We start from the raw sequence: 135,121 nt of genomic DNA on the forward strand, positions 1-135,121 counted from the left end.
TGATCCATCATAAGGATTCAAAGTCCATCCATTGCATTTAGTTGAAATGTCTTTGTCTCATTAGCCCCTATATGTCATATTGTTTGGGGTTTTTTTCAAGGTTTTATTTATTTTATTTTGAGAGAGAGAGAGAGCACATGAGCAGGGGGAGGAGGCAGAGGGAGAGGGAGAAAGAGAAATCCCAGCTGACTCCTCACTAAGCACAGAGCCTGACGAGGGGCTCGATCTCACCACCAAGAAATCATGACCTGAGCCGAAGCAAGAGTCAGACATTTAATCGACCGACCCTAATGCTGTTTTAATTAATAATGGCTCATAGAGATCATTTCAAAAACCTATTTTTTCTTGCCTGCAGACTTTGTCATTGTACAGGTGTCCCATAACAGATTTTACTCAGTCCCCCGTGATGGATTGTGAGGCTTTTTTTCAGCCGCTTAATATTATAAATCATTCTGCAGTAAATAATCTCAAATATATAGCTTTGTGTGTGTGTATGTATGTGTATATATATATAGATATATAGATAGATATATATATGGAAAACAAATTCCTGTAGAAGGAATTGTTGGTTCACATGTCACGGGACTCTGCACTTTTGACAGAAACTAACAAATTGTCCTCCAAAAAGAATGTCCCAAGGGTATACCTGTTTTCTCATACCCCCCCCCAACATTGGTGTGATCTAAAGTTGTGTGCCAATATGACAGGTGAAAAATGGTAATTCTTGTTTTCTTTTCATTTTCTTAACTAGGAGCAAAACATTATCCTTTTGTTTATTTATAAGACATTTGTTCTAGGCGGGTGATGGGTAGTAAGGAGGGCACGTATTGCATGGTGCACTGGGTGTTACATGCAACTAATGAATCATCGAACTTTACATCAAAAACCAGGGATGTACTGTATGGTGACTAACATAATATAATAAAAAAACATTTAAAAAAAAGACATTTGTTTTTCATTTTCTATGAGCTAACCTTGTGACCTTTGACCACTTTTGTATTGAAGTGTTGGTGCTTCCATATTGATTTACATGACCAATTTATAGAGCAGGGAAATGAGTTCTTCTGATGTGTGTTGCAAATATTTTTTCCTGTTTGCCTTTTATTTGTGGCATTTTTTGATATACAGGATTTTTTCCCAAAAAATCCATGTGCTCTATTTTATCCACTCCATGATAATAAAATTTCTCTTCTGTTTTCTTCATACACAGGGTATTAGAATTTCCAAAGGCTTCTGCATGCGTTATCTCGTTTGTAACAAAAAAGGAGTGGCAAGAGTTGGCTAAGTGACTCGGCTCACATCGTTCGTCTTCATTGTGAGCACTTGACTGGTGAACGTTGATAAATGTGTGTGTGTTTCCTCCCCAAGTTCATCTCAGATGTGCTCTACAAGAAATGAACACTTTGGTCAAATCATTTTTAGAAATACTGGGTAACTTCCCGGATGGCCTCTATTCTCCCTTATTACAGTTAGGGATATCACTGAAAGTAACTGAAGTAATTGGTGAATAGTGGTATTTTTCCTGAATATTAATAGAATTTCCCACAGTGGTTAATTGAGGAAGGCATTCAGTGGAATTGGTTACCTAGAAAGTCCTAAAACAGAAGCACAAACAATTTTTAACGGGAGAAGCTAGAAGTAGGGTTTGTTTGCCCCTTAACGTATGATACTGGGTAATGGACAAGATAATTTAGTCCCTTTCACGGACAAATGGTGCTGAGAAAAAATGAGTAGTCGGAAGTCAAATGAGTCACCCAAGGTCACTCACGGAGTAAGTGGTGTAGCCAGGATTCATATCCAAATTTCTCAGTTTGGACTGCAGCCTGTATTCTGTTTTGCCAAAAGAATAATTCAGAAACCAGAGAGGACATTAATGTGAGGCAAAGCATACATTCAAAGTAAATTTGGGGTGTCACCGATCCTCATTTATCTTGAAAGACAATAGTTTCTGCCTCTAAAACAAACTACTTTGCTTACGAAACATTGATTTGTAAGAACTTGCTGGTTTTCCCATGTACTCTCCTCCTTTCCACAGTTGTCCAGTCATCACACCATGGCCCCTCAGCAACTCTCACTGCTACTCAAAATCTTAAAGAAAATTCAGTGGTTGATTGTCATTTATGAATCTTGATTTTATATGTACACGAACACAGATTTTAAGATGCCCACATCAGTAAGAGCCTCTTTTCTATTGTGAAGATTCCAAATCATTTGATTAAAGAGAAGTTTCCATCATTAAAATGAAACCCAGAGCCTGAGCTGAGCCAAAGAAATAAAACACAGATTTTCCTTTTTAATAAGCAAAATTAGTGTGTATAAATAAAATGTATAAATAAATATGTAAAATGTATAAATAAAATATAGAATCCCACAACCCCAAGAGTATATATATCTCAGCCCACTAAAATGTTATGTGTAAACTAAAATCTTATGTGTAAAATCTTATGTGTGTAATTATAACAACCTTTACCGAACAGTCTCCATATGCTAGGCACTGGATTAAGACCTTATTTGGATTATCTCATTTCATCCTCATAGCAACCTTTCGAGTTAGCTATCAGCGCTAAAAAGAAATGAACTATCAAGCTATGAAAAGACATGGAGGAACCTTCAATGCACATGACTAAGGGAAACAAGCCAATCTGAAAAGGCTGCCTACTGTATGATTCCAACTACCTGACATTCTGGAAAAGGCAAAAAACTACGGAGACCATAAAAAGATCAGCGGTTGCCGGGGGCTAGAAGAGAAAGAGGGATGAATAGGCAGAGCACAGAGGATTTTTACAGCATTGAAAATACTCTGTATGATACTGTAATGATGGACATATTTCATTATGCATTTGTCCAAACCCACAGAATGTACAACAGGAAGGGTGACCCTAATGTAAACGACGGACTCTGGGCAGTAATGATGTGTCAGTGTAGGCTCATCAACCGTAACAAATGTCCCACTCTGGTGGGGGATGTTGCTAATGGGGGAGGCTGTGCACGCGTGGGCCAGGGGTGGGTATGGGAAATCTCTGTACCCACTGCTCAATTTTTCTGTGAACGTAAAATTGCTCTAAAATTAAAGTCTAATAGGTGATGGGGATTAAAGAATACACTTGTCATGATGAGCACTGAGAAACGTATCAGATTGCTGAATCACTGTATTGTACACCTGAAATTATATAAACACTGTATGTTAACAATACTGGAATTAAAATTAAAAATTAAAAAATTTTGCAGCACATACACACACAAAAAATTAAAACCAAAGTCTATTTAAAATTGCGGTATAGGGGTGCCTGTGTGGCTCAGTCAGTTACACGTCCAGCTCTTGATTCTGGCTCAGGTCATGATCTTGGGGTCATGAGATCAAGCCCCACATCAGGCTCTATGCTCAGCACAGAGTCTGTCTGCCTGAGATTCTTTCCCCCCCCCGCCCCTTTCCCAGCTTGTTCTCTCTCTCTCTCTCTCAAATAAATAAAATCTATAAACATGTAATATAAATTATAAGCAAGTTATGTGATCAAATTAAAATAATCCAGAATAAAAATGTATGTATATTTCAATCTTCTCTGATGCTTCATGATCTCTGTTCTTCCTGCCCTCTACGTGTAACCTTCTTGCAGCAGTCAACACACCGTATTTTAATTGTCCCTGTGGACCCTGAAATTAGGTAGTTTCATCAGGCAAGGAAACTGGGGCAGAAGACCTTAGCAAAATAAGACATTACTAATATTTAACATGTATTAAATGAGTAGGCTGCTATAAATTGGCCTTGGAAGACTTATACTTTCTGCCAGTGGCATATGCTTAAATTCTAATATCAGAGCCAACATTTCAGGAAGGCTCCTTCGCCCTCTGTGAATTGGAAAACCAAGAAGCTCTTCCCAGAGATGGCTGCTCTTTCCCAACGTCACCCTCTCCCAACATACGGGCCTCTCTGATTCTCAGAAAAGGTACGTCTGGGTGGGGTGCATTTGCAGTCTGGGCTCCTGTCCTCCTGCAGGTCTGTGCATGCAGCCAAACAGTATGGACTCCATGCTTTTCCATGGTCTTTCTCCCCTCATTTCTCAGGAGTGGAAACCGAGAAGAGCTGGAGCTGATGGAGAGGCCTGTGCCTCCTCCCAGGCCTCTTCCGCCAGTTCTCAGTTCCTTCCAGGCATGCTCAAGCTTGCCCACCATGTCTCCACCTGCCCCTCTAACTGAAGCCCTGCCTCTCCTACCGCTCGGGGTTTCTTGGGACCTTCAGGATCAATAGGAACGGCAAAAGGGTTCGTGAATGATGTGTGTAATGACATGGGCCATGGTTTATCTGGACACATCTTACAATCATAAAATGTTAAATCAGTTGGACCAAGAAAAGAAGGACTTATTTGGGAGACACGATCTAGGTTCTTCAGATGTACTCGAGTGTGGAAGGAAAGAAATGGACAGAAAACTGAGAATTCTAACTGCAAGTGTCTTGGATCTTCAGGGCAATTTAATAATATAAACCCAGTGAGGCCTTGGCCTTTTTAAAAGGAAAAATTGTACAGATTATAGAGGTATCCTATAATTACATGGAAATTGTTCACATAATTATTTTCTCGGTTAATTTCAGGTTCATGGTGAAATTTGAAAGAACCTATTTTCATCCACTATCCATAATAAGTGATTATGGTTTCTTTTTAATATAAAATGAAAGTAGATTAAAATGAAAAAGAGGTCTTCCCTTCATTTGTACATATGACTTGTTGAAACAACAGTCACCTATAAGTAACCTAATATACCTAGACAGAAGTCTTTTCTTTTCTTTCTTTTTTTCATTTTAACAAGTGGGGAGGAGGGTCAGAGAGAAAGGGAGAAGCAGACTCTGTGCTGAGCAGGGAGCCCGATGCGGGGCTCGATCCCAGGACCCTGAGATCACGACCTGAGCCAAAGGCAGGTGCTTAACCAAGTAAGCCACTCAGGTGCCCCCAAAACTCTTATTTCTAAGCATATTATAACTAGAGATATCTCTTCTCATGTTCTCAAATATAAAATGACCTAGAATATAAACATACTTGGTTTCATTTTTGTTCCATCTTCTTGTGGCAGGTTATCTCATTTTGCTAAGATTTAAAGTCTTATGTGTACTTCTCTAATTTATCCATATGACTCTAACTGCCAGATAATAGAGGATCTTTCTTTCCCATCTTTGTACCGGGCTCTCCCTTTGGCAGAACCTTCAGTTAGTATCGTAGGAGGAAAAGGAGATTGATTCATGTATAAAGCTCTAGAAGAGGGCTTCTCAACCAGGGGTGATTTTGTCCCCCAGGAGATATTTGCGATGTCTAAGGGGGGAGGTGCTACCGGCTCTAGCGGACAGAGGTCGGGGGCTGCTAAACATCCTACAGGGACACAGGACAGCAAGGAAAGAATTGGTTTCCAATTCTTCCCCAAAGCTTCTAGAAGCAGTGCAACCCTGCCATCATCATGATTTTAATCCAGTGACACCATTTTAGACTTCTGACGTCCAGCACTAGAAGATAATGAGTTTGTGTTGTTTTAAGCCGCGACCGTTGTAGTGATCTGATACAGCATTTGGGAAAGAATTCCTATAGGAACAGGCAACTTACAGAACGGGAAACATCAATGTCTAATAAATATAATTTAAAAACCCTCAAACTCAGAAATTAAGATGAGATGCCATTTCAAACCCATAAATACAAAATGTTCGAAAAGATGTGGGGTGAAAGTAACTTTCATCACTGCTGGCAAAAGTGGAAATGGACATAACCATTTTGGAGAACAATCTGACAGCATTTATTATCATTAAAAATGTGCATGGCCTGGAACTCTACCGTTCCACTGTGAGGGAGAAACCCCAGAGAAAAGTCTGCCACAGAAACATCAGGAGAGTTCCAGAATAATGTGCATTGTAGCATCATTTTAATTACAAGACAACTGGGAAACACCCTACTTATTGGGCAATAGAGGAATTAATAAATATATTATGCTACGTGCATAGAGTGAATACACGAACTATGTGTTTGAACACAGAAAGCTCTCCCAAACATACCAGTGAGTAAACAGAGCAATCTGCAGTGTGATGCACATAGTACAACAGCCTCCACGTCATTTTAAACACACACAGCACTATTATATGTTGTTCACGGATGTCTGTCTATGTGGTCAAACGTGGAAACATGGACTGGGAGGGTGCATGCCCGTCTGTGCTGGCAGTTGACTCTGGAGAGGGTGGGAGATAGGACCAGAAAGGAGGACAAAGGGGATTTCAACTGCATCTGCAATGTTCTACTTATTAGACATGTAAAAACACAAAAATTAAAGTGGCACACAAAACACCAACTTTTGTTCACAGATCTTTTTCTTACACTTTCTCTTTTTGCCTTAAAATCTTCTCAAAATACAAGCAAAAGAACCAAAACAATGGACGTTAAAAGGAGATCGATCATCTTGAAATTGGTTTAGAATAAACCCTGGGTTAAAACTTACATTAAAACTTACTAACTCGCTTTTCCTGAACTCAGGAAGTATCTTGATGCATTAGTTCAGACTTAGTGACTTCAAGAATTAAATAGGTATTGGATTAATGGGATAACAGAATAGGTGCTGGCTTAATGCATGGAACACAGGTACGGAATAATACCCGAGCGTTACTAAAATTTAGTATCATGTTTTCAATTGAGAAAAGTGTCTGACGTGTATTGCCTGATTTTCCAAAGAACCCCATCAGTTGGGTAAGGCAGATCTTCTGAAGAGTCCTGTTTTCCAGGTGAAAAAACGGAGGCCTAAAGAGGACAGTGACTTGTTCAAGGTTGGTAAGTGGTAAGAGCCAGAACTTGGACACGTCTTCTGATTCTAAGTACCGTGCTTTTTTGTACTATGTCAACTGTCCCTTGGGATGAGAAATGGCTTATTTATTAGCGGTTCCTATTTAAGAAAAAGGAAGAAAGAAATGAAGGAAGGAAGAATGGAGGGAGGAAGGGAAGAAAGAGAAGAGAAGAGAAAAAGAAACAGGATATTTAGACCCTCGAGATGTTCTAGTTGGCCCAGATGCCATAAAAAGTCTGTGCTGTGAATGGGCTGCTTAAACAAGCAAGCAAGCATGCAAATGATTCTTTTTCTGGGTTAATATCTAGTACTCACATCAAAAAACTGGTTCTGATGTTTAAATTTTATTGGGTAAAGTCTAGGCAATATCAAGATGGATAATGGTAAAGGAGACACCAGCAAGAGTCACAAACATGATAAAGTATAGAAATCGTGTTAAATTTGGAATCGTTAAAGGAACCTGTCATGTTTCATAGGTAAAAGAGAAACCTTACGGAAACGGATACCTGCCTTTAAGTTTTTGAAGGATTTCCAAGTGGAAGAGGAATGAAAAAAATTAGTACTAGAGCCAAAGTGAGGAAGTGATACAGTGATGCCAGTTCCCAGCCAAGAAGACAGAACTTCTAAAATATAGAGCTGTCAAAATATTAAAAAAAAAAAAAAAAGGAACGGGTTGCCTCAGAGGAGTTCAAGCAGAGAACTGGATGAATGGTTTCCAGCAATGCTTAAAAGGAAATGCTTAGTTTGGAAGAGGCGCTGAGCTAGATGAGAGAAATAGAATCATTCTCGCCTGTCACTCTTCCTAACGCTGGTCTAATGGGGAAGCAAGAATCCACTGGAATGTTTCTGGAGGACCCTCCAGCCAGGGGCACTGAAGTGACGGAGATTCCCTCTAGATCTCACAAACACCATGCCGGTGTGCATGCGTCTCAAACAGAGAGCGGAAACGACACACTGAAGATCTTGGGGACGGCTGTGCCCTCTGGTTTGGTCATCCAGACCCACTCTTGTGGGGTCTCCAGAGGCTGAGGTCAGGTAGGTGATGAGGAATGTCACACCAGAAAACAGAGGAGCAGATGGGTGTCATCCTTCGTGGGACCACCGTGCTTGGCAGGTACCTACATAAGCAAGTTGACAATTGCCGCGAACTGAGGAAAACTGTGCGGAGGACCTGGCAAGTAGGTTGTCTAGCCGCAGTACCGTGAAGCAGTACTGACTCAGTATGCGATCTAGAACTGGGAAATGCAAGAAAGGAAAAAGTCAAAGCAACTTGGATACCTGAGGCCATCTGCCAGAGCGGATCCAACCCACCTTACCCCCGTTTCAGTCCTCCGCCTTCTCTAGAATAGAATACGCAATTGCAAGGCGACCTCCCTCGAAGCTTATTTTGTTCTTCCCACCCTTGTCCTGGGTGCCATCATCTCACCATGGCCTCCCGGAGTCGCCTCGCTCTTACTGACATTCACGTAAGCCTTTCTGAGGACCCACTGTACCAGAATCCGGGCTCCGACGAGATCCTGGTCACTTGTTCGCACATGAAAGGGGATCCCTCCTACATTGTTGGTGGGAATGCAAGTTGGTACAGCCACTATGGAAAACAGTGTGGAGGTCCCAAAAAGTTAAAAATTGAACTACCCTATGACCCAGCCATTGCACTACTGGGTGTTTACCCCAAAGATACAGACGTAGTAAAGAGAAGGGCCATATGCACCCCAATGTTCATAGCTGCATTGTCCACAATAGCCAAATCATGGAAGGAGCCGAGATGCCCTTCAACAGATGACTGGATTAAGAAGCTGTGGTCCATATATACAATGGAATATTACTCAGCTATCAGAAAGAACGAATTCTCAACATTTGCTGCAACATGGACGGCACTGGAGGAGATAATGCTAAGTGAAATAAGTCAAGCAGAGAAAGACAATTATCATATGATTTCTCTCATCTATGGAACATAAGAACTAGGATGATCGGTAGGGGAAGAAAGGGATAAAGAAAAGGGGGGTAATCAGAAGGGGGAATGAAACATGAGAGACTATGGACTATGAGAAACAAACTGAAGACTTCAGAGGGGAGGGGGTGGGGGAATGGGATAGACTGGTGATGGGTAGTAAGGAGGGCACGTATTGCATGGTGCACTGGGTGTTATACGCAACTAATGAAGCATCAAACTTTACATCGGAATCTGGGGATGTACTGTCTGGTGATTAACATAATATAATAAAATAAAATTTTAAAAAAAAAAGAAAAAAAAAGAAAGGGGGAGCGGCCTTGCCCTAGGGATTTCTAACTGTGGCCCAATCAGGACTACACTCGTGACTTAGCTTCGCTGTACGGCAACCGACCAATAAACAGTTATTATTTTGAAGCTATGCTTTTCCAGAGTTATCCTAAAATCTAGTCGTATACCTGAACAGAGTGAACCACGATGCGGTGTTGCTGGACACTGGAGCAGAGAGAAAGCTCATGAACCGCGGGGCCTAGGTTTAAGAAGAAACTACTCCCTTCTTTTTGCAAATGTCAAACCAAAAGAAAGGGACAATGAGATCAGAGCACAGGCCTCGGTAAGTTTGCTGAAGGGGCTGCCTCTCCGAGCATGGCCTATATTGCCACAAAAATCTTCAGGACTACGGAAGTGATGGCATGGCGGGTACTCCCACTTCTCATGTTGATGGTTCCCAACGTATCCAAGGAGACCGGTTCGTCTGCTAGATTAAATCACACTTCCTGGGATTATGGCCGTTTTCCAGAGAGGGCTTCCTTACTGTCTACGAAGGTTAAACATTGAGCCAAAAAATATTATAGTATGGCGGATATTGTGGGGAATTCTCCAGAACTCATTCCCCCCCCCCACCCAGAGCCAACCATGGAAATTCTATCCCTCTTGCCAGTCATTAGTTCAGGGCTGGGCAGGCCAAGGCCGGTTTGGACCGAACAGAGATGCTAGGAGAGATTTGCCGAGCGTATCTGAGAAAGAAGCTTCCTCAGTCTTAGGAGAGACCCAGGAGGAGCCTCCCCTTACTTGACCGACGCAAACGAGGGCGGATGGGAGGCAGATTTGCCACCCGCAGCCATCCCGCTGCTACGAGAGCATCCAGCAACCACAGGACCAGCCCTTAATGACGAGGCCGGCCCTACAGGCTTAAGAGGAAATTCTCTTTCTCTCACTTTTTTGCAAATTGCAAGGCCTCAGAAGGGAGAAATCGAAAGAACTCCAGTCCCTGATGGCACTATTGAATCTCCGAGGCTCTCCCTACTTCTGGACACCCTGTTGCACGTGCTATTACATTAATTCCCAAAGTCGATTTGCCGTGAGCTTTCTCGCTGCCTGTAGCCAGAACCATCCTTACTGACACAAATCATTGGCGAGGATCCCCCCTCTATGGCAGGCACGACGCAACGGTGTAATTAGCATGGAGCTGCACTCCTCATTTCTGAAGTGAGAGTAATTTTGAAAACAGATGTCATGATACTCCCATCTTGTGCAAAGCTTATTTTAGTATTTTTATTGGCAATTCTTCACAAGGTGCTCAGGGCTGCAGTGGCTGTAATTGATAAGACTGATTGCATCACGGAGGACATTAACAAGCTAATTTCATTTCAACTTTCAGACCATATTTATTGAGTAGATTCTGTGTGAAGGCTTCCATTGCTTTCCCTGGAAAAGTTCAAAACGGGACTCAGTTTTACATGTTATTATCTCTGCCTTTAACCATTGACAGTACCCCATGCCTTAACATGTCTGGAATTTGCATCTCAGGGAAGAATGGGATTTTAGAGGTTTCTTGGCAAGCTGGTAACTGAGCAGATCTGCTAGGGTAGGAAATGCAAATCTGGGGCCATTATTCCTTTAAAACAAAAAGCCAGTGAATCACATTTTTGAAGTTAATACGTAAGCCACTGGTCAAGTATTAATGTTCCTAATTTTCTATATGTTACTTCTCTTTCCTTGCATGGCCTTCCCTTGTTTTCTCTGCTAATTCAAATTTTAGCTAGCCCCTGGTTTTTTTGTTTGTGCTTTTTTTTTTAATTCAGGTTAGTTAACATCTAGTGTAGTATTGTTTTCAGGAGTAGAATTTAGTGATTCATCACTTACATACAACACCTAGTTCTCGTTACATCAAGTGCCCTCCTTAATGCCCATAATCCATCTAGCCCGTCCCTCCACCCACCGCCCCTCCGGCAACCCTCAGTTCGTTCTCTATCATCAAGAGTCTCTTATGGTGGGGTGCTTGGGTGCCTCAGTTGGTTAAGCATCTGCCTTCGGCTCAGGTCATGATTTTGGGGTCCTGGGATCGAGCTCCCTGCTCAGCGAGGAGTCTGCTTCTCCCTCTCCCTCTCCCCCTGTTCATTCTTTCTCTCTCAAATAAATAAAATCTTTTTTTTAAAAAAAAAGAGTCTGTTATGGTTTACCTCTCTCTCTTTTTTTTTTTAAGATTTTATTTATTTGACAGAGAGAGAGAGACAGGAAGAGAGGGAACACCAGCAGGGGGAGTGGGAGATGGAGAAGCAGGCTTTCCACTGAGTAGGGAGCCCGATGCGGGGCTCGATCCCAGGACCCTGCGATCATGACCTGAGCCGAAGGCAGACACTTAACGACTGAGCCACCCAAGCGCCCCTCTCTCTCTGTTTTTATTTTACTTTTCTGTTCATCAGTTTGGTTTTTTAGATTCCACATATGAGTGAAATCATATGATATTTGTCTTTCTCTGACTGATTTTGCTTAGCGTAATATCCCCTGGTTTTTTTTGAGACTTAGTTCAAGTACAATGCCTTCTTTATATCTTTGTAACAGACTCATGCCATCGACTGGAGGATAAGCTGGTGCCATATTGACAAAGCTGAGTACTTAAGTTCAGTAGATCATGTCAGCCCTCAACACCTAAGAGCAATCGGACAATCAATATTGCATAACCCTAATTCTAGTTCTAGACCTAGAACAAGGTCCCCCCTGACTTCTAAGGCTAAGTATTCTCATCTGTAAAATGGGGAAACTGAAAGTTCAGGCATACGCTGTTTGATTGCCCTTCGCTTTATACTGCTTGACAGATACTGCATGTTTTACAAATTGAAGGTTTCTGGCAACCCTGAGTCAAGCCATTTCTCCAACAGCCTTTGCTCACTTCATGTCTCTGTGTCACATTTTGGTAATTCTTGCAATATTTCAAACGTCTTCGTTATCATTCTGCTTGGTCATGGGGATCCGTGAGCAGTGATCTCCGATGTCACTATTGTCATCGCTCCGGGGCACCATGAACCGCACCCACATAAGAGGGCAAACCTAATCGATACATGCTGTGCGTGTTCTGACTGCAGATGCGTGGAGACAGCAAGAGAACAAGAATCAGAAGTGGAGCCCGAAGATGGGACTGAATCACCGCAAGCTCGGGATCAATTTTAACGAATGAGGCGTTGCATCCGATGAAGGAGCAAAGAAACTGGTTTCTTGAGATGAAATCTCTTCCCGGTGAAGATGTGGCAAAGGCCATTGAAATGACAACAGAGGATTTAGAATATGACATAAACTTAGTTGGTAAAGCAGCGGCAGGGCTTGAGAGGATTGACTCCAATTTTGAGAGACGTTCTGCTGTGGGCGAAATACTATCAAACGGCGTCACATACTACAGAGAAATCTTTCATGAAAGAAACTGTCAATCAATGCAGCAAACTTCACTGTCATCTCACTTTAAGAAATTGCCACAGCCACCCCAACCCTCAGCGACCACCACCCTGATCAGTCAGCAGCCCTTAATGCTGGGTAGAGGCAAGACCCTCCACCAGCAAAAAGATTATGACTGGCTGAAAGCTCAGATGATGGTTAGTGGTTTTTAGTAACAAAGCATTTTTTTAAAGATTTTATTTATTTATTTAAGAGAGAGAGAGCACAAGCAGGGGAGAGGGGCAGAGAGAGAGGGAGAAGCAAACTCACCACTGAACAAGGAGCCCAACGTGGGGCTTGCTCCCAGGACCCCGAGATCATGACCTGAGCCAAAGGCAGATGTTTAACCAACTGAGCCACTCAAGCACCCCACAACAAAACATTTTTTAAATTAAGGCATGTACCTTGGTGGGTTTTTTTAGATATAACGCTATTTCACATTTAGTAGACTACAGTATAAACATAACTTTTCTATGCACTGGGAAACCAGAAAAATTCACTTGACTCACTTTATTGTGATAATCCCTTTCTTGCAGTAGTCTGGAACCGAACCTGCAATATCTCCAAGGTGTGCCTGTACTCCGCCGTCCAGATGGACCACAGTTGATCTATCTCTTCACTTACTGGAGGACATCTTTATTGCTTCCGAGTTTTGGCAATTCCAAGGAAAGCTATTATAAATATGTGTGTGCCAGGTTTTGGGGTAGATACGAGTTTTCAACCCTTTGAAGTAAATACCAAGGAGTGCAATTACTCAATCATACGGTAAGAGTATGTTTAGTTTGGTAGAAAACCAAGAAACTGTCTTCCAAAGTGACTATACCATTTTGCATTCCACCCACAATGAACAGGAGCTCCTAACGCCCCCCCCCCCACCAGCAGCTGGTGCTGTCAGCGGTCCAGATTTGGGCCATCCTAACAGGTGTGTGGTGGTATCTCGTTGCTATTGTAATTTGCATTTTCCTTATGACATAGGATGTGGTGCAGGTTTTGGCTGAAATGTACTTCAGCATGGAGGGAGCACAGGGGGAGGGGGGAGAGACAGGTTTTGATAAAGGAACAGAGACCAGAACTGAAGAACCGTGATTGCCCTGGAGGAGGTTGGCTTGCTCTGGAGGGGGTGACAAGTCACTAAAGGGGTGAGGGTGGAGATGGGGATGGGAGCAACGTGATCAGATTCATTTCTCAGAATCATCATTATGGCTGCATGCAGAGCATGGATTGACCCGTCAGAAGATAGAAGTCCAGGTAACAGAGGATAGAAGACATGGAAGAGGGGTTGGAATTAAATGGATGGATTCCAGAGCTCTTTGGGAGAGGAAAGGAAAGGACTTAGATTGATGCCCTCTCTGCCAACAAGACCTCCCTGATAGCCCTTGCCCACAGGACATCAGGCCTCCTTCTGCTATGCTTCCCAGAACTCCATGTATGCTTCTGCTATCCTTCCTCCTGCATCCAGCTTTAGCCACAGGTGGGGAGTCTGGTATAGGAGGATGACTCCATGTTAGTACCTTCCAGAGTTACTGGCACCTGGGTGGTTCACTGTTTTTGAAAGAACTTGTATTCTCCATTTTTGTCTTTAGCTGTTTTTGATAATTTGGTGGCACGTACATTTATCTCATTAATTTCTCTGGGCTAATCTTCCCATCAGTATTTCAGGGCTAGACAAACTCTCCGAAGACAGGCTATGAGTCATCCCTTCCCTATTTCAAATTACTTGATGCTTGGTGACTTCAGCTATTCCTCTAGGGAGCCTCGCTCTACATTTCATATTCCAGTAATTCTTTAAATGAAAGTCATTTCTAAAACCTTCTCCATTTCCTTTATCACTTGCTTGTAGTCACCAGTTGTATTTGGCCCTTCCTACGTGTTCTTAAACACAATCACATGACCTCAGTCAGCAGCCCTTTATCCAGGTAATCCACAGCATTTCTCAATTCCTGTTCTAATATCTAAAGGTAAACAGAAAAAGCAAACTTGACTTTAATGAATATTTCGTTCGATGAATATTTATTTTTCATGCTCTGTCACATGCACAAAATACATTGAATCACGAGACCTTCGTGAACTCTTTAACAAGTAGATCTTGAGGGTCTCTCTGTCTCACACACACACACACATTTTTAAAATTCTTTCTCCCTCATCAGAGGCCAGGGAAATTTTTTCCAAAATTCCAACAAACACCTCTGATGTTTTACCCCTGTGCTCACTCACAACTTCAGCCATGATGGAAACTATCAAGAGGCCCTTTTTCCAAAAACAGTATTTAACCCAGCAGTTTTCCTCCTAGGGTGATTTGGCATCATTTGCAATGCCTGGAGACATTTTTATTTGTCACTACTCGGGGGGGGGGGAGCTACTGACATCTAGTGGGTTTGAGGCCAGGGACGGTGCTGAACATGCAAGGACACACAGAACAAAGAATTATCTAGCCCCAAATGTCAACAGGGTTAAACTTGAGAAACTCTTAAAACCTCTGTCAACATGTAATACAATGTATGTTTGCACAATTCTACTTCTTAAAAATGAGCTTTCCTAACAATTACATAACATTTTATCCTGCAGATGACTTTGGTGCCATTCATTCTGTAAATAAAAATATGGATACATCAGGTTATACAGATAAACCAGGCCCCAAAACTTAAGTAACCAGTAAAATCAGCAATCCACAAGCCCATTTGGGGAATGCTTCGAAAAACTTTTTGTTTTTAAAACAAATGAGCCAACTTCAAAAAGCAAGCCAAATTTCTTCTTGTAATTTTATTTCCTGTTCTCAGAATTTCAGGTTTCTGAGACTTCGCGTCATCTGATCTCACTTTTGTCTTAATTTTGTGTTCCTATGAAAGGCTACGTGATATCAGCCCTCTTGAGTTTCTAAAGGAGAAAATCTAATGTTCTGACATATGACATGGCCTCAAAGTGTACCTCCAGATGAGATCCAAGTCTGAATAATTAGAGAGAGGCTATGCTGGAAAGGATTGTGCTTTTTAGTTCTCATACAGAAAAATTCTATTTATTCTTATCAACTTCATTTCCACAATGAGTCACCACCAGAAGAAAATGGCAGCCCTTCATTACCCACATCCACAGCCTTCTAAGCCCAGCCTAACGGCCCTCCTTTGCTTGGCCCAGTGCCACCAAGGACTGTTGGCTCACCCCAAAATCAATCCTCTTGGCCACTCTCTAATTTTCATTTAGTAAATTTAGAATATTATGGAGAACCCTTCTAACCCCTCTCTGGGATAATGTCCAGAAGCCACTTTGCCTAAACAAAGTCATTGATTTTAATAGAACAAATGAGAGAGCCAATTTGTATTCCATGGCACCCTGACAAAGATGGGAAAATGCTAGGACTCATGTGTCCCAAATTCTGTCTCTAATTATAATACCAACTCTGCAACCAAAGCAATCTTTTAAGAAAGTAAATTAAATCATGTCACTCCCAGGTTAAACCTTTTCCATAGCTTTCCATTACTGTTAGGAGAAATCCCTAAATTTGTCGTGCAGCTTGCAGAAGATGAGTGTTTGCTAGGCCCTGCCTTTCCCGTCAGGCTCAATGCACTCCCTCTCCATCAAATTCTGGGCGCCCTTATTCGGGATCTCTTAAAGTACGCTTCCTTCTTCCTGGAAAGCTCGTGCTTCCCACGCCTGCCCTCTTCCTTTGCCTAGCGGGTCCCTTCTCATTTTTCAGACAATGGCTTTAATTCANCCATAACGCCGGGATCACGCCCTGAGCGGAAGGCAGACGCTTAACCGCTGTGCCACCCAGGCGCCCCAGCAATCTTTTAAGAAAGTAAATTAAATCATGTCACTCCCAGGTTAAACTTTTTCCGTAGCTTTCCATTACTGTTAGGAGAAATCCCTAAATTTGTCATGCAGCTTGCAGAAGATGAGTGTTTGCTAGGCCCTGCCTTTCCCGTCAGGCTCAATGCACTCCCTCTTCATCAAATTCTGGGCTCCCTTATTCGGGATCTCTTAAAGTACGCTTCCTTCTTCCTGGAAAGCTCATGCTTCCCACGCCTGCCCTCTTCCTTTGCCTAGCGGGTCCCTTCTCATTTTTCAGACAATGGCTTTAATTCATTTCCTCAAAGAAGTCTTTTTTGCTTGTGTCACGTCTGCTGAAAATCCCACTGGCCAAAGCAAATCATACGCCAAGTCCAAAGTCAAAAGGGGAGAGTATATACTATGATAAGGACAAGGCAAAGAGTAAGGATGTGGGGAAGAGGAAGGAACTGGGGCCATTTCTACAATCTCCACGTTCCTCTTCCGGGTGCATACAGGTGATGGTTAGGCACCACCTAATGATGATTGGCGCGTCCCAGCGCTCATCCAGAAACAGCCAACCATTTACACAGTTGAGAAGTTGTCTGTTTCAGGTTCCTTGTCTATACTTGTCCTCTACCGGAAGCCCTATTACACCCTACAACACCTTACTGAGATCTGGTAACTTTCCTCTTTTCTCCAAATACCTCAACAATGCGTTCTTTCTTTGAAATTCAATCTACTGAAGTAATTAAATACAGGAAACTAGGGGCAGGTCCTAAACAGGGAGGCAGCTGTGTGCCTGGGAAAAACAACCCTATTGGAGCCAAACCTGATATTCTTAAGATAAGCAAAGCTGACGCCCCCCCCACCCGCCAAATGAACTATGCTCAGACATGGCCAATCCACAACCACAAAAATGATCGAACATTCCTTTCTTACGATTAACATGAGTGACTGCTGCTTCTTTACCAGTGACCCCTCAAGCCTTGCTTTAATCCTCCTATCTCCTAAATAAACATCATTTTAAAATACCCAGTCACCAAATTGTCACGGCTCCTTGGTAACAGGCAAGCTAGAAGAGGCCCTGAGTTCTTAAATCCTCCGTAGAGGATTTAGCACAAGCGTAAGCCCTCTAAGAAGGCCTTTCCCAGATCCCTCTTACTGCGATGTCCACGGACCTTCGAAGGAATGGTACTTCTTGTGGCAACAAGCTCCATACACCTAACAGTGTTTGAGTATAGCTGTGTTCTTAGGCTCAGTGGGTTTCAACACCTTCAGTGAACTTCCTGTTCAAAGGGTTAAGTGCTCTGACATGGGTCTGGTTTGAAACATGCTGAATTTCAAGCACTGCTCAACAGCACAAAGGAGCCTTAAATAATAGCACCAGGTAAATTCAGGACTGACCCAGGCTAGGCAATGGCTGAGACTAGACAGATGCAGGAAGCAGTCACCAATAAGGCACAATGTCCCTTTTCTAGAAGTTCTGAATAGAATAGTCAGGAACGTATTCTCCCATTAGTGCCCAAACTCCAACAAGATAAAGCAGGGTTCCATAGGTAAAATAGGGATTTTTTCCCCCCACATTAGCTTCTGATAAGACTCAAACCTGTGCATAGTAAGCAAAATCAGTTCTCACAGGGACCCAGGGACTCATTCTTTAGCATTAGTGTGGCCTGAATTCCTGGCTCATTTACCTTCACATTTTTTCCAATAAGTATTTTATACTTTCTTATATGAGATTGCTTTCATTTGCAGTCACTGAAGAGTGGAAATGAGCAGTAAATTCTCACTTCTACCAATTTTCCAGATGCCATCAAAATCGTACCCTGTCATATTACTAGAAGACATATGCACATTGTTGCAGAAATATCATTAATCATAGTATTATCAGTAATTGGTATATTTTCTCAAAATAAATTCTTATTTGGGGAAAAAAATGGATGTGTATTCAGTATCAGCCTGCATGCTTTACCAGATAAGAACTGTTAAATCCTATTGAAATATTTCCCCAGGTAGTCAACCAAAATAGCTCGAGAAGCAACAGCCTGTGCTAAGTTCTCCAATTCGACAAATGAAGATGACTGTGGGGTTTGTTTGTTTGTTTTTTGTCTTTTTGGAGAGAGAGAGAGAGAGAGAGATAGGGCAAGTGGGGAGGGGCGGAAGGAGAAGGAGAGAGAGAGAATCTTAAGCTGGCTCCAAGCTCAAAACAGAGCCCCACATGGGGCTCGATCTCACAACGCCATGATCATGACCTGAGCTGAAATCAAGAGTCAGATGCTTAACCCACTGAGCCTCCCAGGCGCTCCAAAGCTGACTGTGTTTTATTTAAATGAGGAATTGGGTGGGTGAGTAACTTTCAAATACTGATTAAGCTTTCATGAATGTTACCGTAGAGGTCTGAGCTCCAGTTTTCTCACTTGGCTTTTCCTTCTTCCTTCATTTAAAAGGAAATTATGCAAATGTGGTAGACCTTAGGGCTGTATGCAAATTCACCTCTCTCTGGGCACAGGGTCTGTTTGCACGCCCCTACCCTCTTGGACTCAGGGTGGCCGTAAGACCCGCTTTGACCAATGAAATTCATAAAGGGATGTGTGTTGATTCCGTCCAGGAGAAAGGCTGTAAATTCTCCCCGTGAGACCGGGTATCATCGCCTTCCTCTTACCATGGTGACCGGTGAGGCTACAGGGGTAGGCTTCGTCAGCCTGGGTCCTAGGATGACGAGGCATGGAGCGGAGCCCACCAGCCAGCTCAGGAGAGACAAGTAAGCATTTGTTAAGTCACAGATATTTTTAGGGCAGTTTGTCATCCCCGCGTAACCTAAACCATAAGAGAGAGAGACATTTTTATTGTTAAAAAATTACGATTTTTTTTCAAACAATGTAAAGGTATATCGAGCTTCACTCTCCAACACATTAGCCACTAGTCATACATGGCTGTTTAAATTTTAAACATTCGTAAAAGGAAAGATTCATTTCCTCAGTCACACTAGCCACATTCCAAGGGCTCAACTGCTACATGTCACTAGGGGCTCCTGAACGGGACAGCGCAGGTGCGGCACGTTTCGCTCATACAGAGGGAAGGGCTGAACAGCAAAGTACCCAAATCACTGCCCATAGCCCTTCAGCAGCCCCTCCCTAAACGCTACCACTCCTTACAAATTATTAAATATCATTCTAGTCCTTCTTCTACCTTATATTACTTCTCCTATGCTTTCACACTATAAACATCAACACATCCACATACACACATACGCATATTACTTGGTGACCTGCCTTTTTAACTCAACTAATAGAATGTCCTGGAGATAATTGTTTTCCTGCTGAACACTTTGGTGGTTTCTAGAAGTAACCACTTCTTAGCCTACTGATAAGGATCCTTCTAGCTCTTTGTCCAGGTATTTTTGTCTGCTTTGATATAATACATAATATGTGTTACATTGTGATTTCTTTTCCCATTTAAATAACAATAAAGTTTATTTTATTTATTATAAATAAATAAAATAAATTTCTTTTCCCATTTAAATAACAATAAAATTATTACTGATAATAAATAAAAATAAATAAACAATAAATAGAGTTTATTTTTTTCATTTTCATTCTCCTAAATCTTTTCTAATAATTTCGTTATTTTGATTTTACATTCAGCTCTTAAATCCAACTGAAGTTTAGTTGTTAGGAAATAAATAATTTAAGTAAAGCTATAAAAACTACAATGCTGTGAATTTGGAATCTAAAATATTGGTTTTCCATATAGATAGCAAATTACATCAGTTTCATTTTCTAACTACTAATACCTACAACTAACAGAAATGGATTAATAGAACAGATGAGAGAGTTCAGAAACTGGCGCATGTGTATTTGAAGTCCTGTGGCTTCATCAGGTACTTAGATTTTATTTCTAATATGGCCAGTGATCCTCAATATATTTTTTAAAAACTCTCTTGGTTCCCTTTATTACATTTTCACTTTTATATGAATTTTAGGGTTGGATTGTCAACTTCCTTTTGCAATTTCTCGTTGGAATTTCAAGTTGGAAAGCACTGACCTTATGCATGAACTTGACAAAAGCTTACGTTTTTACAACATTGAATTTTGTCATTCAGAAACATGACATAACTACATTTTTCAGGTATTATTTAATATCCTTCAGTAAATAGTTCTTTTTTAATTTCCTCAACTAAATCTTACAAATTGTATTAAGCTTAGTCCTGGTTTTATTTTTTTTTAACATACTTGCTATGGTTATTGAATGTACAGTGAATGTAATTTTTTTAGTTCCATTTTCAAATAGGTTATTGCTAGTAGAAGAAGGCTATTAATGTTTATATTTTTATTTTCTATTTCCTTAATGATAGAACATTATTCATAGTTTTAATCATTTTTCAGAGAAATCTTTTAGGTTTTCAAAGCAGATAATCAGTAGTATCTTCAAGCAAAGACACTTTTCTCTCTTCTTTCCAATATTTATGTCTCTTGTATCTTCTCCCTGTCTTCCTGCTTGGGCAGTACAGTGGTGAAAATGGACATTTTTCATTCTTCCTGGATGAAATAAAAATGCATCTTACATTTCTCTATTAAGCGCAGGAGAAATCAGTCTTAAATTTAATTATCAAGTGGTTTTTTTTTTAGCATGTGCGATTACTGAGTTTGACTCCCTTAATCTCTTGCCATCATAAATAACATATAAATGACCAAATTCTAAACCATCCATGCATTCCTTGTGAGGATAAACCCTACTTAATCATTACGTAATACTGGCTTAATACACTGCCAGATTTAAAATGTGAATTTAGGGGCGCCTGGGTGGCTCAGTCGTTAAGCGTCTGCCTTCGGTTCAGGGCGTGATCTCAGAGTCCTGGGATCCAGCCCCGCATCAGGCTCCCTGCAGGAAGCCTGCTTCTTCCTCTCCCACTCCCCCTGCTTGCGTTCCCTCTCTTGCTGGCTGTCTCTCTCTCTGTCAAATAAATAAATAAAATCTTTAAAAAAAAATTAAAATGTTGAATTTACTTAGGATTTTGCATACAAGCTCGAAGGCGAGGTTGGCCAAATGCTGTGTGTATGGGGGGGGGGTAGTTTTCTGATTTTTCTGTCCGTGTGATAGTAGCATCAAAAAGTGAGTTTGGAAGCTTTTCAGATTGTTAATGCTCTGCAGTAGTTTACAAAGCATGAAAGCTACATGAGCTTTTGTGAGGTTTAGGAAAAATTACTCAAAAAAATGGCACAGGAGTATAAAATTTTCTATTTATGTTTTATTTTTCTTGACATCACACTTGTTAAAGGATAGACTATTTGGGAGATCTCTTAAAAGAATCAGGTTGGTGTTATATTGCTTAATTATAATTTTTAGAAAAATACCATTAACATCTGCTTTGCCTTTATATTTATTTCTACTTTTTAAAAGGTTTCTCTGTTGTTCTTTTATTGGGTTTTAGATTTCACTGCTAATTTCATTTTCTCTGCTTCTCTAGGAAATGTATTTATAACTATCTACTTTTCTTTAAGCACTTTTTTGGCTGTATTCCATGTGGTTTTTTCCAATCATTAAATAGATACATTTTATTCAAAAACAGTATATGAAATCTTAATTTCTATGATTTCCAAAATCAAGTTGATTGAAATACAGATTGCTGTGGGCTTTGTCTCCTCCTATTTTCTTCTTTATTTGGGCTCATTATTATATTTTGTACTCACAGTTACATTATCCAGTTAAAAAAGGCTCTGCAGTTTCTCTGTGTCTGACCATCCTACAGCAGTGAAGTGTTGGACTGGTCTAGGCATCCTCTCTATCTTTGATGTCCCCGTGACTCCAGCGTCTCTCACCAATGGCACTTGCCCAAGGCCGTAACCTCGGAGTGAGGGAAGTTGCATCCACAAATTCTCCCCATAGACAAGCTTCTCCACCAATGACGAGGTTTTTCTGTTCTTGAGAACCATCAAAATCAAGAGGGTCCACATTATAGGAATTTCTCCAGTCTTGTCCATAACGAATCAAATCTAAGTACCAAGGAGCAAAAAGGACCACAGGGAAGCCAGCTGTTGTGATTTCGCCCTGTTCCTCACCAGACATTTGATCCTTCCATACCTGAGCTGAAGTGCCTGGCCAAAGCTTCCCACGATCATCGAGAACCTCTTGCCGGACCATGGATCCCTGTTTGTGGTTGAAACAAAACCCAAAAGCTTTTGAATGTAGAAAGATTCTAATCTTCTAAACTCTTCACCAAAGCCTTTCTGCTTCATGAAATAATGGGATTTCTGGATTGGATTCCCCACATTTAAATTCCACTTCATCTCCTCCCAAGTGAATGAAGTGATTTGGAAACACCGTACTAATTTCTTTGAAACATTTAGATAGGAAGCTGTAAGTTGAATTCAGAATAGGGTTTATAGTTCCAAAGGTCCCGGACTGCTTAGGTCCATCGTAACAGGGAGTCACGAAGTTTTTCTGAACTTCTCTTCAAGACTGTGTATGTCTAAGGCTATCAAATTCTGGTATGAATTGAATCCCTTGAAGGGGGCATAGGAGATCACCATACGGACATCATTTGGTGTACAAACATGAGACAAAGAATAGCTTCCTTTGTTGCTTGACTTGGGAAAAGCGATGCTCTGATAAGGGGAAGACTGGTCATCAACCATGTGCCAGGGCAGAACATTAAACTTAGGAAAAGCCATGGCATCCTCGTAATACTCCCCACACTCTGATGGCCTTGAGCAAAGCCACTGGTCCCTTCACAAGTATAGGATCCATCCACAGAGATATTGGGGGAAAACATCACACGCTGAGTCAAGGACAACTGAGACTAGAAGTTGCTGTAACTCAACTGCAGTATTAAGTTAAGCAGGGCCACGGTCCCACTTGCAGAGACCAAAAATATAGTCATGATACTGCTGAAATGCCTCTTTTTGAGTCCAGTTAGTTAACATACAGTGTTGTGTGAGTTTCAGGGGTACAATGTAGTGATTCAGCACTTCCGTGGAAGTTCTGTGGGGAGAGGTGCAGCAGGCTCGGAGACATCTGCACCGGGAGTGGCATAGGCCAGGGAACCTGGCCACACGGTACAGACAGGGGGTCGGGGCCAGCACCGTGGGCAGCGCCAGCAACCTGGGCAGCCCCAGCTTGCAGTGTTTTGTTTTTTGTAAGACTGTCATTGATCTTGATTAACCTTATGATTTACTTTCATTTCCTCTTCACTGAAGAAGTAACTTGGGGTATTTTGGCTTTTATTTTGTCATTAATTTCTAATTTTATTGCACCGTGATCAGAAAACACGGCCTGTGATTTCTGCTCTGGACAACCGGTTGTCATACATGTTTGGAAATAATGTTATCGTCAATCTGTTGCTTATGAAAATATATCAAGTTAAACTTCGTAAATGTGCAATGAAAAGCTCTACATACCAATGCTTTTGAGTTATGGATATTGGTTTCTGGGAAGCTGTATTAAATTCTACCAATATGTTTGGAAAGTTGCCTATTCTGTGTTTTTATCTGTTTTTTCTTTACCTATTTCAAAATTCTGCCCTTGTTTTTTTTTTTCACTTTAGCATTTGATGATGTAACTTTTCTAACCTTTACTTTTTCATTTTTCGATGTTATTTCACCTTAAGGCTATTTCCTGTAAACAGCATATTGCTAGATTTTTTTAATTGTTCAACCAATCCGGTTTTCTTTTTCCTTTTTTTAAAAACGGTGTATTTAACCTATGTACACTTACTGCACCTGTTAATATTCTTGGCTTGATTCCTGCCATCTTATTTCATTTGTTCTCTTTACCATGACTTGCCCTTATTTCTTCTTTTTTACTTGCTTGCCTACTGTTGTGCTGTTACACTGTTTTTTGTTCCACTTAATTTTCTTCTAGCATACTTAAAATTGTACTATTTTAATTGCATGCAAAGGCAATCAGTATCTAAACCCTCTTCCTGAACACAACGGAAATCTCACTTCCTTCTCTCCCTTTCATTTCCCTTCTGACAGCTAGGGCTTCAGATCCTGGGTTGTATCATTAGTGTTATTACTATCATTTGGCTTTTGCCTCCATAATCATGGACAGTGATCAATAGCTTTTTCTGGTACTTTGCTGACCACTGCGATTCCTGTGTCATTTCTCTCTCATGGCTTCCAGTTTCATTCTGGTGGCCCTGTAAGTAACACCTTTTTTTTAAGCTTTATTTATTTATTTGAGAGAGAGAGAGGGAGACAGAGAGAGCAAGGGGGGAGAGCTGTGGAGGGAGAGGGACAGAGGGAGAGGGAGAATCTCAAGCAGACTCCCCGCCGAGCACAGAGCCCAACGCAGGGCTCAATCTCTCCATCCTTAGATCACGACCCTGAGATCACAACCTGAGCCAAAACCAAGAGTCGGATGCTTGACCAACCGCACCACCCGGGCGCCCCTGTAAGTCACATCTTTAAGTAGCACTTTCAAAGGGCCTCCATGAGTCTCTGCGTCTCTAAAAAGTCTTAGTTTTTCTTGACCCTTGAGTGGTAGTTTGCCAGGTTATGGGATTCAAAATCCAAAATCATTTCCCTCCAGGTTTCAAAGTATGTGGCAAGAGGGAAGGGGAGACGAAAACTACTCTGCCCACACTTTCAACACGCTCAGTACTTTGACGTCATAACCACCCGAAAGTAGAGGCAGTCGTTGGCCCAACTCATGTGAGCAGAAACTCAAGCTCAGAAGGGTGTTGTCGTGCCTGAGCTCCACAGCAAGTGAGTGGCAGGGACAATTTCAGTCCAATCTCCTTGGACCACACAGCCCCGCTCGGAGTCTAGACCGCTGCCTTCCCACAGAAATACAATGCGAGCCACATACCTAATTTCACGTTTCCTCACAGTCACATTTAAAAAAAAAAGTAAACAGGTGACATTCATCTTAGCATTTTATTTAGTTCAATTTATCCAAAATGTTATCATTTTGGCATGTGATCCATGTTGAAAAGTGATCGAGGAGCTACTTGGCTTTCTTCCTGCAAAGTCTCTGAAATCTGGTGCGTCTTGAACCCTCATGGCACGGCGCCGTTTGAAATGGCCACTCCTCATGTGCTCCGTGACCACACGGGGCTAAGTAGCCACTTACCGGGCCGCCCAGCTCTATGCCAGGCTGCTTTTGCAAGCAAACCCTTTCCACCTCTGAGAGAAAGCATCCTAGGTGGGTGATTTTTTTCTATCCCAGTTTGACATAAGGAAGTCTGGCTTTTCTTGGAAATAATTTTACGGCTATTTTTTTGCTGATTGCAGACACACAACTAATTCCTCCTCGGCACTCATCCTCGTTATGGAGCAAGGCCTCTCCTCCCTGTCTACACAGCCAAAAGTCAGAGGCACCTTCTTAAAGCCAACCGCTAATCCATTCAAAAGGCAGATTAAGCGCTTCCCCCCATTTGCTGCCCCCTGTGTGTATATTTCTACACACGCCTGACTTCCTTTTTCAGACAAATACCTGGCCCCCGTTCAGACAGGCTTTTTCTCACTCTTGGGACAGCACTGGGGCTGGGGCAAACCACCGATGGCTTTCCTTTCGTCAGCCCCCAAGAGTGGTAGAAGGAAATCACACACAAACACACACACAGCAATTTCTTTTAAATCTCTGAAGCAGACACCATTTCACATTCTCTTCTGCCAGAATTTCCACCAAAATGAATCTCCCGGGCCCCTCACACCATCTCCCCAGAGCCTCTTAACTCCAGCAGCAGCAACAACTTAGAAACTGCAGTGTTAAAGGATACCCTCCCTCGGTGGGGCCTAGAACCGGCTGGCAGGCTGGCACAGTAGACACTGGAAATCAGCATTTGGGGTTCCAAACGGCAGCTTGACTCACGGGACAGTCAGCAGAGAAGAGCTGTCGAAGGCCCAGCCAGAAACCCTTGGGATCAGTAGAGCACAGCTCTGTCTTACTGAAGAGTTGTATGACCTTGGGCAAGTCACGTAATCTGTCTACCCCTTCTTCTGTTCATCTCCATGGGACAAGCATGATGCCTACTCCACTGGGGCTGCTGGTGAGACTGATGGATGTGATGTGTCTAAAGGTTCATTATATCTCCTCCCATAAAAGTTAGCTGAAAGTGGCGCCTGAGTGGCGCAGTCGTTAAGTGTCTGCCTTCGGCTCAGGGCGTGATCCCGGTGTTATGGGATCGAGCCCCACATCAGGCTCCTCTGCCGGGAGCCTGCTTCTTCCTCTCCCACTGCCCCTGCTTGTGTTCCCTCTCTCGCTGGCTGTCTCTCTGTCAAATAAATAAATAAAATCTTAAAAAAAAAGCTGAAAAGTTTTTTTAAGAGTTTACATTTTATTTTTTCAGCCTTACTGAGGTATAACTAACAAAGGAAATCGGATTTGAAATACATATACTTTGTGAAATGATTACCACAATCAAGTTAGTTAATGCATTCATCACCTCACATAGTTACCATTTGTGTGTGCGTGTGTGTGCTGAGAACACCTAAGGTCTACTCTCTTAGCAACTTTCGAATACACAACACGGCATTATTAACCAGAGTTAATACAACTGAAGGCTTACAAGCCTCTGGCCAGCATCTCCCCATCTCCCCCGCCCGCAGGCCCAGGTGGTTACCATACTACCCTCTATTTCTATGAATTTGGGGATTTTTTGTAGATTCCATGTATAAGAGATTACACAGTATTTGTCTTTCTCTGTCTAATTTCACTTAGCGTCATGTAATTTTTCTAATGTGTTGATACTAAAACAATTCCCTTCATGCTTAGGTTCAAATACTGGCTTTGCTGCTTTGGGAGCTTGGACCTGTTTCTTACTTTTCTAAGACTCAGCTTCCTCGACTCTAACCTCACAGAGTCAAGGTCTTGGTCTCGCGAGGTCATTGTTAGAACCGAACGAGGCAACGTATGTAAAGTTCTCTGCACAACACGAGCCACACGTTAAGTGCTTCATAAATGAGAGCTCTTTCTTTAATGGACTGATGTGACATTAGAGTGACAATATTTCTATCCTGAGGCTTTAGGAAGTGAAGATTGTTCTAAATGACATTCCTGGAGGAATGTTCAGCCGGGGCACCAGCTCACCTTGGACTCTTGACGACACAATATGAATAACCAACCGGTGATCTTTGGACATAAGGCATGTCACTTATTTTGAAAGGAGCTGATGAGGACACTGGCAGAGGACACCAGACTTATCAGACAGGCCGATCGGAAAGGTGTGTGTGGTACAACCCCTGCCTGTGGTCAAGCCGCCTGCTAGAGCGCACGCTGCCCCCGGCACGCCCGGCCCGTGTTCTGCAGCCTCGCCGTCTGTGGTTTGTCTCTGCCATCGCCGGTCTCGGGGAGGCATCTGCTCGCACCACTCAAGGTGCATTCCACCCTGACCCCTCTGTCCCGGTGCCAGCTTAACCCCTTTGCTCTCTGCCTGACCCTGCTTGGCTATGAGCACCATATGAGCCCTGGGTGGATTTTCTCCCAGCCCCCTTAGGGACAGAATGGTATTTATTTTAGCAAATCAAATTTATTACCTGGGCATCAGGAAAGCAAGAGGAGAAGGCTGCAGGACCAGAGAGATCTTATCTCTTTGGCTTAAATTAAATTTGTGTCGCAAATGAGCAAACGCTGGCATGTGGGGACTGATTTCAATCTATCCACACGAACGTTCCCCGTGTTCTGTTGCCCCCAGAATCTCCAAAAAAGTCAGTGCCATCAGCCATGAAAATGTGTCTAGCAGAGCAGCAGCTTGTCAGAGGACAGCGACAGCAGGATGTACATAAAACGCCTGATCAAAAGCAGACTCCTCAAGACAGAGGGCTTCCCCTGGGGAAACTAGGGCTGGCAAGCTCAGGAGCACACTCCATACGCCTTGTCTGCCATCCTCAGCCGCAGCCACCTGTGACAAAATGTCCCCACCTTCTCGTGCACCTCAGGGCTAGGTTCTCCCCAGCTGTTTACTTCTTCTTTCGCGTCTCCCCGCTTGCAATCTCATTTTTGCTCTCCCTTCTCCTGTTCCTTGTTCATTTAATTATTCATTTGACAAACATCCCCTTAGCACTGTGAGAGAACGTGTTCTCCCCATTTCTCAAAATAGTCTTCCTGGTCTACCTGCATCCAAATCAGGTAGGCTACCAATTAAAATGTGTATTCCTGGGCCTCTTCCCAGCTCTGCTGAATGAAACCCTCTCATGTGCAAAGCTCAGAGATTTGAATTTGTGACAAGCCCTCCAGGTAGTATTGTGATACATGGGTGAGGGTGTGAACCATTCACATGGAATTCCCTTCTGTTCTTTCTCCCAGAGCAGAATCCCTCCAGCAGCAATCAAGTCTGCATGATGCCCAGTTCCGCATACCGTTGACTAGGTGAGGGAGAGCTGCTAGAACAGATACATTACTCTTCCGCAGCGTAACCAGTCACGCAGCTTTTCTCGAAGTGGGGATTCAAGGCTCAGACTCCTTCCATCTTGTGTCTGCATTATCTTCAAGGTGTAGCTCCCGAAATGTCTTCCACAAGCTGCCCTCCATTCCAACCTACCAGGAGAGGAGTATGGAGGACTGCAATGGAGGTTTTCATGAGCTAGGGCCGGAGGTGGCCTTTTCCACTTCTGTCTACATTCTGCCGGTCACACTCGGTCACATAGCCACAACCAACCTCGAGGAATGTAGACAAGTGGTCTAACCACGTGCACAGAAAGAAGTTGTTGAAGAAAACTTCGTCAGTCTCTACTTTATGCAGCTCATTAAAAAATGTTTTTCAGTACGGAGGTTCCACAAAACATTAAAAATAGAAATACCATATGACCCAATAATTCCACTACTGGGTATCTACCCAAAGAAAACAAAAACGCTAATTCGAAAAGATGTATGCACCCCTATGTTTACTGCAGCATTATTTACGATGGCAAAGATATGGACGCAACCTAGTGTCCATCAATAGCCAAATGGGTAAGGAAGCTATGGTGTGTGTACATATACGGTATGTATATATGATATGATATATATATATATACACATACAAATATATACAATGCAATATTATGTAGCTGCGAAAAAGGATGGAGCTTGCCATTTGCAACAACATGGATGGACCTAGAAGGTATTATGCCAAGTGAAGTAAGTCAGACTGAGGAAGACAAATATCACATAATTTTACTCAAATATGGAATCAAAAAAAACCCCAAATGAATAAACAAACCAAAAGCAGAATGAGTGAAGGGCAGTGACAGGTTTCGAGTTACGGAGTGAATAAGTCTCGGGCATGAAAGGTACAGCGCAGGGAACGTCGTCAATGGTATTGTAATAGCACCCATGGTGACAGATGGTAGCTACACTTGTGGTGAACGCAGCGTAACATATAAAGAAGTCAAATCACTACATTGTACGCCTGAAACTAATGTAATGTTGTGTGTCAGCTACATTCAAAGAGAAGAATTTGTTTAATGTTTTTTCAGCACCAGTTGAGAGCAGCCTTAACCTGCAAACCGGAAGGAGCGATCCAGACATGAGAACTTCATGAAGATGGGCTGCACCTGCTGAGGCTGGCATGATCCTTGCCAGAGAGCAGAAAATGAATCCATCTCGTCCACCCATTCCTGTCCACCCTGGCCCTCTGCAGGCTTCTGGGAGCATGATGGGCCCTAAAGGTGAGCTGCAGCCTTACTGAGAAGCTCAGGACCGGAAATCTCAGGCATCCTCCAGCTGGCTTGAAAATTTTACCAGCAGGAAATCTGACCATAGTTGATCCATACACTAAGAATATTCTTGCCAGACAGGAGCATTCCAGGGAGGCCTGGTCACCAAAAGTACACAATCAAAAGTCTTACACTGATAGGGATCCCGAAGCAAATCCAAAGCCCAGACCCTAGAAAGCAACGATAAAATGAACAGACATAGTAACACAGAAAAGTCAGAACTCATCATATGAGCCCCTTCACTCTGAGGCTGTGAAAGGACCATCAGAGAAGTGAGATCTTGAGACTCAGTGATTTAAAACAAAAGAGAGAGACCAACCCCACGTGACTCTTCATCATGAGATGGGCAGTTGGTAACAGTGAGAAAGGCACCAGGTGCTGCTGTTTGAGGACACTGCAAACTGGAGTGTCCTGGAAGGAATCTGTTGATACTGTCACCCGACTCAAAAAGATGCGACAGCTCCATTTGGGCAGGAAACTGGGGGAAAAGGTCTTTATTTAAACCCCATCAGAGCCAAGAGTTTGCTCGGTGCTGGTGATGACAAGCTCTGAGTGGAAGCATCAGGCTATAGTAATCGGGAATGAATGAGAGGGTGAAAAGAATGGGACGGGGAAGGAGGAAAGGCCAACATCAAGGTGCCTTACTGAAGTCTCCACTGTGTGAAATGGGGGCTTGATTCTGCGAGAGAAGCTGAAAACACTGACCGGCCTAAAGGTGGGACGTTGGAGCATTTATACACTAGGTTCCTTCCGTCGTGGTGAAGGTACTTGCCTCGTATTTCTGGGCTACGCTTGTGCGAGGGCCTATGAGCTCCCAGGGTGTGAGAGGGGCCGTGAGGCGGGATGCAGAAAGGTGCGCGCTTGAGCCGGGGCCTCATACATGCAGGCCGAGTCTAGATTTGCAAGGAACTGTCCATCGCGGCCGCCTCTGAAATCAGACGCATCTTTCTAAAGAGATCAGTCACCACCTTCCCTTCCCCTAAACGTCCTCGCTGGTTTCTTCTTGAAAGAGTGGCCATCTGTATCTACTTCCTTGCCTACCATTCGCTTTCAGCCCACCACGATCAAATTTCAAACTCAGTGAAGCGGAGTTACTGCTTGATTACTGTATTGGTGATGGCCCAATCAGAGAGTCACTTCTTAGTACTTGTTTGGGGGTGTTGGTATAAAGGGGGCACTTACAGCTCTGGGGCTGGATAAGGGCACCAGGGACGTCACACATCAAAGGGACTGTGGGGCAAGAGTAAGCTGTGTTGCTCAAGAGAATAAAGACAGCGGACACCCTACGTGGTGATTGAAGGGATTCTCCGAATGCCTCTCTGAGCTCCAACATCTGTTTTTCTGACCTACAATAGCATGACATTTGAAGCTATTTCTTGGTGCCTCGAGGACTCTTCTATTTCCCAGAATCTCCAAATACATTGCCAGGAAACCTGTTGGGCTTTCATCAGCAAACGTCAGAGCGGGAACAGTGAGCAGCCATCAGACCCCAAGATGGTTGAATACATGGGTCATGGATTCTGTGGCAGGAAAGGGATCACAGGAGGTGCTGAAGGACAGCCACTCGCTACCAGTTTGCCTCACCTCTCAGTCAGCCTGGCCTGAGTCCCACCACCATGTCCCACGGCCAAGGGAAAGCATGCTTCCTTACTTCTCTGCCACCATTTCCAGTGTCCCACCGCGGCCCTTCCTCTCCGTGGGGTTGGTCAGAGCACCTCTGATTCTGACTTTGGGTCAGGGTTGGAACATTATTTGAAAACCCATTTGTCACCCAGCTGCTCCGCCATATTAGTTATTTGGACAGGAGCTAAAAATAATCTCCGTTAGGAGCAGGAGGATGTATCAGTATGCATGATATATTGATTGATTTAGGGAAGACCAATATTCATTGATAATGTATCGATATTTTAGTATAAGAGTCACTGAACAAGGGGCGCCTGGGTGGCTCAGCCAGTTAAGCAGCTGCCTTCAGCCCAGGTCGTGATCCTAGGGTTCTGGGATCAAGTCCTGCAACGGGCTCCCTGCTCAGCGGGGAGTCTGCTTCTCCCTCTGCCTGCCGCTCCCCCTGCCTGTGTTCTCTGTGTCAAATAAATGGGTGAAATCTTAAAAAAAAAAAAAAGTCACTGAACAAGGGAGACCCAAGTGTGGATGCTTTTCTAGGTGGTACCGGAGCCTCGCTGGAGCCCCCCCGGGTCTTGGCTGCCCCGTTTTATCCACAGGAAACACGAAAGCAGGACAGAAATGAGTGATCTCTGTGCCACAATCCGAAGTCCAGAGCCAGCTGTTTTCGGAAAACGTGTCGAGGCAGACTACGCGGTGCACGTTCTCTTGTCTTGTCTACCTGGCCACTCTGCTCCTGCTTCAAGCCCCTCCTCTCCGTCAGCCTGACACTCCCGGGCAGCTCTGCCCACCACCCTTGTGGCCACTCACTCTGGACCAGGGTTCTCTGCTGGGGGGAGGGCGGGGTGGGGAGGGCTGTCCCCTACACGGTAAGCTGTCGAGCAGCAGCCCTGGCCTCTACCCACTAGATGCCAGTAGCGCCCAGTTCTGACCACCTAAAAGATCTCCATGCGTTGTCCAATGTCCCCTGGGAAGGGGCTAAATAGCCCCTCGCTCAGGACTCAGTGAGCCCCAGAGGACCCCAGAAGATTCCACTGCATTACGCCGGGTGGAGAAAGGGCTGCTGGGGGAAATGGGGGGTGTCAGACCTGGTGAGAGCCCAGACTGAAACAGAACCGAGGGGCGCCCATTTCCCAGCAGATGGAGCAGGGCGGGAGCAGACCTGTTCTTTATTTAAATAGAGCCTTCAGCCAAATGCATTTCTGAGTGGCCAAGCCCTATCACAAATTTCCGGTTACCTGAGAGGGAGAAATCAGTTCCCTGCTGTGTTCACACATCTCCTTAAGCTTCCGTTTCGCCCTCAGCAATAAGGAGCCGTGCCAGGCCATCCGTGACCTGCTAATGGGGTGCATTTTCATATTTATCTGCTTGCATAGTGTCTGCGGCCTCTTTGGGAACGCTCCCTGATTGCTCTCCAATCATTTCCCGCCCCTTTCGAGAACATTAGGTATTAATTCAAGCTTGTCAAATCTTGTATGATATATTCTATTCAGGAGCTAATACCTCATCAACCTTACCTGGCACTGGAAAATTCAATTTCTCAGGATACCAGCTGTTATCCTGGAGACCTTGCATATCTATTTGAAACAGCTAATAGGAAATGTTCTCGCTGAGCACCTTTTTTTTTTTTTGGCAGCTGGTAAAGTTCTACGAGTTGGATGTGAAGTATAACTCTATGAATCTAAAACAAATAAACAAAATGAATAAATTTATGGCCTAGTAACTTAAGTGCTTTTTTGTTATCCCCCTAAATGAACAAATAAAATAACAATACAACGCATATACGCAACGTACAGGATCCTTCAAAAGACGTTTTGTGCAAAGGCTGTTGTTGCTTTGTTTCAAAAAAAAAAAAAAAACGTGGACCGTGACTAGTGGAGTTTGGTTGGGGGGGAGCCACATCATGTTCAATAGCCCATCAATATCATTTCTTTTATTTTAATGGTTTCCAATGTTGAAAAGCCAATCCATAGAGATACATTCTTGCAAACAACATCAAACTCCCATAGCTCGTTGTACAAGGGGAAGATAATCTTCTCTCAAAGACATTAGAATTCTCCAGAGCTTTTTTTAATAGGAATTCTAAGCTGTCATTATTATTATTATTACTATTTATTTGCTTTTGTGGTGGTGCTGTTGGGCTTTCTTTTTATTGAAGTATAATTGCCATGTAACGTTATATTAGTTTCAGGTGGACAACATAATGATTATTTGTATATATTGCAAAATAATCACCACAATAAATCTAGCTACCATTCTCACCATACACAGCTTCAATTTTTTTTCTTATGATGAGGACTTTAAGATTTATTCTCCTTTTTAAAAGGGGGGCAGAAGTGCACCAGGGTGGCTCAGTTGGTTAGGCCACTGACTCTTTTTTTTTTAAGATTTTATTTATTTATGTGACAGACAGCCAGCGAGAGAGGGAATACAAGCAGGGGGAGTGGGAGAGGAAGAAGCAGGCTCCCAGCCAAGGAGCCCGATGTGGGACTCGATCCCCGAACACCAGGATCACGCCCTGAGCCGAAGGCAGGNCTACCATTCTCACCATACACAGCTTCAATTTTTTTTCTTATGATGAGGACTTTAAGATTTATTCTCCTTTTTAAAAGGGGGGCAGAAGTGCACCAGGGTGGCTCAGTTGGTTAGGCCACTGACTCTTTTTTTTTTAAGATTTTATTTATTTATGTGACAGACAGCCAGCGAGAGAGGGAATACAAGCAGGGGGAGTGGGAGAGGAAGAAGCAGGCTCCCAGCCAAGGAGCCCGATGTGGGACTCGATCCCCGAACACCAGGATCACGCCCTGAGCCGAAGGCAGACACTTAACGACTGCGCTACCCAGGCACCCTTGACTCTTGATATCTGCTCAGGTCATGATCTCGGGGTTATAGGACCAAACCCTGCATCAGGCTCTGTGCTGGGCACAGAGTCTGCTTGTCCCTCTCCCTCCCCCTGCTTGCACTCTAGATAGATAGATAGATAGATAGATAGATAGATAGATAGATGATAGATAGATAGCTAAAATCTTTAAAAAAAAAAACTAATAAGATCTACTCTCTTAGGGGGTGCCTGGGTGTCTCCGTCGGTTAAGCATCTGACTCTTGATTTTGGCTCAGGTCATGATCTCGGGGTCATGGGATTGGGCCCAGCATGGGGCTTCCAATTCAGCGGGGAGTCTGCTTGAGATTCTCTCCCTCTCCCTCTGCCCCTCCACCCCCACCCCTCACTCTCTCTCAAATAATCTTTTTTAAAAAGAGATTTACTCTCTTAGCAACTTTCAAATCTACTCTCTCAGAATGTTCTAAGTCCAGTTGTAAAAATATGCAACATCATCATTTGATCTGGAGACAGGAAGACCATGGCCATGTGTAATCTAGCAGCAGGTCACTAACTACAGCAATTTCAAAGATGTGAGGAGCATAAAAGATATTTCAGAATATTTGCTACAACTATAATGGGATATAAAAATATCTGTGAGATCTGTGTAGAGCCGAGTTAACAGGTATTGCTAATACTACTTTGGTTTCCTGAATTCCTAAGTGAAAAAAATGTTTCATTTCCATTACATAGTATAAAAGAGATTTTTTAAAAAAAATAAATGTATGGGCCTCTTGAATTCTATCCATTAACACCCCCCCATTAAGAATTCCTGTTCTGGGGCACCTGAGTGGCTCAGTTNGGTTTCCTGAATTCCTAAGTGAAAAAAATGTTTCATTTCCATTACATAGTATAAAAGAGATTTTTTAAAAAATTAAATGTATGGGCCTCTTGAATTCTATCCATTAACATCCCCCCATTAAGAATTCCTGTTCTGGGGCACCTGAGTGGCTCAGTTATTAAGCGTCTGCCTTTNAAAAGATATTTCAGAATATTTGCTACAACTATAATGGGATATAAAAATACCTGTGAGATCTGTGTAGAGCCGAGTTAACAGGTATTGCTAATACTACTTTGGTTTCCTGAATTCCTAAGTGAAAAAAATGTTTCATTTCCATTACATAGTATAAAAGAGATTTTTTAAAAAAAATAAATGTATGGGCCTCTTGAATTCTATCCATTAACACCCCCCCATTAAGAATTCCTGTTCTGGGGCACCTGAGTGGCTCAGTTGTTAAGCGTCTGCCTTCGGCTCAGGGCATGATCCTGGAGTTCTGGGATCGAGCCCCACGTCAGGCTCTCCCGCTGGGAGCCTGCTTCTTCCTCTCCCACTCCCCCTGCTTGTGTTCCCTCTCTCGCTGGCTGTCTCTCTCTGTCAAATAAATAAATAAAATCTTTAAAAAAAAAAAGAATTCCTGTTCTAATGGACTAANCTTGTGTTCCCTCTCTCGCTGGCTGTCTCTCTCTGTCAAATAAATAAATAAAATCTTTTAAAAAAAAAGAATTCCTGTTCTAATGGACTAACATAGTCCATTGCAATAGGAAGGAGAAAGCAAGGCAGTGTCCAAAAACATTGCAAAGACCACGTGATTCAGAGTTCCACTCACTGTCTGTACCTTACCTCTTTGAGATCATCTGCTAAGTTTCCCCATCATTCATTCAGCCTTGACCTCAGAGACCCCCTTGCTTTTTCCTGAAGACAATCCTGCCTCAGGGCCTTTGCACTTACTGACCTCCCGGCCCGAGTGGGGGGAGGGGCTGCCTTAGAATTTGTACATAGCTAGTTCTGTCACTACCTTGAGATTTTGGCTTAAATGTCACCTTCTCTGGTAAACTCCCTGACTTCCTATTTAGAATTGCAATCCATGCTGGGAGAGTTCGTTGTAGCATGCCTAGAATTGGCCTAAGCTATTCTGTTAAAATCAGAAGCACATCTGTATAGCACTGGCTCCCGGCTAAGGCATGAAACCTATTAGTTAATAGTGCTGTTGTGACCGTGGGTTGGAGGAGTTTGGAGCAGTTCCTGCGAGCCCATCCGCATTATTTATTGACAATGGTGAGACGATGATCTTCATCCGGTCCGAGTGAGACCCTCAAGAGTTCTCTGCTGATAACTCTGGTGACATAGCAGAAATATGCATATTCCCGGCTAAGGCATGAAACCTATTAGTTAATAGTGCTGTTGTGACCGTGGGTTGGAGGAGTTTGGAGCAGTTCGTGCGAGCCCGTCCGCATTATTTATTGACAATAGTGAGACGATGATCTTCATCCGGTCCGAGTGAGACCCTCAAGAGTTCTCTGATAACTCTGGTGACATAGCAGAAATATGCATACATAACCGGCAAAAGAGAAAAACCTCCAAGCCAAGACTCCATTTGGAGTGTCCTGGTTTCCAGGGGTCCTGGCTACACAACCACGGCTCCCGATCGGAAAGCAAGAATGCATTCCTGCCACAGCCTTACAGACGGAAGGCGACAGAGCCCCAGCCCTGACTTCTCCAGACCCCTTGCTATCACACCGTCTCCGGCTGTGATGCACAGCCTCACTTTAATGCTCTTTCTCGATCGCACCCTCTTCCCGGAATAAACTCCAGACTTGTCAGCATTGCCATTTAAGGTCCTGGGAGTGTTCGTTAGCAACCAAACCCTGTTTAAGTGCCACCATGAGTGCACAATCCCGACCCAACTCTCCCTCTTCTTCCTTGTCTCCGCGGCACTAAGCACCATCTGATATATTATATATTTTACTTACTGATTTTGTTGACCGCATTACCATATTTATTTGTTATTACTTTGCTTGTAATTTTTTAACTGTCCTCCCACCAGGGCACTCCATGAGGGCAGGGTTTCTGGTCTAATTTTTTCTTTATTGCTGTATCTCTGGACCGTCGCAGACCTTCTGCATTTATTATTTGATGAATAAGTAAGTGCAGAAAGAGGCGGAGGAGAACTACCACTTAGAGCTCAAGGCTGTTTTGGCCCAGCTCTGAGGCTGGAAATCAATACACGGAAGCTTAGAAAGATGGACAATGATAAAGAGTATGTTCACCTGCTGATTATACTCAAGTCCGTTATCACAAGGCACAGAGATGCTGACGGTCGGTTGCGATAGGAATTGATGTACCTAATCGACATTGACTCAAAGACCAAAACCTGATGTCCACGAAGGGCCACAAGTGGCTAAGAACTTGTCTTTCTGACAGCTTGTCCAGCCCCTAAAGGCAATCAGAGTCACCCAGATGGGGCATTGCATTCAGTTTCCTAGTACTTCCAGAAGCTTCTGTATTTCGGGTACTTTGCTCTACAGGCAGGACGATGAAATGGTCGGCAGCTGGCAAACACCACGGCGAGATCAGCCGCCACGTCTGGGGAGCCAAAGGTTTGATGGGGAGCCGTTTCGATGGGCCACTGATACAGAGGTTTGGTGTCTTATCACCGGCAACATTAATCTGTAAATCCCTTAGTCTTTCTGGGCTCCCATATGGACTGCTGATCTAGAAAACACAGACTTAACTTTGAGCGCTGCTTAGCTGGGCGATAACCAAGTCTCCTCTTTTAAACACAGGGTCTGCCCTTCCTCTCCATTCCCCATCCCAACGGGGATTCTAAATCATCAAGCCTGAGGTGGGAAATCAGTATTTTTAGAACTTCTGTGTGTGATTTTACAGTTGGGGAATATCTTTTCTAAACTGTACTGTAAAGAATTAGTGAATTCAAAAGTGATTCGTGATTTTAATGAGCAAATTATATTCACTTTTTTTGAATTATAGGAGAAAACTCCTTTTTACATGTTCTTTTTTCTCTCAAGAAATCTGATTTTAATTTTTATTTTTTCCCCAGTTTTACGGAGCTAGGATTGACCTACAACACTGTATTGGTTTCAGGTGTTCGACATAATGATTTGATGCATGTGTATATTGCAAGATGTATACCACCATCATAGCTCACGTGCAGCAGCTCACAGAGTTCAAGTTCTTTCCTGGGATGAGAATTTTTACAATCTACTCTTAGCAACTTTCAAATACACAACACTGTATTATTAACTACAGTCACCACGCTGTACGTTACATTTTTAAGTGTCAAAGTGGTGACATCTTCTCAGAGGAGACTGCACCGTTTGCTCTGGGCTCGGTGAGTTTGCGGACATCTTATTTCTGTCTTTCATTTATTTTCTTACTGTTTGAACTTCCGGAGGGAGAGTAGAGAAGATGAATGTACAGTGCACAGCCCCACAGACTTGCTTTCAAGTTGGTTTGGAAGAAGCTGGTGTCTAGTTGTTATTCATAAGTCGTTGGGGAGGCAAGGAAGGGGGCAGGTGACGTATGCTTTGTCCAAGACTGAAATGGTCAATTATGGGAGAAGCTGGGGAGAAAAGAATGCTCTTTCCCCTAATGGGCCCCCCCACACTCCAATACAAAGTTCTTTCCACAACTCTGCATTGTCACGATGAAAAGGTAGTTGGAGGCCACATACAATTGACCTGGAGTAGCCAGACGAATCATTATGTTGCCTCCACTAGTCAGGCAAGGTGTCTGCGACGGTAGGTCCGCTACACATTAGAGCAGCCAAATATCAAATCTTGTCCTGTTAGTCCACATGGCGGGGGAAACAAGCCTCCTCCCTAATCTCTGAGTCACTCTTTACATGACTAACACTAATGCAGAGAAGCTCATTATTCCAGGACTCTCTATTTGAAGAGGGATCTTTGCCCCCTGTGACAAGCCTAAGAAGATGAAGGTTTCCAGAAAGAAGTCATTTGTTTTGATCACTTCCTCCAGCAGAGGACGGCTGGACATCTCCCATCAAACTGAAGTTTTTCTCCCTTCCAAAGTAGCGGGCCGTCTCTAGCCCTGACCTAGCGTGGAAATCACACGAGACACAAAAATTCACAGCCCAAGGAAAACTATCTGCCAGCCTCATTTAACAAGCAATTTGGCATCGCCACCACTGGTGGGGACCCATCGTGGAACAGCTACCTTCCGTCCACAGTTTATTGAACGAAAGACAGAGAATGGCTTATTCATTAATCAGAGCGAAAGGAGTCATCATTGACCAGGCATGGCAAAGAGGGTACGCTTGGAGCCTTGGAACCAAGACAGCAGTACTCCCACTGGTCAAAATCCTTCCAGATCTCTGGTGCCGTGTTTTTTCTGTAGCCAGTACTAGCACACATATTTGTTCTTTCCTCTCTTCTACTGCTAAATTTCCAAACAGTGGAATGCATTTTCACTAGACACAACGAACATATGAAGTGATTGGATCAGAAAAACATTAATGAGCCAAAGGGCACACAGGGCTAGTTTCCATCAGTAACCGTCAGGAGCTAGGGGCTGTGCAGCGATTTTTGTTTAAGGTGGATTTATTTCCCTCATCTCCTGCAGTTTGACAGGTCCAGAGCATAACTGATACAACCACATTGGAAATACGTTTCTACAAATAACCACAGTTACTGTCAGTTCTGGAAAATGCAGGGAGGAAAACAGCCAAGGTGATGCCCTTGTTAATAAAAATCTTTCAAGGAAACCGTTTGCATCTCCAACGCTCCACTCATAGCTTTGTCTGACAGAATCCCTAGGCTGTCTCTGCACAGCAAATAACCCCAGTGGCTGACTCGGCTTCAGTTGGGTCCCTGCCCTCAGTGGTCGTCCCAAGAGTCAAGACTCATTTGCATTTGTCCTGCTCCTTCCATATCCTTTCTCCACATGACAAAGGGCATAAAGCTCTACTGGCCTGGGGAACACATCTTACCTGAAATCCTAGAAGAAACGAGACAACGGACCCACTTTCGACCAAGAACATGGCACTTACACTCTTTCAGTAACCATTTGGTCCTAAGGAATAACAGCTACTCAAGCTAGTTTACATTAAAGAATAAAGATCTCACGGAAGACAAAGCTGTATAGATTCCAGGCTCCAAAAAAGATCAGAAATTTTTTTAAAAAAATAGTTTCAAGAAGCTTAACGATAGGCATACATGAATCCTTACTCTGCTGTCCCACCATTTATTTGACTCAGTTGACCATTTTGAATCTTTCTGTTGCTTGATTCAAACTTTCCAGAGAAGAAATGTGAGTGACCACAGGCAAGCCTCAGATTAGCTACTCCCGGAATGCTGTCCCTGCCTGTCTCTTTCTGCTGGGGAAAGCCATCTAGGACAGTTTCCCATTTTTAAAGCTAATAGCAGGGAACAAGGTAAGCAGAACAGGAAATTGGTTGGGGAAGCAGATCTAGAATCATTTTTACTCTGGAACCTAACAGGCCAGCGAGGAGTGCCAGAGCCCACGGTTCATTTTTGAATGAACGGCACTCTGGATTGGCACATGATGAAATTCACCTCTATAAATTTCAAACATTACAATTACGCATGCTGGCTCTGGCTTACATGGAAAAATGTATCTCTGCACAAAGCTAACGCAGCCCACCATTCTGTCATGTCAGCCATCCAATGGGTCTATTCACTGTGAAAAACAATCAGTTGGGTCAAAATGGCTCAGCCGGTGACCTCGAGCAGACTCAGACTGAAAGGAACAGAAGGATTTGACATTTGCGTGCCAAGAAAAGTTATTGTGATATTAATGGTGCTTACTTCTCAATATAAGGTTAATGCTTTTCAGTGCTAATTCTAGTTCAGGGGCCAGCAAATTTTTCTATAAAGAACCAGATAGTAATAAATAAAATCTTGAACAGAAGAACGGAAGAGAAAGGAAGGAAGGAAGGAAAAGAAGGAAGGAAGGAAGATAAAAGGGCGCCTGGGTAGCTCCATGGGTTAAGCACCCAACTCTTGCTTTCAGCTCCAGTCATGGTCTCAGGGTCATGAGACTGAGCCCCACGTTGGGCTCTGTGCTTAGCGTAGAGTCTGCTGGAAATTCCCTCCCTTTCCCTGTAGCCCTCCCCCTGCTCGTGCTCTCTCTCTAAAATAAATAAATAAAATCTTAAAAAAAAAAATAAGAACCAGATAGTAAATAATTTAGGCTTTTTGCAGGCCTTGCAGTCTCTGGCACAACTATTCAACTCTGACTTAGTGCCAAAGCCAATGTAGGTAATACGTAAATAATGGGTGTAGCTATGTTTCAATAAAATTTTACTTATTAAAACAGGAAGCAAGATGGACTGGGTCTGCTAATCGTTGTTTACCAACCTCTGCTCTAGATCATTTCTCTTCCCCCTCCCTCAACCTCTATCTCAAGTGTGTGCCGGCAGAGGACACGAGCCACCACCCCTCCTTGTTATGGTCATCAACAAGTGTCTTGTTTCTAGACCTGGCTCTCTGTCTTCCTCATTCGCTTTTATGCTTGTCATTGCTCTTGGCCGTTTCCCACTCTTGGAGAAGATCATATATTCTATAGCCTCATTCCTCTGTCCCTTGCAGCCTCCACTGTCAATGATCTTTCCCTTAATCTACCCACTTTCTCCTAGAGTCTATCATCGCCAATAACAAAACGACCTCCAAAACCTTGATTTCGAGCCTCTCACTAACAATCAACCCCTCTTGCTCTAAACCACTGACTCTAGATGCCTACAGTCCTGACTCACTGAGGTCCCTGAGACTTCCAGGCCACTGGCCCTACCATGTTTTCACTGCCCACCGGCCGTGCCCTCAGCGTCCCCCCATCCCTCCCTGCCCAGTTTACGCAGCACTCATCCCCTTGTTTCCTCCCCTTCAGTCCCTTGATTGTCTCGTCCCTCTTTCCCAGTCTGGCACCCATGCCACAGCAGCACCTGAGCTCTGAGTGTGGCTGGAGAAAAACACAATCGTGACCTCAGATGTCAAGTGGGCACTCCAGAGCCTAATCCTACCACCCTTCCCTAGCGCAGTCAGCTTTTCCACTACGGAAGACGACGGCCGTACATCTTTCCCACCCTCTCAGCCAAAGGTGCTCCTGCCGTCTTCCCACGCCTGAGCGTTAGGTTTCGCGGCTGCCTCCGAGCCTCCTGTCTCCGAGGAAGCACATGAGCCTGGACGACAGACGTCATCAGACCTGGGACCTGGAGGCCCTCCTTGCTTGTTCTGCGCAACATAAGACCCTGGAGATCTCGGCTTAACTCTTCAGTGGGGCTCATCTTATGACTCAGGTTGAATTTCCAGCCAGGCTGATGGTGGTTTGGGACCAATTAAATCCACCGTAGAGAACTAAAATAAACGGGACGTTCCTTAGCACGTATGCTGAGGAGTCAAACACACACTTCCCCCATTCGATTCGGTACACCGTGGCTCCCAGGAATACGTTTGCACCCGTGGCTCTCTGAGGCACATTCTTATTAAAGTAAAATGCACAAAATATGAATTGGATGAAAAGCAGGGTGATACCACCCCCGGTTTCCGTGGTCATAGCCTGATGTTTACAATGGAAATACTTAGGCTTCCAATAGCGGTATCTTCTAAGCCCATGAGGCTTAAACACCGAAAACATCACACTAAAATTCCCACACAGGCCTGTGGAGCCACCTGATTTCACTGTACTCCAAAAAAAAAAAAAAAAAAAAAGCCCAAGCTTTCGGAAGGGAAAAATCTCATATCACCCGAAGGGAGCAAAGAGGCCTTGGGTGGGGCTGGAAAGTGAGCGGAAATCAATTTTACTTGCTTCGGCCTCACAATGGATTTTGCAAGGTAAAGGGTAGAAAATCAATCTTGTCAAATCAGTGAGAATTTCTACACTTGAAGGAGTCTAAAGGTCTTGGAGGGTGTATTAGGCAGTAGGACATTCTCCATCACGTGGTGGAGAATACAGCATGAAGATGGGACCCTTGTCTGTACTGAAAGGACCCTGCCAAGGATTTTTGCCACGTCCCTCATTAAGGGGAGCCCACAGCAGTAGCCAAACATGAACAGGACTCCCTTAGTCCTGGCCCAAACATCCTGAAGAGGGTACTGGGGTGAGACACAAGAAGTCCTAAGAATGCCTGTTCTTGACTCACCAGAAGCTTCCAGATTACATTAACAGATGGCTCCCCTTATCCTGCCTCTGATTTGAATGCCCCTCGAGTTTTAGGGGTCACTGAGCCATCTGATAAGACACACGTCCTGTGGCTGCAGAGTAAGGCCACACTTTAGTGAGTAGGGTCTGGTCACTCCCAGTGACATCACCAGGAAATCAGACAGGAAACCAGAGCAGGGAAGGTGGGCCTTGAGCAGAAAGCAGACGTGGGGGCTAGTGTCTGTCTTGGCTTCACTCTCCTGAGTGTGGAGGAGACATCACAGAGAAATGCTTAAGGGAAGCCAGGAGAGGTGAGGGACCCATGTCCCCTGCTCAAGGGGAGGTGGCCAGGGGCTAGGCCAGGAGGCGCGCGGGTAGCAAACTGAGCCGCGTTTCGTAAGCATGTTACTTGGGATCCCTTGTGGTTTTCATAAACTTTAGTGAAGACTCCTGTAAAACACCTGCCTGCTTGAAACTGTCCTTCCTCGTCTTAAGTCCATTCAGGCTGCTGTAACAAAAATACCACAGACTGGGGGGGGGTTATACAGCAGAAATATATTTCTCACAGTTCTGGAAGCTGGGAAGTCTAAGATTAAGGTGCCGGTAGATTGGTGTCTGGTGGGGCCTGGCTTCCTGGTTTGGAGATGGGCCATCTGCTCCCCATATGTTCACATGGCAGAAGGGACCAGAGAACTCTCTGGGGTCTCTTTCATAAGAGCACTAACCCCATTATGAGGGCGTCACCCTTATGACCTAATCACTTCCTAAAGGCCCCACCTTCTAATACCATCACGTTGGGGGTTAGGATTTCAACATATGATCAACACAGGTTTGGGGGGACACATACTTAGACTTACAGAAGAGTCATGAAGACCAGCATAAGAGAGAACATCACACCCCCACCTCACCTCTCAGGCAGGCATGCCAGTGACCTTGTACTCAGTAAGCAGGTTCCAAAAGAAATGGAGTAGAGGCTGAGAAATCCCACTTCTTGGTCCCATCTGGACCTTCATTTATCATTATCAAAGTTGATCTAGCCTCGATGTGATTAAAGGAATATGCCGTGGCACAGAGCTGTGTGACCTTGGGGAAGTTACTTGACCTCTCTGGCCCTTTCCTTAGCTGTAAAATGGACATAATAACACACTTGTATCAAAGAATTATTATATTATAGGAGTTGCTGTTTGTGAAAATCTTAGAGCCATGCCTGACATAGAGTAAGCACTATGTGTTTGATTAAATAACAAAAATAACCATGATCATGTTATTATATATTGGACTTCAGACAAATCAACACAAAACTGATGGCAATTAGCCATTAGCAGGTGTGGTAGGCAGAACTCTAAGATGTCTCCCAAGATTCTGGGTCCCCAGTATCCACACTCCTTCTGCCAGTTATTCAATTCAACACTAATCCCAGTGGTCATTTGAAGGGATTTCTGCAGATGTGACAAAGGTCCCAAATGAGAAGATGATCTAGGTAGGCCTGCCTTAATCAGGTGAACCCTCTAGAAGAGGCAGCAGGGGAGCTGGGGAGATGCAAGGGGGGGGCTGGAGCAAGGAACTGTGGGACGTCTCTAGATGCTGAGAGCCAGCAGGCAAACAGAGGGCCTGACTTCTACAGCTGAAAGGAACCGAATTCTGTCAACCACCACTGATCTCGGAGGAAGACTCCCCCGCCAAGCCCCAGATGAGAAACTGCGGCCTGGGTCAATACCTTGATTTCAGCCCTGTGAGACCCTGAGCAGAGAACCCGGTCACACTGTGCCTGGACGTCTGACCTTCAGAGACCATGAGATCACAAATCGGTATCGCTTTAGGCCACCGCGTTTGTGGTCACTTACTATGCGGCAACAGGACACGAGAATACAGTGAGAAAAGAAAAAACCAAATAGGTACAGGTAACAAATGACCAGTTAGACGATTTCGTTCAAAACGCAGGCAAGCCTCCTTTCCACCCGGCCACATTACTGCTGAAGATCTCTGACGCTGACAAAGTTAATACAAAATACTCGCCCTGTTCAGAAACAAGAAACGGCAGTCACCCCCCGGGGCTTGGTCCCAAGAGCAGGCGTGCTCTGTACTCACTGGCGTCCCTGGCGGGGCCAGGCTCAGCGGCCCGCCCAGTAGCAGCAAGTGTGGGGCCTCCCAGACCGCTTTGTTTTGGCTGGGGGAGGGCGGGGTGGCGTCCACCCTAAGCCCGTGCAGCCTCCGACAGGTGTGTCCAGACTTTTGACCTACAGATTCGGCCCCGACTCCACTGCCAAGGCCGGCCTGAAATTGGCAGGGGTGTTAGGACCCAGGGACCCGAGCTCCGGGAGCTATGGAAGAGGATAGAAAGCAGAGAGCATCATGCTTAAGAGCTGTGGCCTCCGCCTTAAACTCTGGTATCGCCACCTACTGTGTGATTTTTTGTAAATTCCTTAACCCCTCTGCACCCCCATCTGGAAAATGGGGATAACAGAGTTGTGAGGGTTTGAGGTCAGGCTTACAAATCATCAATACGTACGGAGGGCCTAGTCATTAGCGAGCCCTCTAAAATGGAGGGTGGTGCTTAGCTGCTTTTGATGCTGCCTGGGTCTTGTACCCAAGCCCTAATGCTAAGCGTTCATCATACTATAAATACCCAGCCCCGTTCTGCAAAACAGACAGCTGAGCACCTCTTGGTCCGTTGTTTCTGAGCTCGCAGCGTCTGCTTAATGACTAACCACTCCAACCTGGTACACGGAGTACCGGACCACGTCAGCCCGCCCCAGCACAAACCCAGAGTAAATCAATTGTCCTTCCCTGCCCTGCCCTTCTTGCTCACATGTTTCGTTAGAACGGGAATTGTGCTTGAGATGGGTACCAACCGGTCAGCATTTTCTACTGGAATCAAACCAAGGGACTGCAGTCACCGACATTAGGAGACCGGGCTACAGTAAATAGGAGTTAAGTGTGCACTCTAAAAACAGACATAGTAATTACCATTTTTAAAAGATGGTTTCGTGAGGCTAAAAATTTACATCCCTCATGCAGGAAAGGGGGGGTGTGTCTATTAAATGTCACCGAACCAGTTTGATGATAGAATTTATGAGGTTGTGCCAGATGTTCAAAGGTACATGCCATTTATAAATATAACCACATCCAGACTCATAAAAATAGACTCCCTGTTTAAATGGAATCTTCTTTCTGAGCATTGCTAAGTGAGGTAATTTGAAATTTTCCCAAATCGCAATGAGCGAGGTCGTGGTGGTATTTTTCCCATTTGTGGAGATGACCATCTATTATAGGGATTTGCAAATTGGTTAATTGTCTGGAAGATTTAAGAAGAAAAATGCTGTTCAAGTAATTCTGTACCATCCTGCATTCAGAGGATTTGGCCGAGGGAGGATTACCATAAGCAAGAGTCTGCCCGATACATTTTAAATGGGAATCCAGGCTATTTTTTGAACTAATGTTTTCAAGAAGAAAACTATAGCAAAGAGCCTATCATTCCGTACTTCTTAGCAAATGATTCCCCCAACCACAGTGTTAAGATCCAGAAAGTCAATGTACTATCTTTGCCTGCCTCCTTCACTGTGGTGCCTAGGACAGGGCCTGGTACGGGCACNGAAGCAGGCTCCCAGCAGAGGAGCCCGATGTGGGGGCTCGATCCCATAACGCCGGGATCACGCCCTGAGCCGAAGGCAGACGCTTAAACCGCTGTGCCACCCAGGCGCCCCTGGTGTTCTTTTTCTGTCTCCATTCTGAGCAGTTATAAATGTCAATGTGATCAGATCGAGAAGGAAAACAAAGGAGCAGGAAAGTGAGGCTCTGAAGAGTCATATTTGCATTTTGGGGTACACTGGAAGGGAAGAAGGAAACCCAGTGTCAACGGAATGAATTTATCACTACAAAGTTTTTGTTCCTGAATGGAAATTTCCAGACCCTATGTTGTAAACCATCTTACAATGGGTCATTTATAAGGAGCCTTTTTGCTTAAGTGACTGTGAGGCAGCAGCGCCATCTGCTGGGTGACTAGTTGAGTATTTTAGAACAATATTTTAGAGTCTATTTTCCAAAAAGCAAATTGAATTTAGAATCACGGAAATTATCTCAGAAATATCTTTAGAGATCACCTAGGCCATGTGTCCTCTTACAGGTAAGGACTGGCCTTAACTAGGTACAACATTTTCTTTCTGTTGATACAATGGAGCCCCAAATTCATTTCTCCGAGAGAAGACAGACTACAGCCATTATTACTAAACTATGTTATAGGTCTCATGTAAATCAGAAACTGAAAGGCAGCTAAAATCCACTTGTTAAGCATCTGAAGAGTGCTGTCCAATAGAAAGGTCTGCAACAATGGAGCAATAGAACTTTCTGCAATGATCCATATCTGTGCATATCCAATACAGGAACCCCCTTGCCACGTGTGGTTATTAAACATCTGAAATGTGGTCAATGACACTGAGGAACTGGATTAATTTTATCCAATTTTAATTAATTTACATTTTTAGAAATAGCCAACCACAGATGGCTAGTGTAGTGTTTCTCAACCTGGGCACTACTTGCATTTTGGACTGCCATCGTTCTTTGTGGTGGTGGCCTGTCCCGTGCACGGCAGGCTGCTTTAGTAACAGTCCTGGCCCCTACCCACTAGATGCCAAGAGTACCCCCAAACCCCTCAACCCCGCAAAGTTGTGACAACCAAAAAAGTCTCCAATCATTGGCCCAGAAATGCCCCGTAGGGGGCAAAATCACCCCTGGTTGAGAACCTCCAGGCTAGTAGCTACTGTAGTGGACAGCACAGTTCTAGAACATGCCTAACATGTATATGACATTTTCATTGAGAAAAAGAAATGGTGCCTACATTGTCATAAGAATGGGAAAGCTTAAAAAAAAAAAAGTCAGATGTAGAAAAGAAATCCCTTTCTTCTTTATCCTCCTTCCCACATAACAGATGGTGCCCAGAGAGTCACGTCTGAAAACTCGGCCTCACGCAGAAATCCCCAGGTGAGCCTCAGAAAACCCGTCCTGGAATCTGGCTTCCCTGAACTCACTGGGAGGAACTAGACAAACTGACCTCCCAGAGTCTCCAGGGCTCACCTGGAGAAGGGGAGGGAACGGTACTTAACTGGCAGGGCCGCTGCTTATGCTGGTCCTGGCTCACAAGAGGTTCAAACAAGAGTTGGGATTTTCACCACCCTCTTCTGGGGGGGAGGGAGGTGGAAAGGCCTCCTACGCCTCCCAACTAATAGTACGAAAGTACCCAGTGTGTTTCTGTCGAAAATAAAAATCTAATTGACAAAACCGGCCAAGCTCTATAAACCTGACTTTATTGCAAACTGCCAGGGGCCACAACACTCGGGAATCTCTGTGGGCCCTTGGGACTCGGGTCCCTGGACACATTTACATATGAAGGAGAAACCGTTTCAGCTCCTCAGGGAGGACGAGTCCGTTGATCTTGTGATGCTGCTGGGTCCTGAAACACTTCCGGATTCTAAGGCGGCAGAGCTGCAGCAAGGAAGGGGGCCCTGGAGAAAGATCGCAAGACAAGCTGCACGTCGGTGTCATTGATCTAAGGCTCGGCTCCTTTCCTTCTTTGAAAGCAGACAAGCTGTAACATTGTCATAGGGAAATAAACGTGGTTCTGCTTAAGACCACTTTCGGGGTTTTGTAGCAGGAGGCATTTTTAGGCCATGTTCTCTCTTTTCTGGTATCTAACTGAAATGAGCTTATTAGGTTTTGATTTAGAACAGATTGAAAAAAAAATCAAATCTGAGTCTCACTAATGGAGGCCGAAGGCAGCTAATTTTGGAATTAGGAAGCCACACAAAATTCCCATTAGTGAAAATAAAATATGCATTCAACGGCTTTCTTGTACTTTACCTTAAAAAATAAGGTACTTCCCCAAAAATAAGGCATTTCTAGATACAAACATGTTTATAATTTAGCAATTTTAAGGGTATGTTATCTTCTTAAATCATATTTGTTTTTTATTCTGCATTCAGAGCAAACCCAATGCTTCGACTCAGAGGTGAAGGGCACAGTAGCACAAACTTTGCATTGGGAACCAGCCAAGAGTTTACGTTCTAGAACAGTGGTTCTCAACAGGGTATTGGATAGAAGGGGAAAGGAGGGGACACTTGGCAAAGCCTGGAGACACTTCTGTTTGTCACCACTGCTAAGGTTGAGAAACCCTGTTATAGCGTAGAAGGATGGGCCATGATTTCACCCCCACCCCCCACCCCCTGCACCAAACTGTACTGGGAATTCTCTCTTATTAAACACACAAAAGCAAAGCTATATACCTTCCAGAATCCCATAGAGCAGTGGTCCTCAATCCAGGCTCCATCTCCGAAAGACCTATCAGGGGGAGGAGCTTTAACCACAGAAGTTGGGCCCCACCCCGGGGCCCTGGCTTCCATTCATCTTTGATGGGGCCCCGTGCATCAGATATTTTAAAGGCACCTGCCCCAGGTCATCTCACGGTGGAGCCAGGACTGAGAACCCAAACGAAAGGACACAGCGGCCTCGGCTTTCCTACCACATCCCTACGAGCTACAGCCATCTCTCGGCTGACAGAGAAGAGGACAGGTGGTAAGAGACACCTCCACGACCAAAGAAAGAAACGCAGTCCTGTCAATGGGGACCCCAGAGCACATTCACAAGGCCCCTGTGGGGATTTAGGGCACCTTCTGGACTCTGTTCTGTGGACTCAGGCCATCTACTAAGGAAGGGTTTCCCAGTGGACTCGAGGCATACGTTAGCAAGCTGCAGAACGTACACTGTGGGGAAACTGAACTGCATTCCGTCTCACTACGGAGGGCCTCATCATCTGTGCTAGACACGCGGTCGGGGACAACTGTGGGAGGTACTGATAAAGAAGTATCAGACGACGCAGAAAAGGACATCGGAGGAAGCTCAGCGCAACTACTGTGACTAGCTGAACGTCTGCTGTTTACTCTAAGTAGCCTGACGCACAAGTGTAGCCTTACGTCCACAGAAGCAGCGCTGAAAACCCACCATAGCCCTGCACCCGCACCCGCTTCCTGGCACCTGCCAGTGTTCCAGGAGTTCATCTGACTCCATAATAAAAGCAACACATTCTTTATCTATGAATTGGCATATCGGTTTGGTCTCGATTTCTTTTTTTCCCCCAGCAACACTCACGATGCTTTAAAGCCAAAGTGCGTTCAAGGGTGGCTCTGTCATGCTGGGCTGGAGTCATTTTCAGGTTTCATTGTGTGCTGTGAGTAAACACGGCTTTAGACGCTTTTGAAGACCAATGCCGTGGTAATACTCCTGAACTCCTTTCCAGGGCATCCCAAGACAGAATTCGCTGTTAAATCCGCAGATCTGGCTCTCTGCACATAGCCTGGCCCCATTTCCCGTGGGCTTCCAGACTGCTGAGAGGTGACCTCACCAAAACTCCAAAAATGACTCATGGAGGCAAAAGCAGCAGTAATTCTCTCCAGGAGAAAATGCCAATTTATAAACCAGTGGGATCACTGGCCACACTGTCACCAAAATGGGAATTAAAGGAATGAAAGACAATGTACGCACCTACAAATGGCCTGGGGAAATCAAGGGGAAGGGAAGAGTCAGTGGAGGCAATCTGAAAGTCCAATGGGATTATCTGCTGAGGCAGGGGATGAGGGATTGTGTATGTATATGTGTATACACACACACACACACGCACGCACACATACGTGTGTGTGTGTGTGTGTGTGTGTGTGTGTGTGTGTACGTGACTTTGTAACTTTAGGGGGCCGTGAGGCACTTTTGCTTTTGTGGATCTCTTTCCCAGTTTAAAAAAAAATGGTATTTTACCACTGTGTCAGTATAAAGACGCACATAATCCAGGTTGAGTTTTAAACCTTTCTTCCTTCGGATTTTTAAAGAAATGAACACATTTCTATGGGCCCCTAAAAACATCATGGGCCCCAAGCATTGGCCATCCGTGCTTGCTGGAGAAATAGGCCCTATATATAAATAGAATTTTCAAAAAACAAATCATCAAAATGCAAGTAAAGCGGCCTGGCGCTGATCACATTGCTTAATGTAAAGGGGGTTCTATTGAACTGTGCCCTGTGCATGACGCTGCTCAGGGAGGACGGCCTCGTCTGGGGGACCCAAAGGCAGGGCTTTGACTGCAAGTGTGCTAGGCAGTCGGGGTAGGAGGAAGAAAGTTCTGTGGCCACTTCACAATTCTGCACAGAGCTAGGCCTAATTCTCAGCATGCAGGCAGTATACACCAAGATAACCTGTCCTCAGAACCCCTCAGATAGGGAAGCCTGCCTCAAAGTCCCACAACCCTGAAAACTTAACCTAAAGTCCACACTCTAGTAAAAGAGCAGGTCCTGAACTGGCTCTGAACTGGCTCTTCTCCATTTCTAGGGACTATTACGAATGCCCTCTGAGGGGTCTCTGCTCCCCACCCTAGCCCATCCCCGACCTCACAGCCCTATCCCCTTGCACAGCACTTAATGACAATGTTCAGTTGTTTGGGTTGGAAGTGTTGGTTCTTATTTGGGGGCAGTGTGGACATAGGTGTTGACTGACCTGCAATGGTCAATAGTCAATGTCTTCAGACTGCTGCCGATCATTAAAGGAAGAACTTACAGCACTTAGCAAGCAGCATTCTTGCCCCCAGAACCCGAGTGCCCAGTAGTTTGGCCCATCTGTAGTGCAGTAAGGCATCCCGGGGGCATTGTACAACCCCCGAGAGGATTCTGTCGCATCATTCTAAAGCATGTTCTAGATAACTTTAATATCAAAAGTTGAAAATAATGTTAATTCTTTTAAAGCTGGCCTACCCCGTATATGAATATTAGATCATCCAAAACAGCTTGTCTCCAACATTTCCAACAACAGGTGGTTCTTTACCACGTAACCAAGAGCATACCTTGTAGAATACTAAATGATCTCCGCTCCCCACATTTGGTGACGGCAGAGAATGCTCTTTCTTATAGCATCAGAAGTCAGAACTCGGTAAGTACCTGCCTCCTGCTAGAGCCCACAGGAGTCACTATGGATCAGGGCTTAGATTCGGGCAAAGGAGAAGCACCTTCTCTCTGCAAGAAAAGCTGTGTCAGAGGGCTCTCTGGAGGCACCAACTCCGAGGGACGTTTGCCTTTGGCGTTCTTGGCCTGGGTGTCTGCTCCGAAGTCCATGAGCAGCAGTGCCAGCTCCCCACTGGACGCCCTGGCCACCGCGTGAAGAGGGGAATCCAGACCGCGGCCTTGGTTCACGCTGGCTCCTAGAGAGTCACAAGAATAAGAGTCAGCCAGGAAGCTGAGTGCGAGCACCTAACTTCCCAATGCACCGTGCCTCAAGATCCCTTAACAAAAGGGCTTCGACGGTGGGCATGGCAATCCTGGGAAAACGGGAGATGACTTGATCCCACTGAATAAGACGCGAGCTGTAGAGCACACGAGGTTTAAAACCTTGCCTCTGAGTGCTGACCGTAGGTGTGCTACATACAAGAAAAGTCCTCCTCTTCAGGAGTAAGGTGGATTTCTAGGACCATCCCAAGCCAATTTCACCCCTACACTTTCTACAAATCCACACCCTGGCCGGATGCTGGCTCCCACTGGGACATGCGGGGACATGTGGCTTTGCCTGAGCTGCTGTCCCCCTAGTAAAATGGAAACCTATGTCCACTCAACAAATAGTAACTGGATTGTTTCGGTACTGTTCTTGGTTTTGTGACGGATGTGAAACCCTACCCTTTCCTGACTAAGAGCTTAAAATCTCCCTAGAGCATTAGGGGAGAGGGAGGGGATGAGGGAGGGAGGAAAGGATGGTGGGAGGGAGAGAGAGAGAGGAGAATGAATCTCCTAATTCATAGCAACAACAGCCAAATGAGTAGCAGGCAACAAGAACCACAGGAACGTTCACAGGAGGCGACGGGACAGGACGGGATAGGACGGGAAGGGAAGGGAAGGGAGGGGTTACTGGAGTTTTAAAGAATAAGCCAGGACTCAGGTCGTTACAGGGGTGATGAAGTGGTGTTCTGAGGTCAAAGAAGGGTCTGGACAACAGCACAGAGGTGAAAAAGAATGATGCAACATAAGCCTTTCCGAGGAACACAGAAGATCGACAATGAGCTAAAAATGGGGCAAGTTGAATCTCCAAACAAAGGCGAACTGGAGGAGGAGGCCCCAGGGAGGGAGGCTGAGCCCAGCTCCAGCAGCTGTGCGAGTCCTGCCGGGCTAAGAGCGTGACTATAGACTCTGGGAAACAAACTGAGGGCTTCAGAGGGGAGGGGGTGGGGGAATGGGATAGACTGGTGATGGGTAGTAAGGAGGGCACGTATTGCATGGTGCACTGGGTGTTATACGCAAACAATGAATCATGGAACACTACATCGAAAACTAATGATGTGCTGTATGGTGACTAACATAATAAAAAATTTAAAAAACAATAAAAATAAAAATAAAAGAATGTGAGCGGCCGGAGGGAGGAGGTGAGAGGGAAGGGAGGAGAACAGTTAATCACGGAGGACCACCCTGGGAGGAGATACACTCATCACCCTCACCCTCATTACAAGTGAGACAGTGAAAGTGCAAAGAGTGTAAAACATCCCCCCTTCCTGGGAACACAGCCACCACGGACCCTGATCTCGCCCGACACCGTGACCCCCACTCTTCCCCCCGCTACAATACAAACAGCTTCAAAAGACGTTCAGTCTACTTTTCATTTTCTTTCCTTGCTTCGTGAGCTTTTTGCTTTACCTGACTCCAGAAGCTTCTTGGCACAGGCTACCTGCCGGTTTTCACAAGCCAAATACAGCGGCGTGCCCAGGTGGCTGATGTTATGGTCCACATCGCCCCCGTGAGCCGCAAGGGTCTCCACGCACGCCACGTGGCCTGCAGCCCAGGACAGAAGAAAGATGGTTGCAGCGCACATTCTCTCAGCCACGGAAACACCACCTTCCCTCTCTCCTGCGTGCTTACATTTGCCACGGACCAAAAGCTATTCCCTTTACTTAGCATAGGGAAGGACTTGACACACTGCCATCAGTTAACGGGCTGACCCTAAGAGGTTATTTCTCTGCAGCTCCGGGTAGAACTCCACTGGGGTTTACGAGCCATGGGAAGCAGCCAGCAACCTGTTCCAAGTGTCCGTGGCTTTGTAATCAGACTGAATACAGAAATGGAAGTGAGGGTGGGGAGAGGGCTGGAGGAACAGGGACTGCAGGTAGGGCTGAAGAAGACAGAGCACAGTATGGGCCACGGGCCTGGGGAGGCAGCCGAGAAGCTCACCAAGGGCCAGCCCTGGGGAGAAACAGGCCACGGTGGACACAGGCGAGGCTGAGAAGCAGCTGCCAATCCAATCCGAGTGGGGCCCAGCTTGGCGAACTAGGTATGGTGAAAGCCAAATCGCTCTTGCTTGGTCTAGAATGTCATACTTCAAACATTGCTCCTTTGTATTTTTTTTTTTAAGATTTTATTTATTTACTTTGAAAGAGAGCGCCTGAGAGAGAGAACATGAGCAGGGTGGAGGAGCAGAGGGAGAGGGAGAAACTCTCCACTGAGCAGGGAGCCCGATGCAAGACTCAATCCCAGACCCTGGGATCATGACCTGAGCTGAAGGCAGACGTTTCACTGACTGAGACACCCAGGCACCCTGCATTTCTCTTTTTATAAAATCGTTTGAGTTCCATGCATCCAGGGAATTGATGAGTTGACAGGTCTCTTAAAGAGAGAAATGTCAGTGCTTTGGGAGATAATTATCATATGGATGGTTTCAGTCAAACAGGGCTGCTGTAAGTCTCATGGGGAGCCATTCTGTGAAAGTCACCAGAGAAATAAAAACTCTTCTAGCAACATGTGGTCATGATGGTGATGACGACAGTAATGGACACTGGGGAGAAGCAGAACTTGCCATTCTATTTTTTGTACCAGAGTTAAGAATATTGGGAAAACTGTGGCTTTATGGAATGATTACCGCAGCTGCGTAGGTTCCGAGGTTCTAATGTACAGCATGGTAACTGTGCACAAGAGTACCATATTGTATGCTGCACATTTGCTAAGAGTAGATCTTAAGTGTTCTCCCCACACACAAAAAATGGTAACTCTATGAGGCAATGGATGTGTTCATTACTTTAATGGTGGTATCCATTTCATAATGTAGGTGTATATCAAGTCATCATGTTAGTACACCTTAAATATATACAATTTTGTCTGTCAATTACACCTCAATAAAGCCGGGCATGGTGGAGAATTACCCCAAGCTGTATACAGCATCTTTTATTTCCAAAAATTGAAAGTTTGTTTCACTTAGAAAACCTACGTGGGGCAGGGGGCCTGGGTGGCTCAGTCAGTGAAGCATCTGCCTTTGGCTCAAGTCATGACCTCAGGGTCCTGGGATCGAGCCTGCTTCTCCCTCTCCCTCTGCCTGCTTCTCCCCCTGCTTGTGCTCTCTCTGTTAAATAAATAAATAAAATATTGTTTAAAAATAAATTAAAAATAAATAAAATAATTTGATTTTTCTGGGGTCATGGGTTCAACAATGCATTCCACAAATCTTGATGGATAGTCTACCGTGTGCCCGACCCTGCTCCAGAACTACAGCAGTGAACAACATTCCAGATGCTCTGACGGGGTGCTTCCCAAACTTTGTGTGCTTCAGAATCACCTGGATGCTTGCTAAACAAAACACAGATGGCTGGGCCCCACCCCAGAGTTGTTGAGTCAATGCGTCTGGCGTGGGGGCCAAGAATCTGCCACCGCCTGCCAGGCCAGGCTGATGTTTCTGGTCCCAGGACCCCACACTGAGAAGAGAGCCCTTAAAAATATCCCTCCTCTTACAACAGTAAGATGTCTGTTGAAGGAGTGGTGGAAAACTTAAATTCTCAACAGATTTACCTCTCTTAGCCGCTTCGTGGATGGGGGACGCCAGGTCGCTCGCAGGGTGGGGGCTGGCCCCATGCTGCAGAAGCAAATTCACACAGTCCTGGCTGCCGCTGACGCACGCATTAAACAAGGGGGTGTGCCGGTCTGTAGTGATGCCATTCACCTGGAAAGAAAAGTTCCAGGCTGAAGGCTGGCAGTGGGGTGTCGTGGGTTCAAATCTAGACTCCACTACTTTTAAGCTGCTATTTAACTTCTTGGAGCCTTCGATTCCACAGCTATAAAATGAGGACAAAAATACCAAATTCCGCAAGGTTATGAAAAACTGACTGAGGTAAGGCATCGAGAATGTTATCGAATATTCCACCACTTCCACGCCCCCAGGAACATGAACCTTGAAACTAGTTAGGATAATCCTATATAGCTTACAAACTAATCTCCTTGTTTTAAACGTGCCATTCTAGACCCGTCCCATACCAATCCAGTGTCCTTTCCAGCAGTGAGAGTAACCTTTTAGAGTTAACATATTTTTTTAAATTTTAAAACATGAGTTTCACAGAACTATAGTGTGAATGCGTGCCAAAGATTTTCTTCAACTTGTTCGTTAAGGAGAGAACCAGTAAGGTGGTACGGCTGTCTCAAAGGAGAAATTATATCGTCAGTCAATTAAATGCTGAAATAAATCTTCTAATAGATACAAGACTCGCTAACGTCCTACAGGGCCATAAAGCTAGAGTCTTTGGGGACATCTTTTCTAAGGCTGGAGATCTGACCGAAACTTACAAGTTCACATCCGACTTCACAGTTTGGGCTATAATCAAATAGGGAAGAGCCAAGTCAAATGCAAATTTTCTACATTATTAAGCAAAGATATTATGAAGACCATGAAATCATTCTCACAAGCCATTTCTAAGGAAGAAGAGGACTAGTGAGGCACAGAAGATATCCCGGGCGCAAAGTTTAAGGAGGCACTCCCTTCCCAGAGACGGCTCAACAACCCCGGCAGGGAGTCTCTCTCTATACCTGGCACCCTACGTGCCACTCGGCCTCTCCTTCCTCTCGGCCCTGCTTCCACATGTGGAGTCAGTTTTCTTAACCCCAGTATAAACCCGATGATGCGCTCACCTATGGCTCTCTACTACTGCTCTCAGGACAAAGCCCATTTTCTTGGTGGGCATGACAAGGCTGTTCGTGTTCTGGCCCCTCTTACCCACTCTGCTCTCCTGCCACAAGGAGTGATTGGAAGTTAAAAAAAAAAATTGCTCACTTCCGTTTTCAAGTCTTTGCATTTGCTCTTGCCAGTGGGTGGGAAGCCCAGAACTTGCCCCAACCCACGACTCAGCTGACTGATGCCAACGGGTCCTTTGCCTTTCAGCTTAGACATCATTCTCCCCTTGGAAGCCTCATCAGGCTTCCTCTCCCCATCAGAAAGGAACGGGCCAGCACACTTCTGTGTGCTCCCAGCAAGCTTCTTAGTATTCACACTGGTCACATGGTGGTAGTTTGCAAAAACGGCCACAGATTCTCTGCCCAGTATGCATAGCCCTCTGCGACACAGCGTTGCAATTCCTGCCATCATAAGATGGACACTTCTTTTCCGATCCTTGAATCGGGGCTCGCCCATGGGCCTTGCTTTGCCCAATGGGACAAGAGCAAATGGGATGCAAGCCGAGAGCTTGTCTTTTTTTGATGCTCTTGGCATCCCTGCTACCATGGGAACCAGGCCAGGCTGCCTGCGAAAGGATGAGAAACCACACAGAGGTTTTCTGCCTCCCCAGCCACCCCAGCAGGGTCGTCACGAAGCAGCCTGCCCCAGCCAACCTGTCAGCTAACCTCAAATGCCTAAAGAAAGCCCAGCTGAGGTCGGCCGAACCAAGCCAGACCTGAAGAGCTACCTGGCCGGCACAAGGAATTGTGAGACAAATAAATGGCTCTTGTCATAAGTCATTAAGCTGGGGTGGCTTGTTACACGGCCATATATAACAGGTAGAAACAGTGTTTGGTGATTGCCCGCTGTGGCGTAGATACCGACATCCCACAAAGCTCTTTCCTGTCTCCGGGGCACACGGCTTCGCTGTTAATTTCCCCCTCTTCTCAGATACGCACTCTAAAGCTCAGAGCCTAAGTAACTTAACCAAGTTTCCAATATTAGCAAATGGTAGACACGGCTTGGGACCATTATTCAGGTCTTATGGAGCCAAACATTCTACGTTTTCTATATTTCATCACCTTCCAGCCTTGGGAACAAAGGCAGAAATCTAACAGCTATTTATTAGTAGTCACGGTTAAAGACAATGATGCAAACTCAAACCATTCCTTTCTAGCTAAAAATTCAGTACTTCATCTATCGTTAAAGCAAAGTAGTTTGATGGACACAATACTTTTGAAAAACACCCCTCTTCAACCTTCAGATCAGGTTAGTCAAAAGGGCTGGAAATTATTCAAAAGGGATGGAAACAGGCATTTGTCGTGGTTTCTAAGACATTATTTGAGCCGCACTTACCTGAGCTCCGTGCTTTAATAAAATGTTGGCACAAGAGGGATGACCTCCGAGACAGGCCTCATGGAGTGGGGACACACGATCTGCCGTGATGAGGTTCACGGGCCACCCCTGCAGGAGAGGAAATGAACAGAGTAAGGGGTGCAAAGTCACAGCTCCATAGGGCGGCGTTTCAGCCACAGATCCAGCCCTACGACAATTCTTTTAAAGTTAACCTTGCTCCCAGTCGGACTGTATGCTAAGGTGTTGCTGATAACGTCAAACAAACAAACACAAAAGCAACTTTCATGCAGCTGGGAAAGGATAACATGCTACTGCCTCTCAGAAATACAGCGGGACGGCCTCTACTAGAGTGGACGAGATGCGCCCCTGTGACCCCGCAATTTAACTCTTGGGGATACACATTCTAGACTGGCTTATCTCGTTCTCGCTCTCTCTTGTCCTCTCACTTGCTGGCTTTTTGTCTCGATGAGGTCCATGACAAGGAACAGAGAGCAGTCTCCAGCTAACAGCCGCTCAGTCCAACAACTCCAACTGAGGCCCTCAGTCCAACAGCCCGGAGGAACCGAACCTTGCCAACAGCTATAGGAGTCCCTGACCCAGGTAAATTGTGTCTAGACTCCTGATGCACAGACCCTGTGACCTAATACGGTCTATTACATGAAGCTGCTGAGTTTGGGGGTAATTTGTTACACAGCAAGAGATGACTAATGCAGGACCAAAGCACGAGGGGAGCCTCCACACACAGACAGAGGCAGAAAGTCCCAAGGCAAAGGGGCAATTACGTTCCCACTCTAGGTACTCGAGGTCTGAAGAGCCAAGAAAATTGTCAGAAGGCCCTGGGCTTCATCAACTTCTGGGAAAATGTGCTCTCCAGGAGACGGATTATGAGCTCAATCCAAGCAAAACATCAGAAGAACTCCAGGAGAGGCTCCACAGACGCCCTGATCATGGAACACATTATTCGTAACAGGAGGAAATTGGGTACAATCAAATTGGTCTTTCCTGGGACACATATTTTGAGAACGCGGTTAGTTTAACTAATGACTTGGTAATACATTGTACCTTTTCTTCCCATAATAGTTAAAATTTGCCTAAAATCATTCCAATGATTTGCTCTCATGTTGTCATTCCTAACACACATTCTTCCACCTGTGTGGACATTTCTGCATCAGTCAGCCTCCTCATCATTCTGTCCTGTCGGCTTTTACTGTCTGATGGGTGACCTCATAGATTTTGAGAGGTCCAATCATTCTGGACATATGCCTGAGTCAACAGGATCCTGAATCCAGAGCTTTTCTTTGGGTGGGCTTGGGGAGAGGTTCTGGGAGACTCGAAATAACCCATTTGTAAACGAGAAATTCCAACATCCCTTACAGTATTCCCCCCCACCCCCGCTGCCCTGCTGTTCACAGGAAGGGATGGGACTACGTCTTCCCTTCCTTTGTAACCTCGCATCCCCTCTGTACCCATGGAGCACTGAATGAATGCTTCCTGACGGCCGACTCAAGAAGAATTGAGTTACTGCATTGATCCCTTCACAGGTACTGCCCAGGGACTTCAGTGTGGCATCTGTTTTATTATTGTCATTATTATTTTATTATTTAATTGGAGGCATCCCCTCAAAGATCTGTTCTCAGATCCTTTTTTGCCCCCTCTCAATGCTCTGTATTTGTCCAATCTCTTCCACTCACACTGCTAGAATACACAAGAAATACACAAGAAATTCACAATTCCCTGGGGCCACAGATCATGAGATGACAGAAGACTGTCCTTTAAAGGAATTAGGTGCTCTGTTATAACCAATGTACTCCTCCAGTTACCAATGCCATTTCTTTTCTTTCTTTCTTTCTTTTTGAGACCGCTGCCATTTCTAAGCAATCATTTGGGTAGTTCTACATAAACCTACGTAAATGAAAATGCAAAAAAGAATTTAGTCACAATACAAAAAGTTTTCACCCACACCACATAAGCACATGTCAAAGAGGTTCCTTCACCTTCAGGTTCACTTTGCAAATGTAGGACTGTGCGTACAGTTGCTCACTGAGCTTGGACGCTACTTTAATGAACAGCGGCAACTGGTCAGAATTACTGACAAATCTGAATCCTAGAATATCATAAGGTAATTTTTAACCCATTATTTCACACAGTGTCCAGTCCCCAGTGGGTTCTCAGGTTTTAAAAAAATGGATTAAGTGGCTTATCTTTAACCTTTCTGTAATCAATTTGTCCCTAATCTCGGCCTATCATCAGACACTCTTTTTGATGCGGCCTTGGGGCTGGGCGATGTCAGGGCACCCACGGTGACACAGTGCTCAGTACCTGGCAGCTTTCTGTCCCAGCCTCAAATCACATGCCCTCCCCCACCTGAACCAACCTGAAGACTACAAGAAGGTTTGGCTTTTTCCTTTGTCCTGTACAGAACTGATCCATCATTCTCTACACTCGGGGCAGAAGAAGGTCACGAACAGCCGTCTCGCTCACTCATCAAAGGGAATGATGTGAGGACTTCATACATTCAAAGCCACTTGATGTGAGGACTTCATACATTCCTCTCTCCCCACCCCTAAAATCTCTCTGCATGTCTCCAGTCTGCTGTTCTTCCATTGCTCCTTTCTTTGAGAAAGAAACATCTGAGCTCGCCCCAACAGCCTATGACCTTACCTGGTCCCTCCATCACCTCATGACTTCCTTCGGCCACCTTCTCACAGGCGTTCCCCAGCTCCCTCCTCTTCAGGCACACTTTCCTTTTGCGTTTTGAAGCCTTCCCATTCTCATTCCAGACCCTCTACCAAACTTCCATCCAATGTTCTTCTCCCCTTTGCTTCCCTCCTCCTTTTTTTCAAAATTAGTCTGTCCCCATAGTCTCTACTTCTAGCCCTTCTCTCATCTACCAATACAGTCCTGCTGAAACTGCTTTTAAAGATCACCAGAGACTTTCTCCTTATCGAATGCAATATAGCTCGCTCTGTCCTCGATCTCCTCCACTTCTGGAAGTTGCTATGTATTCATCCCAAGCTCATGACACCTCTGCCCTGGCTTCGAAAACCAAGCTCTCCCTGACAAAAGCGCTATCTCTGACCTCCTACTGTCCTTTTTCTGTCTCTCTCAGTAACTCAGTCCTTTTCCTCCTCACATCTCGTAAATGCAGGCATTTCAAGGATTTGCCCTCAGCTCTTTTCTTTTGTCTCTCAATACTCTCTACATGTCACATACGGCTTTCCAAACTCAATCTCTGCCCCGGTACACGTTTCTAATTCCCTGCTAAGACATAAGCATCTAGAGACCCAACTAACCACATAAACTCAGCTTCTGCCAACAACCAAACTCTCCCTGTAAAGGGCTCCTTGTCTCGCCAGCCCAAATTCTCTGAATGGCCCCACTATATTGTCTCATACCTAGGATGGAGACCTCAGAGGGAGGGTAAGCAGAGTGATTCCCAAGTTCAAATGCTGGCACCATTACCTAACAAGCAGTGTGACCTTGAGCCAGTTACTTATCTCCCTAAGTCTCAGTTTCCTCATTTGTAAAATGGAGACAATTGTCCCTACCCTATAAGGCTGTTAGGAGGACTAAGAAATGACGTACGCTTAGCATGCTGTAACTTGCAGGCAGTTATGATCTGAGATCTCTTCTTATTCTTTACCACTTAGCCTTCAATTAGCTGCCACATCCAAAAGATCCGATGTTCCAGAACACCGGGATCTTTCCTTATTTCCACTCCGTAGTGTCTTAGCCCTTTGAGGATTGCAGGGGGCAGCATAAGGAGTTTTATTCAAGAAACTGAACAGCCAGTCTTCACCACTTGCTTTTAGCCAGACCTTACTGCTAAGGTTCTAGGTCTCAGCTGTGCCTTGGAATCACTTGGGGAGCCTTTAAAGGCCTAACACCCAGGCTGCACCCCAGAGCATTTGTCATATAATCAAATGAGGCTGAAGTCAGGCATCAGTATTTTTAAGAGCCCCACCTTACCCCAGACATCTTAAGGCAATTCTAATGTGCAGTCCAGATTGAGAACCACCAGATTAAGGTCCCACTATGGTCAAGTGGTACCATAATTGCTTTCTGCTGACCTAACAAACTGCTACTTTTTTTAAAATAAGGTTTTACTGAAGTGCAATAAAGAAAAGTCCATAAAGCCTAAGTGTAAATCTCAGTGAATTATCATAAAGAAAATATGCATATTACCACTACACAGGTAAAGAAACTTGGTATCATCTGTCTTTTCACATTTAACCCTTCTGCTGGGAAGAGCTGGTGATACGATCTCCTACTTGTAATCTGAATTACCCCAATTACTAATCAGCATAGTTGGATACATTTATTGACTATTTGGATAGCCCCTTTTATGAAGTGCCAGTCCAAGTCTCTTGCTCATTTTTCTGTCAGGTTGCCTATCTTTTTTGTATTGATTTTAGACAAGGAATATGGGCCCTTCATTAGATGGATGGATGGATGTGTGTGTATATATCTATATATCTATATCTATATCTCACAAATATTTTCTCATCTGTGGCTTGCCTCCTTCCTTTTTAAATATTGCCTTTTGATGAAGTTCTTAAGTTTAATGAAATCCAACTTATTGGTCCTTTTGTTTTTTTCCTACTATTCCTTTCATGTCCAATCGCCTCTCTCCTACACTATCATAATGGTCTCTCTTATTAAAAAATCCCTGAATGTAGTGCTTCTACAAGAGGTTTTTAAAAACTACCAAAGCAGGGCGGGGGGCACCTGGATGGCTCAGTCAGTTAAGCATCTGGCTCCTGATTTTGGTTCAGGTCATGGTCTCAGGGTCGTGGGGTCGAGCCCAGAGTTGGACTCAGCAGGGAATTTGCTTGAGATTCTCTCTTCCTTTCCCTCTCCCTTTGCCCCTCCCCCCACTCACATGCTCGTTTGCTCGCTCTCTCAAATAAATAAAATGTGAGAAAAACAAAAAAAAGCCTACCAATGTATGAAGAATGCCCTAGTTTAAATCAGAATATCTGGAGTGAGGTCCAGGCATTGTTATTTTTTAAAAACGTCCTGGATTTTTTAACGTGAAGCCATGGTGAAGAATAGTTACGGATTCAGTTTCTCCATTCTTGGGCCAAATTAGAATTTCTTTCCTCTTTCTCTTTTCTCTTTGTTTTATGGACATTTGAACATTGGTCTTATTTCCCTCCCTAAAATAGGTTTGGTTTAGCAACCATGTTTGTCATTTTTCTTTGATTAGCCAAAGTGTTATTAGATCGTAATCAGAAATAAACACCATGTGTGACGACGGTAACTGGAGTAGGTAATTTACATGATGTCAATTCAGTTAATCCTCGCAGACCCATATAAGGTAACCTAATGGACTGAATTTTTGGTCTTAATTCTCTACTCTCCTATAGCAGTGTAATACATTCACACCTTTGCCATCACCTCATAGTTGACAAAATGTACTTCCTTCAGCCTTCACTTCAGACTTGGTCCTCTGACTTGCTTTGGCCAACGGGATGTTGGTAGATGTGACATGAACAGACCGGAAGTACTCCTGCATGGCTGGGCTTGCCCTGCTGTGCTCCAGCCTTTTGCCATGAAGCCGAAATTCCTCAGGTAGCTGTGGCTCAAAGAGGGACGGGATAAATGCAGGAGAGCCGCCCCCAAGCTACAGCCAAGCCCGACCTAGGCTGCCTGACCTCAAGACTCGTTGACCAGAAATAAATGTTTATTGTATTATGCCCCTCCGTTCAGGCTGGGCTGTTGCCCAGCAAGATCTGACTGATACAGGTAGTTATTGGAATGCTCATTTTATGAAGGTAGAAAGCGAGGTTCCAAGAAGATAAGTTGCTCAAATAATGTGACAGAACTTAAAGATATGGTTCCGTCTGATGTGCAGTAGACATATAAATACTGAATATAAATGAATATCGGTCCAATTTAATGTGATATATAAAAGCCACAGTGATCATTTTTCATCCTATCAAAATAAGGTAAATGTTTCATTTTATCTGAGAAGCAGCTTAACTGCTTTTAGCTGGAGTTATGTGTTACTACCTAAATTTCGATTTATAATAGGCTGCTACCATAAACAGCTCAAGATAGTGGCTTAACGTAGTCTGAAATTTTTCTTTAGAAATTGTTATCTTACGGGGCGCCTGGGTGGCTCAGTCGTTAAGCGTCTGCCTTCAGCTCAGGGCCTGATCCCAGGGTCCTGGGATTGAGCCCTGCATCAGGCTCCCTGCTCCACCGGGAGCCTGCTTCTTCCTCTCCCACTCCCCCTGCTGGTGTTCCCTCTCTCTCTGGCTGTCTCTCTCTCTCTGTCAAATAAATAAATAAAATCTTAAGTAAAAAAAAAAAAGAAATTGTTATCTTACAGGAGGATTTCTTAGTCTAGATAGGTCCATGAAATTGGAATTTTTTAAACTTAAAACATTTATTTTCACTAACAACTACCTAAAAAGTCTGATGTCCTTCCATTACGAATCCAGACGACAAACCACAGTGGTAACACCAGCACACAGGACTATCACTGAGAGGAATCACAGACTCTCTTATTGAGTTTCGATTGTTGCAGACATCTAAAATATCTCAAAACATGCACTCAGCCTACTTAGAAAATACGGTAGTTACTGGAATCGCCACTAAATCTTATTTAATGCATTTTATATCACCATGTCACATTTGTTCTTTTTCTCATTTGCTAGGTCGTCTCAATATTGTGTTTCATGCATTTAAAACGTTACTCTGAGAAGGGGTCCACAGACCTTGCCAGGCTGCCAAAGGGTCCATGGTACGGAAAGGGCCAAGAGCTCCCACCTGAAAAGACTATAGTCTTTTCAGAAAACAGAACATTCCGAACAAAAACTTATTAGAATTTTGATTTCAACCGCTTTTTTTATTTACAAGTGTCTTTGCTTAAGTTCCCAATAATTTCGAACCAGCAAAACTCAAATTAATGTGTACTTGAAATTACACCTGGGGAGCAGAAAAACTGGTATCAAACTGGGCAGAGCCACTATCAGCTAGAGGTTCCATAAGACTGAAAATGTCTTCAAAATGGTAAGATTACATATTTTAAAAGACATTTTCAAGCATTTATTTTCCATCAGGGGTTTTCAACCTCAGCGCTACCGCATTTGGGGCTGGATAGTTCTCTGATGTAGAGGGCTGTCCTGCACAACGTAGGATGTCAATGACATCCTTGGCCTCTAGCCACTCGATGCCAGTAGCACCCCGCCCAACCCCCACTCCCAGCTGTGACAACCAAAACTGTCTCCAGACATTGTCAAATGTCCCTAAGGGGCAAAATTGCCCCAGTTGAGAAAAACTGTTTCAGGTGATAATTTTCAAGAACGCAGTCTATCGAGTAAAGCGAGGGTAACTCGAATGCACTGATCTCAGTTATTCACCCAGTAGGTATAATAGTACCTATTATGTGCATAGAATTGTAGTAAATTCTAGTATTTATGCCAGCCTCCCAACAAAGAAATGGTTAAAGGGGATAGGATTCACTTCATTTTGCCAAAGAGGAAATTTCTATCTTAATAAATCAGATTTATTAAAAAAAAAAATCCATGTACCTGGCTGATGAGGTTCCTCAGAGAGAGCAGACGTCCGTGGATGGCAGCTTCGTGCACAGGAGACCAATCAGACACAACACCTACACGGAAAGGGAGGAACGGGTTACATCGTGCTAACACTCTATAGACCCAAGGCGCATCCTCCCCCGTCAAGAAGAGCCCAAAGGGTCTTCCTGGAGGGAGACCTTGGAGTCAATCAACCAAGACTCCCATGAGCCCTTCAGCATTTCTCCCCTCTGTTGATGCTCCCAGTACACATTTTATTTGAAATGTCGAGATAGCTAAAGAAAGAACGATAGCCAGTCTCCCAGCTGAGGACAAAAGAGATAGATTGGGATGACGGACTACTGGACTTCCATTTACACACTGGTTTCAAAGGCAAATGGTCCATTTAGTTAAGTGAGAGCTTCAATGATCAGCAGCATTAGCGTGTTAAGCTGTGGTTGCCAGTCTAGCTTCCCGCATGAAATCCGAACTTTGGTATCTCGGCAAACAGCACCATATACTAATAGTAGTAATGACATCATTACATACACCATTAGGTTTGAAATCAGATCTAAACAGAACCCTATCTATTTATGAACTACCTCCTATCCCAATATCAAGCACAAAGTAGAGTTCAGTCTGACCTTGTAACGGGGACATGATTTACCCCAAAAGGTAGCCTGCTGGTGTGGTTAAGAGAGCTCTGGATTCAGACCCACTTGGCCGCTTCAGAGCTGTGGGTCCGTGGACAGGCTCTGAGCCACAGTTTCCTTCCCTGTCACGTAAGGACAGCAATAAACTTACCCACAGCTCAATACCTATTAGCTACTATCATTATCCTGCCCTACCATCAGGCAGAGTCTTGATTATACCCCCTCATCACTGCTATTTCAAACAGCAAACGTATTCGACGACCATAGAGAAAGAATACACATTCTGCGGAAGGAAGCCTGTAAACCCTGTCCCAACACATTACATGTTTTCCTCTCTCTAATTGAATGTGGAGGTAACCTGAATGAGACAGAGACCTGCATTTTCCTTCTCTCAAGCTGTGTCTGATTTCTAGAACAAACACAGGAAATCAGAATGTGAGGCGGTTCATCCGAGCTTGCTTCACCCTACCTGCCTGCTTGAGTAAACACGCTACACACGAACAAGGCAGAATGGTCTGCAGCAGTCACGCCTCGTAAAGGAACCAGTGGCTCCTAAAAGCTATGGAGACCTGGGGAACCAGTGCAGTTACTAATGCCTTACCAACCGAAAAGCCAGAAAGGACGTGGCTAGAACACTTTGTACTTAACACGCATTGGCTGAGGTCCGCCTGCTATCTAGAGCTATCAAGGCCCTGGAAAATCTGTCCTAGGGAGCAAATTACCATCCTTCCAGATGGATTCGTGAAGCATTGATAGGTAAGAGGCAGCTGAACGAGCCTACAGTCACGCAGTCCATCCTACGCTTTCCTTCTGGGGTCCCTACGAGTACCTTACGTGAAATGGCTTTTCCTACCTCCAAAACCTTATGCTCAATAGAAACTTCATGGCCTCGCAGCATTCTCTGAGGTTCCTGATTCTCTCAGGAAAAAAATATTGCTGTTTCTAGTGCTTGGAGCCTACCCTCGAGGCTGCAGATACGGAAAGACTTCTCTCCAAATTAGAATTAAAAGGACAACTAATTCCGCACTGCCAGTGCTGATGCAAAATACAAATGCGCACACAATCCTGAGTGAGAAGAGCCAAAAACTGAAAAAAGGTTTGGAAGATCTGTTTTAAAAGACATTTGCAAATGTACCCTAATGGTTCACCATGTGTGTGATGATTAATCCATTTTTCCTTCCAAGTGTTCAGCTGCTAAGAAACCTAGCTGGCACAATCCCCTTTCTTAAAGCGAGCTCGGTTAATTAGAGTTGACAGCCTAAACAGTCCGGGCAGGTAATTTGGGTCCTAAATTGTAACTCCGTTCAGATTTCATAAAAATGATTCAATTAATAATATTATCAACCAGAGACAAAAACAGGCTTTACTTTCTGTTCATTCATCTTGAAACCATTACTCCTTCCATTTACCGTAAATAAAGAACAACGTACTCCTCTAAGAGGAATAACAAAGGTCACCTGCGGTTTGGTCCCCCTGCGTTAGAGTGTGGGATTTCCAAAGCAGACACAGTCTGTGTCACTGAGAAGCACAGGGTGTTGTCCTGGTGCACGTGGTGAGGGGCTGACCATCTACATCTATCTAACGACTTGATTGACTCATAATCCACATACCATACAATTCACGCCCCTAACGTGTACCATTCATTGGTTCTCACAGAGCTGTACAACCGTTATTACTACGCTGTCCATATTCAGACAACTTCATCATCCCCAAAAGAAACCCCTTGCCCATTAGCTGTCACTGCCCAGTTTCACTTTCCCCGACACCTGGTGGCCACTTATATACTGTCTGCCTTTATGGATCTGCCAAGCTGAACATTTCACATAAATGGAATCGTACGGGACGTGGTCCTTTGCGGCTGACTTCTTCCACCTAGTGTCATGTCTCAAGGTTCATCCACGTTCTAGTACCTATCAGTACTTCATCCCTTTCCAAGGCCAAATAATACCCACCGTAGAGATAGACCGCATTTTACTTATTCACCTGTCGGTTGATGGACACCTGGGTTGTTTTTACCTCTTGGCTGCTATTAACGGCGATGCTATGGACATTCATGAGCAAATCTGTGCGTATCTGTTCTCAGTTTTCTTGGCTTCATACCTAGGAGTGGAAGTGCTGTAGGACATGGTCACCCAATGTTTAGCCTTTTATGGAACTTCCAAACTCTTTTCCAAAAGGGTCGTACCTCTTTATATTCCCGTCAGCACCTTTCTAATTGGAAGTCATTTCAGACTAGGGTTCGGTAAGCCTATCATAATGTGTCGATCACTCCTGCCCAGAAGAAAAACATGGGTCCTGCCAAAGGCAAAATTCATCTCAAATTTATACAAGGACGTCGGCCTCAGCTGGTCTCTGAACAACTGAGTGATTGTGTGAAGACTGAAAATCATGACAGTGGAAAGGTTGACATTTTTCTAGCATCAAGAGCGTGCAGATATGTATCTATATGCATACATACACACACATGGTTTAGTAAACACCGTAATCTGCAACACGGACTAGTCCACACACACACACACACTCTCTCTCTCTCTCTCACTCTTTAGCTCTTAAAAACACTGGAGAGAGACGGCTGAGGCATACATCTTAGATGCTCCTGCCTGGGAAGATCAGGAAGAGGTTTCTCTAGGGTTTTCCAGAGCCCACACCCAAGCAGGTAACGAGCTACAGACAACATGTGCAATTACACCCAGAACCAGCTTTGCCTGCCTTCCTGCTAACCACCAGACAGCAGACAGGGCAGGAAAGGGGACCTATTCCCACCAGAACACAGAAATGCTCCCAGTAGGGAGCTGGATGAAGAAGGGACTCAAGGTCACCATCCCCTCTTCCACTGACCCCACCACCGCCTCTGAAACTCGAGGGCCATTATCTGTACACGACACACCACCCAAGCCCTGAGTATATATTAAGGATTCTTCCCCAACACTCGCTCAGCCAGGGTCTACTGGTTTGACTGCCAGAAAATCGATGCCAAATGGGGTCACTGGCAACGCCACCGATGCCGCAGCCGAGCTCGAGGTGAAAATGGGGCAGGCAGCTCTCCTCACAAACCCACCCCACCAGTCCTCCAATTAGGGCCATTACACCTACCTTCCTCTTAAATCGAGCCACCATCAAACCCTGCAGCGCATTAGGAAGGCTGCCATTTCATCTTTACTGCAATTCTGGAATGATTTTTTTTTTAATTTCCATTATTTCAGAAGAGATTTTAAAGGCGCTAACTGGTACATTCTGAGAAGAGCTACTAACGAAACTCTGAGACAGTGGCATAAATCTGTCTCCAACCTGGGAAACAGTTTGTGAGGTCAAGGGGCAGAAGGGGAGGTTGGGTGGCCGTGAGAGGGTGGGAGCGTCTGCCTTCGGTCTACGGGACGTGGCGAGGGGGGCTCAGGGGTGTGCACCAAGACACAGAGGGAGTGGGGGCTGTGCTCACAATTATGATGGACCCTGGTTGGGTATCAGGACGAACAAAAAGAAGAGGAAGAGAGACAGAGCCTTGTGGTCAGAAACAGGAAACAGAAAGGCCCACTGAGGCAGCTCTTGGGCAAGTGAGACCTGTCCACTGTAATTCCTTGTCCAGCCCCATCGCCCAACCTCTTCTTTCCCGGTGTCCGTCTGTGTCTCTCTCTCAGGCTGCTTTCTCCACAGGGACCTCACAGCAGCACCCATTCTGTCTGGTCAGGCAGGTTTCCCCAGAAAACCTGCCCCCGCTGAAGCACCCCGATATCTCAAGATCCACCATGAGCACATGGGCTTGCTTCCTTTCACTTTCCTTCCACTCTCTACTGGGTGGGCTCGATTTCGGGAGGAAAGACTTCTCTACAAAAACCTGCAGGAGTGGGGGACCTGCTCCGTGGGTTGTGGGTGATGTCTAGTTTCTCCTCCACTGTAAGGAGTACGAGTTGCTAAGAGGAGGTATGCATTGCTTTCCTAGAGCTGCCCTAACAAAGTTGGCTTAAAACGACAGGAATTCATCGTCATCTAGTTCTGAAGGCTGGAAGTCAGGAAGGCGTTGTCAGGGCCATGCTCTCTTCAGAGGCCCTAAGGAAGAATCCTTTCTTCTTTGCCTCTTGTAGCTTCAGGTGGTGGCCGGCCATCTTTACTGGGTTTTTTGGCTTGTTAGACGCGTCACCCCAATCTCTGCCTCTGCTGTCACAGGCCTTCTTCCTGTCTTTCTCCTCTCTTCTTTTTATGAGGACATCGGTTATTGAATTAGGGCCCACCCGACTCCAGTATGACCTCATCTTAACTAATTACATCTGCAACGACCCCACTTCCAAATAAGGTCACATTCTGAGGTAATGGGGGTTGGGGCTCCAACATCTTTTGGGGAGGCACAACTCAACCCATACATAACAAGGTATTTTCAGGAAAATAAAGACATCCTCTTTAAACCATTAAACCAATCTCTGGGAAGAGCTGGTTGCCATCTGCCTACCCTTTCCTCCCTTGCCTCAGAGTAGGAGTCAGAGAAAGACCTGCAAGGGAGAAAGGGAGCAGCCAAGTTCCCCCAGACGAACCACACCTGGGCGCTCGTTAACCCCGACCTGGTCCTGTGCTGTTTCCCACCTCGCCAAGGTCAGGACTTCAGAAGCACAAACGGATGCAACTGGGCTAGAACTGAGGTTATGCGCAAGGGGCAAGGCTGGAACAAAGCAAGGGGAGCTGGGCTCCACCCGGGAAGGGAGCAGCAGAGAGCCCAGGAGGGCTTCGTGGTGGCAGTGGCCAGGCTGAGGGGTGGAAGATAAGGGTGACCTGGCCAGTCAGAGGCAGGAAACGAGGAAGGAGGAGAGCAGAGGTGTCCTGCCATCTGCCCTTGTGACTCCTGCTTCTTTGGAAACTTCTATTCCTTTAGTTCTTGGGGAATGCCAACATCGAATCTCTTCCTGCTTCTCTCACTGGTCCTACGTGCTCACCTGTAGGCCTGGCCCCGGGGCCCAACCCTGGCTCTCAGCTGTGGGCCATCAGACCAGCTCTCCTTTCCCAGGATTTCAGCACAGCCCCCACAGAATACTCTGAGGTCTCGGCTTCCCGACCCCTCGCATTCCCCAGCGTCCGGGCCACATGGTCATGCTGTGCGCCGGGCAGCGGCATTGGGACTTTGATGTTCAAAGCAGAAGCCCTATCCTCCCTTCCTCACCTGGCTCCCACGTCAGCTCCCGTCCCCAACTTCTCTCGTACCTTGCCCCCTTGGCTGACATTAATTTAGGCTTCAAAACTACAGTTTCAGCTGCCTTCCCTCCTTTAGTCCCAGTATCTAATCAAGCAACATAACCTGGCTGCTCTCTCCTTTGAAAGAGTCACCCGTTTCCCATTTCTCTGTCATTTCCAAAGTTCGATCCAAATGTAAGCTCCATGCTGAGATAGTGAGTGCATGGTTCTCCAAGCCTGGTCCCCAAACAGCACCATCAGCATCGCCTGGGAGCTTATTAGGAATGCAGACTCCCAGGCCTCTCCCAGGCCTCACCAGCTCCGGGGGTGGGGCCCACCCATCCGCATGCGAGCAAGCCCTCCGGGTGACACCCTTGCATGAGAGCTGGAGAAGCAGCAGATTAGTGCAAGAACTTTCCGTGATCCCACTATCCAGCCTCACTTTGGCCACCAGGTTCACTTACTTAACAGCCTTCATTACTGCCCGATCTCCACTCCAGAACCATCGATGGCTCTCAACTCCCTGCCTCATGTAGGCTTCACTCGTCCGTCCGAGCCTTCTGCAGCTCCATGCTCAAGTTCATCTCTCCAAACTTGCCCTCGGCGGGCTCCCTAAGACTCTCTGCATCCTACTTGTGACCTTCTATCCACTTTCTAAGCACCAGACCTTTAAGTATGCAGGCGCCTTCCGGCCTCCACCCACTGATCCGGCCCCAAATGGAGATTAGGAACTTTAGAAACCCTAATCAGTGAAAAGTGGCTGCCACCCCTCTCTGGAGTGGAAATAAAAATAAACATCATACTTAGGTGTAAAATAATCACGTGGAAGTCATCCAGATTACTGATTCTTTCCCACATGAACTCGGAAATACAATTTGCTGCTTGAAAAATATATTTATCAAATTCATTTTTTAAAAGCAATTTTTGGCGCCACTCTGCTTTCTACTCCTCCAAGTTTGGGCTCAAAAGATCTGATTACTCCAGTTCTGCCTTTGCAGATGCAAATCCTACTCACTGTTCAAAGCTCTGCTCCTTTTAACAGCAAAATTGGATACATGAATGACCGTAGCAGTCGTTAGTGGGAGGGAAGGCATTTTGTTATTTTATTTCTTCTGGTTTCTCCTCACCTTTCAGCAGCTGTACGACAGGAGAGTAATAAATCCTGCCTGACTTCTGGGTCCCTGCATATTGCCCCTCTGATAGACAAGTGCTGTGGGCAGCCTTGCTAATAATATGAATCCGAATGTCACCATCGCTCCTCTAATGCTTAGGCCCATTTTTCAGAATCCTTTCAGGCACCTGTTAATGTTCCCAAAAAATGACAGTTGCCCAGAGGCACGAGGCTCTATAGTGAAGACACCACCTGACAAGTGAGAATCATCCAAGATGCTTCTCCAAAGTTAAAAAAAAAAAAAAGTCTGCTTTTAAAGTGAATCAATCAGTACTCAGTGTTTGGACGTCATTTATAAACCTGGCCCCGCCTAAATGCCAAATACCTAAGACCTTTTAATAATGTCTTGGCAGTAAAAATATCCTATTTATAAGTCAGTTTTATTCCTCCAATGTAATATATGTGATACCTCTGGCCCACAAAAGATAATTCTTTGGGTGCTGAAGTTTCTACCGGTGAATAAACTGTGACAGTCGACTTTGTACGGTCTCTAGGACTCGGCAGATAGAGGTGCACACCTTTTTGAACCACCGTGTAAAGGATATACGTCTTCCAAGCTGTGGACGCACCTCAGACGGGGCCACTGAAATCACCCCGCCCTCTCCTCTCCTCAGCACGTTAGGCAGCCTCCCCAGCACTCCGATTCCACAGCCCGTCCACTCACCCCCCATCCACGGGTTTGAAAGGAGCCTGGTGTCAGGAGGGTCTCCTGGCCTCAGGGACTTGCTGTTCCTGCCCCCCGGTTCGCCGTCCATGGTGCTCTCCTGGGCCGGGACAGCTCCGTGCTCCGCTTCAGTTGCTCAGGAGAGTCCAAATTCCAGGCTCCCCCTGCTCCTGGGAATTCCAGTGCTGTGGCTGGTTGAGCCGCACCGTCCTGGTCAGACGGCAGAGAACAGCAGAGAACAGAACAGGCAGGGTAATCTGAGCACACTACCTGTGGTCAGACGCACGCGCCCAGACACACACACACACACATACACACACATGCACGCATGCACGCTCCACCTAGCTGGCTGGAGGTTGGCCAAAGCTCACAGCGGCCCCCCAAGCCCCAAGTCTGCAAAGTTGCTGATGTCACGTCCTTTCCCAAACTGAGACCAATCAGTGAGGAAGCCTTGGTTTATCAGGAAGGAAAGCCAGCTTGTAACTTTTGGAGAGCAGAGAGAACAAACAGGGTGGGGGTGAAGGAAACCACTCCCTGCTGCAACGTTGTTCGCTCTGCTGGGATCTGCTTGTTCTTTGGGGGCTTCTCGTTGAGAAAGCCCCAGAACCCAAGAGCTGAGAAAGCTGGTTTTGCTGCAGCCCCGCTGAATTGCTTGCACAGCAACATGCACAGCACGCCCTGGCCATCTGCACATGTGGTTTCAATTTTTCTGGGAGTTTCTTATGGGAAAATGTGTCTATATGTTACAAAAATGCCCCTTTGGCCAGAACTTCTATTTCCTTCCCTCTGACTACGAGGATTTCACTGAGCATCCTGCTTCTCCCTTCCTCCCCACACTGTATTTTAACTTCTAAATAAATAATTAATGGTTGCTATTGGAAAATGGGTGGCTGCGTGGCCTGCGGGGGGAACCTCCTACTTTGTTAATTATAAAAAGTTTTACTCTGGGGAGGTTTCGCCCGCTTGCCTTTACGAAAACAGCTCCCGGCACCCCTGGGTGCTGCTGCTGCGGGCTGATGGCCCTCCCGAGACTCCCACTGGGCCTCTTTTCCAAGTGAAAGGCATTTTTCTTCCCAGGGAGGGAAGGCTCTGAGTTAGTCTCAGGTGCAGTCTGTGAAATGACTGCAGATTTTTTTTTTTCTTAATGCCAAAGAGGTAGCCTGTTTCAGACTTAGGGATCCCGCCTGCAATGAAACATGTGGCAGCCACTGCCCTTCATGTTTTAAATGCATTTCTGTGCAAACATATGGGTACACACTTATCCCTTTATTCACATAAATGTAATTATATTACCATCTTGTTCTATGCCTCTCACACTTGGTTTATCTTTGAGATCTCTCCTCGTGCATATACAGCTGTCCCTTTCTTTCTTCATTACTGTGTAGCATTCCGTCTTGGGCCCCAAATACTTCACTATTCCCCTGTGATGGAAGCAGACTGTTACCATTTCTTTACTACCACAAACACATCGCAGTCCATATCTTTGTCTCAGCGGCTTTGTGCACAACTGCAAATATTTCTGGAGGAGAGATTCCTAAGAGTGGGAATGCCGGGTCAGAGGTGTGCTCCCACACGTGCAATGATTTGTCCAGAACTAAAGACACACACAGAAGTGACTACAAGCCAAACTGGAGAATTCTGAATGAGGTCGGTGGCTCGTGTCGCGGTCGAGCTCCGTTGTACTCAAGGTTTGCAGAAAGCTGTCGTTGGGGGAACGTGGGCAAAGCCGCAGCAGAACTCTCTGTATTACTGCTTACAACTGCATGCAAATGCACAATTATCTCAATACAAATTTCATTTTGAAAAAAGGGGCTGTTCCTTTAAGATTGAGAGAAACACTGCCAAACTGCCGTCCGGTTCTTTGCAGAATTAACTGAACAGGCCACAGGCATAGGCATTGTTCACTGCAACATCAGGAAAGATTCGAAGAACATAAAATTGCATTTGGCAGAGACTGAGAAATGTATTCCCAATGTAGACCGGATGACAGGGAGTTAAACAGAGAAGCACCACGGGGATCCCAAGTATTACCCTGTTCTTTGAGTAAAGTCTTCATGGTACAGCTTATTTACTTTTAATTAAACTCCAAGAAGATAGCACTTTTCCATATCCAAATTTATTGTCCAAAATGACAATAAAGAGGATTTCCAGGTTGTTGCCTTAGTACCTGGGAGGGAATTAATCCGCTTGTAACCCTCTTGCTACATTTATAATGTTGGTCACCTCTCCTGAATAGTGGAGGATGGGACCTGATTTTTTTATTTAACCCTTTAGCCACACTTCTAGTCAGGAATTCAAAAGCCATTACTAGAGAAGGCCATGCATTTTTACGGGTCTGTATGAGGATAAAGTTGATTTACATGTGTATGAGCTGTGATTATAGAGGAATGGGTGGGCTTACCCCAAGAGAAGGACACCTTACAAACTTCCAGTCAGTCCTCGTGCGCGCACACGTACATGCGTGTGTGCGCCTGTTCAGGAAACTTGGCCCAGGTTAGGTAAGAAGAGAGAATTATGGCTTGCGGCAGCACTAAGGCCACAGTCATCCTTTATCAGGTGCAGTCTTAACGCTTAGCCAGTGCCTCTGCACCCCTCACCTAGATGTCCACGGCTGACACCACTCATGGACTGCAAGACTCTCCCCCCCACACCCCCGCCCCGGCCCCGAGGCTTTGGGGAGCCTTGAAAGTCACCTCCCATCAGTCAGTCGGCCCAGGAGCAGAAACCTCTTGTCATTCCAGCCAGCAACTTTTCTAGCACAAAACCTTTAAAACCCAAAAGGTACACATCTCCTCTGCTAATTTGGAATGATCTGCACCACCCGCCAAACACCTAGCTGTTTTTGTTGTTCTTGCATAGCGGGCTCTGCATGCTGAGCTGGCTGACAGTTGCTACTTGGGAACGCAGTCACTCCTTCACTCCATCTAGCAGTGCGGTAAGATCCAAACAAGGACGTGTTCTTTAAAATCCAGCCTAATGCCTATTCTCGAGGAAAACAATCAGGCAAATCAAAATTGAGAGCTAGTTTGCATAACAATGGGGCTGGAGTCTTCAAAAATGCCAGTGGCACGGAAGACAAAAGTGGGGGTGGGGAGGCTTTCTAGCTTAAAGGAGAAAAAAGTACATGATCCTTGATCAGATCCTGCCTGGGGAGGGGGTGTTGCGGGGGGGGGGTAAGACCTAAAAGACATCAATGCCACCATCCCCGAAACTTAAATAGGGACTGATACCACATAGTCACAAGTGCAGTGGTACAAAAGAAACTCTGCACTCCTAGGAGTCGCGTGCTCAAGTGCTCAGGGCAGAGCCACACGCAGCTCGATGCAGGGGGAGGAATGCCTGCCCCTCTGACACATTGTGCACCAAAGACAAAAAGCTAATGCAAGCTGTACAGTCAAAACACGTGAGAATATAGAAAGCCCTCATTGCCCAATCTGCTCACAAGCCACCGTCATGCCTCATAAACCCAACAGCCACATGTCCCAGGACCTCCAGCTGGTTGGAAACACTCCTCTCCTTGCACAATTATGTAAGCCCATAAAACAAACCACAGCCCGTCTTTATTAAAAATTTTTGATATTTCTGATCATCCTGGGCTTTTTTCTGTAATGTCGGGTTTTTTTAAAGATAGCACTACAATATTCACTTTGATGATAAGAGTTTCTGGGTGCCCCTTTAAATTTTTTGCAACACTCGCCTCAGCTAATCCTGGCCTTGGGGAAGACTCATGACTTCCACAGTTTACTCACGAATGGCTCATTTAAAATTATTTGCACAGGGGCACCTGGGTGGCTCCGTAGGTTAAACGTTCCAGACTCTTGATTTCAGCTTGGGTTGTGATCTCAGGGTCGTGGGATCAAGCCCACAGTGGGCTCTGTACCCAGTGGGGAGTCAGCTTGAGATTCCTTCTCTCAAAAATAAATCAATCTTTAAAAAAACTATTGGTATATGTATACACTATGCACGGTTTACATACATATAATTCTACAGGCGTGTGCACACCCATGCACACAGGTATGCACATATACGCACGTGTGTGCATACACACAGAGAAGCAAATGTGGCAAAATGCTAAAAACTGGTGAACTGAGGTGATGGGTATCCAAATGTTCATTGTATTCTTCTTGTCATTTTTCTGTAGGCTGCGGAAGTATCAAAACAACAGTGGTGGGGGAGAATGTACCATATAAAAATTAAAATCTGGGTACATGTTTTACAGGTGAACCCCGTGTTAAAGTAGGAAGCTGCTGTTCTGAGTGTGACCCATGTGTTCGTCCTAGTGCCAACTCCGCTGAAGAAAGGAGATCGTCGACACCACGAGCAAGTGTCCTCGAGGCAGCAGCTGCTGGCAGCCATCTGTGACGGGTCAGCTCGGGAGGTCCTCCGACACTGAGCGCGCCCTCCCCCAGCAAGCTGTTCATCCACCGTTCACCCCTCACCCTGCCAGCTTCAGGCAACGTCTCGGAAGCCTCCGCCGTTCTCGTCGTGGTACGTGCGTCAAATTGTCTCAGCCATGAGCGTTGTTACTGAGCAAAGTATCATCTGTGAGCCTCAGGTTTCTTTGACAAGGCGACAGCAGACATATCAGGGAGCAGAAACACTTTGGGAGAAACGGTCCCTTAATAAAAGACACAGGAAAAACAGAGATGTTGAATGACATACCTCACCTTTTAAGTACTTTAAGGGATGTTGAAAGAGTTGAAGCTTAAGTCTTCAAATAAAACAGGCAAGCTTACTTTTTTTTAAAATAATGGGTCAAGGCAGATGAGGAATATAGTCAGATAAATGATGGATGGGTAGACAGATGAGACAGACAGACACAGGGTATAGAGATCGACGTCTTAGGTGTCTCTATAGGGAGACACATGGTACATGGATAGGTAATATTGGAGATCTGCGTGGTTATGAAAATATTTTTCCCGTAAAGTGATTTATCGTGTAATCTTTTCAATTATTTTTAACTATTACTTTAAATAGTTTTCTTAATCGGTAGATACCTCTTCTGAACATCTTCTAAGAAATACTTCAAACATTTAAAAAGATTTATTAAAAAAGGAAGTTCACACTAGTGTTATTTGTAACAGCAAGAAATTAGAAGTAATCTAAGTATTCCAATAATATGGAAATAGCTAAGGGATATGATGCAGCCATTTAAGAGGATAGATTCAAAGGGTTTGAAACTTAGAAAATCATTACAACATGGTTTGGGGGAAAAGCAGGAATCAAAAATACTTTTATAACAGGATCACGACATTAAACCAGGCAAAGAGAGCAAAACAAAACAACAAATGTGATATACTGAAAAAAGTCACTAAAACCTTCACAGTAAAAATGAACTAATAAATTCTAGACACATGCCTGAGGAGTTCTTTCACAACTCAGTCACCCTGCCAGGGACCTTGCCTAATTATCTAAAAGAGTAGCTCTCGTTACCCCAATCTGCTTTATTTGTCTTATCACTTTCCTGACAGGATGATATGTACGTATGTGTTGCTTTATTCCCTGTTGCCTCCAGTAACGCATAAGTTTGTCGAGGGCAAGGACCTTGTCCATCTTTTTCAGAGCCTTATACCTGGCACATAATAGATGCTGGGGAAAAATGTATTGAATGAATTAATTGAAAAGTGATCCTAGAGCACTTCAAATATGATTGAAATTGTAGAAAATTACACCATTTGGGGAATAAAACATCCCACGTCCAGTGAAAAATGAAATAATCTAGATTAGGGTTAAGAACCCCCCAAAAGCAAGCAATGTAATATCGTATAAATCAGAGGATTCCATCTGATGGTCTAATTCTAGCTTGATGGACTGCAGGACTCACAGGGAATTTAAAGACCACCTCATGTCCAATCTCTATATTCATAAATCATAAAGCAGCACAACAGCTCCGAGACACAGGGATCTGGCCCTGTTCTGCATCCACATCCTTCTGGAATCCGAAGGATCGGTCTGGTAAGTGGTCTCTTGGGACTCAGTTCAGAATTAAAGTGTCCCCCTGCCCCCGCCACACACACACACACACACACACACACACACAGAGAACACACCTACCAGAGCTGGAAGGTACATACAAATAATTCATGAAATTCCTGGTCTGCAGTTTCAGAAAGCAGATGGAACAGCAGGATCCTCGACTTCCTTGGGGCCACAGACAGATGGAATATCCTAGGACATCCTGGGGCTTAACACAGAGCTCAGACATTCAACAAGATGCAAGTTGACCAAAAAATGCGCTCAGGAGAACACTTTGAAGATAGAAAACCTCCAATTCCTGAATGTTCTATGATATATATTTTAATTACTGAATATCTTTGATATGTATTTTAATTTATCAGTATTTTCTTTTAAAGTTTCTGCCTTTGATATTAGGCTTAGAAAAGACCTTCCCTTTCATGTACATTTATGAACATTTTCTTCTAGTATGTTAGAGCATTTGAAATTTTTTAACATTTTCAGAAAACCAAGATTTGTTTTTGGAATGTGATGTTAAATAGGAATTTAAAATAATTTAATCTTTTGTCCCCAGGTAGTTAACACTTATTTGATATTCCAAAGTTGTGAAAATCAGAAAAAGGTCTTGAACAGTACTAACATAAATATGCTAGCCACGTGTATAATTTAAAATTGTATGGTAGTCACATTTAAAAAGTAAAAAGAAGTGGAATTAATTTTAATGATGTATTTTATTTAACCTAATATATTCAAATTACCATTTCAATGTGTAATCAACATCAAAATTATTAATATTTCATGTTTTGTACTCAATCTTCGAAACACAGTATTTTTTTATATTACAGCGCGTCTCAGTTCAGCCTAGACACATTTCAGCTGATCAACAGCCTAATGTGTCTTGTGGCTCCTGTACCGAATAGCCCAGGTTTAGAGCAATGTTTCTTAATCTCAGCACTGCTGGCATTTTGGACTGATAATTCTTTGCTGTGTAGAGCTGCCCTGGTCACAGGATGATTAGCTGCATCTCTGACCTCCACACTGGATGTCAGTAGCACCCCTCCCTCAGTTGTGGCAACTAAAAATGTCTCCAAACTTTGCCATTAAATGTCCTTAAGTTGGGGGGGAGGGCAAAATTGTCCCCAGTTGAGAATCAAAGGGCTAGAAAAACTGGGGGAAAAATACATGTTTGAAACAAACCTTAGGATCATTTGAGAGAAAATTTTCTTCTTAGAAGCTAATATGACTCTAGTCACAGAACCATGACAGTAGTACTTAAAACAATTAAAGGTCTATCCAATTTCCATGTTCCAAATTCACAAAAAGGAGGAGGAGAGAAAGAAGGGCTAGCAATGGGAAAAGCAGAAGGGGAAGGAGTGGAAAAGAAGAAAAAGAGAGTGGGAGGGGAAGGCTATGTTTTCTATTATAATCATCATGCTTATCTGGGGCCCAGACTCACAGAAATAATATTGACCCAGCTTTGAGCCCATCTCAGTGACTGGCATTAACATGTCAGACAAAAACCCTGAGGCTCTTGACTCTGCAAATAAGCTGATGGATGCTTAGGTTGCAATACGTATCAAACAGTGCCTGTGGGTTCAGCTAGTTGGGAGCGCCCAATGTTGCTCGAGCCTAGACCTGTTTGCTTCAAAGAACAGCATTTAGTATCAGAAGTGATGAGCTAATCTCTTCCAACATCTCTCTTATCAACCAGGACCTCAGTAACTGGAAGTTTCTGTTAACTGTGATGCTTTTAATGTATTCAGCATATATGTGTGTGTGTGTGTGTGTACGTGTATGTATATATACATGTATATATGTATGTTGTATATATAAATAGCAAGGAAATCAAAATTATAGCAGAGGTTTATTCACAGAAGCAAAGAAAGAAAGGGGAAAGGAAGGAGGAACTAAATCAGGAACACATCTTGAAATACTTACGCTCATCATAATCTTATTCACCCAGATTTACATGTGTCTGCATGATATTCAGAATATTGACCCTTAGATAATTAAAGATCACGAATCTTCAAACATAGATTATTTTCACTCCCCTTCACAGATTTTTAAAGTTTCTTAACAACAAAAGCTAATAACAAAAAGGCTCCTGGCTGTCCCTTGGTTAATGAGAGCATTAACCAGGAGTTTCCACTCCTCAAGGGTTCCAGTTCATCCAGGACCTACACTAACTGACTTAGCTCATTCGAAGATAGAGTCTAGTGGTTAGGCATCTAGACTAGGTACCCTGGATACAGCAGGCAACAACCTGCTTATTTCCAAGTATCTTCCCATGGCCATTTGGGACTACTGGTACAGCAGGAATCTTTCCAGCAGTTCTGGAAGATGGAGTTCGTGGATGGTTTGATGACATGCTCGACCCAAGCACTTCCGGACACACAGGCGGCAGAGCTGGGAAAGAGCAGGTGGGCCTGGGGAAGAAATGAAAATGTGTGAAGCTCGTGGCAGTGGGGGTGGGGGAGAAGGGAAGACCCGAGGACTGGAAGAGGCTGAAATGTTCTACAAGCTTAAGAGAAGCAGGATCTGTACGTGGGTTGCAGAGTGATGGAGCAGACACTAATACACACAGGGACCCCAGTTTGTCCCTCTGGGTGGGGACACATTTAAGTTGACCCTCTAAAGGTAATTGTATTAGTGATATTGAAGAGTGAGGCTAACCAGAGGCAAGCCAGCGATGAAGCATGCGGTCTAAAGGGAATGCACTTCATGTCCACCATAGCCAAACTCTGGAAAGAGCCCAGATGTCCACCGACAGAGGAATGGATAAAGAAGATGTGGCATATCTATACAATAGAATATTACTCAGCCATCCCGAAGAAGGAAATCTTGCCATTTGCAATAACGTGGATGGAACTAGAGGGTATTATGCTAAGTGAAATAAGTCCGTCAGACAAAGACAAACACCATATGATTTCACTCATATGTGGAATTAAAGAAACGAAACAAGACGATCGTAAGGGAAGGGAAGGAAAAATAAGACGAAAACAGAGAGGGAGGCAAACCGTAAGAGTCTCTTAACTCTACAGAACAAACTGAGGGTTGCTGGAGGGGAGGTGTTGGGGGGATGGGGTAACTGGGGGATGGGCATTAAGAAAGGCACGGGGTGTAATGAGCACTGGGTGTTGTATGCAACTGATGAATCACTGAATTCTACCTCTGAAGTTAATAATACACCATAGGTTAATTAATTGAATTTAAATAAAAAATTTAAAAAATAAATAAAAGGAACGCCCTCTATTCATACACTGTACGTGCCAATGAATGTGATACTACTGGCCGAGGAGAAAGCACGAATGGAAGCGCTAAGCGGGCAGGAGCCTGAGACAGAGCTGCCCAGCAGCGGCCAGCTGCCGAGCGGGTGTTGGGGCCTGTATGGTCACAGAGGCCTCCTGGACCTCCCGGCCCTCGCTGCTCATGAGGTGGTGGCTGGGTCCCAAGCCCTACTAGGAGGGGCCCTCCATTTGCGCAAGGCTCCCAGCTCAAGAGAGGATCTAGAGAAAGGACCCAATTCGCTTAACCCCCATTATGCCCAGAACCTCAGTCTCAAGGAAGCTTGTGGAGTCATCACACCCATGGCTTTGAGTGGCTGAAGGAAAGTAAGGAGAGCCAAACTATGTCTGAACAGGACAAAGGAGGTTTGGGCTGGAACACTAGTTCGAGGCATTTGTAATGTCCCATTATTCCCTAATCTGTCTCGGTAAAGATCTCTTCAAGAAGACCTGTGTGGTTACTGGACGACACAAAGTTGTCCTTGTCAAGAAAATCCTACCGTAACAGGATCTTGCACCCCATGAGAAATGGTGCCCTGCATATGCAAACAGCCAGATAACATTTGATTTGATGTTTCCAAGGAGTACCCATGTGATACGAGGAGCAAATAACGGCCCTCGGTTAAAATCGTGGGAAGTAAGAATGGAAAGCATCTCTACCTGCCACCAAACTAAAGCTCCTCTGGAAAACAGTAACGCAGACGAATTGTCCAGTCTGCCTACAGAAGTTCAGATGCCAGAGTGAACTCTGACATAGCTGGTGCTCATCCTTCTGGAGGAAGCAGCTGTATTGATGACAGCAGATGACAGAAGAATTTAAATCCTGGACCTGGAGACGTTTTTGATGGAAGAAAAGAGGAAATGTGACAAGTGCTATAAACCATCTTCTCAGCTAAGAGTCGGAAAGGACCTGGTATTTCCACAGGGAGCTGGAAAGGAAGATCGTGATTCTTCAAGTGGAGGTCCAAATAAAAGAGCAATCATCAATGACCTAGACCACTGGAGACAACCCCGACCAGTGGCACTCCAAGCGTGGCCTCGGACCAGCGGCATCAGCAGCATCACCTGGGAACCCAGTGGGTGTGCAGAGTCTAGACCCCACCGCAGACCTCCTGGATCCAAATCTGCATTTTAACGAGACACCCCCCCCACCCCGGACTGTGTGATCTGTACTCACGGCAGAACTCAGGAAGCACTGACCTAGAAAGTATGCCTAAAATTATTGAACCAAGCAATCCACTTGGAAGGCATAGAAGACGTGAGGGCGGATTCATAAGATGGAACTGGTGAGTGAAATAAAACCCTTCTCTGCCAGAAGCTGTTTCAGAAGGTTCAGGATAGGGCCAGCCTAACATTAAAGAGTGCATGTTCCGGGGTTAGACTGCTTGGCTGGAATCCTAGTTCTAGGGAGGAGTCATATGACCTGCTGCAAGCCAGTATCTCTATGCTTCTCTTCTCCCATTTGCAGCTGGGCTAGCACCAGTTACTCTAAAGTTCTCCCTGCTTTCAAGTTTTCAGAATTCAGGGAGATTAATCTACATTTCAAATTTAGCTCAGCGCCCAATACATGTATAAAGCTGAATAATTACTATTATTCTTTAATAGTCTCCCAAGCATACAAATGATCGGTAGAGGCTCGGATGATGTTCTCTTTCTGTATGGACTTAGCATGGCTCGCTTTGAATCTGGAACGCAGAGCGTTTTAGAGACTTGCCTTCTCTCCTCCGGCATCTGTAGCTCCATTAGCCCGTGGTGGAAACGGGAGCAAGGCAATGGGGGGGAGAAACAGACCAGGCAAGCAACTCCACCGCTTAGTCCCAGGTGGGAAATACGCACTCCGTGTCCACCCTCCAGCCGCTAACGCAAGTATCGCGAATTTCCCCGAAAATGACAAAGCAGAGTCTTGGTCTACTCAGCTGTGCACTTAGGCCAGGATACACGGGGCAGTTCAACCTCCTCGTGGTGAAAACCAGTTTCTCTGATTATTTTCTCGTTATGGAAAACGCACTGCGACACACCAGCCGTATAAATGCCATTATGCGATAAGCATATAAAGTCTCATCCCAGCGATGCAAGTGAGACCTGCTGCCTTGCCACACGCCACTCCCAAATAAACAGAGAAAAGAACAAAGGTAAGAAAGTCTAGAGGGAAGACAGGAAGGAGAGAGCGCCGATGCGCTTACGGCGGAGAAACGGACACCCAGCCCTTGCTCACCTTCCCGGAGCAGGAGAGCCTGCTCCACGCTGCTGTTGGGAGCGGCCAGATCCAGCGCGCTTTTGCCCTCGGCGTTTCTGCACTTCAGGGGAGCCCCGTAGTCGGCTAGCAGGTGGATGACTTCCACACTGGACCGCCTCGCCGCCGCATGCAGGGGCATGTCTAGACGCTGGCCGCGGTCCACGCTGGCCCCTGAAGAAAGACGACCTCACGTCAACGCCAAACGTTACCGTGGAAATACCAGGAGCCTAAAATACAGCAGCTGCAGATAATGGCATCTGAAATGTCACGACGTATTTGACAGATCTTTGAAAATGTAGGACTTAAGCCCAGAACCTCAGCAATGGCTACTGAGACCGCCTCCAACTATTTTGATGAGAAAAGTGAAGGAAGATATTTTTAGTCATTAAAAATACATTACTCGCTTTCCCGTAGGAACTGTGTGACAAAATTAAACATTTGCGGCTCCTTTCACACAGAATTATTGTTTTGGTTTTTGGCAAAGAGTAAAGTGAAGTTTCTTTAGTATTTCTATTATTCTGGGCTCAAAAAAAAAAAAAGATTTCTGAACTACTACAGGGACTAGTAAATGATGGGGGATGAAAAAGACCAAAAAAAATCTTGGAGATAAAAATTCTTATTTAAAGGTTCTTAGTACAGAGTATTCCTTTATGTCAGTAGCTAAGTTTGGGGGACCTTTAACTAAATAATAGTTTCAAGACATTTTGCTTTTCCCTGGACTCCCAGTTTCTATATATGCGTTTTAGAATTAAAAAGGTTACTAAGGGGGCACCTGGGTGACTCAGTTAAGCCTCCAACTCTTGATTTCGGCTCAGGTCACGATCTCAGGGTCATGAGATCAAGGCCTGCGTTGGGCTCCACACTCAGAAGGGAGCCTGCTTGAGATTCTCTCTCTCTCCCTCTCCCTCTGCCCTTCCCCCCACCTCTCTCTCTCTAAAATAAATTTTTAAATCTTTTTAAAAAAATAACTAAAAATAAAAAGGTTACTAAGGATCTTAGCGGGATTGGTCTAAAGGAATCTATGGCAAATGTCTGTTATTTTTGCTATCGGGCATCTTTCTGATAACCACACCTAGATTTCCCTCTAGGAAACCATCCCCTCTGATTCCCAGTTTCATGTGTTTCCAGTAAAGCCCAACATCACAGCGTAGACTGACATCTAGGCCTAAGCCAATCACTGCATTGTACTCCCCTGGCCACCATGATTGGCTCAGAGATGGGCATGTGATTTGTAAAGAGCCAATGAAATAAAATTGTTTTTCCCCACTAGGACTTATGGGAAAGAAACCCTTACCCTCTCCTTAAACCACCAAGGAGAATCATACCAGGTAAATGGAGCCAATATCAAAGGAAGTAGACACTCATTTCTCTGAAAAAGTTCTGTTTCAAGCATTCCAACATCAAATACTGTCAGAACTTTATCCAGCCTGACAAGAACTTTGTCTTTAAAGCCATGGAAAGCCAACAAAGTTAATAGGTTCCTCTCATAAAAAGATTTCTGGAAGTTACCTAATTCTAGAAGTTTCTTCACACAGTCTACCCTCTGGTAGGTGCAGGCCACATATAGGGGAGTTCCAAGCTGAGGCAGTTCTTGGTCAATGTTAACGTTGTTTGCCAGCAAGATCTCCATGCACTCTCTATGACCTGGTGGAAAAAAAAGATAACCTTACTCAAGTAAGGGAAATATTGACTATTTATAGAACCATAGACTTGCTTACCTGGAATGGGCTTTAGAAATAACCTAGATTTTTTTTTTAAGCAGAAAAATAATTTGCGGGGGTGGAGGGGGGGTGGTGGATCTTAGAAAACTCCAAACTCAAAACCATTAAAAAGAAAAGCATGCCCATACTTCCCACTTAAATTCCCCTTTGCATCCCTTGAGGTACCTTCAACAAGACTAAGGGCTCTAAGGAGCACAGCTGAAATCACTCTCTACAATGAAGCCACCAGTTTATAAATAGAGGCTGCAAGATGCGGATGGGTGAACGACTTATCCTATTATTATCCTGAAAAGCCAGAGCTCAAATGCAAGGCCCAGCCCTGATCCCTCTCCATTACAAATCCCTCATTCTCTTCTTCACCCATGTATGGTCTCACCTCCTTATTTTGGTTCAGCTGGAAGACACCTCTGAGAATAAAAAGCCTCAAATATAGAATATATTCAACTGCACTTGCAAATTCGGTGGCTAACAAGAAGTATGCAGACAAGCATTGTCCTTGGAGAGGCTGCCCAATGAACAGACTTGATTAATTTGCAGCATACGAAGGACTTGATCAGGAGCGAATACTTCTAGCAAAGAATTGACGGGAGCTTATAGTTTCTTCTCTTTGAAGATTTAAGTGCTTTCTTTAAAAAAAAAATCTTACCATCACTTCACCAATCTTTTCTTCATAAGGTAACATAAAAGCAAGCCTCATCTCAAACCAGGTAGATTTATCACAAATGCTAAATTAAGTAGAAATATGCATTAAAATGTACAAATAAGGATCCTATGGATCCAAACTATTTGTTCACATACATAAATATTATACTGGGATTCTAGCATCCATATGTCAAAGCACGGACTCAGACCGACCTAGTCTGTTGGCAGAGGCTTAAAGAATCCAGAACTAATCTCTAATCAGTACCTAAAACTGCCTGGTAAATACAGGATATCTAATAAGCATTTTTAAGTAATTCCTGATCCTTTTGATTTTTTTCTTTCTTTTTCTTTGCAGAGGAAACTCAGCCTGGTCTGAGTTAAATTTAAGTACTCACAGGAAGATTTACAAAATTAATATATAAATGATTAGCACTAATATAACAGTATCTAAAACAATGAATTTATTATTTATTCTTCCATTCCATGGATGTGGGTCCCTAACATACTTGTAGATACAGAAAAAAAAATACATAGAGACGCATGCATTCATGTGTTTATGATAAGCATGATATTTTGTAGGCACATAGATATCAAACACTCCAACATAAAACCATCCAAGTACTGCAGAATTATTTCAGTAATTCAAACCATTCCCAATATTTATCCATTTTTAAATGTTTGGATAGAAATGTAACTAACAGATGAATTTTTACTTCAAATCAATATTAAAAAAATTTTTAAGACTTTTAGATCATTTCCAAAGTAGACCATTTCCCTTCAACTTAAAGGATGTACTTGGAGTTTGGGAAATGACCAACATCAGTTATTAATCAACAGAAGTTTATTAAATATGTATAAGACATCAAAACCATAGATACATTGAGATTTGGGCCTTTTGTTTCATTTAAAGTAATCCACAAAGGGAAAAAAAAAGACAAAAAATCAGACTCAAATACAGAGAACACACTGCCGGTTGCCAGAGGGGAGGGGGACGGGGAGCTGGGTGAAACAGGCGGTGGGGATGAAGGGTACACTTGGGAGGAGCACCGGGTGATGGAGGGAAGTGCTGAATCGCTGCCTTGTACACCTGAAACTAATATAGCACTGTGCACTAATTATACTTCAACTGTTAAAAAATGGGAAAAAATAAAAGCACAGGAAAGAAAAATCTGCTGCAAAAAAAATTACCAAGCGACATGTTTAATAACCCGGGGCAAATCTTTCATTATTGCCTTTGGAAGTAAAGACTTTCGTCCCCAATTAGACCAGCCAAGATCAGTGTTCTCCAGTGTTCTAACTTCCCCATTTTATTTCTTATCTCAATATAAGAGAATAACTCCACCACTGGGGTAACAGAAATGTTGCTCTCTCGATGTGACCTTTGACAAATGGCCTTGGCCTGTCAGTGATATCTTCTTGTTCATGTCTAGCCGATGCATAGAGTTTTTTAAAACCCCATTTTACTCTCATTTCAAAAGTAACTGAGAATATAGGAGTCCAGAATCAACTCCAAGATTTCTAATGCCATGCTTTTTAAAGTTGCAACTTTTTCCCAATAACTTAATGACCTTGAAGTCGGCAGCTCATCTAGAAAGAGTATATTGCTTCTTGTGGACAGTTAGGTTTAATCTTCCATTAGGGATCCTATCAGCCTTGGCTTTCAAACACTTTCATAATTTATTTTAGTGGCTGATGTTTTATGGGCTTTGGGAGATGAGCTGTTCTTTTCTAGTAAAGACAGAGACATAAGCAAAGTACGACTCTTGGAAGTCACCCCTGCCGTCCTGACCTGGCCAGCTGCCCCAAAACACCAGGAAAAGCTTCAAGAAAGGGCTGCCGAGAGACTGACTCCCCAGGAAATGTGACACCTGAGACAGAAAGCCGTTCCCAGGTCCCAAGAAGGGCGGCTGCATGCCCCACGGGTATTTCCTGAAGATGCAGGCTGCTCTGGGATTCTAAGCAACACGTAGCCTACCGGTGAAGGTCTGGGTGTGTCTTGCACGGTGACCACTGTACTGCTGCCTCCTGCACATCGGAGTGAGCCCCCCCATGCGGTGCGTGCAGTGGGATGGCCCGTTTACCTCTCTTGACTGCCTCATGAATGGGTGAAGCCAAGTGCGCCTCGGGCTGGGCCTTGGCTCCGAACTCCAGCAGCACGTTGACACACGCGGCGCTGCCGCTCCGGCACGCGTTGAACAGGGGCGTGGCTCCGTGAACCGTCACTCCGTTGACCTAGTGGAGAGCAGAGACCCAGAGGATTTGCCACTTTTCTATCACCCTTTCCAAGCGTGTGCTCCTGTGCGTCTGCCTGGAGGAAGCTCCCAGGCTGGTGAATGAGGGAGGGAACGCTACACCCTTAACAGTATTACGTTTTTAAGCTACCAGTAGCCTATCAAGTCTCACCTATAAGTAATATCCCAAGTGGGGCAAAATGGGAGAAAGCTTTTCAAATGTATTCATGGGTGTTCCAGAGCTTCTTAGGGGCCTCCTAATCATTGAGGAGTTGTCCTGTTTGGTGGTTAAGAACATGGCTTCTGGAATCATTAGCTTGGGTTCAAATCCCAGCACCCTCTCTTCTACCTGTTCAGAGATCTTGGCTGGGATACTAACTTTCTGTGCCTCAGTTTCCTTAAATTAGGATCATAAAAGTATCAACCTCATGAGGTTACTGGGTGGATCAAGTGAGTTACCACATGTTAAACACCTAGAACACTGCTTCAGGCCAAGTAAACATTTAAGCATTTGCAACAACAATTATTTTCACTTTCCATTAATAAGGATCCGACTCCCGCTCCCAATCATGAACAAACGTGGCAGGAATCAAAAATGCTGGAGAAACCAGGTCCCCAAATCTGTGCTTGCCAAAAAAAAAAAAATCTCCTCAGCAATTCCCCCACAGTTCTGTCTCTCTTGCCACAGTTCTGTGTCTCTTGCCACAAAGCTCCTTACTGGTCTATAATCCATACACACCGCATGTGCCGGCAGTGACTCCCAACGAGATCGTGATCAAGCCAAACACATAGAAAACAGCCATCAGTACGGTGTCCCTCGCTGCCTTCCAGGGACGTAGGAGGCATCTTTGAGTAGTAACAATAGATTGGAATGAATGTCAGGAAACCAAAGCATTCTAATGGTGGGGAGGCTCTGACAGGATCAAAATGGAGGACAATAAAGGCTTGATGTCAAACCATTTGCCTCAACAACTCAGGATATATAATCAGGATCCTAAATTTCCTTGTTTCAGAAACAAACAAACAAAAAAAAGAGGGTGCCTGGGGGGCTCAGGCGGTTAAGTGTCTGATTTTGGTTCAGCTCATGATCTCAGGGTCTTGAGATCAAGCCCCGTGTATGGCTCCATTGGGCTCAGCTGGGAGTCTGCTTGTCCCTCTTCCTCTGCCCCTCCCCGGGCTCATTTTCTTTAAAATCTTAAAAAAAAAAAAAAGAAACAACAAAAGGTATTTCTCCACAGTGCCACGATAGCCCCTGTTAACTTGGAAAGTTAAACAGGAGATGCTAAGGTGGCAGAGACAGACAAGGATAGGGCAAAATGTGGGTGAATTCATACAGTCTAGGGATTGCTAACCGATTTACATTTTTACCGAAAAATATCTGGTGGGGCTGGTTTGATTTGACTTGTTTTTACTGAGAATCATCCTCATCCTCAGTCCCAAAGCCTTCTAATTTGACTTCCTAAGTTTCTCAGTTCAGGTCAGCAAACATTTATTGACCACCTATTAGGCGCCAGTGTTTCTGAAGCAAAGGCGAGTAAGACAATCGCCTCTCCGGAATCGGTTGAATTCTATCAGGGAAGACCCACACAAACAGAGATCATTTTGATACAATACTAAGTGCTTTAGATCACTCTAAGAGCAAGACAAAAGAGAGGACAGACGAGAACTATTTCGGAAGTAAAATGAGCAGGATGCGGGGATTCATTAGTGGGGGAGAGGGAAGACCTGGCCGAGCCCAGGGTTGGAAGGTGGGAAAGCACGAGTAGGGTCTGCCGGGGCTCTGAAACTGGACGGGCCGGAGGAGGGGCCGGTCCCCCACGAAGAACATCATAAGCAGCGTTTCAGATGCACTGAGTTTGAGGCACCCACAGGGCTGCCAATTTTGAAGAATTTTCTACTGATCGACCAACTTTCTTTGATTCTTTCTCTTCTTCTGATTTAAATGTTAAATAATACAGTATCGACTGTTCCCTCATAAGACTGCCAAAACCAAGGGACCGTGTCTTACTCTTTCTTTCTCCTCCACAAAACCTCCCAGCATCGTACCAGCACACACCCCTCTACAACCCGATGCTGTTTGCTCTTTTCCACCAACAGAAGGAAAGGGCCCTCTGGGGTGCCTGGCGGCGGGGGGGAGGGCGCAGTCGGTTAAGCCTCCGACTCTTGGTTTTGGCTCAGGTCACCGTCTCAGGGTCGTGAGATCGAACCCCCACATCGCACTCAGCGCAGAGNGGGCGCAGTCGGTTAAGCGTCCGACTCTTGGTTTTGGCTCAGGTCACCGTCTTAGGGTCGTGAGATCGAACCCCCACATCGCACTCAGCGCAGAGTCGGCTTGGGTTTTTCTTTCTCCCTCTCCCTCTGCCCTTCCCCCCACCTAAAATCAATCAATCTTAAAAAAAAAGGAAATGACCCACACCCAACCTCACCCTTATCATTACACGTGAGCTAAGCAGTAACATAAGGAAGAGCTACCTAATAAAAATGCATGACCGCTATGGCATCGGGAACATAGCTTTTGCCCAAGAAAGACTTTCATATTCAATTCTACATGTAGAAACCCAACTTCCACATAAAATGCAAAGAAAATCTCCCATAAGCACTTAAAAATGTTGCAGCTCATGAAACAACACAAGGACTGGATTTAAAAACCAAAATTAGCAACAAAATGATAGCTTGCAACTAAATAAATGTCACTGAGATTTTCAAAAGTTTCAATTTTACAATTCCGTTGTGATATCTGTGTTACAACACAGCAGCTCAGCCACTCCTTAGCCTTTAACTAAGGGTACTGGGTGATGTAGGACAGCGTCGAATCACCTTATTGTATACCTGAAACTAATACAATGCTGTATGTTAACTACACTGGAGTTAAAGATAATATAAAAATAAAATAAATATACAAACGAAAAAGAGAAATAAAGGTAGAATTTCAAAAGAAGATAAAGTTAATTCTGTTGGATTTTTTTCAATGTATCATTTACTAAAAGCTCATGTGATGATTTTACTCAATGAAAATAATTGTTGGTTTAGGGTGTTGCATTAAGAGTGTTTCTGTTGTTGCTCGTTTAAATTGTGTTCTTTTTAATGTTTCCCAATCAATGTCCCAAGATCTGTTTTCAAATAACTTCGGTTCCAGTTGATCTTTTGAAACTCAGCATCACAATTTTCAAAGATTCTTGTGAATTACCTCATTGGAATGTCCGCCCAGGAGCACAGAGGCTGGAAAGGGGAGGGACCCGAAGTGTGTGGGTGGCTCAGGAATGTGCACGCAGACAGGGCCAGACCCGCCTAAACCCCCAGGGGTGTAGTAGTCTGGAAGGTAGCATCTCTGTAGACGCTAGCAGGTGCACCTGGGCAGAGAGAGCCGCGGGGTGGGGGTGGGGTACTCACGTGCGCACCATTTTCCAATAAGGCTTTAGCGCAGGCTACGTGGCCTCCAAGGCACGCCTCGTGGAGCGAAGACACCCGGTTAATGGTCACGAGGTTCACGTTGACGCCCTAGAATTTGGAGAGAAGGGGTTAAAGGCTGCATTAGCAATAGTAAGGGAAGCAACTCCTGGACTGGAGAGTACAAAGGCAAGTGGACAGGGCTCCTGGGATCCATGAGCCGTGAGCCGTGAGCCGCAGTAGCAGCATTGCCAGGGAGGTGGGGGGGGGCGCAACTCCGCTGCGTGGAGCGCGCTCTGCAGGACCAGCGTCTAGGGGCCGGCGGCTTCTCCCAACCCTCATCTCCTTACCCAGGCCCAGCACGTCCCCCTCCTCTTCCTGCAACGCTCCACCTTCCTCGTCTCGGAGTCCATGTGACAGAAGACAAGATCAGCCTAGCTGTTGGCCAACTCTGACTTCAAGCCCTGATTTTCACAACTTGGCCCTTACCATCCCTCCCCCCGCCCCATGATTACCACTTTCTGCCTGGGAAATGAGTTAGGTCCCTGCCGGTCCCTCCGAGCGGAATTCTGCTTCTGATTTCCTGCCTTCTCACTGGCCCGTTGAAAGCTTCCAAAACCTAGCTTGTGACCCTGAACCCCAAACCCCCACCTAAGTTGCCAGACCTCTCTGGTGCTGAGGGCATCCCTGCTGTGGCCAGCCGCGGGACTGCCCACGACTGCGGGTCCCTTCATCTTAGGGCCTATGCCTCCTTGGTCCTGTCCACTCTTGTGTCCTGAATATGGCGTCACTACTCTAGAGTTGTGCTACAGATTTCAAATTGGGCATTTAATACAATTAGAAAAATCTTGTCCTTTTCCTATATAGGATTTCCTTTAAAAAAAAAATAATAATAAGATAAACAGGCTAGTCCACAAGGTGGCAGCAGTGCACTAGAAAAAAATTGCATCTGGCACACGTTCTCAGAATCCCTGCGTCTCTGCATGTGTAATGCTGGACGGGCCTGAAAGACCATCTAGAGTGAATCACCTCCATTGTGCATGAGGAAAGAGAGACACAGAAAATTCCAATTATTAATAAGACTCAAGGCTCCCTAGCGGTGGATGACAGCCAGCCTGAGAGTTAGGAGCTCCTGATTCCTGCTTTAATGTTTTACTCCACCACGATGTATGTGAAATAGAGTAAAAAATAAAATAGAATAATACATTTTTCACTAGGGTGTAAGGGTGAAGAAGTGGGCATGCGCTGAGAAAAAGTTGCACTTTTCTCTGAAGAACGCTCCTCACACAATTAAGCACACTGGTTTACAGAAACCAACATGCTTATGGAGTATAGTTAAAAATAAAGGGGGGCGCCTGGGTGGCTCAGATCGTTAAGCATCTGCCTTCGGCTCAGGTCATGATCCCAGGTCCTGGGATCGAGACCCACGTCAGGCTCCAGCTCAGCTGGGAGTCTGTCTCTCCCTCTCCCTCTGCCTCTCCCCCTGCTTGTGGTCTCTCTGTCTCTCTCTCTCAAATGAATAAATAAAATCTTTAAAAAAATACTAATTAAAGTGTTGAGGTGGGGGGCTGAAAGGGAAGAGGTGGATGCAAGACTTTTCACCTTTTAATTTCATTTTAATTTTCAAACTGTGAATATATTACATATTAAAAATAATCAAATCAGATCAAATTTTACGTGCGTAAAAATAAGCAAGTGATAAAATCAAGTACAAAATCCATTTGATCATTACTGGCAGTACTGTTTTCCTTTTGTCTCTACTTTCTTAAGAAGTAACCCAGCTCGTAAAAGAGGGAGCCAAAAAAAAAAGGCTTGTGTGCATACGTGTGTGTGCACACGCACACACACGCACACACACAGAACCATGCGTCCAGCTGTTTAAATTCAAAATGGTAAGGAAGCCAGGTTCGGTGGTAGCTAGAATGTGGAAAAAACGTGTAATAAATCACCTCCTCTATACACATGTAGACTCTAAAACAAACAAACATTTACCAAGCCATTATTCATTGTTCAAGGTGCTAGGGATACAGTCATCAATAAAAATCAAGTAGCCTTAATAACTAGGACTTGAATGAATCTTCCCAAAGGAGTAAGATTTACCCATGTCAACCTATTGTAATGTTTGCTCCTGAGATCCTGTATCATCCGGGTGGGCAGTCTCCAGAATGGCTCCCGTGATCCCTGATTCCTGGTTTGGGCCCACTGCAAACTTCCTTCCCTTTGAATGTGGGCTGGATTCACTGCCTCACATCTAATGAATAGAGTATAGCAGAGGTGATGGGATGTCACTTCGGAGATTAGGTTATACTAAGACTTCCTTCTTAGGCACTCTCTCGCACTCTCTCTGGAGGAAGCCAGCTGCCATTTCCCGGCACAGCCCTGGGGCAAGGAGTTGAAGCAGCCAATAAGTACACAGTGAGGGTGGAAGCAGGTCCTGACCCGCAAGCCGTGAGGCGACTGCAGCCCTAGCTGTACTTGGCTGCCTGCAAGAGACTCAGAGCCACAACCACCCAGCCAGTCTGCTCCTTGGCCCACAGAAGCTGCGAGAATCTGTGCTGGTTGTATTCAGCCACTGCGTTTTTGGGGTCATTTGTTAAGAGGCGGTAACTGACTAATGTGGTTTCAGGGCCGTTGTTACTCAGGCACGCTGAGACAGTACGGGGTGAGTTAATGCGAGAAAAATTTGAGGGCATCTGCTGTCCCCCTCACAGGGAAACTGCCTATGGGGTCAAGGCAGGCCCAGAAGAGGGGGAGGGTGCTGGGCATAAAAAATGAGGATATGTACACGTAGACTGGCTGCGCGGGCCCCCGGATGGCGCGAGCAAGACCTCTGTCACAGCCAAAGCTTCGAAAGCGCGATGCCGATTATAGCGCAAGCCCAAAGGAGCAAATCTTCGGTTTACTTACCTGTGCAATTAAAGTTTTAAGGGCCAGTAAGCGCCCCTGGGCGGCAGCTTCATGAAGTGGGGATCGGTCAGCCCAGCAATCTGAAACACAAATCAAGCTCGGAGTCAAAGTCTGGAGTCTTCTTCCGGCTGTTGCATCACGCTGCCCACCCACCGTGGGAGGGGGTTTGGGGAAGACAAGGGAAGCTTGCACCACACATCGGGCTCTCTCACCAGCCCCTTTCAGGGTGACAAGCCACTGAGTGTACAGCCCACTGGTCTAGCGGTGTGTGCGGAGAGGGAGCACAGACCGTCTCTCTCACTCTTTGGGGGGCAGTTTTCACAAGCAATAGATTTAGTTCAAATACATATTGCCCAGGACCTGGGTCTGATAGCTCTAAATAAGGCAAAATGAAAGGCAAAGCTGGTCACTGAGCCTCCCTGCTTTCCCCCTGCCCCCGCCTCCCACCCTCACCTCTACCCTGAAAACTCAACAGCCTGTACCCCACGAGGGAGGCTGGGGGATCAGGGGAAATGGGATGGTTCTCAATGCCCTAGGTAATTGTCTCGGTTTCATTTTGGTCATGAGGCGTATCTGTTAAAACGATGCAGAATAAGCAGTTTTTCAGATGACGCAATCTTCCAAACATTTCCTGTGGGCAGTGGAGCGCGAGGGCTAAGTGCAGAGCCCGTGGGACCACACTGCCCGGGGTCAAGTCCGACCTCAACCCCTTTCTGCTAAGAGGGGCAAGTTACTAAAATTATTTTGACCTCGATTTCATGACCTGTAAAATGGGGGTCTAGCAATTTGGTATTTAGCAAGTGCTTTGGTCTCTAAGTAGGCCAATAAAACACATCAATAATGTTAGGTACTCGACAACTTATGATTAGTAAGTACACATGGTAGGGTGAGTATTTTTTTTTCCTGTAATCACTTGTTAGTAAACTGGCTAACCAGCTTCAAGGGGCATTTGAGAAGTAACCCTTTAAAACAGGCCAAAGGGCAATCATTTGTTTGGGACGAACACCTGTTCAGTTTGCAAAATTTCAAACATAATCGTGCTCTTCATTCACCCAATAGCACGTAACACAATTTGGATTTCACACAAAGGGTCCATCTTATCAACCTCTTCTAGGGGATCCTGAGGGCGCCAAGAATTTGGATTCTCCTATACCAGCGACCTTGGCAAACACAACCCCACCAAAGATGGGATTACGAGAGTGTGAAATAACTCGAGGCCACAAGGACAGAGTGAACTTCTCCAACAGATGAGAACCCGGGCCATAAACATTTTAGTAGTCCCTCTTCTCATATTGCAATTCAATTTTTACCTTCTCTTAACTTTGAGGTTATGAAAAGAGGGAAGGCTAAAAATGAACTCTATAAGGTTGGATTGAAATATCGGAGTCATTTGTACAAAAATGTGATTCAATGTATGTATATTTCTATTTCTATTCGTATTTATGTTATTTTAACAAGGTATTGGAGAAATGGCTAATTTCGGGGCCAGGCCGGGAAAAATATAAGATGGGCCTTGAATACTTTGCTGGGAAGACAATGAATGACGGGACATGTCAAAAAGACACGGGGCTTCCACTGGTCAAACATGGGATGACCTGAGCATCGAGATTAAATACGGTAGCAGGTGATTATACCCTATCAAATAAAATAGGAGTCTCTAAGTCCTCACTGATATCAACTAATGTATAAATAGTGAAGAGGAAGCTCTTCCTCGCAGAACGCCAACTGGGAAACGTAGAAGAAATCGTCAAGTCCGACTCAAGTTATCACCCCACAAAATAATTACTAGTTATAAAGGAAACACAGGCCATTTCACGGTGAAACAAAATTGTAGATACCACCTTACCCAGGGGATCCAAGTTAACATCGGAAGTGATGGGACAGATATTAGCATAGTGTGCCACGGGATGGACTGCGATGGGCGACATCATGTGCTATCTGAGGGAATGCAACGAAAAAAAACCACACCATAGCTTGTGTAATATTCCTGCTTGAGATGCATAACCCAAATCTAACCCCGAGGACACTGTGAACCAACACAACATCCAAAGGCCCGCATGGGAGCCTTTGGCTCTCAAGGACATTATTAGGACAGTTGGGTAAATAGGAATGGTGTCTCTGGGCAAAGAGGAATGGGATTTCTTTGTACCGTTCTTGTAAGTTTTCTGTCACTTTGAAATGAGTTCCAAAATTAAAAAGTGTGATCCACACACATACATAAATTGGAACTAATTTATATATAAATTTATCTATATACACATATAATCACTGCTGTTTTCATATTCCTGATAGAATGTGTGATGCTTTTATAAGAAAAACAGATAACAATTTTAACATGTTAAAAATCTTCTGCTTGTATCTCCACTTGTTCCTGAGTCAGTTAAAAGCTGATGGAGTATTTTTAAATCTCTTCCGACATTTATAATTTGCATAAGCTGACAATAATGAGATAATGAATGCATATAATCCTCAATTAGTCAGCCTTGGCTTTCCTCTAATACATCTCCGACTCATTCAACATGAACTGTGTTTCGGACACGTTGCCCTCTTGCCTAATCGCTCTTGGAAATGGACACAGGCACTGGGGTTGGAAGGACAGTCTTCGCCCACAGAGGGCACCCACGGAGGGGCAGCACCCTGACCAATGTAAGAAGCAACCTCACAGCCACAGCTCGGTTATTTTGTTCCAAGAAGAGCCAGTCGACCCGAGTCACCTGAAGGTATGCTATAGAAGTGCTGGATTCAAAAATAAAAACAAGGTTTACATGGTAACTTGCTACTATGAAATTGGAATACTAACATGAAATGGCTTTATTATTTTTAAAACTTACCTCCAGGTGGGCTGTGGCATCCCCTTTCCTTCTGAGAAGCAGGAACCTTACCCACATCTTCGTCCTATTTCTAGTAACTTCTGTCACTCACCAGTCCCATAAGACCCACTGCACACATACAATGGAGAGAGCTCAAAACCTAATGTTGAGTGAAGGAAGTGAGACACAGAAGCGTGCTGTGTGATCCCTTTCCCTAGCGTACAAAAGGGGGCCCAACTCACCTGGGCTGTTAAGAGTCAAAAGGACCCCAAGGAGGGACGGGGGCTGACTGAAAGAGCAAAGAGTAGGGGCCGTGCTAAGACGACGCAGTTTCTTGCTCCTGGGAGCCGCCACCTGATCCCGTTCGCCTTGTGAAAATTCATGCAGATGTTCGCTTAGAATTTGTGCCCTTGCCTGTATTTACAAAGTGCTTCAACAAAGAGATTTTCAAGCCACTCGTCTCCCGGACAGTCCACTTTAAACTACGACCTCTGCTCCTCGGCCTTCCCCAGCCCAGGGCACGGCCCTCTCCAAGCAGCTGCGGACGGAGGAGTGTTCTCACACGCGTCCCCACCTCCTCCTTCTAGGTGCCAGCTCCCCCAGTGCCTCCGGGGTGGCGAAAAGAGAAGACGTCACCCCGGTTCACTGCAAGAGGAGGCCAGTCTCGCTGGCTTGCTGCCTCCAAGGCAGGTCTCACTCCTGGTCTCACTGCAGGCTTGCCCTTCCTGCCGGGGCTCACTTCCAGGCCCCCTTCCTATGTATTGGCCTTGGGCTGCCTCTCCTAGTGTCCCCTGTCCACGCAGCGCCCTCTGACACCCCCGACTCCCACGCCACGCCTCGGACGTCATGGCAAGCCTGCGGAGCCTTCTTCCATTCCACCATGAAAGCAGGCATGGTGAGCCGCTGGGGCTTGTCTCTCACCACAGGACACCTCTCCGCTTTTCCCCGAAGGAAAGGCCCAGGGGGCAGCTCAGCCCAGGGGGGCAGCTCAGCAAGTTGCCTGAGCGGACTTCCACCTTGAGAGGGAAATACCAAGCTCCCCTCCTGCCAGGGGCCCCTTATCTCAACTTGTATTTCTCCTGGAGCCCCCACCCTTGGCCTTCCAGAGAGGAGGGCGGGGAAGAGACTTGCTTCACGAATGGGAACACCCCCAAAATGCATGCCAACACATTCGCCCCACATGAAGAGATCCCACTTGCAGCAAGTGGCAGAAATAGCACCAAACTCCAAGCTTTTGTGACTTAGAGAACACACCCTGCTCTAGTGCTAAGACCTACTGGCTTTAAATGCCGCCTCACCTCAAGGCCGAGTTACTGGCCCGGGATGCTTAGCTCTACCCACCATCTCCTCATACCTAGCATGAAAGGAATCCACTTGTTATCACCTTAAAAGCAGAACTCATTTTTGCTTCCCAGCTGGAAACAAAACCACTCTAAAGGAAACCACCTTTCCAGTCACACTGTTTTCCAGCACTCGCTTCAAAGGACCTGGAGTTTTCACACAAAACCCTTTCCAGCAACTCTGCCATGGTGGGCTCTGCTGTTCTCCTCTTCTTATTCCCAACACGCAGTCTCTCACCCTTATCATTCTTGTTTTGCAAATTGGAGCTAATTGTGAGAAATGAAGGATAAAAGTTATTTGGCAGCTAGGGACTTTTTCCATTCCTTTCAGGAAATATCAACTAAGCTCTCCAAAGAAATGAACGCCCAAGTAGGACTCAACCATTCTCTTCTAAGGCAGCCTATTTTTAGTCCGTTGGCGGACTGCCTGTGTCACAGGGCTGCAAGCACATTAGGAAGATAGTTTACTGGACAAATATGTGGACTTGTTCCTGATGAGGTGTATGGAAAATGTTCAAGTACTTTTTCATCCCCCCGCCTTTGACTTTTTCTCAGAATATGATTTATATCTCTAGTTCTCAGATTCTTTGAATAACAATTTCATGACAACTTCTAAAACCACAGATTTCAATAGCAAAATCTGTTCCGAAGGAATACAGTTGTCTGAGTGCCAAGTATTCAAGATAAAACCTATTATGACTATTTAAAAAAATATTTTTTTGCAATTTTCCCCTTCCTAATTCCAACAAGTATTTAAGGTTACTGGTTTATTATTTTTAAAGAACCACCTAACTGGTTATAATCTCCGGCGCACATGGAACAATCTTTATTCTCTTTATTCAAGTTCCAAAATTATATGAAGCAATATCTTCTCCTGCAGCATCTATCAAATTAAAAAATTCAAAAGGACTCTCAATTTCGAACCAAAATCTACGCAAGAGCCTAGCAGAATTAATGGTATTTTAAGTCAAACAAAGGTAATTGACAAAAACCCATATTATAATAATTTCATGGGATACCTAAAATATTATAATTAAATTGAATTAAAATGTGTACTCTCTAGAACACACAGCTCTAATCAGGAGATGCACCGTGGTCAACGAACATCTTTCTGTAGGGTGTTAGAAAGAAGGTGCCCTTGAGCCCATCAGGAGCAGGAGAGCCTAGCTAAAGGTAGCAGGTGGTGTGGGCAGAGCCCCTGCTGAGGACTGGCTGTCCAAATTTGGGAAAGCCAGCAGGCACCTGTGAGAGGTCACTACGCAAAGGATGGCTGGGCCAAGGCTTGAGAAGCCAGCCAGCAAAACTGAGCCAGGGTAGAAAGCTAGGAAGGGGATGAGGCAAGAATGAACCAAAAGCAGGAAAAACCTGTTGGAAGGGGAAGGACAGGAAAAAGGAGTCAGGATGTTGAGTCACACAGAGGCGTGGCCATCAAACCGAGGTGAGTCTTTTGAATTTAGAACAAGGACAACTGATTCTAAGCGTCAACACTTAGACAAGAACTAATTTTTTAGATTTGGCTTCACATAAACATTTTTTTTTTCAAAAAAGAGTGCAATAGTTCCCCAATCTCTTATCTGCGATTGTAAAATCGCCCAAATTTTGAAAACCAAGCTTTCCCCCAAGTTGGATGCAAACTCCTTTGGCAGCAAAGCATGGTGAGGACTCAGGTTAAGCAATTTATTCTTTTTCATTTGTATTTCTGCTTAATGTAAAATATCAAATATAATACAGAAACGGAAATATCAAAATGTTTGATTATGGGAGTGCTGTGTAATATACGCTGTACACACCGTGCAGTGTTTCCAGTGTCCCCAAAACTCCTGAATCCTGAACCACGTCTGGCCCAAGGGTCGGGAAAACAGATGATCAACCTGTAGCTACACTTTATTTTTATCAAGTTTGATGACCAAGCTCTAGACTAAATATAGCTTCAATTCTGGCCCAATGAGCAAAGGCGGAAAAATCATATACCACGTCTGTCAGGACAAAGTGCCTACAGAAATCTCTGTGGGCTGAAGGTGGGGTCCAGTGATTCATCCAGTGCTTGAGATGCAGCGCCAAGGGCCAATGACAATGTTTTAAACTTAAATATATATGTATATATAATTGACCAATCACACAAAGAAGCCCGAAAAATCAAAAAACCAGCCAACCATAGTTTACACCTCAAGTCTGGTAAGTTATCGATAAATATAATAGTTTAAGCCACAAAGACATATTGAATGATGTATTCCAGAATATGAGCGTCCAGAATTTAAAAAAAAATTCCAGAAGATTTTACAGCACCAACAATGATCTTTAATGAGGGACACGTTGCTAGGTGTAGCTTCCAAAAGAAAGCGCGCCAGGACCTATGACAGGCTAAACTCTGCCCTGGCTGAATTTTTAACTACGCTCCCCTTGTTTTTGACAGCTCTGATGATAGTTTACAGGAACATAATATGCTATTGGAATCAAGAAATTTAACCTTGGACTGAGACGTTTCTAAGTCAATTAGCTAACTTACTGATTAAATGTCACATATTTTCCCAACCGACATTTGTCTGACCCGTAAGCAGCGAGGAGAATTTCCGGTTTGAGCTGAAGACTGGCACAAAATTTTGTTAAGACATCTAGCTTTAAGTATACAGCATCTCGGGGCGCCTGGGTGGCTCAGTCGTTAAGCATCTGCCTTCGGCTCAGGGCGTGATCCCAGCGTTCCGGGATCGAGTCCCACATCGGGCTCCTCCGCTGGGAGCCTGCTTCTTCCTCTCTCACTCCCCCTGCCTGTGTTCCCTCTCTCGCTGGTTGTCTCTGTCACATAAATAAATAAAATCTTAAAAAAAAAAAGTATACAGCATCTAACTCCTAACAGTGTCAAAAGAAGAAAAGCACTATTTCTGGCATGTTGCTGCCTAATTATAGAAAGCCTTATTTACCACATCTGGATATACTGTCTATTATATATACGTGTGGGTGGGTGGGTGCGTGTGTGTATTCAAATACACACAAAGTCACCCACATACACATATCCGTATACATAGAAAGGAAATTAAACTGAGAAATTAGCATGTACTATTCTCCCCCTCCACCTCGTTAATGATAATCAAAAAATATGTTTTTGACTTTATAATATCATGCAACTTGCGAATTAAATGAATTTTATCCTAGGAGCTTGACCAAATGAGGACACATGAGCTAAAGAATAAATGAGCTCTATTTAAGAGATTTGTATTATGGCTCCAGGCCTAAATCCAAACCATGTTTACGTGGGTTTTGACTATTATTGAACCTTTTAAAGAGTGTACTTAATTCAGGATGACAAAGACAGACACAATGCATGTGAGCAACAGGACAAAACATTCTTTTTTTTTTTTAAAGATTTTATTTATTTATTCGATAGAGATAGAGACAGCCAGCGAGAGAGGGAACACAAGCAGGGGGAGTGGGAGAGGAGGAAGCAGGCTCATAGCAGAGGAGCCTGATGTGGGGCTCGATCCCATAAGGCCGGGATCACGCCCTGAGCCGAAGGCAGACGCTTAACCGCTGTGCCACCCAGGCGCCCCAGGACAAAACATTCTTAACACACTCCTGCCAATACGGGCTTTGCTGAACTTTACCTCATTTAAACCGTGACGAGGATCGATCTACGAGAACATCCATCCTGTGTTACTGAAACTCTTAGAAGGCCCCTGCCCACATTTACACGTTAAATCAGAAAACAGATTTTCAGATCACGCTTAACTCAAAATGAAAGAGAAACTTTTTTAAAACCAGTCGAAGCAACATACCTCCCTGAAATGTGTGACAAATGTAATCCCCAAAAGAAACTGCTTTCCACCTTCCGGGCCTTCTGACAATTCCTGAAACTTCAAGATTCTCCTCATTTCCCCCAGTGAATTGAAGCATTCTGAGGCTTTGTCTTTGGAGGTCTTATTTTTGGGGGGGATGAGACTGCCGTCATCTAGTGTCTTCAAAGTTGTCTAGTGTATTGGAATCACATTGCACAGGTCTATTTTGAAAGAGAATCCTGGGTGCAAATTGACATGGATACTAGTTCAAGAATGATGTCATCCTGGAACCCCTATGAACACTAATAATACGGAGGGAAATTGGGAACTCTGTTTACGAATAAATACTCCTCTATCAAGTGACAATCCCAGCAGTGACAAGAGTATCGATTCATTTACTTTTATAGCAATTCCCTCCAGTTAAGGTAAATCATTTCTTGAGAGGACTGGAGAATAAATCCTACAGAGCATGAGACTTTAAAATGTTTTTCTCAAATGTTGGCATTTCATCTTAGAAAAACCTTTGTTTGCAAGGCTTTGCACAACGCCATGTATAAACGGGTTTAGTGCAGGGTTTTTTCTGACAGTGATGAGTAGCTAATGGATTCGAATTGCAAATGACAACACAAAAATATAGATAGCATGCCACATTTGGTGCTTTAAATCAGATTTACTGGTCATTCTATTTCCTGAGGAAACTTAGTCTTGTTAGAATGCATTGTTAAAGTTTGCTTTAAAATATTAAAGAAAATAATCCCATGTAAGTCGTTTTTTAGGTTAGGAGAAATGAAGTTTCTCCAAATACTCTTAGAAAGCCACTACCTTATTTACTTCTTAAGTAATAACCACTAACCGAACTACAAACTTGCAAAAACTAAAGCTGAAAATCTTTCAAATTGGTGCAGTCAACATCATTTGCTACTTTAAATAATTTTTAAAACTACCCACACAAAGAAAGCCAAAGGATAAATAAAATCTGCCCTCTAGAAATATTACTCATATGAACTATCTAGAAGAGGTTTTTTAAAAAAAGATTGAGGAGCAAATCCGTGTGTTTTTACCTGAAATTCCACCATAGATCTCTTCTGCTATCCTAGCCGCTTCTTTTCTATTTCCTTTGACGATATAGAAATGAGTTAGGAGAGCCAAACAAACTTTAATTAGAAGTTTGAAGAAAAAAAAAGTAGCAAACATTGTAATAAAAATGTTTTTAAAGCCATAGGAAACAGGACCGTCTTCCATTTTGGCTTACAGTCTGTATACGTTCTTGGTACTGCAAAATCTCACGGAGTTATCACTGGTATCATATGACATCTATTTTCAACTTTCTAACCCTTGGTGCTCCTGTTACTGAGAACTCACTCGTACATTCTAAGCTAACTGTGATTTGGCGGCTGCATGTGCTGACTTTCAGAGCAATGTGAAATGAACTCCAGAAACTTCCTTTTAGACCTGCATTCCTCAGTGCTATTTAACACACAGGATTTCTGGCAGGATCTTTTTTATTCCTAAATCCCAATTTGTGCTACATTATGTGGGAAGAGAGCACTGGAGAGAAAAAACAAACTTCTCCGATCCCATGGGGACACAGCAAGTTATCTGAAGTGGGAAGTATTGGCCCCAGACCATTACATTTTCTCTTCCTCCTGAGGTTTTGGGGAGATAATGTCCCAATCTAAAATATGACCAGTTAAACAAGACCATTTACTCTAAGGCAGTATTTAGTAAAGGGCTCATCTTGGATGCCTCTCCAAGTGGATGTGTCAGATTGAGGGCATTAGACCACTTGCTCTAATGGTCTCATCCATGACAACGTCCGCTAGCAAAACCCATCATTCATTTCCCATTTCAAGTGTCAGTAGAGGTGGTGCCTTGGACTGGAATATGGGCCTTCTTCTTGACCATGGAAGAGTTACAGCGAAATGGATGAAGAAGATGCCCTACATTCTAGGTGAATTATCCAAAGATTGTTTCAATACCTTCCCTCGTTGGACAGTATTCTCTTGGAGCCCTCACTCTTCAACGTGCGTCAGTGTGCCAATACAAGGGAAATCGACTTATTGTTCATTTCCCTCACCTACAAAAATTAGATGAGGAAAATCCAGGTCTCCTCTTGCATTCTTAGCTATATTAGATTTTCAAAAATCTCTACAAACTACTGAAAGAGGCAAGCCAAAAAAAATTGCAAGAGCAGACTAAAGAAATCTTACTTACTAAATGCTTTATGCAAAAAATACGGAAGTTTCTCATAGCACTCAGGCAAATCAGAATGACAACCTCTATGAGAACTGGCTCCCTATAGTCCGGGGAGAGGCTGATGTGTGAGCAGACAGCCTTGCGTCCCAGTATACACTGCGTCCATTTCAGTGTATTACACAACCAGGAAGATCTGGTGCAGTTCCCACTCCCAAGAACTGAGATCAAAATATAAGGTTTCTTGACCCAGCTTAGTACTGACCTACAGCTTACTACCTAGAGTGTGCCAATGTAGGAGAATCCGTGAACACAAGCATGTTAGCTCTTTCCAGGTCTCATTTCACTGCCCTCCAAGAGCCCGGTCTTTTCTTCAAGTCAGCCCAGTGATGTATTATAGGACGTTATTCAATCTTGTTTGGGCCTTAATCTTCATTTAAAATATGGCTGTACTTCCTGTGTTATATACCAGAAAAGTTGGCCATGAGGAGCTTGGCTTTTTTTTAAGGTTCAAAGAGAGGTCTATGCTATTTTTGAGAGACCATCTTTAACTACGTTTGAGCATTCCATTCGAGATGGGCACAAAAGGCTACTGAAGGAAGGGGTTAATTCACAGCACCCTTCACAGATGACATCCTCTGTGGCACCAGTTTCTCAGCCTTGGCACTATTGACATTTGGGGCCAGACAATTCTTTGTTGGGGGAGGGGTATCCAAAAGCATTGTAGGATATCCAGCAGCATCTCTGCCCTCTGCCCACTCGATGCCAACACCCCCGCTCCCACCCAGACCTAACAACCAGAAATGTCTCCAGACACTGCCAGGTGTCCTCTACGGGGCAAAATCGCCACCCCCCCCTCCTCCTTTACCCCCAACACATCCAATTAAGAACCACTGAGCCATAGCCAAATATAAGGGATAAAGGAAAATCAACTCCCCGAAGTACTAGTGCATACAAATTAAATTTTGTACAGAACTTGAATTTTTAGAATTTCATATTTAAAAAGTCCAGCCACAGGATGATACAATTTAACATCTCACCGTATTCTTTTGGGAATGTGGAGAAGGAGAAAGAGGCCTTTAAAAATACTTCATGAAAGTAAACACAGGCCCATGATACCGACTTTGCCAAAAAAAGTTTTGGCGTAAGATAAATCAGGACATACCAGCTTAGAGGACTGATTTCCACTGCTTCCAACAAAAGGGGTGGGAGAAGCTGGGCTTCTGTAAATGAAATCAAAATTCAAATTCCTCTTAAAATAGCTTACAAGATGGAAAGTATAATTACGTAGTTCGCATACAAAATAGCTTCTAGATGTATTCACTTGTCTCACGCGACAACTCCAGTGCAGGGAAAAACAGGGCCTGTGTGGATCAGGAAACAAAGGCACAACTCAACTTGCTATTCCACGAATAAAGAGAGAGAATGTACTCTAGAAAGAAAAGATGACAGAGTAATTCATCATCTAAGGACAGTTCCTGTTTTACTAACAGACCAAGCAACAACATCTAATCACAGTGAAAAAGCAAGCATATGATGGAGGGGGTGGGGGGCACTGTTCAACGAGTAAATCATATTCTGTTCATAAAACAAGACAAACTCAGAAAATTGTCAAAATGTCATTTTGGTCTTTATTTTTGGACATGTAGCATGTTCTCATAAATGTTTCATATGTGCTAGTTTTTGTTATATCAAAAGAAATACAACATATTGTTCATAAAATCCTCATCACTGCAAGTTCACTTTTAAATAAATATAAGTAGCAGGGTCAAACAATATGTTTCCACATATTGACCAGTGCAACACTGACAGTTACAATTAAGGTATCCAGGAAGCCCGAAAATTAAGATTTACTAGAACAAGCAAATTTACTTCCATTTGTTAAAAACAAAGGAAATAATTTTGATTTGCAAATTACACATTTTACATGCAAGAAGTTTAAATCCCATTTCCATCTGAAATAAACGGCCATCTCAAAAATATGCTGAGAAACAAAAATGTAAGAACAAACAGTAGTATGCCCTTAAAAATTGCTGAAGAGAATAAATAAAAACATAGGTTAGTTTCTTGCTTTATCGTGAATACTGGCACTGTTTATTTCATATTTATATAAATCAGTTTCTGTGCATAAAAATTCCAATAAGATTTAATGGTCTGGGTCAGTCCATTTTTCTTTAACAAAAGATCCCTTAACTTCCAGGTTTTAAAAATCGCACTCTTGCATTTGTGTTTTAGCACAAAACACAAATCGTATTTCTTACATATCAGTGGCAACCGTTTAACAGGCATGTTAAGATACTTTTTAAAAAAGAAGTTTTGCTGAGTGTTGTCGTTAAAAAAAAAAAAAAAAGGAAACCAATCCTGTACAGAATCCCAACACCGCCAGCACCTTCCTTCCTTTCTTTAGACTTCGCAGTCCTTTATCACCAAAACTTATTCTAAGGAGTTCAAGGAGTTAATAAGACACACCATGTGGATAATTTGGGGTTTAAAAACCCATGGCTCTGGGCAACAACGATTACAGTTAACAACAGAGAGACATCCACAAAGAGACTGTGTTCCTACAATTTTCACACTCAATTTGCTATAAATAAAATATTCTGGGGTGAAGACTTCCACACACTGACAATACTTCTCAGACATCAGCTAGGCCACAAGTGAAGGGAAGTGACTTCTATCAAAGGTAGAGGAGGGTAGCAGCTGATTTGGAGATGGCACACGTCGTACGCTCTGCTCGGAAAACATGAAGGCATTTACAGAGGACTCAATCATGCACGGGAAGACGTGGAGGGTTTCTCTGCACTACCATCAACAGTGATATCGGTCCCTAGTATTTCAGAAGCACAGTTTCTTCATAGACACAAATTACGACAAAGGCTCTACCTAGGAGAATGCATACAAGATGGAAGAAGGAATTGGAATCTGCCGACCATTTTTTCCTGGCATTGAAAGCGTGAGCATTTTTGGCATGTTAGATATTTCCCCATTTTGTCAACTGTGACTACCATGAAGTGAGCCATCTGAATGCGCCCCTGGTCCTGAACAGCAGGAAGTGTCTAGTTCAACAGACAGTGGGTGCTTAAAACATGCTAATAACTGATGGACCATTTTGCTCAAGAAACCTGATGATCTGTGACACTTACTGTGCGTACCAAATAAATGTCTAAGAACGTGACTTCAATGACTAAAATGGGTATGAACAGGACTCAAAAATAGTTCATATCGTTGTTGTACTTCCCAAAAGAAAACCTGTAAACATTTGGTGAATGTCTAAGTAATGGTAGAACATTTAAAATTGGCCAAAAAATGCCCAGAAAACATTTGGCCCTTCAGCACCCAAAGCTCCCAAAATATAATTTTAAAACATCTCTGTTAGAGGGATTTCAGTAGTCTGAAAAATTTCATACCTGAGTGGCTTCAATGTTCTCTCCTAAATCTTAAGTAAGTTAAGTGCAAGGAGTTTCTACACTCAGGAATTGCATAAGTTTTTATCTTTCCTCAAAATAAAACATTGAATGATATAGAGGTAGCATAACTTACTAAATAAACTTTTTTTAAAAAAAGGAAAAAAGCAAGGTTATTTTCAACCGTCTTACTGGAATTATTACAAATGTGTAAAACCTTACAATCCAGGCTTTCTTCTACCTGGGTTTAGACATCTCATCATTCTCGCCCCTTTTTTTACTGTAAGGATAATGATGAGTCCAGGCGCCCTTTGGCCCTGTGGCATCTATTGCGACATCGATGAGAGAATCTGGAGTCATCCATCTCAGGAAAAGGAGGAAGAGAAAGTTGAATACAGCCAACAAAGCAAAAATGCAGCCTGTTACTGGGCCACAGTGAGAGATGAGTCTGTCCAGTCGTTTGTCCATTGGTAACACAGCTTCTCCTGCCACGCGGTCGTACACCTGGCGGGAGAGAGGCCGAGAGTGAGAGCTCTGACCCACAACAAACAACGACCTGCATGGCCCAGGAAGGTTTTATAGATGCGAACGGGAGTCGCTTACATTTCGTTGTTGTTGCTTTAGTAAGGACGTGATTAATGAAATTAAAGTAATTATTGCCATGTGATTCAACACTTATGGAGTGGTGACTGATTCTGGACAAAACACTGGGCTAGACACCGCATCACACAAAGACAAATATGCCAGGGCTCCTGTCCCCTAGGGGATCACCATTAATTTTAACGAACTACGAGAATTCCAAAGTCCTGAGAAGTTGGAACTGCTTTTCGGGTCACCTCTGTCGAGGCCATATTTAATTCAGCAGTGACTTCCTAAAGCAGGACTGGCCTTCTAAGATTCCTTGACTCGGTTGAGCACCTCTCTCGGCTAGCTGGCAGACATCAACCACATCAGAGAGCTCTAATCTAGTGCGCTTCTGGGTACAGAGAGGCTCTTCTTTCCACAGCCACGTGAGGCCGTGTTGCTGAGCATGGATGGTGAGACTATACAGAACCATTTCGTGGACTCCAAAAAAAGGAAGGGGAAAAAGATGGGGGCCATTTTAGTAGATGGCATAGGTCAAACGCTTTTGGCAAACAAAACGTTTACTGCTGAGAACTAGTAGCAGGTGGCTTGCTGTTTTGAAGCACTGCTAAGCACAAAACTCAGAAATATTTTAAAAACAAAGATCCGTAAACATATTTAGTTCGAACACATAAACGATGCCAGCATTTATCGGTTTCGACTGCATTCGAGCATGACTTGTGGTCACTGTCACACAGCGGACCTGTGAGCCATCTCCTCTGGAACTCAGCAAAGCTGGGACGTGCAGTGCGAGCTCTACAGGCCACTGGCCTCACGAAAGGTACAGGCGGTTTCCAGCTAGCTCTTTTACCCTCAAAACATCTGGAATACGTTTCAGTTCGAATTATGCTGCGACTGGTGAATTAGAACAGTTGACAAAGTATGTTTCCAGAGTGCACTCCAATTTAATTTCTTCATCAATTTTCTAAATAGCATAGTTAAACTACAGAGGAGGATTTGAAAAGGATCAAAACGACCTGTGCGGAACAGGTAGAATTGAAAGCAACTACAAATTCTCTATCGCCGCTTTTTATTTATGGTATTTCCAACATTTAACACTTGCATTCTGAATCCTAACTTACTATGTTCTCAGTCAGCCAGGGATGCAAAAATCCTCTTCCCATAGAAAATCACGGTACTTAGCCAAGGTGACGCAAGAGTTTTGGGAGTAGCCTGAATTAAACGTTTTCAAGTTTTAAAGTTGCCGCCATCGGACTAAGCAAAACCATGTATTTTCTAATAGACCAACATGCTTTAGAATTAAAAACAGCCTCAAGAAACGTCTAAGAGCAGATTTTAATATCAGTTTGGCCTTTAGCAGTTGCGACTTCTAGAAAACTCAGTAACTTTCTTACGCCCACTTTAATGAAAGGTCTAGATGGCATTACTGCTATTTTCAGATGTCAAACGCAACGAGTTGACTAGAAACTCAGCCTAGCATATCCCAAAAGTAGGACACAGTGCATTTCTTTTCATTCGAAGAAACTTCATAAACTTAAGCAACAGAAAGAGTAAACCTATACAAGAAAAAGCAAATGTGTACATGAAACGCCAAGAATTTAGAAACAATCTTCAAATACCCTTTGCTTAGCACATGACATACTTTTTCAGTTCTTTCCGCAACATTCCTCCAGGTGTAGAAAGTCTTTACTATGTTATGGATACTTTCCGGAGACAGCAATGCTCCTGACTTCAGCTGGTAAATCGCTTTTTCCAAACCCTCGCACAAGGACTTGACAGAAGGCTCACACAGAATGATAAGATTTTCTGGAAGCACTTCAGGAATTCCACCAACCCTGGTACTTACAACCTTAAAAAGAGAAAAAGAATATACAATACACCATAATACATATCTCAGGAAAATCAGCAAAACCAACAAATTAAAAGTCATTACAAAATGTATCTGCTAATTTTTCAAAATATAAGTACAGGAACCCCAACAATGTAAGCCCTCAAAGGTTTTTACCTGTAAACCACAACTGGCTGCTTCCACAATTGCCATGCAGAATGCTTCGGTAAGGGAAGTATTAAGAAAAATATGTCCTTGAACTAAGACATTTCTAACATCTTTGTGTTCTAAGGCTCCCAAGAGATGCACTCTGATTTTTGAAATGAAAGAAGAAAAGAAGGGAGTGAAAATCATGCTAGAAAAGAAATATCACTTAAAAGCCAAGTGTGTTATTCATATTATACTTAGATTATTGCTGGTATTCTAATGTTTTCCACTGCAATAGATAAATATCCCCAAATTCTGATCTGAAAGAGTCTTTTGAAGCTATTTGGTTAAAACTCATACAGCTAAAATATTTCTAACTTTTGTCACGCATACAAATCTCATCTTCTCCAAAATTAGTTGGCATTTAATGAAAATATTAATATACTTTGGTAAGTAAATATTAAAGAGTCATTTCTAAACAGAAAAAGGCCCCTTTTAAATTGATGCTTCACAGCAAACATCCTTCTAAGTTGCTGAGAAAGAGAAGTATTTCAATCTGTATGTGCAGGACAATTTACATGACTTGGGCCATGCTATTTAAATCACACACAACTCAGCAAGGCTTGAAAATGTACAAACATTTCCAAAGTGGTGGTTGTGTGTGTGTGTGTGTGTGCACGCGCATGTGCACACGCCTCCCAGGGTACCTCCAACCACTGGCCCCAAAAGTCAAATAATATTGGACTAACAAAAAAAAATTAGTTGTGATTTTTTTAAAACTAAGATTTCCCATTTTATACACATTTTTTTAAAAAAAATAGGCATTTTTACATTTTACATCAAGCACATGTAGGAGCAGACCGCTTAACAGACACAAGTAACCAAAACTGAATTTAGGTAACATATTTTCTCACCCAAGACAATACAGAATCCATCAATACCTGTCATGTAGCTGGTACCGTTCTCGTACTTCTTCCAAAATGATTCTCTTAGGTCCCTCTCCTCCAATTATGAAATTTAAATCTGGATATTTCTGACAGAGTTCAGGTATTATACCACTAAGCAAATCAGTCCCTGAAAATATAAAATAAAGTTGAATGTTGGAAATATTAACATTTAAACTCAAAAAAATCCATCAGAACTGAGAAACCACTCACTTCGAAAAGGATTAGCTATGCCCTCCTTAAGTAGAGAAACTCTCAAACCTTCCCTGGGAAGGTGGAATGGCCAAACTACCAGGGGTCTCCCAAGAGTTGCAATTCTTAAAGATACATACAGGGATATCCACTGTTACCCAATACGTGGACTATCCTGTTTCATTCTAACATAACATTCTTTAGGTTATTCACTTGTGTTTACGCATCACCTACTTCTAAAAACGGTATTTGGGGTAGTTAACATTTAAGTTGTCTACAGAGCCGGACAGCTGACTGGAGATCTAGGTCTTGTCCCAGCCGCTTCATGAGCAAGCTCTTTGCTCGTGGGCAAGTTTTCTGATACTGAAAATGAAGAGACCAGATGTACCTGAAGTCCAAGGTCTCTTTCAGCTACAAAATTTCTACCAGTCTGTGTTCCACTTCCCACCACAGGAAAGGGCTAAGTGACAAAGTGTAACTGCAGCCTCGGCTTTGTTGAGAAGGCAGTTTGCACAGAGGATCTTATAAGGATCACGACAGTATTAGCCAAATATAAGAGCAGCCCGTCCAAACCTGCCGTAGCCCACTTAGTGAGAGTAAATGAAGTTGGCAGGACCTCAACTGCCAAACCGTTACAGTCCAGAGAACAAAAGGGTGCATCTTGGTTCCTGTTTCTTTAATGAAACACTCTTCTTATGATAGGTAAACACAACCTCAGGTGATAGAAAGCTGTAACATAAACCATGCCCTACCAGTCTGAAAGTGGCTATCCAAAGTGACAGCAATGCTGACACTATTTGGGAATTTAGGTCATTAACAACTATAAATTGGACACATTCAAAAGTGAAAGTGAATGTAAAATAACCCAGTTCAAGTTTATTATTTTAAGAAATGCATACATATAGACACGCATACATATAGACACGCATACATAAGAACTGTACTTTTTCTATCAATCTTCCCAAATACAGGCAGATCAATTATTAAAAAAAGACGGTCGGAGAAATCATTTATACGGGGTTATATTTACTAAATAATTCAAAGTAGGATTTAAGTAAACTCCGCCAGTATTTTCAAAATGATTGCATTAGCAAAACATAAATTCACATGCAGCTTTTCTGAATTACGAAGGCATCTCATTAAAATCATAGCTATCTTTATTTCAAGACAATTACCAAAGCCATCAACTGGATTTCTACATAAACCAGAAGGTGGCTTAATGACTTTTAACATTTAGCTTCATTTCATTCGTTCACTTTCTTTCTTTCTTTTCCTTCTCCCTTCTAATACAAAGGTTAAGAACCCATTCTTCAAATGAAAAATGCAACACAGGGGCGCCTGGGTGGCACAGCGGTTAAGCGTCTGCCTTCAGCTCAGGGCGTGATCCCGGCCTTATGGGATCGAGCCCCACATCAGGCTCCTCCGCTAGGAGCCTGCCTCTTCCTCTCCCACTCCCCCTGCTTGTGTTCCCTCTCTCGCTGGCTGTCTCTATCTCTGTCGAATAAATAAAATCTTTTTAAAAAAAAAGAAAAATGCAACACATGCTGAGTAATAATCGTACTGCTGATAACAAGTAACATTTACGGAGTGGTTACTACATCAGCCTATGTCCCTGAAGTGCATTGTGTCATTTAATCCTGAGAGCTGCCTTATAAGAAATGAACTGATTAATATTATCAATGATCTATATTATTCTAAGAATAAAAGGTTTTTCCCAAACAATAAAAGATACTCTCCTGCCTCTAAGAAGAGCCTAACACGATGGAACATACAAAAGGGCTTTCAATCACCATGGTCATACAAAATGGACAAAGAAAAACCGTAATTCAAACTGCTTTTGAAGCTCAGTCTAACAATATTTTAACGAATCTAATCAATCTACACGTACCTAGAGGCTGGGCCAGAGGTGAGGGGACAGGAGACCTTTAACTCACGAGCTGAACTCGTGTTTGTCATCTCTGATACTTACTGCGTAACCTGAGCGAGTTACTTACCCTGAGACTCAGTTTCTTTGTCTGTTACATGCAGATAACATCTACCCTACAGTTGTTGGGAGGGTCAAGTGAGGTACTGTACCATGCACAGGCTTTATCAACTGCAGAATATAAATGGAAGTTGTCATTACAGTAAGTGGGGTGTGCCTGCACAGGCACAGGAGCACCGGGAAACCCTGACTGAGGGCAAAACAGGCCCTGGAGAAGAGGGAGGAAGGCAGCCAGAAAACCTGGGTGATAAGAACTGGGACTTATCCTCTCTCACTCAATACGTGGCAGTGGGCCTTTGAGAACTGGTCCAAAGGAAAACCTCCTAAGGAAATTAATTAGTTAATAAGTAACGGACCATAAATACAGCTACTCACTTTTGGGCTACGGATGAGGCCGTTCCTTCTGAGAATGTTACGTTTTGCAAGGTGCCTGGCATATGGAGAGGGTTCAATATTTGTTAAAGCACTGAATTGAGAACAGGACAGGCGGTACCTTCACTCTGTGGCTGGTGGTTAGCTCACCTGGTTAAAATACCATCACTAGTGAAGTAAAGGTAACAGGTTTAATCTTTGTACAAATTGTTCATTTTGCTCTGATCCTCGACCATGCGTGCATCATACGCTTGCTCGGCTAGCTATCTCACGAAGGTATACTGTGTGATTAAAAGACAAACTAGGCACATTTTCCAAGGTACAACAAACACGTCACCAATATCCCAAGAGGGATTCCGAACAGAGAATGCTGGTCCATTCACATCTTCTTGATTCAAGAATGAAAGCACATCACGAGAGCATGCCTTCACCCCAGAAAACCCAGTTCACCAGTTTTCCCACCAACCACCGCTTAAGTGGATTGCTGGATCAACCAAGGCTGTTCCAAATATAAAGCCTACTGACCAAGGCCCATGTGTGGATTTCAGGCCGATCCCTAGCATACCGGGACCGCTGCGGATCCCACCGCTGAGCTTCGTGCTTACCAACGATCAGCTGCATTTGTCCACGTGTTTGACGCCAGTTACACTTGTTATTGCATTGGATAATTTAGTTAAACAGCACATAAACTGACAGAATAAGTTTCCACGAAGCTAAGCTGAACGGTTCAAAGAATTCAACAAAGCAAAGTTATGGAAAAAAGCTCTAGTCAGATTAGGGGGTATCTTAAACCACTGTATAAAATAAAAAACAAGTTAAAAATCCAGAAGTACGGAACTTCATATACCGTTACATTCTCACCCTGCTTAAAAAAAAAAACCCAAATTGGCAAGTATAAATTATGCTTTTTTGAAAGAGATTGTGCCAGAAAGTTGATGCAGCTCCAAGCAGTGGACCAGGACTCTTAATGCCTGCAGGCTGACGTCAGATTATTGGCAACTCAGTGCACGTTAATAACATTTTGAGTCAAATTCAAGTATTTAAGGAAGGGTACATGTTATCTTCTTTATAATCCCCTACTTGAAGTGACAATTTTGACTACTGGACAGGTTTTCAAATACCATCCAGAAGACCAGTTAGGTTTTGAATAACCAGACTGTTCCAGGCTTCTAGTACACAAGGCTCTATGAATGCTACCGAGGTGTCCCGTAAGTGCTGCAGAGGCACTAAGAAAAAAAAATCCTCCTTGGCAGACACTTATCAAACTCTGACTGGCCTAAGTACTTCAGGGGAACCATCACCGAACCCTCACAAGATTCCCCTTGTTGCCCAAATCATACAAATGAAAAAACTGAGACTCAGAGATGTTAAGTAGCTTGTCCTCACACAACGGGGTGCAGCCAGGATCAGACTCCAGGCTAACCCTCCTGCCTTCACCACTTACCTGCCTACATGTTCTTAACGTCTCAATCTGCGGCTAAATGAACTAGGCAAGCCGCAGAACAGCCACGTGTGGAACAAGCTCATTGACTTTGAGGATATGCATAAAACACAGGAGAGCTGCAGATCAGCACATTCATAAGGGTCATCCCTGAATCGTGCAGTCACAGCTGATTTTAGTTTTCACCCCTGTGCTTTTTTTTTTCAAAATACCTGCAATGAAAGACATGACTTTTGCCCTCAGAAAGGGATATGTGGTAGGCTCAGCCTTTTACTTCTTACCACACATGCAGGGCTGTTTTAACTTTAAAAAGACCTGACCTATTAGACAACATCAGATTACTGTGTTTATTTTTAAGTAACTATTAAAGCATCAAAGTGGCCGAGGGGGGGCAGCATTCACCACCGTTCCAAAAATTTCTTTTTGGATGTATAAGACAATATTGGACCTTTCTTTGCTATACTTAATGCAGAAGTAGTTATAAAACCATAGAACAAAACGAAAAGCCAAACAATCATTACATTCAAGTATTCAACAGCTTTCTACAAGAAAAACAAAAAGTCTGTGCAGTGCAATTGTCGCTGCCATTCCATTACCTTTTCTGTAAACAAGCCTGCTGACAACAACAACGGTTATTACGCTATCACGCCTTCTACACGGCTCTGGAGTGAAGTCGGTAGGGTCTACTGCATTAGGGATGACGGACACTATTTCAGGATTCAGCGCTGCTCTTAGCACAGTGTTTTCCTTACTAGTATAAGAGACACAAATTATGTGGTTTGTGTCACAGAGAGACACAGTTAGAAGCTTGTTTGTAAGCACCGAGCTGACATCAGCAAATCCAAAAAGAGAATGGTCCGTGAAGACTGTCTGGAGCCCCATTGTCTTGGCGTGGAAGAGGGCATCATGGGCCATGGCAGAAAAAGAACTATGTGAATGGATTATCGTGACTCTCTCCCGAACAAATATGTACCTGAGCAATGGCAGACTGTGAAAGAGGGTCGTGGCTGTAGATTGGTTGTACATGACTTTCAGAGGCAAGTAATAGACTTTGAGGCCATTAGTGAGGTAACGGATGCCTTTCCGGTCTCCATAAGCATGGGTGACAACTATGACTTTGTGCCCTCTTTCAATCAGGCACTGAGAGAGCTGGTAAATGTGGCTTTCCACGCCTCCCATGTTAGGATAGAAAAAGTCCGACACCATGCATATATTATGGGTACGGGTCCTATATGTCGAGAGACTTCCAGGGCTAACATGGGAGCGCACAGCTGAGGGAGGCTGGCCATGCCCACCTCCTCCTCTATATGCCATGCTGAGATGGTTTAGGCATTTGTCCTTAGAGCAACTCAGTAATGTGTCGTCTAGTTCCTGAAAGAGAGCATAAAACAAGATCTCAACTCAGAGACAAAATACATTACACTTTCCAAATCCAGATATAAACACTGTTTTATGCTAATGTAAATTTGCTAGCTTTCCCCATAGAAATAAAACACAAGCATATAATGAAATTACTCATCTGACATTTACTTGCTTAGTACTTACTCTGTGCCATACAACAAAACTAGATTCCACAATACCCTTACATTTTAATTTTGCTTTAAAAATACTGCTACATGTAATTGTAAAAAAAATTAGTTTGCTACATCACAGTATAGAAGAATGTGCTATGCTAACAAACCAGTTCATTCCAATAATTAAATATACGGCTCTTTCCAGAAAAAGTTTGCCAACCCTGCTCTAGAGCTTAGCCACTGATGCAACGGATCTCATACAATCTTGCTATTCACTTTGTGGCTTATACTAAAAAATACCTGGAGCTAGAAGTGTCTTTTTGACAGTAGCTTTTTCAAGTACCGCCTACAGCACATGCTGCAGACATCCATCTACGTTTTCCTCTTCCTTCTTCAAGGATGGCAATAAACTGCTTTCATTCTCTTAACCTTTCTTTCAGTTACGTAGGCCTTTCTTCCAGAAGTGTCCTTCTCTTTGGTTTGAAGTCTAAAGATACGGGTTCAATTCGAGATGGACTGGATCTGGGGCCATTTTCTACATCTCAAGTAGGAAATATAGCTCTCAGGGGCTCTCTAGAGCCTCATCAGCACAAAATCCCCACTCCATATTCAGTACTATCAGAGACTCTTACTTTTAAAACTAAAGAGTGTCTTGGAAAGCTAGTGAAAATCTTCCTCAGATTTACAGACGGAATTTCCACACCTTTGGAAACTGAACTATACAATGGAAAGCCATCCTAAAGGTCTGAGTTTCTGATTTCACCTGCAAACTCAGGAAATGCAAAGTAACTGCCTGTGTAAACTCTTAATTACCTATTCTTGCCAACAAAGTCATCTCTATTTTAAATATATTCTCAGAAATACTCAATAAGTGTTTGTTGACCTGAATTCACTAATTAAGATTCAAGATAACCAAATACTGCAATTCTTCAGTTTTGTACTTTTAAGTGGTTTCAGTAACATTTTCTTACTGTGGTTTGTCAACTAAACCTGAATTTCCAGTTGTATTCAATTTAAAAAGATGAGTGATAAAAAAAAAAGTGAGTAAAGAACCACATGAAATTATCTGAAGTTTTGTCATTAACCTGCAAACGTTCTGTGAGGAAGTCTGTCTACTTCCATCGAGTTATCACGCCTAACATTTTTATGGCGTAAAAGCTCAACAAACGGAACAATCAGAGAATCTTAGATTTTAAAGACGACGAGAAGCTTGGAGATGCAGGAATGCCTCCCTTGCTTTACAAATGAGAAGCCAAACAAGTTGAGCGATTTGACCAAGGTCTCCACCCAGCCACTTAAGTGGCAAACGCGAGATGGCCGTAAATCTACAACCATCCACGGCCAACGAGTCCCTGGGCAGTCAGTAGCAGAGGCTCCCAAGGAGCTTTAGGGAGACCCCGCGGGGGCTTGGGTCAAGAGGACGGTGCTTCCACACCCACATCCACACCCTGGGCGATACCCCGGCTTCACTCACTGAGAGGTCACCCGGGAGCGCCAGGGCCAAGGAAGGGACGACCCCGCTCCATCAGCGACCCCGCTGGAGTTAAGCAGGGTCGCCAGGCCAAAAAGGAGGAAGATGGCCAGACAGTGGGCAGGGAGTCCCGGAGCCCTTCACCCTGCCCGCCTCAGTCTCGGCGGAACCGGCTCCAGCGCGGCCGCCCCAGCGCACCCTCAGCCCCGCTCGACTCCGGAGGCTCTCGACCCAGACTTCCGAGCTTCTAAGCCTCGCCGGGTACGCCCCTTCCATCTCTGGCCACACTCCCACGGGTGCAGCACAGTCCCATCCGGAAGCGGCCGAGAGTGCCGGCGCAGGGTCAGACACGCACTTACCGGCGAGTCCCATGGCCGCCAGTGTCCGGACCTCCCGCGGCTGCACCCAGAGACCCACCCCGCTGCCCCAAAACACCAATCCGAGGCGTCCGCGCCCGAGCGCCGCGCCCCCGAGACGGCCAATCGCAAAGATGCGCTGGCGTCACGTGCAGGAGCGCCGCTCACTCCCCACCCTTCAGCGCGAGATGTAACGTCTGTGCGCGTCGGCACATGTTTTCGCAGTGTTCGCGGAGACTTGTTTTCTCTGCGTCGAAAGTAGTAATCCCTGGTTTAACCTTTCCTATGAATTCTTACTGTCGCGAATCCCTAGAAACCGTCCCTCTTCTCTTCTGACACAAGTAGCCTACCAGGAGCCTTCCTCAGGGTAAAGTCAGAAATCCCAGCGTGACTCGCAGCCAGCCTTTAGGGCTGCTGGGAGTTGTAGTCTGGTGGCCTTTGGAAGCGAAGCTGAACTTAGAAAACTCACTCCCAGGATGCACCGCACTTCTAAACCTGAATTCTGCGGAAGGTCGAGTGGCTCGCGTCTTGGTTACCTAGTTACGGCGTCTCTTTTCTGGAAGCCCGTATTCTCTGGCTTCGGACTGGGGAGACTTTTGGGGTGGAAGGCTACCGGGGTCGTGGTGGCGTTGTGTTTGTGATTATCTGTGCCGCAGCAGAACCGTTCTTGTTCTTAACCACCCTGCCAGGGTTTCCTGATGTAGCAAATAAAAATACACGGATAAAGAGTAAAATAAAATCAAATTTTATAAAAATTTGAATTTCAGATACTCTCTATACAAGTATGTCCTAAACATTGGAGACTTTACTAAAAAATTACTCGTTGATCTGGAATTTCAAACTTGACTGGGTATCTTGTATTTTATCAGGCAACCCTACACTCCGAAGGAAAAAAAAAACTGAGGTCTGACCTGAAATATCAACTCCCACTCAAAACTGGTTCAACTGGCTATGATGGTGCTTGGCTAGGAGGCTAATGAATCCATGGAGTGGTCTGATGGCCATCCACCCCTTCCATTTGGTGCTTGGAGTTCCCCCCCAGCTCTGCCACGCGTACGCTTTCAAGATCAGATGCCTTCCTGAGCATTATCACTGGCACCTCTTTTAAGCCTGTAGAAAGCCTATTCATCCCCTGAAAATTTCAGCTCCTTTCTGATGCCCTCCCCAAGCTTCCAGAGGGAATTAAATCCTCCCTCTTTTGAATTTTGATAGTACTTTGGCCATATGCTGGTATAGCAGTTACCGGGTGATATTCAAGTTGTTTTCCTGGCTGCCAGCCCCCGTCCCCCTCAACCTGATCCTCGAAGATGGTTCTTCTTGGGATCGCACACGGACTTCTCTCTGAAAACTGGCAATTGAATTTGCTTGTTAAGTGTCTGCCCTCCCGGCCAGATAGTAAGCCGAGGCAAGGTTTGTTCCTGGTAACAGACATTGAATAAGTTTTAGTTGTATTAATGAATTTTTTTAATCCAATACCGATACAGTCTCAGTACAAACACATTATATACCCAATAAAATGTATTGAAAATATTTGATGGAGTGTACCATATAAAAATTACAGTTCAGGGGTGCCTGGGTGGCTCAGTTCGTTAAGCGTCTGACTCTTGGTTTCAGTTCAGATCTTGATCTCATGAGTTGTGGGATGGAGCCCAGCGTGTGGCTCCTCACTTGGGGGGAGTCTGCATGAAGACTCTCTCCCTTTGCTCCTTCTCTCTCTCTCTCTCTCCTTCCCTCCCTCCGTCCATCTAAAACTAAATAAATAAATCTATTTAAAAAATTACAGTTCAATGATATAATTCAAAGAGCATTTTGGTTGTAGGATTTGAAGTGTATCAATGAGTTAACTTTAATGAGTTAAAGTTATTTAAGTCAAGTAGGAGTAGATATGCTGCACTGGGTTAGTATTGAAGCATCAGAGAATAAAGATAATGAAGGGTCAAGGATACTTATTCAAGCTTAATAAGTCGCAGTTGGTCGCGCAGATAGCACCAACACTACCAGATGCTACAGCATTGCTTTGGTCTCCTTTTCATTTTTGCAATAGGTTTTAAGACATGGCATGGGCAGAGACCCTGGAAAGTATAATAAGCCCATTTCTTGATCCCCTGGTTTGCCAGGGCCATAGTTCTAATCACAACACCCATTTGAAATTCTAAGATCCCGATACCAATTCTCCTTCAAAAGAGTTGTGATCTTTTTTCAAAACAGAATATTTTCTACCTTTATCATCAAACATTTACCGAGTGCTGACTCTGTAAAAGGCTTTGTGGGGAATACAAGGAATATTAAACATAGTCCCTATGTTTTAAAAGTTTTTTTAATCCTTCCTAGCTTTTATATACCTTTTTCCAATAGTAAAAAGCAATCCACTTGCCTTGAAAGGTTCTTTGTGTTTTAAGTACTATAGAATAGGCTGACCTTTATAAATAATTAATAAAGGCACACTGTTGCTGCGTCTCTGTGGTGGGGGAGAGGGCTGAGAAAACTGCAGGCTTTTCCAATGAAGTGTATAGGTTCTGGCAGTCTGAAAACATTGAAATTCATTCATCACGCTCCTGTCTCTGACCTAGGCACTGAGCATTAAATGCAAATAAATCATAATTCTGCACATGGCTCACAATCTCATGTGGGTATGAGACTCCATTTATAGTCAGTTAAAATTTAAGGCTACTTTCTAAAAGTCAAAGCAAAGTTGTAGCATCAGGATTAAGCTATAAAACTAGGGACAATTCTAATTATAGTGTGCTGCCTAAGTGTATGGAATCAAGGTATGCTTTTAGAGAATTTTCTTAGGAACTACTAAAATTAAAGTAAAATACTTACACGCAGTGTATTCTGATTACACTCAGTAAAATATGAGGGCAGTCAGTACCAGTTGTAGTACAAAATGACCTATAAATGGAGAAGGTATAAAGTAAATGTCGACATCACCTTCCCTCAAAATCCAGCTCTTTGTAAATTCAGCTCCAAGCCCCCTTGGATAATTTTGGAGTGGGAATGCTACACATTTGTATTGACAGCCTACTTTTCATATACAAGACACAAGGCAGGGAAATTCTGGCATGAGCTTTACACCCAAGGAACCAAGACGGAGCTAAGGTATACGTAAATACCAGTGAGAAAAGGTAGGAAGTGTAAGCAATGTAAAAGAAATACAAGAAAAACACTGGGAGTTCAGAGGGAAAGAGTATTTCTAGCTGCCAGCATTTAGCATAGAAGTAAAAGGTGCTCATGCAACTGTTGGGATCCAGATCATTCCAAAAACAAGGTAGAGAGGTGCTGACTGTCCAGCGCACCCCACTGTGCAGTTATGCAGGGGATGAGGAGGGGAAGGGTTCAGACGGGACAAGGGTGGCATTTCCAGCAAAGGTTGAAGCAAACTGGTAGAGGATCTTACTGAGGAAAATGGACTTGATGTTGAGCCAGACTTGCAGCCAAAATAATATTTTTAGTTAACATCTTGAGACTATTCATTCCTCATCCTGCTTCAAAAAGAAAAAGAGATACGAGAAAAATCAAAATGTTATAGCTGTGATTTAAAAAAGAACAAGCATTTCCGTGTATCAGAAACAGAACTAAAATGCAAAGTGGTAATCAGACCAAAGCCACCGTAGGTCCTGGACTCTATGTGGAAGCAGGAAGACATGAACTGGGTTCAGCTCTTGAAGGACAAAGACTAACGGCTCCGCATGTGGCTAGAGACAGGAACCAGGCTTGTAGGAGGCCTTGACGTTGGTGGCTTTCAATGAACCACCTTCCAATATTCACACTCTTATCTTATCCCCTCCCACACTGACTCCAGACTGGGCCGTGTGACTTGCTTGACCAGTGGGTCATCCGTAAATAAGAGGCAGCAGCAGCTTAATTAGTAAGTGCTTATGCACGGAGGAATGGCCCGATGGATACTCTCCTCTTGATCGCCAATGGCTATGCAGCAAAACTCAGGCAAGATACCGAATGATGAAAAGCCACCTGGGGAGAGGCCCCGGAGAATGAGAGCTCATCTTGGTCCAGCTCTTTTTGACCAAATGACCAAATCCATTAAGGTTACAATTTTCACCAAATTACTACTTCCTTGAAAGCCTTAAACTGGCTCAGTTAGTAGAGCATGCGACTCTGAATCTCAGAGTCATGAGTTCAAGCCCCACGTTGGGGATAGAGTTTACTTAAAAAAAAAAAAAAGAAAAAGAAAAGAAAAGAAAAGAAAACGCCTTAAAATGGATGATTTGTGTCATCTCCTTTATCAAGTATCTCAGTATTTTAATCTCATCCAACTTTGACCATGATGCTGTCTAATCTGTTTCCAACTCTAAAGGGTCTCCTGCCACACTGCTTTCTTTAGTCACAGATTTATGATCTGTGCTGCCCTATTAATACATTCTCCAGCCTCGTGGCTTCGATAATCAGGGACATCATGCATCACTGGCATTTACTGTGTTTGCTTTAAGCTCTTGAGGCTTCCCACATATTTTTATTTTGCAACAAGTTGAGAATTTTCAGCCCACATTGCAAAGCTATTAGTATGACAAAGACTCCTGTACAATGACCAGTCAATTCTAATAAGGCAGGAGGCCAGTTACCCCACCTCCACCCTGAGGACCAGCCCCACCCCAGCTGAGACACAGCCTCGAGGATCCAAGTGCAAATCTCTTGGTAGTTACGGAGGGTTAGAAGTGCAAAGCCAGACAGCAAATACTTTTGTCCTAGCCCAGAATTCTCTATAATATCCTCCATCTAAATGGCAGTTAGGAAGCCAGAGCCACTAACCAAAATATGGTTTGAGTTGGTTTTAGGGAAGATCCAGGAATCCAGCATGAGCCAAGAACTTTGCTCACAGTCATGCTTCTCTCTTTCAGGATGATCCCTTTAACTTGTAAATTACATTGTATTTTTCAAATTGTTTTCACTTAAGGTAACTCAAGTGAAGTTAGCAACTCTGAGAGCAAGGAGAGGGGACCATCACCCACATTTGGGAGGCGTGGAAACTGAGGGTCCATGGGGTTGTTCAGCCTCATAATGAGATTAGGTGGCAGGGCCTGTCCTTGGATTTAGATTCTCTTTTTACCAAAGATGAGCAAAGTGACTCCTTGTGCAGTGTCCCTTGGGCTGCCTGCTGCCCCAGCTCTCAAGAGAATTTGACCAACAACTACAGAGGAGGAGAGGGTGCTAGGAACCGAACGAAGGAACACAGCTAGGAGTTGAAGATTAATGCATTATGTACGAGCCCTTTCAGAAGGCTAGGAATCGAACAGTGAAACTAGAAGGAAAAAGGCCCTTTGGCTTGAAGGTCATAAAGGGGGGCAAGAGGAACAGTGACAGGAGAGGAATGACTGGGCCAACGCCAGCAAATGACAGCAGTGATAATGGCAGCACAATGGGGACTGGTCCCAAGCCAGGTCCAGATCAGCCGTGTCCCCACAGCAGGGACTGAGAACTAAAGCCAGGAAAGGAGCAGGGGCCCGGAGCCAAAGGCTGCAGAGGACTTGGGTGAATGGGAGAATTCAGGAACTGTTTAGGGACCGAGAGAGGAAGTGCAGGGATTTGGGCCAGGATCCAACAATTCTACGGGGCACCAGGAGAAACAGAACTATTTTGCTGTATTTGTTGATCATCATCTTCCCCCTTGTTATTGTTACAGCTCGGGTCACACAAATTTGATCAGGACAGTTTCCAACTGTAAGGAGGTCGCAGTGTATGGAGAGAGAAGCATGAACACAGCTGTTTACAAAAGTCTGCGATGAAGTGTTGTAGTAAACTGTGTATCTATTTCTGCAAGATGCTGTGGAGGGCATCCATTTTTAAGTTATTTGCTAAATAACTTAATTCTGTGCATTAACTTTTTAATTTGCTAAGACACTTAATATTCGTAGAGCTGCCTTCATTTTGCTAATGCTACCTAACTCCCTAGGGTCTACCAAACTTTCAGTAAAGCCTATGCCATCCAAAAAGTATTTGTTGGAGTGTTTTGGAAAAAAAACAAGGGAAGAGGCCCATGCTTCATTCCCGGGTGGCCATGGGACAGGGAGAAGAATCGCTTGGCCACGAGAAGGGAGATGTGAATGACCAGAGAACGAGTGCACAAAGTTGGAGCTGGAGGCGGCCAGAAGACGCAAGCTTTCCAAGACGACAGGGGTATCAGTGGGCTCTCCTCCATCACGAGATGCAGGTCAAGTGAAGTCAAATTGGATCTCAAAGGAAAGATAGATTTCAAGCTGATTCTTGGGTCACATTTGCTTAACCTCATTTATTTAGTTATTTTTAAAGATGTTATTTATCTAGGAGAGAGAGAGGGCGAGCATGGGGGGGGGCAGAGGGAGAAGCAGACTTCCCGCTGAGCAGGGAGCCAGATGGACAGATGACGGCTTGATCCCAAAACAGACACGGTGCTGGATCTCAAGACCCCAGGACCCCAGGATCATGATCTGAGCCAAAGGCAGGTGCTTAACCTCATTTAGAATCCTAAACTTTCTGAGAACTACTCCCTGGTCTTCCCCAAACTGCCATCAAGTTTTGTTGTATCCATGTCCCTCTCCATCCCTCCCCCTTCTCAATTCCTTTCTCTCTTTAAAACATGTTTTTGCCTGTGGCATAAAATGTAGGGTGATACCGTATTAAATAACACAAAATTCCATGGCCTGAATAATGGTGTTTATTTTCTTTAAATACACTTAAATATGAAACAACAGACAGTAGTTCAGTAAACTCAAAACTACAAGCTGGACAGTAATCAGAAAATCAGTGCTGATCCTACAAATCAAGATCTGCATAATAAAGAGTCGGAGTAATTCACGAGAGAGTTGCATTAGCAAAGGACTTGGAGACTATAAAATTGCCTCATGGGCTTTGAGTTAGCAATCATATGGCCCCTCGGATTCTAGGATGATGAGACCTTTTTCATTCACCAAACCAAACCAAATCAACAAAAAACTCCCCCCAAAAACCAAAACCAAAAAAAAACCCCACAAAAGGTTTACACAGGTTCCCTCCTCTCCGTTCTCGGTGTGCAGGGCCATCTTTAGTTGGAAGACATCTGTCAGTGAACCAGGGTTGCCCAGCTGGTGTGTAATGGAAGGGGAGTCTGGATTCACTGTGGGACTGGGCAAAACGGATTTTTTTCTAGTACCTGGAAAAAAAAAAAGTGACAGCAACTTGGCAAAGCAGCATGCTGTTTAAAATGTCAGGGATGGGGAGCTTAGGAACAAAGTGGAGTCAAGGATTTTCTTGACCGTGTAGCCCATAGGCAGCCCTCTTCTCCTTTGGAAAGCGGCAATGCTTTGCACATGCTGGTTTTCCATTCGCACATGTTCTGGTGTGAAATGGACATCTGTCCTCACAGCTGTTGCAAAAGAAAATAAACATGAGAATTCGGAATCAAGGACTACATCCAAAGAAATAACTCTGTTCCGATTGGATTACATTTTCCAAGTGAACTTTCCAGATACGTATTGAAAATGTCAGTATAAAATCCTGAATGGTTATTCCACATGGATGCAAAATCTATGAAAACCCAAACGGTAAACTGCAAGGGTTCTAGTTATCAATAAATTTCTTGCTATATAAATCCAGTGCCAGCCCCTTCCTCTATGAAAAAACAAACATAGGTAGACATATATCGAGAGATATCGAGCCAAAGAGTCCTGCTGATCTGAAACTCACCCCCTCAAATAATTGTTTAAATCTTATCAATGAAGTTTTTGCTGAAGATCCATACCCAACAAGAGCTGGCAGGATTTTTTTTTAAAGATTTATTTCTTTATTTGAGAGAGAGGAGTGGAGGGGCAGAGGGGGAGAGAGAGAGTCTCAAGCAGACACCCCACTGAGCGCAGAGACTGACACGGGGCTCCATCCCAGGACCCTGAGATCAGGACCTGAGCTGAAACCAAGAGTCAGCTGCTTGGTTGCCAGTTCAGCCACCCAGGCGCCCCAGGACTGTCTTGCTTCCACAATTAATCATCACTCTATATACTCTCACTTCGTTAGTTGCCAAACCCCTGTCTTACTATGCCAAAAAGGGGCTTGGGCACTGCAAACACTGCTTTAAGAAGGCATCTCGCCAAATCGAAAGGACATTCACATTCAATGTCAACGGGTCAAATGAAGGTGAAAATGAAAATGCCTTTGACCTGCAGGTGTCTGCATGAAATATCTTGTGCTTCCGGCAGCAGCTCTCCAGGCTCTCTCTGCACTCCATGCAACTGCAGTTTTCGGGGTGCTGGATGAGATCTCTGGGACACGGTGTTTTACAGACACACTCACAACGATCTTCGTCAAACTTCATGTGCGGCCCACAGAGAGCCAGTTCCTGGAGATGAGAGTGGTCTAAATGGAAACAGAAAAGGGTGGCTCGAATGGCTGCAGCACGGGTAGCGTGGCATCGAAGTCGGCTGTATACTTTCCGTTATTCTAAAAATAACATGGGTCATCCTGTAGATGTTTGCTCCTCTGTTCACGCGGTGAAGGACGGTCACCTCTGATCTCATAATACGAACACCGAATTCATGTGTTCTCTTACGTTTGTGAGAAATAGATTATAAGCTGAATATTTTTGATAAGATTTTTAAAGAGATTTTTAGGTTGGTGACCTGTTACAAAATGCAAACATTCACAACCAAGTATTAGTAATAAAACATAGGATAGCTAAGAATTATGAGTCTGGGCCTTCCTAGTTTTTAGATGGAGATTACAAGGAGGGAAGAACTGAAGTATCCGCGTGAGAGAAATACACCTTAGACCTTCCAGGCTGTGGATAGAAACAGTGATGTACTTCCTCAGCACAGATCACAAGGCTATTATAACAGACACAACGGTGATGATAAACTTTGATTCCACAACATCTGTTGGAAGAATATGTTCAGCTGAGAGGAGGGTCTGAGAGGTTTTTGACACAATGAGTTGACAGCCATTTCTTCTAGAAAGTGTACACAATGATTGCGTAACTACTACTCCGTGTCCAATTCCAATCATCAAGTTGACATTCAGTGCAGGAAATGGAAGTGATAGAAACTTGGGAAGAACTCGACTGTGACACTTGAGCATTCTTGAAGGTTCTGGAGGCAAGTACATGGTTAGTTTCTTCCCCAAACCTGCTTCTCTCCAAATCTGTCTCATTTGGGGAATGGTGCCATCACTCCCGACTCTCCTGCCATATTGGGTCTCATCGCTTTGTCCACCTGGTTCTGCCATCCTGAATTTGTTCTATCATTTCCATCAACACTGCCACCACCTCAGCTGAGTCAGTGTCCTTATATTTTTTTGTGTAGACAGCTGTCACAGATCTTACCATCACAAGTTTTATCCCTTCAATCCATTTTCCACAATATTATCAAATGCAAATCTAATCCCATCGCTCTACTGCTTTAAGTTCCTCAAAAGGTTTCCAATAAAGGACTATTTTCCCACCAAGACACATGAGACCCTCCATGAATCAGATCTAATTAACCTCCCAGACTCACCTCTCTCCCTCCCCCCTTCATATATATCTTATGTTCCATCCATACCAAATTATACTACTTTTTGTTCCCCTGATATGCCAGCATCTCTCAGCCCCATGCTTTTGGCCTTGCCCTTCTCCCTGCCCGTCATCGTTATCCCCAGGTATCTTTCCCAACTGCTACAAGTTTAGCCAAGTGCCCTTACCCTGTGCATATTTTCATCCTATCCTTTCTTGCACTGCTTACATTTGTCTATTTCCTCTATGAATTAAAAAATGCTGAAGGTTATAGGAATCAGATCTCATCATTCTGACGTAAAATAGGCACATGATAAATGTGGAGGTCATCTGCTGTAATAAAAGGGTCCTGAAACAGGCTGACGTATGAAGACTGAAGAATCCCATCCATCATTCCAAGACATTGGGTTAAACCATATGTTCTTGTCAATACCTGACCACTGACAGTACATCAAAATGGCAATCTCATGTTGTCTAATCTCACAGTTTTAACTGCTCTGTGGTTGATGATATTCAAGGAAGCAGGTGCAAAGGGTGTTGGAAGGCTAGATCTGGGAAGATTCTTGGAATTGTGTGAAGGGGAAAAAGGTGAGCTTTGTAAGCCATATGCCAAAGAGGCATATGCCACTTTGGGGCAAAATGAGAATAGATTGTTCCCACTGGATATTCTTTCCTGCTTTGTCAAAGATTAATTGACCATATAATCGTGGGTTCATTTTTGGGTTTTCTATTCTGTTCCATTGATCTGTGTATCTATTTTTGTGCCAGTACCATACTGTTTTGATGACTACAGCTTTGTAATACAACTTGAAGTCTGGAATGGCCCATTGGTTGATAAATGGATAAAGAAGAAGTGGAATATTATTCAGCCATAAAAAAAGAATGAAACTTTGCCCTGCGCAATGACATGAATGGAGCTAGAGAGTATAACGCTAAGTGAAATCAGTCAGTCAGAGAAAGACAAATACCACACGATTTCACTCTTGTGGAATTTAAGAAACAAAACAAATGAGCAAAGGGGAAAAAAGAGGGAGAGGGACAAACCAAGCACCAGACTCTTAACTCTGGAGACCAAACTGCTGGTTACCAGAGGGGAGGTGGGTGGGGGGATGGGGGAAATAGGTGACGGGGATTAAGGAGGGCACTAGTTGTGATGAGCTCGAGGTCATGTGGAATTCAACAGAATTGCTGAGTCACAATATTGTGTACCTGAAACTACTCTAACAGTATATGTGAACTATATTGGAATTAAAATAAAAACTAAAAGGAAAACAACAAAACGAAGAGCTTCTTAAAGGATAGAGAAGTAGCTCTTAAAATACTTGCATGAGTCACTAGGTGGCGGTAGAGATTCATTCACACCACTTCAGGGAGAATCCATGCCCTTGGGGTTTTGGGGAAACAGAGTCCACTAGGTGTTTGCCGAGCTACAGCAAGGTAGTTGCAGAGGCCGGCTTCGATCCCTACAGGCATTAATTAAAAGTAACAGAGACTGGGGCACCTGGCTGGCTCAGGTGGTAGAGCATGTGACTCTTGATCTCAGGGCCATGAGTTCGAGTTCCACTTTGGTGTAGAGATTACTTTAAAAAAAAAGTAACAGGTATCGGGTGTAGGAGAACTGAGTGAAACAGCAACTAGCTAAGGGTGATACCTTGAAGTGTTATATAGTGATTTCAGTCCTAGGGAGGTTGATGATGGAATGCCATGAGTTCTGTTGCCAGCCTTGGTTCATTCATCATTTTTATCAATAAGCTCACGGATTTTTTTCCAAATAAATTCTTGAAGTTGTGGGTATCTTGAAGAATTTAAAATATAAAATGGGGACTCCCCGATTTTTCTTTTTTGGTATTGTTTGTTGAAACACTTTAAAGCTATGACCTGAATCCAATGAGATGAAATTAAACTGGTCTTGGATTCACTAACCCAAATGTGCTCATTCAAGGAAAAGAAGTCATTGTAGATGTAGAAAAGGCCGTTGGCTTAACAGCCACACGTGTCAAAAGGGTGTTCAGTGAAGAGTAAACTCGGTATATGTCATCAGTTTGATGAGGCCACTGGAGGAGTGACTGTGATCTAGCGACCCCGCGCCTCTCACTTCCATCACTGCTACAACTTCCCCAAAAGTCCCCTGCCTCCTTTCCTGCCTTGGGCCAACACATCCTCTTCTACCCTGTCACTGGTTGTGTTAAAATTCAAACTGGTGCTGCCATGCGTCGCCCTGGGTGGCTCAGTGGGTTAAGTGTCCAACTCTTAGCTTCAGCTCACGGTTTGTGATCTCTTGGGTCATGAGATAGAGCTCCCTTTGGGCTCCGTGCTCAGCAGGAAGTCTGCTTGAAGATTCTCTCTCCCCAACTCATGTGCGGGTCCATGCATGTGTGCACGCGCACGCTTTTTCACTCTAAAATAAACCAATCTTTTTAAAAAATTCTAATCGGTGCTATCATTCTCCTGCTTGAACCAGTTGAGGGGGTTCCCTTTGCCCTTAGCGTCACATCCAGTCTCTGGGACAAGATGCCCAAGGTCCCCTGTGAACCTCTCCAGCTCCCTCTCGCACATCTACCCAGCCCCTTCCCATTATGTTCCCACCATGCTGAACTTTTTTTTTTTTTAGCACCCTGACATGCTACCTTCTCTCACTTCCAGTCCTGAGCACTCAGGTTTCCCCTGCTCAGAGCACTTCTCTCCTTTCCCCCCACTCTTCCCACCCTCAGCACACACGTACACCAGCTGAGTCCCTCCCCAGGATGTCTCTTTTATGAATTGTATATTGGTCGCATGTTGAAATGATCCTATTTTGATACGTTAGATTCAATAAAATATATAAAGATTCAATTTACTTGTTCCTTTTGACCTTCTTAATGTGAGTACTACAAAATGTAAGTTACATATGTGACTCTCACTGTCATTGCACTGAACAGTCCTTTCTGGAGAGAGAGACTGAGGTTCAATATAGCTTACTATCCAACAAGAATGTGCCCAGGGTGACTGGGCTGCCTTGGTGGGTGGCAGGCTTCCCCATGAGTGAGGTATATTCTAGCAGAGGATAATGTGAACGCTTGGTGGGAAGGATGTTAATGACATTCAACACCTGCATGAGCTTTCAGGAAAACATGTAGCTGAGAGACAGAAGTCTACAAAGAAGAATGTTAATTTATGGTTTCTAGAACAGCATTCCATAGAGTTTAGTCCTTACAGAGTCTTGCTTGTAGATCATTGTTTAAAACAAGCAAGTTTCAAAGTGCATGACTCCTTGTGATTTTTTTCAGTGGAATCCTGTCCTGTCCTCTGGGAAATAAATTTTAACAATGCATTCACTTTCAGCCAGAGTCATCACCAAACATCACAGCATTACAACTTCTGAGCCGTGATGACATTTGGTTCCCAACTTCTCTTAGCCCAATAGCTAGCCATGTTTTGCTTTTACTTTGCCCTAGTTTCAGAAAAAGTTCTCCTACTCCCTCCTTTTTTTTTTTCTCAAATAACTGGCCTGTTTTCACATGCCACTGTTGAAAGAAACCAACAAGTCTAAAATTACTTTATGTTCCTGTGAGACTTTTATACAAATCAATTAGTAAATTGTGGTTGACTAGTGTTTAGTTCTGAAGTGGCTTTCATGAAAGGCTACAATTGCCTTTCAAATCCGATGTTGTGGGATGCTCTAATCACTGGGCTTTTAAGATTAAAAAGCAGAGTCATGCATTGGTAGACTGCCTGTGTAATGAGAGCACAGAAGGTTCTGGAACATTACTGCTTCGATCACTCTTAGATAAGTAATCTGGAAAAAATGACTAGACATCTTGGTGTATCCATTCTGTCATTGTAAAAAAAGGGATAATAGTACATTATGGATGGTTGTGAGGATGAAATGAGTTAATACATCTAAAAGGCTTACAACGTTGCCTGATCATAGTAAACACTCAATAGATGTTAGTTACAATTGTTATTTTTATTATTACTATTATTATTTCTTTACTGTTATCATTACCTTCCATTCCAACAAGTGGATTCTCCTCCTGTAAAACACATTTACATTTGTCGTCATCCCACAGCATGTCAATAGGACAGAGTTTCTTGGAATGGGAACAGCTAGGAAAAGAAAACAATGAACCAGATTTAAAATCTTTCAAGGGCAATCACACCTTTGGGGCATTTAAAAAAAAAATGTTGAATACATTTCTGAGTGGAGAACAGTGAAGATTTAAGGAGCTTAATCCATATTTATGAACTGCATGTTATTAGATAGTAATTCTGTAAGTACAGATATTCTATTTGGAAACTAAACTGTAATTTTGGACAGTCGTAATCTTTTTAAGAAGATTGCTGTTAAAACTGTGCAAATTAGCTGTCAACAGAGCTTATTAACCAAAAGTAAACATAGTCCTGACAGAGCTGTTAAGCAGCACCTTCTTCAAAATGGAGATAAGGGGTGACTGGGTGGTTCAGTCGTTTGAGCATTCGACTCCGGATTTTGGGTCAGGTCATGATCTCAGGGTCATGAGATTGAGTCCCATGTCAGGCTCCATGCTGGGCATGCAGCCTGCCTAAAATTCTCTCCCCTTCTGCCCCTTCCCCCACGCCACGCACATGCACTCTCTCTCCCTCCCTTTCAAATAAATAAATAAATCTTTAAAAATAAAATAAAATGGGGAGCGCCTGGGTGGCTCAGCCGTTAAGCAATAGCCTTCGGCTCAGGTCATGATCCCAGGGTCCTGGGATCGAGCCCCGCATCGGGCTCCGTGCTCGCTCGGAGGGAAGCCTGCTTCTCCCTCTCACACTCCCCTTGCCTGTGTTCCCTCTCTCGCTGTCTCTCTCTGTCAAACAAATAAATAAAATCTTTAAAAAAAAAATAAAATGGAGATAAGAACACTGGTAAGGACAGCCGGAACAACTTGAGGATAAATGTTCTTTTCATAAGAGCTTTCTTTTTGGCTTGAGAGCGATACAAGTGTCTTCCTGGCTTGGAGATAACTGGCAATAAGCAGCCCCTCACTCCGTTTGCCACTCACCCAGTACATTTACTCCTCTCCTTCTGCAAGATCTAAGTAGCTAACCTAGTTACTTTAGGTTTTCATTCACTGGCATTTGCCTTTCATTTCTCTATATGAAATTCTTTTTTTCTCCCAAATCAGTGATTCTTACCTTTGATTTCAGGACACCAGGGCGTCCTAATTTGTCTCATAAAGA

The 135,121-nt window shown here is 44.1% G+C and overlaps 4 protein-coding genes and 1 pseudogene across 11 annotated transcripts in view; all 5 read right to left on the reverse strand.

Annotated features, from left to right (window-relative positions):
* Positions 1 to 21,894: 21,894 nt before the first annotated feature.
* On the reverse strand, positions 21,895 to 32,816 carry LOC100483390 (annotated as a pseudogene).
* Positions 32,817 to 47,005: 14,189 nt separating this feature from the next.
* Positions 47,006 to 74,247, reverse strand: ASB9 (ankyrin repeat and SOCS box containing 9). 4 transcript variants are annotated; one of them, XM_002928960.4, is made up of 7 exons: positions 73,776 to 74,242; positions 66,149 to 66,228; positions 58,608 to 58,715; positions 56,120 to 56,270; positions 53,984 to 54,118; positions 52,315 to 52,506; positions 47,006 to 48,778 (listed from the first exon to the last, which is right to left on the reverse strand). In XM_002928960.4, exons 1-7 carry the CDS (start codon positions 73,864 to 73,866, stop codon positions 48,654 to 48,656), a joined length of 882 nt encoding a protein of 293 aa, XP_002929006.1. In that variant the 5' UTR covers positions 73,867 to 74,242; the 3' UTR covers positions 47,006 to 48,653. The 4 variants fall into 4 exon arrangements, with proteins under 4 accessions (XP_002929006.1, XP_019665214.1, XP_011235232.1 ...); XM_011236930.3 differs by having other exon boundaries at positions 48,653 to 48,778; positions 52,247 to 52,506; positions 73,776 to 74,238; XM_034649550.1 differs by lacking the exon at positions 47,006 to 48,778 and adding an exon at positions 48,780 to 48,801 and having other exon boundaries at positions 52,247 to 52,506; positions 73,776 to 74,240.
* A 3,090-nt stretch (positions 74,248 to 77,337) lies between these two features.
* Positions 77,338 to 107,077, reverse strand: ASB11 (ankyrin repeat and SOCS box containing 11). 2 transcript variants are annotated; one of them, XM_002928958.4, is made up of 7 exons: positions 105,120 to 107,077; positions 96,139 to 96,218; positions 93,235 to 93,342; positions 89,695 to 89,845; positions 86,760 to 86,894; positions 85,230 to 85,421; positions 77,338 to 82,156 (listed from the first exon to the last, which is right to left on the reverse strand). In XM_002928958.4, the coding sequence occupies exons 1-7, from the start codon at positions 105,298 to 105,300 to the stop codon at positions 82,032 to 82,034; spliced, it is 972 nt and encodes a 323-aa protein (XP_002929004.1). In that variant the 5' UTR covers positions 105,301 to 107,077; the 3' UTR covers positions 77,338 to 82,031. The 2 variants fall into 2 exon arrangements, with proteins under 2 accessions (XP_002929004.1, XP_034505689.1); XM_034649798.1 differs by lacking the exon at positions 105,120 to 107,077 and adding an exon at positions 104,059 to 104,221.
* A 764-nt stretch (positions 107,078 to 107,841) lies between these two features.
* On the reverse strand, positions 107,842 to 120,803 carry PIGA (phosphatidylinositol glycan anchor biosynthesis class A). 3 transcript variants are annotated; one of them, XM_002928961.4, is made up of 6 exons: positions 120,493 to 120,803; positions 117,745 to 118,519; positions 113,157 to 113,289; positions 112,246 to 112,378; positions 111,883 to 112,089; positions 107,842 to 110,159 (listed from the first exon to the last, which is right to left on the reverse strand). In XM_002928961.4, exons 2-6 carry the CDS (start codon positions 118,460 to 118,462, stop codon positions 109,893 to 109,895), a joined length of 1,458 nt encoding a protein of 485 aa, XP_002929007.1. In that variant the 5' UTR covers positions 118,463 to 118,519; positions 120,493 to 120,803; the 3' UTR covers positions 107,842 to 109,892. The 3 variants fall into 3 exon arrangements, with proteins under 3 accessions (XP_002929007.1, XP_034505279.1, XP_034505278.1); XM_034649388.1 differs by lacking the exon at positions 120,493 to 120,803 and adding an exon at positions 120,137 to 120,465; XM_034649387.1 differs by lacking the exon at positions 120,493 to 120,803 and adding an exon at positions 118,963 to 120,107.
* A 6,324-nt stretch (positions 120,804 to 127,127) lies between these two features.
* VEGFD (vascular endothelial growth factor D) overlaps positions 127,128 to 135,121 on the reverse strand; it is a 34,122-nt gene continuing 26,128 nt past the window's right edge. Inside the window, exons 5-7 of one of the 2 annotated variants that reach the window (XM_002928957.4) lie at positions 133,923 to 134,023; positions 128,613 to 128,808; positions 127,128 to 127,825 (exon numbers count right to left, since the gene is read on the reverse strand). In XM_002928957.4, coding sequence (XP_002929003.1) covers positions 127,699 to 127,825; positions 128,613 to 128,808; positions 133,923 to 134,023 — 424 coding nt within the window. In that variant the 3' untranslated portion in view covers positions 127,128 to 127,698. The remainder of the gene's footprint in view (positions 127,826 to 128,612; positions 128,809 to 133,922; positions 134,024 to 135,121) is intronic. The other variant, XM_011236925.3, reaches the window with a different exon arrangement.

This window comes from Ailuropoda melanoleuca, chromosome X, assembly GCF_002007445.2.
Source record: "Ailuropoda melanoleuca isolate Jingjing chromosome X, ASM200744v2, whole genome shotgun sequence".
Classification (NCBI taxonomy): Eukaryota; Metazoa; Chordata; class Mammalia; order Carnivora; family Ursidae; genus Ailuropoda; species Ailuropoda melanoleuca.

Coding starts and splice junctions, on each gene's coding strand:
- ASB9 (XM_002928960.4), bottom strand. CDS start 73,866: ATGGACGGCGAACCGGGGGGCAGGAACAGCAAGTCCCTGAGGCCAGGA. Junction 66,229..73,775: donor TTCAAACCCGTGGATGGGGG/GTGAGTGGACGG, acceptor CTTTCCGTGTAG/GTGTTGTGTCTGATTGGTCT. Junction 58,716..66,148: donor TGAGGAACCTCATCAGCCAG/GTACATGGATTT, acceptor CCTCTCCTGCAG/GGGTGGCCCGTGAACCTCAT.
- ASB11 (XM_002928958.4), bottom strand. CDS start 105,300: ATGGAAGACGGTCCTGTTTCCTATGGCTTTAAAAACATTTTTATTACA. Junction 93,343..96,138: donor TTAAAACTTTAATTGCACAG/GTAAGTAAACCG, acceptor TCCAAATTCTAG/GGCGTCAACGTGAACCTCGT. Junction 86,895..89,694: donor TCATGAGGCAGTCAAGAGAG/GTAAACGGGCCA, acceptor TTTTTCCACCAG/GTCATAGAGAGTGCATGGAG.
- PIGA (XM_002928961.4), bottom strand. CDS start 118,462: ATGGCATATAGAGGAGGAGGTGGGCATGGCCAGCCTCCCTCAGCTGTG. Junction 113,290..117,744: donor CAGGCTTGTTTACAGAAAAG/GTAATGGAATGG, acceptor TTATATTTTCAG/GGACTGATTTGCTTAGTGGT. Junction 112,379..113,156: donor CGGTACCAGCTACATGACAG/GTATTGATGGAT, acceptor TTCAAAAATCAG/AGTGCATCTCTTGGGAGCCT.